This window comes from Rhinopithecus roxellana, chromosome 8 (assembly GCF_007565055.1).
Source record: "Rhinopithecus roxellana isolate Shanxi Qingling chromosome 8, ASM756505v1, whole genome shotgun sequence".
Classification (NCBI taxonomy): Eukaryota; Metazoa; Chordata; class Mammalia; order Primates; family Cercopithecidae; genus Rhinopithecus; species Rhinopithecus roxellana.
The window spans coordinates 1,775,664-1,899,973 of NC_044556.1; the positions used below are offsets into that span (position 1 = coordinate 1,775,664).

The 124,310-nt window shown below is 46.0% G+C and overlaps 2 protein-coding genes across 4 annotated transcripts; one reads left to right on the top strand and one right to left on the bottom strand.

Annotated features, from left to right (window-relative positions):
* The first annotated feature begins 19,884 nt into the window (after positions 1-19,884).
* On the top strand, positions 19,885-80,517 carry LOC104661036 (adhesion G protein-coupled receptor E3). The gene is given in 17 exon segments (XM_010361558.2): positions 19,885-20,034; positions 29,031-29,081; positions 33,892-34,014; positions 35,612-35,767; positions 39,384-39,421; positions 43,289-43,472; positions 48,215-48,334; positions 52,551-52,735; positions 55,923-56,060; positions 56,062-56,091; positions 59,349-59,546; positions 62,880-63,115; positions 68,185-68,251; positions 68,475-68,566; positions 70,830-70,998; positions 75,466-75,573; positions 80,285-80,517. Coding segments are annotated over 17 exon segments (1,959 nt in total). The 5' UTR covers positions 19,885-20,009; the 3' UTR covers positions 80,324-80,517.
* An 8,884-nt stretch (positions 80,518-89,401) lies between these two features.
* Positions 89,402-118,455, bottom strand: CLEC17A (C-type lectin domain containing 17A). Of its 3 annotated transcripts, none has more exons than XM_030936807.1 (13): positions 118,285-118,455; positions 112,697-112,792; positions 107,897-107,974; positions 105,424-105,456; positions 105,291-105,341; positions 105,173-105,214; positions 104,656-104,697; positions 101,551-101,688; positions 101,403-101,465; positions 98,424-98,519; positions 97,734-97,885; positions 92,654-92,763; positions 89,402-90,055 (listed from the first exon to the last, which is right to left on the bottom strand). In XM_030936807.1, the coding sequence occupies exons 2-13, from the start codon at positions 112,785-112,787 to the stop codon at positions 89,923-89,925; spliced, it is 1,029 nt and encodes a 342-aa protein (XP_030792667.1). In that variant the 5' UTR covers positions 112,788-112,792; positions 118,285-118,455; the 3' UTR covers positions 89,402-89,922. The 3 variants fall into 3 exon arrangements, with proteins under 3 accessions (XP_030792667.1, XP_010359864.1, XP_030792668.1); XM_010361562.2 differs by lacking the exon at positions 118,285-118,455 and adding an exon at positions 112,945-113,048; XM_030936808.1 differs by lacking the exons at positions 101,403-101,465; positions 118,285-118,455 and adding an exon at positions 112,945-113,048.
* Positions 118,456-124,310: the final 5,855 nt, after the last annotated feature.

Genomic DNA, 124,310 nt, shown 5'->3' on the forward strand with positions numbered 1-124,310 from the left:
CCAGAATAGCTATTCCTGGCTTTTCTCTTGAATAAGCTCTTTAAAACTAGAATCTGATGCTTTTGATTATTTCAGGTTGGCATATCAGACAGCTGTGAGTGATAGCAACTAATTCATAACAGCTGGGGGATGAGTCCCTACAGAACAAACCATTTGTTCCTTAGAGTAAATAAATACTTTCTTGGCATTAACAAAATTTGATTTTATTTCTCATGGAAATAGTTCTAGGGAATCAGCCAGGAAATGGGATCTGGGTGAGACATTAACAGCATCCTCTGTGTAGGGATCTACATCAACAAATAAACTCGACCTGACTGCCAAGCTGGCTGCCATGATCATCTTTGAGGCTGTCGAGAATTAAGTATTACAGCCAGGCATGGTGGCTCAAGCCTGTAATCCCAGCACTTTAGGAAGCCGAGGTGGGCGGATCACTAGAGGTCAGGAGTTTGAGACCAGCCTGCCCAACATGGTGAAACCCCATCTCTACTAAAAATACAAAAATTAACTGGGCGTGGTGGTGGGCACCTGTAATCCCAGCTACTCAGGAGGCTGAGGCAGGAGAGGCACTTGAAACTGGGAGGCAGAGGATGCAGTGAGCTGAGATCACACCACTGCACTCCAGCCAGGGTGACAGAGTGAGACTCCGTCTTAAAAAAACAAAAAAAAGTGTAGCAGGACGAGCGGCAGACAAAACTCCTCAGACACCGAGTTACAGAAGGAAGGGGTTTATTCAGCCAGGGGCATCGGCAAGACTTTAGTCTCAAGAGCCGAGCTCCCCGAGTAACCAATTCCTGTCCCTTTTAAGGGCTCACAACTCTAAGGGGGTGCATGTGAGAGGGTCGTGATTGATTGAGCAAGCAGGGAGTACGTGACTGGGGGCTGTTTGCACTGGTAATTAGATTGGAACAAAACAACATAGGGATTTTCACAGTGCATTTCTATACAATGTCTGTAATCTATAAGATAACAGAACCAGTTAGGTCAGAGGTCGATCTTTAACTACCAGACCCACGGTGCAGTGCCCGGACTGTCTGCCTGTGGATTTCATTTCTGCCTTTTAGTTTTCACTTCTTCTTTCTTTGGAGGCAGAAATTGGGCATAAGACAGTATGAGGGGTGGTCTCCTCCCTTATTCCCCCCTTTTGAGACTCTCACTCATTTTATTAGTGTGAGTTCTCACTTTCATTTTCACTACCCATGTCTTCTTGCAAGACAGATTGATAGTGATTTATATAGTACATTTGTGCTGAGGCATTTCGGGGAACTAAGCTAGCAATGAAGCTTTTTATCATTCGAAGAAGTACAGGTATCAAACAAGGGAGCAGTAGGCAGGTTCCTATTATTATTATAACTCCTATTATAAGAGTTTTAAATCCTCCTAGCACTGGGAACCATTTTCCAAACATGGCCCCAGGATCAAATCCATGCCACACTTGCAGGGGCACATGTGTCAGTTTTGTCATATCTCTAACTATGTCTTCAACTACTTGCCCTTGATTATCTACGTGTAGGCAACAATTAGTAAGGTTAAATTTCCTGCAGATCTCTCCTTCAGCTGCTAGCAAGTAGTCGAGAGCTAATCTATTTTGATAGATAGCATTTCTCATCAGAGTTTCTTGCCGGGCCAGAATACTCAAGGCTCTGCCGGTTTTATTAGTGATTATTCTAAGACAGTTTGTAACCGTATGGTTCGGTTGATCATGTAAATGGGGGTACGGTATCCCCATGAGCTATCTTGTGCCCAAGTAACAGGCCCATAATATTGTATGATTCTCTCAGGGGGCCGTTCATCATCTTTCCAATTTCCTATAGCTATGCTTCTCTTTCCACGGGAAGCATAGACAGGGAAGCCCAGGAGTTTGCCTGTTTTTATGGGCAGTAGGAAGAAAGATGGTTTAATAGTGCCAATAACACAACCACCTGCCCACTGGTCAGGTAATTTGGCATAAGCTTGATGCCCACATATCCAAGACAATCTGGTGGGGGCTGTCCAATCCCGGTGGGACTCCAAGTGGGTCCACACAGTTTGCAACTTTGGGAATTTGATAAATGGATTCCTCTCTGTTTGATTTGAACTCCACCAAGTGACTGTTTTTGTGGTACCATTATACAGTTTCTGTCCCAGACAACTAAGTCATCCTACAGGGTGAGTGAATTCTTTTCCTTCTCTAGCTATGCAATATTGTCCAATAATTGAGGCTTTTAGGACCCAGAAATTATCAGGGTGATTCTTCTGAGCTGGGAATTCATCAGGAACTGGGTCTGTAGGCACTAATTCTCGGGCTTCCCATGGCCACTGATCTCCCATTACAGTTCCTCCACATACATAACATGAAGTGACATTGAGAGACTGGGCTACATGCTCGGCTAACTGCAAAAACAAATTTCTTGTTTTTCCTGGAATTTCTGGTACTGGTACATTTAGTTCATCATAGAAAGTTTGAAACACTGGCTCAGGAGAGTGTTTGTAAACTTCTCCCTGAACCAAGATATTTACTTGAGGATCCAGTCTGGCCCCATCAATTCCTAAGGTCACACACTCCTCTTTTTTCCAGCGAGGATCAAGGGTATTGGTTATTACTAGCTCTAAGGGGTTACATTGTCCCTTAGTACAGGAAGGGCCATTTTTTCCTTTCTGAAGGTGGACTGGATCCTTTTCATCATTTTTTTTTTCTTTTATCCAACTGGACTAAATGACACAAGACCAGTATTTACATTTATTTCCACACAGTCCTAATTTATGACAGATGTACTTATTTTCTGCCATATAGCCTCTTTTCTAATTAAGATAACCACACCTTATTCCTAATTTATTACTATTAATGATAGCACAGGTATCAAATTTTAAGGTGACTTGTTTGGGCACCCTTTTTTTCTTCTGTTTTGGCTAACACTTTACTCATATGAGCCCCTACCCATCCTCAGTCCTTAATCTTATTTTAAAACTGTGGTCATGGGAGGCTCATATGAGTCATAACACACATCAGGTTGGTCATTTCCTGGGCTACGTACCTTGTATAGAATAACATTATACAAATGTTCTTTTTAGAGTTCCAGTACACTTATCGTAACTGTAAAATAATAGGACCTTAGCAACCTTTTGTTCTACCTCAGTGACTTGATGTATACACTGGGAACAACCTTCAGTCTGAGGAAGGTCAGTTGAAGTCCTTACTGCACAAGTCCAAATTTTAAGGGAAATGAGTCCCGCGATGAGTTTCCTCATGCTTCGGCCGTGCGTGGACCGGTCAGCTTCCGGGTGTGACTGGAGCAGGGCCTGTCGTCTTTATCAGAGTCACTTTGCAGGGGTTGGCGAAGCACTCCCGTCCATGTACCGCTTACAGTCCACTGATGTTTAAGGATGGTCTTGGAGGTTGGGCTTACTAGAATAAACTGAGTCCAACACCTCTACACAGTTATGTTCAACTGGGCTCTCTGATACCGGGAACAAAGTGGTGGGGTTTAGGGTGTTGCAAACTTCAACGGCTATGTGGGGAGTTTCACATAGCAAGCTTTGGTGCTTGATTAATCTAGCATTTTTTAACCAATGATGTCCTTTGGTATTTATTAAAGTTACCACAGTATGGGGGGGTTTTATATTCAGGTTTTGCCTAAGGGTTAGTTTATCTGCTTCTTGTGCTAACAGGGCCTTTGCTGCTAGGGCCCTTACACCTGGGGGTCAGCCTTTGGAAACTCTGTCTAGTTGTTTTGAGAGACGGGCCACTGGCCTTGGCCAGGCCAGGCCCCACACTCTGGGTTAAAACTCCAACTGCCATTTTTTCTCTTTCTGACACATAGAGTGTAAAGAGTTTTGTCAGGTCAGGTAGCCCCAGGGCTGGGACCAACATGAGTTTTTCTTTTAACTCATGAAAAGCTCGTTGCTATTGGTTGTAATAGATGTAGTTTATCTAATCTACATTTTTATTAACTGTGACCTACTAAAATATTGACTCAAATCCTGCAGCTATTTGATTTCAAGCTTTAAATTGATCTGGTATTCCTCGTGGGATTCCAATTGTGTCTAAATAGACGCGAGAGTTGAAAGACCCATAAGGGACTTCTCTCGCTTTATGATGTCTTATTATTATTATTATTTTTCCTTCTGGTTGATGAAATGCCAGGGTGAAAGGGATAGCCAATTGGACTAAAGTACAAGTGCCACTCTAGTTATTCAGCAGAGTGCCCAGTAAAGGTCCACCACAATACCACCACACATCCGCTCAGGGATGAACAACGGCTCACTGATTGATAAGCTCTTGAAAATTCTTAAGCTCACTGCATCCTTTCAGGTCTCCAAGGAATGCTAAGTTTCCTCCGTGTTGTGAGAGACACGAAGTGAACTTAGTGTTGGGAGACAGAAGCTGGATGGCCCTCGGGGGCTGACCCGCAGGGACTTTGGGATGTAGCAGAGAGAGCTTGGCATGACTTATTACTCAAGGCTGTAGAATCCTGGAAAAGAGCTATCATGCAGGCTACTCCTGGTCAACTGGAGGACCACCTTAGTGGAAGGGGGACAATCTGGGCCTCTGGCCTGCCATGTGCCCAAGCACAACAATTGCTTTTGTTTAATGTGCGGATGGAATATTTGATCCATTTTAACCAGGCAATTTCATCTTGGTATCCTGTCTTAATTGCTAAAGTTTAAGTCTTTAACTTCTAGGATCCTCTAGTAAAATCAATGTATGGTTTTAGGGAAATTACAAAAACCAGTTGGGGCAGTCCATCCTTGCTCTTTAGTGGTCCACAGAATGTTGGACCAACTATGGCATGAAAGCTGTACATCGGGGGGCAACACTCCTGGTTGGCACTGGGGTCTTTATCGAAATCTCCCCGGATTAAATGGTCCTAGTTTACTAATGTCCAGTCTGAGGAGAGTCAGGAGAGAACAGAAGTACTTTTCTGAAGTAGAAAGCTGTCTTTGACTTGGCAAGTCCTCACAGGGTGTAACAAAGCAAGCATTAAATGCAATAGTTTGAGGCGAAATTGACTTGGTTATGTTAATAAGTAGGTGGTCAGCAATAGAATGAGGAAAGAAGAAAGAGTAGTAGAATAGATTAAAAGAGTTAAAGTTTTCTTAGCTTTAGTTTGGTAGGGTTTTTGTCAGGCCTCTGAGCCCAAGCCAAGCCATCGCATCCCCTGTGACTTGCACATACGCGCCCAGATGGCCTGAAGTAACTGAAGAATCACAAAAGAAGTGCAAATGCCCTGCCCCGCCTTAACTGATGACATTCCACCACAAAAGAAGTGCAAATGGCCGGGTGCGGTGGCTCAAGCCTGTAATCCCAGCACTTTGGGAGGCCGAGACGGGCGGATCACGAGGTCAGGAGATCAAGACCATCCTGGCTAACATGGTGAAACCCCGTCTCTACTAAAAATACAAAAAAACTAGCCGGGCGAGGTGGCGGGTGCCTGTAGTCCCAGCTACTTGGGAGGCTGAGGCAGGAGAATAGCGGGAACCCGGGAGGTGGAGCTTGCAGTGAGCTGAGATCCCGCCACTGCACTCCAGCCTGGGCGACAGAGCGAGACTCTGTCTCAAAAAAAAAAAAAAAAAAAAAAAAAAAGAAGTGCAAATGCCCTGCCCCGCCTTAACTGATGACATTCCACCACAAAAGAAGTGCAAATGCCCTGCCCCGCCTTAACTGATGACATTCCACCACAGAAGAAGTGAAAATGCCGGTCCTTGTCTTAAATGATGACATTACCTTGTGAAATTCCCTTTCGTGGCTCATCCTGGCTCAGAAAGCTCCCCCACCGAGCACCCTGTGACCCCCACTCCTGCCCGCCAGAGAACAACCCCCCTTTGACTGTAACTTTCCTTTACCTACCCAAATCCTATAAAACGGTCCCACCCTTATCTCCCTTCGCTGACTCTCTTTTCGGACTCAGCCCCCCTGCACCCAGGCGAAATAAACAGCTTTATTGCTCACACAAAGCCTGTTTGGTGGTCTCTTCACACGGACGCGCATGACAGTTTTCCCCTGGGACTATGGCCCACGACTTTGGAGGGGTTGGCGCTTTCTTGACTCGGGTGTGATGAGTCCATCCTTTTCTTTTTTTTTTTTTTTTTTGCTGTATGAACAGCAGTCTTAGTGGTTAGCAGCACAAGGCAGGGTCCTTCCCAGGCTGGTTCAAGTTTTTCTTCTTTCCACCTTTCCATGAGAACGTGATCTTCAGGCTGGTGCTGGTTTACCGGAAATTCTAGGGGTGGTACATGTGCTAAAAGACTTTGTTTTTGCTTTGTTTTTTTTTTTTTTGTTTTTTTTTTTTTTTTATTTTGTGAGAAAGGAAAGTGGAAGATAAACCAAGTATAGAATTTTTAAGAAATTGACCTTTTGTCCTAAATATGGGGACCTTGGCGGTGGACTTTATAGTCCTTAGTGCCTTTTTACTGAGAAATTTCCTTTAGCACCTATTTTTATTAGTTTTTAAACCAAAGAAAGCCAAACACCATTTTACATTTAACAATGCTTCTCGTATAATTTTTATACCAGATAAGCTATATTTTATCTTTATATTAGTGTGTTATTAATGTTAAACCTAATATTAATAAAACCTTGTAGACATATTTATTTAATTTTTAATGTTTGACCAGTAAGGTAAGATTTTATAGACTCTTTTTAACCTTTTATAATTTTTGCTGAAGAGCAGGTTGGTGCTTTAAGAAAAACCTGTTATGCTTTTACTTTAATGTCCAGTTCACAGAAAAACTGGATGATACTTCTTTAACTTTAGCTAATATGTTTACACACAGAATGTTCTTTACAATTAACATGTTAAACCTTGCTTAAACCTTCAAAACAGTAATTTTTAACTTTTTAATGTAAGTAAGAATGTACATTCTTATGCCTCCTTATAATCCTTTTTTTTACCAAAGATGTATTTTGCTTTTCTTATACACCTTGCACACAGATTATTTTTTTTTCAGTAGTTTTACATTCAGGAGGCCTAGTTACTTTTAAATTATACAACATTTTTTGCATAAATTCTTTTTTTAACACACTTTTTTTATAACCTTTTTTTTTCTTTTCATGACTTTTACAGGCAATTTTTTTTTATATGCCTTAACTTTCTGACTTATTACAAACATTTCTTTCTTTAAACAACCAGTTAATTTATTTCAGGACAAGAATTTACCATATAACACTCTTTTTATATAAATTCCACCCCCCTCCTTTTTCTTCCCCCTTTTTTTTTCCGAAGATGATAACCATTTTTTTTCCAAAGCGAAACTTTTTTTTTTTTTTTAAATGTCTGTGGCCTAGACTGTCTAAGGTCACCAGAACAGAATGACTATAATACATATTACACTGTTAACTTTTAGCAAACTTCACTTTTGTTGAACACCTTGTAAGTTTGGGATTTTAATTAGCCTTTGCTATTAATAAGACCTTGTTTTGTCCAAATTAGAATTGGTATGATGGCTTTTAAAGGAATAGGGTGCACTTTTTTTTTTTAACTGCTTGTATATCTCTCTCTTTCTTTCTCTCTTTGACTTTGTCTCTCTCTCTCTGACTTTGCTCTTTGTCTGTCTCTTCCTCTCCATCTCTTCCTCTCTCTCTCTTTGCCTGTTTTCCTCTCTGTCTCTTTCCTTTCTCTCTCTCTGCTGGTCTTTCCTTGCCTCTACCAGCTGCTTATGCTGCTGTTCTCTCAACCCCCACGTGTTGGGGGCGGGGGATCTAAAACAAGCTGGTCTGGGTTCCCTAGCTTACAGGTTACCTTGTGCCATACCTTTGAAACAAGGGACCTGTCCAGGCTTCATTCTAATGGCCAACCTACCTCTAATGCTGGCCAGTCTATCTTACACAAAGTTTTAAGTTTTCCTGGTGTCATAGTACTCCATAGTCTCCCTTAAATCCTTTTTTTTTTTTGAAAATTTTCAACATAGTTCCTAGTGGGGTGGGCTTACTTTGTGCCTCACCCATGTTTCCTCTAGACAAAAAACCACGCTCACACCACACGCACACCACAAAACAATGGGTAAAAAGGGCACACACACACTTTTGTAGTTTACACCAAACCAAAATAAAAACCAAAATCGGAGTATCCGGAAATCCAAGCCAGGTCAAAACCAAAACCAAAGTATCAAGCAATCCAAGTCAAGTCAAAAACAAAAACCAAAGTGTCGGTACAGGCACACCGTGGGTGATCAGGCCACACTTCCACTCAAATGGAGTAGGCAAGTTCCCAAGACCAATCCTGTCAAGCAATTCAAACCAAATCAAAACCGAAACCAAAACCAAAGTGCCGATAAAGGCACGCCGTGGGTGATCAGACCACGCTTCCACTCAAATGGAGTAGGCAAGTTCCCAAGACCAATCCTGTCAAACAATTCAAAACAAGTCAAAACCAAAACCAAAGTGCGGATAAAGGCATGCTGTGGGTGATCAGATCACGCTTCCACTCAAATGGAGTGGGCAAGTTCCCAAGACCGGTCCTGTCAAGCAATTCAGACCAAATCAAAACCAAAACCAAAGTGCCCATAAAGGCACGCCGTGGGTGATCAAGCCATGCTTCCACTCAAACGGAGTGGGCAAGTTCAAAGACTAGTCTTACCAAGTTTTAGATGTCCAGACTCTAAGTGCCCGTTCCTTCCCGGTGTTCCGCCACTGCGTTGATCCTCCACGGGGGCCTGCCACACACTGCTCTGGCGAGGTGTCCCACGGGGCAAATGCCTACCCGGGAGCGCTCTCAGGATCCGCGTTACTCGGGCTGGTCAGAGCCCCCCACAGGGACGTTCCACAGGGCAGGCTTAAGCCGCCTAAGGCGCTGCCTATACCATCCACCAGTCACCTCTTTTCCCGGTCAGGGAACCAAGAAATGTAGCAGGACAAGATGCAGACAAAACTCCTCAGACACCGAGTTACACAAGGAAGGGGTTTATTCGTCTGGGGGCATCGGCAAGTCAGTCTCAAGAATCAAGCTCCCCGAGTAACCAATTCCTGTCCCTTTTAAGGGCTCACAGCTCTAAGGGGGTGCATGTGAGAGGGTCGTGATTGATTGAGCAAGCAGGGGGTACGTGACTGGGGGCTGCATGCACCGGTAATTAGATTGGAACAAAACAAGATGTTTTCACAGAGCATTTCTATACAATGTCTGTAATCTATAAGATAACAGAACCAGTTAGGTCAGAGGTCGATCTTTAACTACCAGGCCCAGGGTGCGGTGCCCGGACTGTCTGCCTGTGGATTTCATTTCTGCCTTTTGTTTTCACTTCTTCTTTCTTTGGAGGCAGAAATTGGGCATAAGAAAATATGAGGGGTGGTCTCCTCCCTTAAAAGAAGTAAGCATTACATGCACCAAAGAATATGAAGTTCCAGTTAAACAGGAGGAATGAATTTTCAAGAGCTATTGCCCAGCAAGGTGCCAATAGTTAATAATTCATCGTATATTTGAAAATTGTTTTAAAAAATACATTTTGGCCAGGCGCAGTCGCTCATGCCTGTAACCCCAGCACTTTGGGAAGCTGAGGTGGGAGAAGAGCTTGAGCTCTGGAGTTGGAGACCAGCCTAGGCAACATAGCAAGACCTCATCTCTACAAACTATTTATATGTATGAGCCAGGCATGGTGGCGTTCCCCTGTAGTCCCAGCTACTCAGGAGGCTGGAGCAAGAGGACTGCTTGATCTCAGGAGTTCAAGGCTGCAGTAAGCTATGATCACATCACTGCACTCCAGCCAGGGCGACAGAGTGAGACCCTGTCTCTAAAAAAAAAAAAATTATAAATAATATATTTAAATGTTCTCACTACAACAAAATATGTAAGTATGTGAAGTAACGAATGTGTTAATTCACTTGGTAAAATCATTCCACATGTGTATATATCGACACGTTACATAGTACCCCATCAATATATGCAATTCTTATTTTTTCAATGAAAAATAACAGCAGAAATTGAAAAAAAGAATCATGTGGAAGCTGCTCACCCCCACGTTTATCATGTGATGTTGCAACATGGCTAATGAGAATCATTATTTTGAAAACTTTAAAATGAAGAGAAAGTGACATTCATACTCTATGTAGCAACATTTGAGGCAGCGGGTGAGCATGACCCAGAGAAAGGTTTGAGCAATGCAGTCAATGGTCCTGGTGCTCCACCCAGTTGTCCTTCACGATTGCATTCATTCATTTACCTGTGAGGTTTGGCTTGCACCCACCCCCAGGGCAGCCACAGTCAATGACTGACTGACATAAGGGCCTTGTATAAGGGCCCTGCCTCAAGATGGATCAACTCCATGGTGCACAGTCCAGAGCTCCCCATGGGATTAGGCTGAGGCTGGACTCTTGCTGAGACCACCTCCTTGTTTAGCTCCTTCCTCTGTCCTATCCTCCTTCTTCAGTACTCTTCTTCTAGGAGTAACCCCTCTGTAAGAAATCACATGCATTACAACCCCTACCCCCAAAGTCATGGGCATCCCAACCTCTATGCCTCAAAAATCATATGCATCCCACTCCCTGCACCCCCACAAAAAAATGTGCATTTTAACCCTTATCCCTCCAAGAAATCAAGTGCATCCTAAACCCTGCCCCCCAGCAAATCATGTGCATTATAAACCCCACCCTAAAATCATGTGCATTATGAACCCTACACTCCCCTCAAAATTTGGTGAATTCTTTTTATTTTTTTGAGATAGAGTTTTGCTCTTGTTGCCCAGGCTGGAGTGCAATGACACAATATCGGTTCACCGCAACCTCCGCCTCCCAGGTGAAAGTGATTCTCCTGCCTCAGCCTCCCGGGTAGCTGGGATTACAGGTGCCCACCACCACGCCTGGCTAATTTTTTGTATTTTTAGTAGAGACGGGGTTTCACCATCTTGCCCAGGCTGGTCTTGAACTCCTAACCTTGTGATCCACCTGCCTTAGCCTCCCAAAGTGCTGGGATTACAGGAGTGAGCCACTGAGCCCGGCCAATTCAGTGCATTCTAATCTTCATCCCCCAAACAAATCAAGTGCATCCCAACCCTTACCCCCAACAAATCATGTGCATTACAAACCCCCCAAAAATCACATGCATCCAAACCTCTATCCCCCCAAAAAATCATGTGCATATCAGTCTCTGTCCCCCCAAAAAATCACGTGCATCCCAACCTCTATCCCCCAAAACATCATGAGCATCCCAACCTCTAACTCCTCAAAAGTCATGTGCATTCCAACCTCTATCCCCCTAAAAAATCATGTGCATCCCAGCCTCCATCCCCTACCAAAAATCATTTGCATCTCAATCTCTATCCTCACTAAAATCATGAGCATCTCAACTTCTGTCACCGAAGATGAAAAGTTGAGTGTGTGACTAAGTGGATGGATGAGTGCATAAATGCGTTGGTGGATGAAAAGAAGGATAGGTTAATGAGTGGATGGATGAAAGGCAGGCGGCTGGGTGAGTGGATGGATGGATGGATGCATGCATGCATGGATGGATGGAGGCATGGATGGATGGATGCATCTATGCATGGATGGATGGATGGATGGATGGATGGATGGATGGATGGATGATGGATGCATGGATGGATGGATGGATACATGGATGCATCGGATGGATGCATGGATGGATGGATGCATGGATGGATGGATGCATGGATGGATGGATGGATGGATGGATGAATGGATGGATGGATGCATGGATGGATGGATGCATGGATGGATGGATGGATGGATGCATGGATGCATGGATGGATGGATGGATACATGGATGCATGGATGGATGCATGGATGGATGGATGATGGATGGATGGATGGATGGATGGATGGATGCATGCATGCATGGAAGGATGGAAAGGGCTATTCAGGAGCATCTATGAGGTGAACCTACAAGAAGCTCTCAGAGATAACTGAGAACACACTTTTAGATTTCCAGCAAGAAAGCCCCTGGAATATTATACCACAATAACTTGGTTACGAAAAGGAATTATAATGTCACTTTGTCATCACAATTGGAAGACATTTGATTTATACTCAGGTGCTCCACTAAGCAATGTGAGCATGGCAGAGAACTAACAATGGCCTCTGGTTCTCTCGTGGGTTCTTCGATTAAATGCTACATCACAATACTCCTGATGGTCCAGAGAACAATACCATGCAAAGCTGGGTTCTCAAACTTAAGCATGTATCAGAATCACCTGGAAGGTCTGTTAAAAAACACTCACTGGGCTCTTATCTCGACATTCCTGATTCAGCAGGTCTGGATATGGTCCAGGAATCTGCATTTATTCATTTTTATTTTATTTATTTATTTATTTATTTATTTATTTATTTATTTATTTCGAGACAGAGTCTCACACTGTCGCCAGGCTGCAGTGCAGTGGCGCGATCTCAGCTCACTGCAATCTCTGCCTCCCAGGTTCAAGCAATTCTCCTGCGTCAGCCTCCCAAGTAGCTGGGACTACAGGCGCGTGCCACCACGCCCAGCTAATTTTTGTATTTTTAGTAGAGACGAGGTTTCACCATGTTGGCCAGGATGGTCTTGATCTCTTGACCTCGTGATCTGCCCGCCTCAGCCTCCCAAAGTGCTGAGACTACAGGCATAAGCCACCGCACCTGGCCCAAGAATCTGCATTTCTAACAAATTCCCAGACAATATTGATGCAGCTGATCTGGGGACCACATCTTGAGAACTACTGATGTAGAGAAACATGGACATCGAAACATGGGCATCAATGACTGTGTTGAAAGTAATTTAGAAGATTCTGAATAAGAAGAAGCTTCAAGAACATCTTAACCAATATAGTTCCCACTGCTAGTTTCTTTTGTATGCATGCAACAGAGCTATGCATGATAAACATTCATTTCTAAATAAATCTATTATAGCTCATTCAAGAATAAAATAAAAATTTATAAGGAATAGGAAAGCATTGTGTCGTAGTTTAATGGTTAGGTGTAGTGGTACATAAAGTAACGGTGTACCTTAATTTATTTTTTATTTATTTATTTTTTTTTAATTTTTTTGAGTTGGAGTCTCACTCTGTCACCCAGACTGGAGTGCAGTGGCACCATCTTGGCTCACTGCAACCTCCACCTCCTGGGCTCAAATGATCCTCCTGCCTCAGCCTCCCGAGCAACTGAGATTGCAGGTGCGTGCCACCATGCCCGGCTAATTTTTTGGACTTTTAGTAGAGATGGGATTTCCCCATGTTGGCTAGGCTGGTCTCAAACTCCTGGCCTCAAGTGATCCGCCCACCTCAGCCTCCCAAAGTCCTGGTATTACAGGCGTGAGCCACCGCACCCGGCCAATGGTGTACCTTAAAATTAATAATGCTTTAGATTTGATGAAATAGGGTATGAACAGAGAAATGAGAGAAGCTAACTCTATCTTAGAGGCAGGGAAGGGGACAGTGGAGAGTATAAACCAAAAAGTACCTGCGACAGGTCTCAATCAATTTAGAAGCTTATTTTGCTAGGGTTAAGAGTGTGCCTGGAAGAAAGGAACACAAAAAGACATACTATCGTCTGTTTTTGTTTCTCCAAAGATAATTTTGAGGGCTTCAGTATTTAAAGGGGAAAAGCAGACTGGAGGGGAAAGAGGGAGAGTTTGGTCATATTACTGAACCCATGTGTTGCAAGAGAAAAAAGGAGCAGGTGGGGGAATAGTTAATGATGTATTCACCTTGTGCTCAGTAAATTGGCACTTTACATAAGATAAAATGCATACACAGTAGCTACCTGTGAAGATACCTGACCTTTTATCTGTAGCTGTCTGCTTGACTCCGCTTTCAGTTTAATTTTTTTTCCTTTTGGAATAGTGAATTGGGGTCCTGAGACTTTATTTTCCTTTCACAAGAGCTTATCAAGGAAGGATATGCAAAAGAATGGCACTTGAAGGATGTGGCCAGGAGTAGAGTGGCAAGAAACAAAGGGCATTCCAGGCGGGGCGCGGTGGCTCACACCTGTAATCCCAGCACTTCAGGAGGCCAAGGCGAGCAGATCACTTGAGATCAGAAGTTCAAGACCAGCCTGACCAACATGAGGAAACTCCATCTCTACTAAAAATACAAAAATTAGCCAGGCATGGTGGCGGGTGCCTATAGTCCCAGCTACTCGGGAGGCTAAGCAGGAGAATTGCTTGAACGCGGGGGGCAGAGATTGCAGTGAGCCGAGATCACACCACTGCACTCCAACCTAGGTGACAGAGCGAGACTTTGTCTAAAAAAAAAAAAGAAACGCATTCCAGGTTGAGAGAATCACATGTGCAAAGGCATGAAAGGCTAGAAGTAGCATGTGGAGTTCAGGGAAACAGAAAATTTATCGGGGAAGGTGGAAAGGCTGAAGCAGAAGGGTAAGAATTAGGCTGGAGAAGTGGAGTGGGACCAGAGTGAGGTGAGATTTATACACCTACTAAGTAAGTGTATTTAGCCTGTAAAATATTCATGGGGTGGGGCAGAGGTGGAATGGGCCCAGATTCATCTTTCAGAAAGTTCTCCTGACGGCAAGGTGGAAGATGGGACAGAAGGACAACAAGTTAGGAAACTATTGCAGTTATCCCAGATCAGATGCCTGTGGAACAGAGAGGTTGAGTAACTTTCCCAAAGTCACACAGCTAATAATTGGCAGAGCCAGGATTTGATCCCAGGGATTCTGACTCTGCAGCCCACATTCTGTAATAGCATAACTACTGAGTAAAGCCATCCTTGCATTGTTACAAAGGAGTATCTGAGCCTGGGTAATTTATAAAGAAGATGTTTAACTGGCTTGTGGTTCTGCAGGCTTTATAGGAAGTTGACATCTGCTTGGTTTCTGGGAAGGCTTAGGAAGCTTCCAATCATGGCAGAAGGTGAAGGGAAAGTAGGTATCTCAGGGTGAGGGCAGGAGCAAGAGAGAGGAGGCGAGGAGTCACAAACTTTTAAACAACCAGATCTCACGAGAACTCACTCACTATCACCAGGACAGCACCAAGGAAATGGTGCTAAACCAGCCATGAAAAATCCACCCCCATGATCCAATCACCTCCCACCAGGCCCCACCTCCAATACCAGGGATTACATTTCAAGATGAGATTTAGAGGGAATAACGTCCAAACTATGTCGACCACTTTGGCCTGAGCATTAGGTAGCACCACTTGTCTCTCTTGATCAACTCTTGCCTCTACAACTCCACCCCTAGAAGATCACTAGGGAGAAAGATCAGGAAGCCTCACTGCATGCAGGCTGGGCCAGTGGGATGTTGAGAGCCCAACGAACCTACTATGTATGTACACGGCCTTGACAATCCCAATAGCCAGCTAATTCCACCATGCTCCAAACACCCAAGGAAGTCTCTTGTTCATCTTGCTTTCGCACACCCTTTTCTCCAACTGTCTTTACAGGTGACTTCACTTGCTGTCTCCACTTCTTCACCTCGTGCTTTTTCCTCAATCCACTTCATTCTGGGCTTGCACCATTATAACCACAACCTCCACCACCTTCCCTATCATTATTGGCATCACCACCATCTTTACCTCCCCTATCAACATAACCACGAACTTCACTATTTTCACTCCCGTCATCACCACTGCTATCACAGCCTTCATCACCCTCACAACAATCACCTTCATTACAACTGTCACCATCAATCACTATCATCACCACCATCTCTGAAAACATCACCATCATGTTACCACCACCATCGCTACTACCATCACCGTCACTTTCGTCACCTTCAGCACCATCATCCCTTCCATCATCATCACCACCATGACCTTTACCACCACCATCGCTACTGCCACTACCATGATTACCACCGTCACCACTGCAACCGTTTTATCACCATCATCATCACCACCACAACCGTTATTATCATCATCATCATAACCATATTAGATATGAGTGCTAAATTTCTTCTCAAAGAATTAATATGTCAGTACGTTCAATTCTTTGCCTTCTACTTTTAAATTTAACTTCCTTGTGAAGCAATCTTTTTCGATCACCTGCTCCACCCTGACTCATTCTAATCACCTACTACCACCCTAACGCATTCTGATCACCTGCTCCACCCTAACTCATTCCGATTACCTGCTACCTGCTCTGCCCTGACTCCCGCCAAACCTCTCACCCCGTCATTCTCTTTAAATTAGCCAATCGGAATTAGTTTAGCCTGTGCGGTCTAATCATAGCCAATAGGGGAACACAGCAGCAGGAGCCACGTGCCTCAGAGATAAGAACCCCTTCCCCTCCCTGGGGTAAATGTGCGCTCACCATTGTTCCATCTGTAGGGGCGCACCCTTCTATATAGAAGTAACTTGCCTTGCTGAGAATTAAAAGGAAAATTTTATATTTGAGTGCCATTTCTTTCGTGGCACCGAAACTTTATATATAGCAACCACTATCATCGTCGCCGCCACCACCACCTTCACCATCACCACCACCTTCACTACTGTAATTGTTCTTGCTAAGAATGCAAACAACAGGCCAGACGTGGTGGCTCACACCTGTAATCCCAGCACTTTGGGAGGCCGAGGCAGGCGGATCACGAGGTCAGGAGATGGAGACCATTCTGGCTAACACGGTGAAACCCCGTCTCTACTGGGGAAAAAAAAAAAAAAATAGCACGGCATCGGGGCAGGCGCCTGTAGTCCCAGCTACTCGGGAGGCTGAGGCAGGAGAATGGTGTGAACCCAGGGAGGCGGAGCTTGCAGTGAGCTGAGATCGCACCACTGCACTCCACCCTGGGTGACAGAGCCAGACTCCGTCTCAAAAAAAAATAATACAAACAACCTCCTTGCAGCTCTGTCCTGTGGATATTTTTCAGTCTTAATTCAGTGTGATCTCTTTCCTTTACCTCCATAATACCATACTCCATTCATTTCCCACCCTCGCCCCCCATTTCTCTGGTCATTCTTGTCCTGTCTCCTCTAATAGCTACACCTCCATTCCTTTATTTTATTTTTATTTCTTTTCTATTGCCTTTGCACAAATTAACATTCCCTGAGTTTTTAAATGAGTTACTCAGGGCTCTTTATCCACTCTATAATCTCTCCCTAAATGATTTAATCCATGACCGTGTCTTCAGTTGCCACCAGGGCTACTTTCTTGCAGTGGTTTTTTTTGTTTGTTTGCTTGTTTGTTCATTTTTGTTTCTGTTGTTTTTGTTTTGAGATGGAGCTTCACTCTTTTTGCCCAGGCTGGAGTACAATGGCACAATCTCGGCTCACTGCAACCTCTGCCTCCTGGGTTCAAGCAATTCTCCTGCCTCAGCCTCCCGAGTAGCTGGTACTACAGGCATATGCCACCACGCCTGGCTAATTTTTGTATTTTTAGTAGACACAGGGTTTTGCCATGTTGGCCAGGCTGGTCTCAAACTCCTGACCTCAGGTGATCTACCCACTTCAACCTCCCAAAGCGCTGGGATTACAGGCATGAGCCACCACATCCAGCCTTCTTGCAGTGTTTTGATAAACAACCTAAACACCTTTACCAGTACCTGGAAATGTTCAAGATCTCAGCTTGGTTTGAGCCTGCAGGGTAAAACATACAGCCAGCGATGTCACAGAGCAGTCAAGGCACTCTGGATTTCTAAGTTGGGACAGAGAAAAAGTCAAAAACTGGGGGACTCTAGAGGAGACAAACGTGAATATTAAGGTGGAAAGCATTCTAGAAAGCATCAACAGCACATGCAAAGGCCCTGGGGTGGGAAAAAACTTGATGTGTTCAAGAAATGAAGAGACCTCTGTGTCCCATGTACAAGAAGCACAAGGGAGAGTCGTAGTAAATCAAGGCTGAAGATGTGGATGAGGAAAAACCATGGAGGGGCTGACAGGCCATAGTAGTGATACAGGAGCTAAAAAGACATTATTTAGGCAACTGGTGAGGGTAAGAGAGTCCTCAGTAAGGCTTCCCTGTTAAACAAAAAAGCAGCCCCAAAATTATTTCTTTTCATCTTTACCTCCCCGACCAATATAACCACCACCTTTGCTATTTTCACTCCCATCATTATCACCACTGCTATCACAGCCTTCATCACCATCACCACAACAATCACCTTCACTGCAACTGTCACCTTCAATCACTATCATCACCATCTCTGAAAATATCACCATAATGTAACTGCCACCATCGCTACTACCATCGCCATCACTTTCATCACCTTCACCATCATCGCAACCATCACCATCACCATCATCATCATCTCTTCCATCATCGTCACCACCACCACCTATACCTCCACCATGACTACCGCCACGACCATGATTACCACCGTCACCATCACCACCGCAACCGTTATTATCACCATCATCATCGTCATCACCACCACAACAAACAGCGGTCTGTAGAATCGAGCTACAGACATAAATAAGCAAGCTGGAAGTTTGTGAAGGTCAATGCAGCAGCCGTGCCAATAGGAAAAGGCTCCTTGGGGGCCAGGCATGTTCAACATGGAGGTTCCCTCTTCCCTTTTCTTTATTACCATGTGTACAGTATAAAAGCAGGCAACATGGTGCCAGCCAGGTAGAGACTCCATCTGCATAATAAAAGATGAGGATGGGGCGGCCAGCTTCTTTGTGCGCTATGCAAACAGCACAGCCAGTCGGATCAATCTCTCGGGCCCTATGTCAATCAGACAGCTCCTCCGCAAGCTCGGCTGTAAAACCCCATGTATCTCACCATAAGACCGGAAGACCCGCTTGGGAGCCCCTCTCTCTCTGCAGGATAGAGCTTTTCTCTTTTTTCTCTTCTCTTGCCTATTAAACTTCTGCTCTTAAACTCAATTTTTTTTTTCTTTTTTTTTTTCAGATGAAGTCTTACTCTGTCACCCAGGCTGGAATGCAGTGGCGCAATCTTCGTTCACTGCAACCTCTGTCTCCCGGGTTCAAACAATTCTCTTGCCTCAGCCTTCTGAATAGCTGGGATTACAGGCATACACCACCATGCCCAGCTAATTTTTGTATTTTTAGTAGAGACAGGGTTTCACCATGTTAGCTAGGCTGGTCTCCAACTCCTGACCTCAGGTGATCCACCCGTCTCAGTCTCTCAAAGTGCTGGGATTACAAGGGTGAGCCACTGTGCTCGGCCTTAAATTCACTTCTTATGTGTCCACATCCTTAATTTCCTTGACATGAGAGGATGAACCTCAGACAATGACACTGCTTTAGTAGGAAGTAGGTGTTTTAAGTCTAAAGGAGAACTTTAGAAGCGTTTTCAGCAGGGGAGGCCAGGTGCCATGGCTCCCACCTGTAATCCCAACACTGGGAGGCTGAGGCAGGATTGCTTAAGCCCAGGTGTTCAAGACAAGCCTGGGCTACAAAGCGAGACCCTGTCTCTCTTCAAAAAAAAATAATAAAACTAAAAAAAATTAGCCAGGTGTGGTGGCATGCACCTGTAGTCCTACCAATTCAGAGGACTGAGGTGGGAGGATCGCTGGAGCCCAGGAGTTTGAGGTTGTAGTGAGCTATGATTGTGCCACAGCACTCCAGCCTGGGTAACAGAGCGAGGCCCAAATAAATAAATGAATATTTGTTGGAGGAAGGATAGATTTAGAAACTTTTTTTCTCCCAAATCCTGTGACTTGTTAGGGTTGGTCCAAATAACCAAATAATGTATTACCTTCTATGAGACTTTGGGACTCTTAACTTCTTCTGGCTCAGCAATCATAACCAATAAGTATCATCTACTGGGGAAAGAGAAAGATACGTGAAAATGACTCCTCTGGAAACTGCAGATACCAACACGGACGCCCTAAAACCTGGTTTACCCAGCTCAAAACCACAGGGTTATTTAAGATTTATTTTGGTCCCAAAGGCACTTCCTCAACCTCAGGCAATGTGATGTAACTTACAGGGCATTTCTTTGTTAGGGTTTACCGACTCAATCATCCTAAAGGTGATCAACAACAGCTAAGCAGAAAAGGGACAGCAAATAAACGAAAAGCAGAACCATGAGTCTGATGGCGAAAGAGGGGAAGCAGTTCGCTTTTCTGATAGCAAGAGTCAGCTGACCTGAGATACATACATCAATCCTCATGAGATTTCTTGAGCAAGGAAAGGTGGTTGGCTTACGGCACAGTAGGGAGCTTCCAGGGCTGGCTGGCGTGGGATACCTGTACCACAGGAATGCAGGGGTCATCCCTTCCTCCAGGTATGTGTGACTGTAACAATGACTGAGACTTAACCTATCCCCCAGTCAGGGGCCACTTTATTCAACAATTGGTTATTTTCTCCTCCTCTTTCTTCTGCTCTGAACATTCTCACCTTTTCCCTTTGGAGTATGGTTTCCCTCCTGACTACCCTATTCAAAGTAAGCTCTCAAATATCCCTAAAATGTTCCTTACCCAATCTAGTAGCTTGGTTTTTTGTTTGTTTTGTTTGTTTGTTTTGTTTTGTTTTTTGAGATGGAATCTTGCTGTCACCCAGGCTGGAGCACAGTGACACGATTTTGGCTCACTGCAACCTCTGCCTCCCGGGTTCAAGGGATTCTTCTGCCTCAGCCTCCTGAGTAGCTGGGATTACAGGCACACATCACCACACCTGGCTAATTTCTGTATTTTTAGTAGAGACGGGGTTTCACCATGTTGCCCTGGCTGGTTTCAAACTCCTGACCTCAGGTGATCCGCCTGCCTCGGCCTGCTAGGATTGCAGGCATGAGCCACCGCACCCAGCCTCTAATAGGTTGTTCATCTTCCTCTTGGCGAGTTTTGTTTTCTAACTGATGTCCTCTCCTTCTTGATAACTTCTGCAACCTAGCCCTGCCCTGACTTTTTTCCTTTTTCTCTTGCTATTCTTTCTTCTCCCTCCTTTATCATTTTCCTGTGACAAGAAAATAAATAATTTTATCATTAATTTTAGAGGTCATTATATTAAGTGAAATAACTCAGACACCAAAAGACAAATGCCTTATGTTCTCGTTTATCAGTGGGAGCTAAATAATGTGGACACATGGACATAGAGAGTAGAATGATAGACAACAAAGACTGGGAAAGCAGAGGGAGCAGAAGGAGAGTGGAAAATGAGAAGTTACCTAATGGGTACAATGTACATCATTTGGATGGTGGATACTCTAAAAGTCTTGACTTCACCACTGTGCAATCGATGCATGCAACAAAATTACACTTGTATCCCATAAATTTATACAAACAAAATAATAATCAACATTTTTGAAAACTCACTATGCATCTTGCATGTACTAATCTGTTGCATCATCAGTATGCTCATGGGGTATCCTCATCTTACAGATGAGAAAACCGGGACACAGAGAGGTTATGTTATTTGTCCAACATCACACAGCTAGTAAATAACTGGGATTTGAACCCAAACCATCTGTCTCCGGATCTTTGCTATAATGCTCCTCCCACAGGATCCTTCCTGGGGGGTCTTCTGTTTTTCTACTCCCTCTCCCTATAGGAATCTCATAATTTCATGGCTTCAATCTTTCCATCTTTCCAGCTCCAGATGAATTAACAATATTGACAGTCCCAATATCAATCAAAGCTTATATTTATTAAGCAGCTACTTTAGCCTGACATTAGGCTTAAATTGCTTTACATTGTCACACAGCATCTCCACATTACAGATAATAAATTGCATCATAGAGAGGTTGTGTGAATTGCTCAAAGCCTCACAGTTATTCTGCTGCAGAGGCAGTCGATAGGCCATAAATTTGATCAAAATAATACAAGCTATATTTAAATCCTAATGCCGTGTCTCCCTCACCTTTGCAACCCCTAGCATAGCATCTTATATATAAGAGGTGTTTCAGTATATGTGGAATCAAACGTGAATGAAGCCTGCCTTGTTGCAACTGGAGACAAAGTCCTCGACACTTCTGAGGTGGATTATCAGTGAATTCCCATTATCCAGGAACTTTTAGCCCATATCACTAGATGGTACAGGCAAGGGTGAAGATATGAGCATTGGGTCAAGAATTAGGATTCTAGGGTTGGGCATGGTAGCTCATACCTATAATCCCAGAGCTTTGGCAGGCCAAGGCAGGAAGATTGTTGGAGCCAGGAGTTCGATACCAATCTGAGCAACACAGCAAGACTCTGTCTCCACGAAATACTGCAAAAAAAAAATTAACCAGGCCTGGTGGCATACACCTGTAGTCCCAGCTACCCTGGAGGCTGAGGTGGGAGGATTGCTTGAGCTCAAGAGTTCAAGGTTACAGTGAACTGTGATTGCATCACTGCACTCCAGCCTGAGCAACAGAGCTCAAATGATAATACAGGCAGCAAGCTAGAGCAATTAGGCAACAAGAAAGAAAAAGCATCCAAATGGGAAAGGAGGAAATCAAATGGTGACAGAGGCAGCCAGCATCAGTGGAGGACTTTCTGCCTGACATTGTGCTCTACGCAGTCCCTCATTTGGGTCATCTCCAAAACCCCACAAAGTAGGTCATACTGCCACCCTATTTCACATAAGGAAACTTAGTGAGGTTAAACAACTTACCCAATTTGCCCAACTAGTGTGCCAGCCACTTAACCCCAGGGAGCCCGTTTCCTCATCTGCAAAATGAGTCAGTGGATGATTTCTAAAGTTTATTAGAACTCTGGGATTCTGACACACCAATGACTCTTCAGAAGCCCTAACTTAAGACACAAGCCCAAATTAGTGAGTAATTTGCTGGTTAGACTAAAGACTAGTTAGTCTTTAGTCTTGCTGTTTAGACTAAAGATTAGTCTGAAGGGAACATGATGGTCCCCCAGACTGCCTGCGTTTTAGGAACAGGGTAACACTATTCAGCCATATGGGTTTATCAGTTAGCCCTTTGAGCTAGTCATCATGTGGGCAGGTGTAAGGTTTGTGTGGCTGCTACACATTCATGTTTATACAAAAGAAGAAAGGACTGGGCACAGTGGCTCACGCCTATAATTCCAACACTTCGGGAGGCTGCGGATGGAGGGTCACTTGAGGCGAATAGTTCAAGACCAGCTCGGTTAACACAGCAAGACCCAATCTCTACCAAAAAAAAATGTTTAATTAGCCACGAGTGGTATCTCATGCATGTAGCCCAGGAGTGCAAGGCTATAGTGAGCTCTGATTGCATCACTGCAGCCCAACCGGGGCAACAGAAAAAGAACCTGCCTCAAAAAGATAAAAATACAAATAAAAAATGTAGGAGGAAGGGGACTTCAAAGGAAACATCAGCTTGATGTTAAGCCCAGCTGAGAATATTCAAAATGTTCTATGAATGCAATTGCGTAACTAACTGATAACAAACCGGACCTGGCATCTTCTTATGGGAAGAGTGAGAATTATGGGAAGAAAAATAACAGTCCCCCCAAAGACATCCACATCCTAATCCCTGGAACCTGTTAATATGTTACCTTACATGGTAAAAGAAACTTTGCAAATGTTGATTAAGCTAAGAATCTTAATATGGGGGTAGTACCCTGAATTTTCCAGGGGGCCTAATGTAATAATCACAAAGGTCCTCTTAAGAGGAAGCTGGAAGATCAGGAAGACAAGAAGATGCTGTGCTGCTGGATTTAAAGAAGGGGGAAGGCTCTATGAGCCAAGAATTGCAGGCAGCTTCTAGAAGCTGGAAAAGCAAGGAGCCAGATTCTCCCCCTAGAGCTTTCAAAAGAAACCAGCCCTGCTAACATTCTTGATTTTAGCCTATAGAGGCTGATTTAAGACTTCTGACCTCCAGACCTGTCAGAGAATAAGTCAGTGTTACTTTAAGCCACTACATTCATGGTAATTTGTGATAGCAGCAGTTGGAAACTCAAGAGAGGGATCCAGAAAGATTTAGATTGCTCCCATTGCCACTCTTGAAGAGTCACACAGTTAGCCCCCAGGGCCTCTTCTCCAAAATCCTGCCATTGGTCTGTACTGCCCTAAATGACCAAGTCACATATCACTCTGTACTGGACTTTGAGGCTCCAGTCAGATCTGGTGAGTGGCATCTGCCAGGAGAAAAAGGACAAGTCACTGTCACAATAAACATGCCAACCTAGTATTTACAATCTGAACAGCACTTCCATGCATGTAGTCCCCTGTGGGATTTCTGAAAGAGGCTATGTGGTGTAATGGATTATCAGCTAGCACCCAGAACCCGTGTTTAACCTCAGCTCTGCCACTGACCAGCCCCAGTGAATGGAGCAAGCTACTCACCCTCCCCGTGCCTCCATTTCTTAATCTGAAAACCGGAGATGATGCTAATAGCACTTTCCTGCTAAAGTCGTTGCAAAACTGAAGTGAGTTCATGTGTGCAAAGTGCATAGTATGTAGTAAGAGCTATTTTCTCTTAGACATTATGGAAATAGGGTTGAGACCTTTGCGCAATTCCCCCACAAAGGAAATTTTCTCTCCAAGACATTAGTGAGCAATGAGGAGTGAGTGTTTAAGTCAAACAGAAATCCTGGAGCGGAAAAATGCAATTGACAAACTAAAAAATGCATCCACTGTCTCAACAGAAGAATTGATCAAGCAGAAGAAAATTTGTTGGCTCAAAGTCAGGCTACTCGAAAATAGTCAGAGGGGAAAAAAAAAGAAAAAAATGTTTAAATGCTTATGAGATATAGAAAATAGCCTCAAAATGGTAAATCGAAGAGTCACTGACCTAAAAGAGGGAGTGAAGAAATAGACAGGGATAGAAGTGTAAACCAAAAATAGAATTCTAAGCCCCCTGACCATCTGAATGGACCCTTCCTCTCAACAAGGGCATTCTAAAGCTAAGCTGAAAAACTAGCTCAAGATGGGCAATGGGAGGGAGTGGAACATACCTCTTTATACGCTCCTCCCTTTTGGAATTACTGATAATTCCAACAAACTCTTTAAGTCTGATAAGAAACATTTACAATCAGCCAGGCGCGGTGGCTCACGCCTGTAATCCCAGCACTTTCAGAGACCGTCAGGAGATCGAGACCATCCTAGCTAACACGGTGAAACCCTGTCTCTACTAAAAATACAAAAAATAAGCTGGGCTTATAGTCCCAGCTACTCAGGAGGCTGAGGCCGGAAAATAGCATGAACCCGGGAGGCAGAGTTTGCAGTGAGCCGAGATCGCGCCACTGCACTCTAGCCTGGGCGACAGAGCGAGACTCCATCTCAAAAAACAAAGAAAAAAGAAAAAAAAGAAACATTTACAGTCTATTCTCTCTGAAGCCTGTTACCTGGAGGCTTCACCTGTGTGATAAAACCTTGGTCTCCACTACCCCTTTATCTTAACCCAAACATTCCTAAGTCTTTTTTTTTTTTTTTTTTTTTTGAGTTGGAGTTTCACTCTTGTTGCCCAGGCTGGAGTGCAATGGCACAATCTCAGCTCACCGCAACCTCCGCCTCCCAGGTTCAAGCCATTTTCCCGCCTCAGCTTCCCAAGAAGCTGGGATTACAGGCATGCGCCACCACGCCCAGCTAATTTTGTATTTTCAGTACAGACAGGGTTTCTCCATGGTGGTCAGACTGGTCTCGAACTCCTGACCTCAGGCTGCCTGCCTCAGCCTCCCAAAATGCTGGGATTACAGGCATGAGCTGCCGCACCCAGCCACATTCCTAAGTCTTTAGACAATAACAACTCTTTCAACAATTACCAATCAGAAAATCTTTCAATCTGTCTATGACCTGGAAGCCCCACTTCCAGCTGTCCCACCTTTCTGGACAGAACCAATGTATCTTACATGTATTTGATTGATGCCTCATGCCTCCCTAAAGTGTATAAAACTAAGCTGTACCCTGACCACCTTGGGCACATGTTCTCAAGATCTCTTGAGGGCAGTGTCATGGACCTATTAGTCACTCATACTTGGCTCAGAACAAATCTCTTCAAATATTTTGCAGAGTTTGACTCTTTTTGTCGACAGAAGGTTTATTCAAAGAAATAATGGCAGGGAAGTTTGCAAATCTAGAGAAATAAATTAATATCCATATAGAAGGTCCAAGATCACCAAGGAGATTCAATTAAAATAAGAAGATTCCAAGGCATATAATAATTAAACTCTCAAAAGTCAAGGACAAAGAGAGGACCCTAAAAGCAGCATGAAAAAAGAAACAAATAACATGTAAAGGAGATCCAGTATGTCTGGCAGCAAACCTTTTAGTGGGAAACTCACAGGACAGGAGAGAGTAAGATATACTCAGCGGTATAGAGTTCTAGTTTTAAAAAATGAAAAGAGTTGGCCGGGTGCAGTGGCTCACACCTGTAATCCCAGCACTTTGGCAGGCCGAGGTGAGCAGATCACAAGGTCAGGAGTTCAAAACCAGCCAGGCCAACATACTGAAACCCCATCTCTACTAAAAATACAAAAATTAGCTGGGCATAGAGGCATGTGCCTGTAATCCTAGCTACTCAGGAGGCTGAGGCAGGAGAATTGCTTGAACCCAGGAGGTGGAAGTTGCAGTGAGCCAAGATTGCACACCATTGCATTCCAGCCTGAGCAACAGGGCGAGACTCCATTTCAAAAAAAATGAAAAGAGTTATGGAGATGGTTACAAAACATTATGAATATACTGAATTCCACTAAACTGTACACTTAAAAATGGTTAAGATAGTAAATTTCATGTTATGTATATTCTATCATAACTTTAAACATGGGGAAAAAATCAGTGAGCAAGGTTGATTTTACTATCTCATTCATAGGCAAGATAGAGGGATGTTTACATTACATTTTATTCAGAAAAAGTCCCACCTGCTTCAAGTCTCGCTTCTTAGCCATCAGCTTCCACATCTCCTCCCTGCTGAGCCTCCTCTGGGCAGCCACAGTGTCCCTTCTCCACCTACTCTAGAGTCTCAGCCTCAGATCTTCTCTCAATCCTTCCAACTCCAGTCCTTTATCATGCACAGGAATCAAACTTTATCCCGGTTCCACCAAAATAGTTCATTCTCATCTATACCCACTACCCTATTTGGTAGACAAAGACCCTTTTGTTATCAGGACCCACCTTCTTAGGGGATAACCAATGTTGCAAATAAGGTTATGAGTCACCAGAGCTCAGTTTCAAGTAGTGCACACCAGAAGGCTATGATGGTTGTTTATACTGAAAAATTTCCACACCATTTGTAAATAATCATTACCCAGAACCAGTTCCCGGGACACTCCTTCCAATCCAGACCTTGCTTGGGGACCCCAACTGAGTAGCTGAAAGGCTAATGCCTGATGCATCAGAGAGGGTCTCCCGGGTTTATTCTGATTGGTCAATTCCTGCACCATACCAGTTGTTAAATATTTTTAATACCATTCTTACAAATGGCAAATAATTCTGTAAATAAGCATTCCAGGACCACCCAACTGAGCCCTTCACAGATTCCTGACCCATAGAAGCCATAAGAGAATGAAAAGAAGGTACAGTGAGAACAAGTGATCAGAGTGATGGAAGATTGGGAAAGGAAGAGAAAAAAAGCAGTCCATCTTTCCAGCATCTTTAGGTCTTTGCAGAAGCAGGAACATGACTGATGACACCTCCTGATGTTGGAAAGGCATGGGGAAGAGCAAAGAGCTCTTTACCAGACACAACAGAGCCAGCCTGAGCAGACTATTTTTCAAAAAGGTGGAAATAATATCCCCCGTCCAAAATGTGTTTCTAGAATCTTGCTGGTCTCTCATAAGGAGGAAGAACTTGGTTCTTCTCCACTTGAATCTGAATGAGCTTGTAACTTGCTTGTAACCAAGGGAATATGATGAAAGTAGAGCTGGGTGACTTTCAGGGATGAATGTCAAGAGGAGATGCAGCCTCACTGGCTGGGACACTCATGCTTAGAGCTTAGATGTGCCATTAAAGCAGCCTGCTTCAGGTCTCCATGTTGGAAGGAAGCCCAAAGCAGCCCATCACCCTGGGACAACAGGTGAAGGAACAACAATGCCCAGCTAGTTCTCAGTTGTTGCAGCCCCATCCACTAACTGACTACAATCATATGAGACCATCAAGCTAGAACCGCCCAGCTGAGCCCTTCCCAGATTCTTGGCCCACAGAAACCAAGAGTGATAACAAAACAAACATTTTTTTCTTAGATTCAAGAGGTACATGTGCTTGAATGCTACATGGATATTACGTGCATAATGGTGGAGACTGGGTTTCTGATGTACCCATCACCCAAATATTAAACATTATATCCAATAGGTAATTTTTCAACTCTCACCACCCCACATCCTCCCCTTTTTTAGTGGCTTAAAACAACATTTTTGTTGAGTATGGAGATCTCTGAAAGAACTAAAAATAGAACTACTGTTGGACCCAGAAATCCCACTACTGGGTATCTACCCAAAATAATAATAATAATAATAATCACTGGGCTAGGCACAGTGGCTCATGCCTGTAATCTCAGCACTTTGGGAGGCTGAGGCAAGGAGGATCACTTGAAGTCAGGAGTTCAACACCAGCCTGGCCAACATGTTGAAACCCCCCTCTCTACTAAAAATACAAAAATTAGCCGGGCATAGTAGCAAGCACCTATAATCCAAGCTACTTCGTAGGCTAAGGCAGGAGAATCAATTGAACCTGGGAGCCAAGATTGCACTCCAGCCTGAGTGACAGAAAAAGACTCTGTCTCAAAAAAAAAAAAAAAAGTAATCATTATATCAAAAAGACACCTGCACTCATATGTTTATGGCAGCACTATTCACAATAGCCAAGTCATGGCTATTATGAAGTCCCCAGAGTCTATTGTCTCCATCTTCATGTCCAGGTCTGCCTGTTGTTTAGCTCCCACATATAAGTGAGAACATACAATACTTGATTTTCTGCTTCTGAGTTAGTTCACTTAGGATAATGGCCTCTAGCTCCATCAGTGTTGCTGCTGAGGGCATGATTTCATTCTTTCTTATGGCTGCATAGTATTCCATGGTGCATATATGGCATATTTTCTTTATCGAGTCAACTGTTGGTGGACACTTAGGTTGGCTCCATGACTTGCCTATTGTGAATAATGCTACTGTAAACATATGAGTGCAGGTGTCTTTTTGATATAATGGTTTCTTTTCCTTTGGGTAGATACCCAGTAGTGGGATTGCTGGGTCCAACAGTGGTCCTATTTTTAGTTCTTTGAGCGATCTCCATACTCAACAAAAATGTTGTTTTAAGTCATTACATTTTTGTGATTTGCTACAGTGATAGATAACTGATACACAGCCCTTGGGGCATGTCTTGGAATCATTCCTCAATTGTTTCATGTCTCTCCCTTCTGTTCCCCATCTATTCCAGGCCTCTGCTTTCTGCTGTGCTTCTTTGGAGCTGTGACTCCGAAAATCAAAGGTGAGTGCTCAGAGCCAGAACAGGGAAGGTGTGGACCCAGGTCCAGCGTCCACTTTTCTCCAACGGGCTGGAGAAAAGTGCCTGTTCTGAGAGCAATATTTGGGAAGGCTTGCTCCTGTGTTTCATTATTTGTTTGCTTAATTGATATAGCCTTTTATTTATCTTCTTGTTTGATTTTTCATCTGTCTGTTTTTGCTAACCATAATGGGTACAACGTGGAGATAGAACAGAAAATAAAACACACGAAGTCTCATGAAGCAGACATGCTGGTGAGAAGAGACAAAGGAACGGTAATCATTATCATTCTGATTATAAAAAAGTCAACAAATAATGAAATAAGGTCATTTCTGTTTAATGTTACTCCCGTGGGACTCTCTCTCTGGATTCACATGTACCTCTTGAATCTAAGAAGAAAAAAAAAAAAAAAAAGAAGTTTGTCTGGTTATCACTCTTGGTTTCTGTGGGTTAAGAATCTGGGAAAGACTCAGGCGTAGGGTGAAGCCTGAGGGTCTCTTTTTTTCTTTTTTCTTTTTTCTTTTTTTTTTTTTTTTTGAGACGGAGTCTCGCTCTGTCGCCCAGGCTGGAGTGCAGTGGCCGGATCTCAGCTCACTGCAAGCTCCACCTCTCGGGTTCTCACCATTCTCCTGCCTCAGTCTCCCGAGTAGCTAGGACTACAGGCACCTGCCACCTCGCCCGGCTAGTTTTTTTGTATTTTTAGTAGAGACGGGGTTTCATCGTGTTAGCCACGATGGTCTCGATCTCCTGACCTCGTGATCCACCCGTCTCGGCCTCCCAAAGTGCTGGGATTACAGGCTTGAGACACCGCGCCGGCCTTCTTCTTTTTTTGAGACAGAGTCTCACTCTGCCACCCAGGCTGGAGTGCAGTAGTGCTATCTCGGCTCACTGCAACCTCTACCTCCCGGGTTCAAGTGAATCTCGTGCCTCAGCCTCCCGAGTAGCTGGGACTAGAGACACACGCCATGCTGGGCTGATTTTTGCATTTTTTTGTAGAGACTGGGTTTCACCATGACACCGAGGCTGGTCTCCAACTCCTGGCGTCAAATCGCCTGCCCACCTCGACCTCCCAAATTGCTGGGATTACAGGCATAAGCCACCAAGCCCAGCCTGGAGTGAATGTTTAGTGGGTATAGAGTTTCAGTTTTACAAGATGAAAACAGTTATGGAGATGGTTCCACAACATTATGAATGTATTAAATTCCACTGAACTGTACGCTTAGTAATGGCTAAGATGGTAATTTTTTTTCTTTTTTTTTTATTATACTTTAAGTTCTAGGGTACATGTGCACAACGTGCAGGTTTGTTACATAGGTATACATGTGCCATGTTTGTGTGCTGCATCCATCAACTTGACATTACATTAGGTATTTCTCCTAATGCTATCTCTCCCCCAGCCTCCCACTCCCCATACTGAGTAAACCAGTATACTCAGTATGGTAAGGTATTAAGTCCTAGAAAAGATTAAGAGTAGATTTTTAGAGCTCACTTTGAACTAAGCAGAACCTGGGCAGGAAGGGAAGGGATAGGAAAGAAATGAGTGGCAGAGGGTACTGCCTCTCCCTGTCCCCCTAGGAGAATTGTGCATACTTAGTGGGTGACTATTTTGCTCCACTGAGTACAATACCACCTCTTCTATATACAAATGGCCAACAGGCCGGGCACGGTGGCTCACGCCTGTAATCCCAGCACTCTGGGAGGCTGAGGCAGGTGGATCACTTGAAGTCAGGAGTTTGAAACCAGCCTGGCCAACATGGTGAAACCCCGTCTCTACCAAAAACACAAAAATTAGCCAGGTGTGGTGGGGTGCATCTGTAACCCCAGCTACTCGGGAGGCTGAGACACGAGAATCACTTGAACCTGGGAGGTGGAGGCTACCATGAGCCGAGATCACACCTTTGCACTCCAGCCTGGACGACAGGGCAAGACTTTGTCTTAAAAAAAAAAAGGCCAAGAAACATGAAAAAATGCTCAACATGACTAATTATATGAGAAATGCAAATCAAAACCACAATGCAATACCACCTTACTCCTGCAAGAATGGCCATAATCAAAAAACTAATAGATGCTGGCCGGGCGCGGTGGCTCACGCCTGTAATCCCAGCACTTTGGGAGGCCGATACAGGCGGATCACGAGGTCAGGAGATCGAGACCATCCTGGCTAACACGGTGAAACACCGTCTCTACTAAAAATACTCACAAAAAACATTAGCCTGGTGTGGTGGTGGGTGCCTGTAGTCCCAGCTACTCGGGAGGCTGAGGGAGGAGAATGGCGTGAACCCAGGAGGCGGAGCTTGCAGTGAGCCAAGATCAAGCCACTGCACTCCAGCCTGGGCGACAGAGCGAGACTCTGTTCCAAAAATAAATAAATAAATAATAGATGTTGGCTTGGACGTAGTGAAAAGAGAACACTTTACACAGATGGTAGGAATTAAAACTAGTACAACCACCTTGGAAAACACTGTGGAGATTCCTTAAAGAACTGAAAGTAGCTCTACCATTTGATCCAGCAATCCCATTACTGGGTATCTATCCAGAGGAAAAGAAGCATTATACAAAAACATACTTGCACAAGCATGTTCACAGCAGCACAATTCACAATTGCAAAACTATGGAACCAGCTCAAATGCCCATCAATCAGCAAGTGGATAAAGAAAACACTATATATATACGTGTGTGTATGTATGTATATATGTGTGTATAAATATATCTTATATATTATAATATACAATTATATATTATGTTATATATTGTATTATAACATACAAATTATATAACATATAATTTTAGTTTTACCCAAAAATAAAATTCCAAAGACTAGGTATGCTGGCTCACACCTGTAATCCCAGTGCTTTGGGAGGTCAAGGCAGGTAGATCACTTGAGCCCAAGGAGTTAAGAGACCAGCCTGGGCAACATAGCAAGACCCCCATCTCTACAAAAAAATTTTTTAATTAGCTGGGCATCTGGGCACATGCCTGTAATCTGAGCCACTCAGAAGGCTGAGGCAGGAGGATTGCTTGAGCCCAGGAGATTGAGGATGCAGTGGGCTATGATCATGCCACTGCACACCAGCCTGGGCAATAGAGCAAGACCCTATCTCTTAAAAAATAAAGTAAAATAAAACAAAATCCAAAATGCATTAAGACTTGCATGCATGGTCAATTACAACCTTGCTTCAGTTGCATATTTGGCACTGTCCATTCCCAGGATGGAACACTGCAATGCCTTTTAAAATAATGAGGTTTCTCCACACGTGAAGCTGTAGAAAAAATTCTCAGGCAAAATTTTACAGGAAAACCAAACAGAGCAGTACGTGTATTTTGTTCCTATAATGTAAAGAAAAAGGATGCACATATGTGTGTTTATGGATTGGAATTTTTCTGAAAAGTATGCAATAGGCAGTAGACAGCTCAGAATCTGGGGTAATAAGAGACTTATTGTTGGATTTTTTTTTTTCAATTCTGTGAATTTATCATTTTCATAATCATGAAGTCTAAAGAAAAGATACCTTAACATATACCATGATCAGAATCTACCTCCCACGGTACCCTAGAAATTCAAATTTGTTTGTTTGTTTGTTTTAGAGACAGAGCCTCACTCTGTCACCCAGGCTGCGGTGCAATGACATGACCACGACTCACTGCAGCCTCAAACTCCTGGGCTCAAGCAATCCTCCCGCTTCAGCTTCCAGAGTAGCTGGGACTACAGGCACATGCCACCATGCCTGGCTAATTTTTAAATTATTTTTTATAGCAATAGTGTCTTGCTATGTTACCCAGGTTGCTCTCCAACTCCAGCCTCAAGGAATCCTCCTACCTTGGCCTCCTAAAGCACTGGAATTACAGATGTTAACAGGCATGCTCACCATGCCACTCACCATGCTTCTCACCATGGTAAGATTGCAATGGCGCCATCTCGGCTCACTGCAACCTCCACCTCCCGGGTTCAAGCAATTCTCCTGCCTCAACCTCCTGAGTAGTTGGGATTACAGGCATGAGCCACTACACTTGGCTAATTTTGTATTTTTAGTAGAGACGGGGTTTCACCATGTTGGTCAGGCTTGTCTTGAACTCCTGACCTCAGGTGATCCACCTGCCTCAGCCTCCCAAAGTACTAGGATTACAGGCACCTGCCACCACACCTGGCTAATTTTGTATTTTTCAGTAGAGACGGGGTTTCACCATGTGAAAATTCTCACCAGGCGGAGTGCGCCACCATGCCTGGACACTCTAATTTTTTAATGTGCTTAGATCTCACAAGAGGAAAAGACACAACCTTGAGAGGCCCTGCCCAGAGGCAAGGCCCCATTATTATTATTATTTACATATATAATATGTCAGGGGAGTGGGGGACTGGGGGAGGGATAGCATTAGGAGAAATACCTAATGTAAATATCGAGTTGATGGGTGCAGCAAACCAACATGGCACACGTATACCTATGTAACAAATATATATATATGTATGTATGTATGTACGTATGTATGTATGTATGTTTTGAAACGGAGTCTCCCTCTGTCACCCAGGCTGGAGTGCAGTGGTGCAATCTCAGCTCACTGCAACCTCCACCTAACGGGTTCGAGCAATTCTCCTGCCTCAGCCTCCTGAGTAGCTAGGATTATAGGCATGCGCCACCACACCTGGCTATTTTTTGTATTTTTAGTAGAGATGGGGTTTCAGCATGTTGACCAGGCTTGTCTTGAACTCCTGACCTCAGGTGATCCAGAGGCAAAGCCTAATTATAACAGGAGAGTTTGTGACCCCAGTCCATTTAACCTGCCCCTCTTCTCCCTGCAGCTTCCTGTGCTAACTGCCCCCCAAATGCTTCCTGTGTCAATAACAGTCACTGCACCTGCAACAGTGGATATGTTTCTGGATCTGGGCAGAAACTATTCACATTCCCCTTGGAGACATGTAACGGTAAAGTATTTTATTATTATTATTATTATTTTATTATTATTTTTAGAGACAGGGTCTTGCTCTGTTGCCCAGGCTGGACTAATGTGGCATGATCAAAGCTCACCACAGGCTGGACACAGTGGTTCAAGCCTGTAATCCCAGCACTTGGGGAGGCCGAGGCGGACAGATCACTTGAGGTCAGGTGTTTGAGACCAGCCTGGCCAAAATGGCAAAACTCCATCTCTACTAAAAATACAAAACCTGGCCGGGCGCGGTGGCTCAAGCCTGTAATCCCAGCACTTTGGGAGGCCGAGACGGGCGGATCACGAGGTCAGGAGATCGAGACCACCCTGGCTAACACGGTGAAACCCCGTCTCTACTAAAGAATACAAAAAACTAGCCGGGCGACGAGGCGGGCGCCTGTAGTCCCAGCTACTTGGGAGGCTGAGGCAGGAGAATGGCGTGAACCTGGGAGGCGGAGCTTGCAGTGAGCTGAGATCCGGCCACCGCACTCCAGCCCGGGCGACAGAGCGAGACTCCGTCTCAAAAAAAAAAAAAAAAAAAAAACTTAGCCGGGCATGGTGGTGGGCGCCTATAATCTCAGCTACTCAAGAGGCTGAGGCATGAGAATAGCTTGAATCTGGGAGGCAGAGGTTGCAGTGAGCGAGATTGCACCACTGCACTCCAGCCTAGGCGACAGATCGAGACTCTCTGATCAAAATAAATAAAACCACTCACTGCAGCCTCCAACTCCTAGAATCAAGCCTCTCAAGTAACTGCGACTACAGGTGTGCCACCATGCCCAGCTAATTTTTTTTTTATTTTTTGTAGAGATGGGTTATTACCATGTTGTCCAGGCTAGTCTCAAACTCCTGAGTTCAAGCAGTCCTCCTGCCTCGGCCTCCCAAAGTGCTGGGATTACAGGTGTGACCCCTGCACCTGTCCAGGGGTAATTTGCAAGTCATCCAGAGGAAGGAGCAAAAGGGAGGCAAAATGGGGGCTGTTTTGGAAACTTGGCTGTTCATTTGAGATAGTTTCTTGTTTCAGCCAGGCGTGGTGGCTCATGCCTGTAATCCCAGCACTTTGGAAGGCCGAGGCAGATGGATCACCTGAGGTCAGGAGTTTGAGACCAGCCTGGCCAACATAGTGAAACCCTGTCTCTGCTAAAAATACAAAAATCAGCCAGGCAGGGTGGTGCATGCCTGTAATCCCAGTTATTCGGGAGGCTGAAACAGGAGAATCGCTTGAACTCAGGAGGCAGAGGTTGCAGAGAGCCGAGATCCTGCCATTGCACTCCAGCCTGGATGACAGAGCGAGACTGTGTCTCAGAAAGAAAAGATAGTTTCTTGTTTCATTTCATGACTTCCCTCCCAGTGTTTCCTGGGATGCCCTCTCAAATAAAGTACTTGTACTTACATCTTCATCTCAATGTCTGCTTCTTGGAGAACCCCACCAAAGTCGATGAAGACAGCAAAAAAACAAGATAACCATTACCTAAACTGATTTGTCTCGGAAAGCCAGGACAGACCCTGGGGTAAAGAGCGCAACTCCTGACACATAGTAGATGCTCAATAAATCTTTGCTGAATGAATGACACAATTCCTTCTTTGTGTTCCAGATATTAATGAATGTGAACCACCCTATAGTGTATATTGTGGATTAAACGCTGCATGTCACAATGTTGAAGGAGGTTTCTACTGTCGCTGTGTCCCAGGATATAGACTCCAGTCTGGGGAAGAACGATTCAATAATTCCAGTGGGAACACCTGTCAGGGTAAGAACATTTTTGTCCTCCTTCCTTCCTGTTTTTTTGTTTGTTTGTTTGTTTGTTTTGTTTTGTTTTGAGACAGAGTCTCACTCTGTAGCCTAGGCTGGAGTGCAGTGGCTGAAACCTCCGCCTCCCGGGCTCAAGTGATTCTCCTGTGTCAGTCTCCCGAGTAGCTGAGATTATAGACGTGCACCACAACTCCGAGCTAATTTTTTTGATCCACCGGCCTCAACCTCCCAAAGTGCTGGGACTTCTTACAGACAGGAGTCCTTCCTCATTTTTTATTGACTCTAACATCAGAAAATATGTACTTGTTGTGGGGCCAGGATATGGTTTTCATTTTCTGCAGGGAACTAGAAGGAAAGAAGGAAGTTCAAGTTGAGGGAAATAATGGGGTGAGAAAGGGAACTGTAGTTTGGAGATGGAGGAAGTGATAAGGTGGTGACTGAGACCACATTCTTGGAATTGCAAGGAAGAGAAACTCACTCAGGCTAACAGGCAGAAAAGATGGGTTTATGAAAATGCTGCATGGCCATGCCCTGCAGGGACAGGAATGCAGCTGGGCTTCTGGAATTAACTAAAACTGGGACTCGACACCCCTAGTGTGCATGTCCTGTTCCCTGTCTCTGATCGTCTTTGGGTCTACTCCTTTCTTCTCTTTCACTGCAGGCTGGCTTTCTCTGCTTCCTAGACCACAGGACAGAAAATATGTCCACCGGCCAGGAGGGTTGGCTCACGCCTGTAATCCCAGTACTTTGGGAGGCCAAGGCCTGGTCTCAAGCAATCCTCCTGCCTTGGCCTCCCAAAGTGCTGGGATTATAGGCATAAGCCACAGTGCCCAGCCGTAAATCTGTCATTTACTAAGCAATACGCACCTCTATTGACAGTGTAGAAGCAGACAGTGATTCTACCTGAGTTCTGATGTTAATCTCTTAAATTTGTCTTATTTTACAAAAAAAGAACACTCAAGACCGGGAGTTCAAGACCAGCCTGGCCAACGTGGCGAAACCTGATTTCTACTAAAAATACAAAAATTAGCTGGGTGTGGTGGCGGGTGCCTGTAATCCCAGCTACTCGGGAGGCTGAGGCACAAGAATCACTTGATCCCGGGAAGCGGAGGTGGTAGTGAGATGAGATCGCGCCACTGCACCCCAGGCTGGGTAACACAGCGAAACTCTGTCTCGAAAAAAAAAAGGGGCGGGGGGGGAATATGACCACCAACCGCTCCAGATCTTACCATGTTGGGGTTTTTTTTTGCTTTTTTTGTGTGTTTTTTTTTTCCCCCTAACCAACCAAAGAGAGATCAGTTGACTCTCTCTCTGAGACCCCACTGCAAATTCCTTGGGAATGAACACGTTGGCCCAGTTTGAGCTTCATGTGCACCCATGGATCGGTGTCCAGGGAGAGATGCTGTGTCATATAAATATGACCACTCCCATGGAAAACACGGATGGGAAAAGTCTATATGGGAAAAAGAGATGAGACTTGGTAGACCACCCATGAGGTATTGGCTACTGTTGGGATACTAAAAGAGACTTTTTAAAAATTCTTCAGAGATGGAGTCTCACTCTGTCACCCAGGCTGGAGTGCAGTGACACCGTCAAAGCTCACTACAGCCTTGAACTTCTAGGCTCAATCCTCCCACGTCAGCCTCCTGAGTAGCTGAGATTATAGGTGTGAGCCACCATACCTGGTTAATTTCTTCGTTTTTTGTAGAGATGGGATTCTCACTATGTCACCCAGGCTGGTCTCAAACTCCTGGTCTTAAGCAATCCTCCTGCCTTGGCCTCCCAAAGTGCTGGGATTATAGGTGTAAGCCACAGCGCCCAGCCGTAAATCTGTCTTTTATTAAGCAATGCGCACCTCTGTTGACAGTGTAGAGGCAGACAGTGATTCTACCTGGGTTCTGATGCTAATCACTTAAATTTGTCTTATTTTACAAAAACGAAAAATGCCTTTGGTTGTTTTCCTAATGTTAAGAGCTCTGCACCATCCTTTTATAAAGACTGAGCCCATTTGGGGCTCGTTATTACCAAGGCTGGCAGCTCTAAGCAACCCACATCCCCACCCAGTGATAAAGTGTGTAGCTTTGGTTCAAAAGGGCAATTTTCTACAATGAATACGGTTTTCTATAACAAACTTATTCTAGACTCAGGGTTGTAAGTCAAAGTTCTTGAACTCTTAAAATAAAATGTTCAGTATTAAAACAAAGCTGTTTGTGCTTTCGAGCAAATAGACTGAGCTGAAAACCAAGACGTAGAATAAGTACAGATTTAACCTCAGCATGATAAAAGATACGTACACATTTGCTAGCCTTTCCTTGTTCTTTTTTTTTTTTCAGAGAGAGTCTCGTTCTGTCTCCCAGGCTGGAGTGCAGGGGTGGATTTCCGCTCACTGCAACCTTTGCCTCCTAGGTTCAAGCGATTCTCCTGCCTCAGCCTCCCAAGTAGCTGGGATTATAGGCACCCACCACCATGCCCAGCTAATTTTTTATTTTTGGTAGAGACAGGGTTTTGCCATGTTGGCCAGGCTGGTCTCAAACGCCTGGACTCATGTGATCCTCCTGCCTCAGCCTCCCAAGCAGCTGGGTCTACAGGTGTACCCTTCCTCGAATTTCTAAAGTAGAGATGCCCTCACCAAGCACAGGAACCAACACAAAAGTCTTCATTAACAGCTGATGACCAGACATTGATGCTTCTGTTTCGGTTATCATTCCCATCCAGGCTGACTTTAAACACAGGAGGCTTCTAATTTTCTGTTTTCTTGGCCATTTCAGTTCCAATTTCCAGTCAAGCTGGAATAAAAGAATTTGGAGGCCAGGCGCGGTGGCTCACACCTGTAATCCTCACATTTTGGGAGGCCAAGGCGGGTGGATCGCCTGAGGTCAGGAATTTGAGACTAGACTGGCCAACATGGCAAAATCCCATCTCTACAAAAAATACAAAAAAAAAAAAAAAAAAATTAGCCGAGTGTGGTGGTACACTCCTATAATCCCGGCGACTCGGGGGGCTGAGGCAGAGGATTGCTTGAGTCCAGGAGGTTGAGGTTGCAATGAGCCAATATTGTGCCACTGCACTCCAGCCTGGGCAACAAAATGAGACCCTGTCTAAAAAAAAAAAAAAAAAAAAAAAGCCGGGTGCAATGGCTCATGCCTGTAATCCCAGCCCTTCGGGAGGCCAAGGCAGGTGGATCACGAGGTCAGGAGTTTGAGACCAGCCTGGCCAACATGGTGAAACCCCTCTCTACTAAAAATACAAAAATTAGCTGTGCCTACAGGTGCATGCCTGTAATCCCAGCTACTCAGGAGGCTGAGGCATGAGCATCACTTGAACCCAGGAGGTGAAGGTTGCAGTGAACCCAGGTTGCACCATTGAGGACTCCAGGCTGGGCAACAGAGTGAGACTCTGTCTCAAAATAAAAATTAAAATTAAAATTAAAAAAAATTTTTTTAATTAAAAATTTAAAAGTTTTTTTAAAAAATAAACAACAGATAAAGACTATGAGTTCAAGCTTTCACTTTCTAGGTGCAAAGTTGCCCACCCCATTACTTACCCCACCTCCCCACTCCTCTGCCTGGTCACTCTCAGTTCCAATAGTAACTCCATCATGATATCTTTTGCAGACACGAACTCCTCAAAGACAACCCAAGGCAGGAAAGAGGTGAGTGCAGGCTGATCCCCGGACCCCACCCAGGTAACAAACATCAGTAACAAATATTTACAAAGCCCAAAGTGAGCAAATGGGGATAGATTTAGGACAAAATATATATTATATATAAATATATATTATTTAGGGTAAGGTACATATTATATATATATATATATTATTACCATATAATATATTACTACATAATAGTACATATTTATATATTATATATATCTGTGGTATATATACATATACCTATAGATATATAGATATAGATATACCATTAGGTATACCACTATATGTGTATCATTATCCAGCTCACTACAGATATATCACTATATATACAGTTGAACAGCACACATTTGAAATGCAGGGATCCATTTACACGAGGACATTTTTCAACCAAATGTGAATCAAAACTACAGCACTGCCGGGCTGGGCGCGGCGGCTCAAGCCTGTAATCCCAGCACTTTGGGAGGCCGAGGCAGGTGGATCACTTGAGGTCAGGAGTTCAAGACCAGCCTGGCCAACATGGTAAAACCTCATCTCTAATAAAAATACAAAAATTAGCCAGGTATGGTGGCGCATGCCTGCAATCTCAGCAACCCCAGAGGCTGAGGGAGGAGAATCACTTGAATCCAGAAGGCGAAGGTTGCAGTGAGAGTGAGAGGAGATGCTGCCACTGCACTCCAGCCTGGGTGACAGAGCAAGACTCTGTCTCAAAAAAAAAAAAAAAAAAAAAAAAAAAAGTATATATATTGGCAGGATGCAAAACCCACAAAGAGGAAGGACTGACTTTTCATGAGCGAGTTCCAAAGGACCCTATGGGACTTGAGTATGCACGGATTGGATTTGAGCATATATGGATGGTCCTGGAACCAACACCGTGCATATACCAAGAGGGATCTATATCTATATCTACTTATAGATATAGGTATAGACACACACAGTGTGCGCGTAGGTACATATATATGACAGTGTGTGAATCTGTGTGTGTGTGTGTGCGCTGCCATCTAAAGACAGGAATCTATCCCAGACCAAGAAAGACAGATCAAGAAAGAGAGAGTACATTAAGGCCTGCCACACTGCTGCAAAAAAGAGATCCAAGTATCCAATGGTATCCATTATTGTCTCTGGCCAACTGACAGCATTTATATAAATATGTAATTACATCATGTAATCAATCTCTAGAGATTGATTCTAGAGAATCAATCTCTAGCTTCTTGAGGAAGGAAATAAGACCAACCCCAAATTAGGAGTTCAAGGAACTGTCATTGAAGTAATGAACAAATAAAGAATCAAGTACTCAGGACGGGCGCGGTGGCTCACACCTGTAATCCCAGCACTTTGGGAGGCCAAGGTGGGTGAATCACCTGAGGTCAGGAGTTCAAGACCAGCCTGGCCAACATGATGAAACTCCCATGTGTACAAAAAATAAAACAATTAGCCGGGTATGGGGGTGCATGCCTGTAATCCCAGCTACTCAGGAGGCTGAAGCAAGAGAATCACTTGAACCCAGGAGGCGGAGGTTGCAGTGAGCCGAGATCACGCCACTGCACTCCACCCTGGGTGACAGAACAAGACTCCATCTCAAAAATAAATAAATAAATAGTGATATAGGAGTTAAAAAGAAATTACTTAGGCAAATCATTTTATTTTCCTTTTTTTTTTTTTTTTTTTTTTGAGACGGAGTCTCGCTCTGTTGCCCAGGTTGGAGTGCAGTGGCGTGATCTCAGCTCACTGCAAGTTCCGCCTCCTGGGTTCACGCCATTCTCCTGCCTCAGCCTCCCAAGTAGCTGGGACTACAGATGCCCGCCACCTCGCACGGCTAATTCTTTGTATTTTTAGTAGAGACAGGGTTTCACCATGTTAGCCAGGATGGTCTCGATCTCCTGACCTCGTGATCCGCCCGTCTTGGCCTCACAAAGTGAATCATTTTATTTTCTAACAAAGAGCAGCCTGTAAAATCGAGCTGCAGACATAGACAAGCAAGCTGGAAGCTTATGGGTCAATGCCAGCAGCTGTGCCAATACGATAAAGCTACCTGAGACTAGACATGATCAAAATGGCAGCTCCATCTTCCCTTCTCTTTGCCAGTCGCCTGTACAGTAAGGAGCAGACAAGATGGTACTGGCCAAGTGGGTAGGGCAACCAGCCTTCACCGAGCAGTATGTAAATGTCACACCTGGCCCAACCCATCTGTGGGCCCTACCTAATTCAGACACCCCCTCCTCAGCCTGACTATAAAATCTAGTGCCTGACTGTAAAATCTAGTCGGTGAGCGGGATTTTCCTTTCGGGCATCCCTCTTTCTCGCAAGGGAGGGAGCTGTTCTACTTTGTTTCTTTCTTTCTTTCTTTCTTTCTTTCTTTTTTTTTTGAGATGGAGTCTCGCTCTGTCGCCCAGTCTAGAGTGCAGTGACGCGATCTTGGCTCACTACAACCTCTGCCTCCTCCGCCTCCCAGATTCAAGCCATTCTCCTTCCTCAGCATCCCAAGTAGCTGGGATTACAGGCATGTGCCACCACCCCTCGCTAATTCTGTATTTTCAGTAGAGACGGGGTTTCACCGTGTTGGTCAGGTTGGTCTTGAACTCCTGACCTCAGGTGATCCACCCCCACCTCAGCCTCCCAAAATTCTGGAATTTCAGGCATAAGCCACCGCTCCCGGCCCTCTTTTCTCTTTCTTTTGCCTATTAAACTCCCCTCCTAAACTTACTCCTCATGCGTGTCCATGTCCTTAATCTTGGCGCAAGATGACAAACTCCAGGTATTTGCCCCAAACAATGACACTGCTTCAATAGTGGCAACCACTCCCTTGCTGTGACAGTGACAACCAAAAATGTCTCCAGCCATCGCCACATGTGCCCTGTGGAGGGAGTAGAAGAATCGCCCCTCAGGCCAGGCGCGGTGGCTCACACTTGTAATCCCAGCACTTTGGGAGGCCGAGGCGGGAGGATCACAAGGTCAGGAGATAGAGACCATCCTGGTTAACACGGTGAAACCCCGTCTCTACTAAAAATACAAAAAAAAATTAGCTGGGCGTGGTGGCGGGTGCCTGTAGTCCCAGCTACTGGGGCGGCTGAGGCAGGAGAATGGCGTCAACCTGGGAGGCGGAGCTTGCCGTGAGCTGAGATCCGGCCACTGCACTCCAGCCTGGGTGACAGAGCAAGGCTCCGTCTCAAAAAAAAAAAAAAAATCACCCCCTAATTGAGAACGACTGGTCTATTTCTAACAAACTTATCACTACCTTGTTGGCAAAAAAATGTTAATAATAACTAACCCAACTGGGCACGGTGGCTCACTCCTATAATCCTATCACTTTGGAAGGCCAAGGCAGGAGAATCGTTTGAGCCCCAGAGCTCCAGACCAGCCTGGGCAACATAGCAAGACCCTGTCTATATAAAAATAAAAATAAAAATAAAAAAATTAGTCAAGCATGGCGGCCTGCACTTGTAGTCCCAGCTACTCAAGAGGCTGAGGCGTGAAAATCGCTTGAACCCCGGAGCTGGAGGCTGCAGTGAGCCAAGATCCCACCACTGCGCTCCAGCCTGGGTGGCAGAGCAAGACTCTGTCTCAAAAATAATAATAATGACTCACCTTTACATAGCTTTTACCAGGTACAGACACTGTCCTAAAAGCATAGCATCTGTTAACTCATTTAATTCTCCAGAAAACCCTAGGAGTTCCTTTTCCTGTCCTGGGGCACAGAGTGATTGAGCGACTTGCCCCAGGTCACACAGCTGGGACATGGTGAAGTGCCAGGATTTGAATGTGGTTCCTCCAGCTCCAGAGCCTGCTTTCTCATGCTTTCTACTGCTCTTTTGGATATGGGACTTACCAGATTACATTTTTAAAAAATGAAAATTCTTTATGTCTTCAAAGCTGCAAAAGATTGTGGACACATTTGAGTCACTTCTCAGCAATCAGACTTTATGGAGAACAGAAGGGAGGCAAGAAATCTCATCCACAGCTACCACTATTCTCTGGGATGTGGAATCGAAAGTTCTAGAAACTGCCTTGAAAGCTCCAGAACAAAAAGTCCAGAAAATCCAAAACAGTAGTGTGGGTAAGACAACAATGAGGCCTGATACACACTGGGGACTGGTTAGCAGCTGGGATCTGGTTTAGGCAATTAGAAAAAAAATAATGGAATAGACCACATGAGTCCGTTTATGTAAATTACATAAATGCATACAAATTCTAGAAAACGCAAACTTATCTAGAGTGACAGCAAGGGGCAGGAAGGAGGGGTGGCAAGGGCATGAGAAAATCTGGGGAAACTATTAGGGGTGGTGGAAATCTTCCTGCCTTGATTGTGGTGTTGGTTTCAGAGGTGTATGCACCCAACAAAACTCACCAGACTGTACACTTTAATATGTGCAGTTGGTTAGACATCAATTATACCTAATAAAGTTGTTTATTCAGAAGATTGCCAATAGTTTCCAATCCCAGGTCTGGAATTTTCACTTAAATGTAGTTTGAGGACCAGGCGTGATGGCTCACGCCTGTATTCCTAGCACTTTGGGAGGCTGAGGTGGGAGAATTACTTGAGCCCAGGAGCTCAAGACCATCCTGGGCAGCATAGCGAGACCCCATCCTTTTAAAAAAATTTAAAAATTTGCCAGGTGCAGTGGCTTGTACCTGCACTCTCAGCTACTCAGGAGGCTGAGGGAGAAGATGGCTTGAACCCAGGAGTTTGAGGCTGCAGTGAACTATGATCATGCCATTGCCACTCCAACCTGGATGACAGAACAAGAACCTGTCTCATTTAAAAAAAAAAAAAAAAGTTTTGGGCTGGGCAGGGTGGCTCACACCTATAATCCCAGCATTTTGAGAAGCCAAGGTGGGGCGATCACTTGAGGCCAGTAGTTTGAGACCAGCCTGGGCAACATGGTGAAACCTTATCTTTACTAAAAATACAAAAATTAGCCAGGCGTGGTGGCTAGTGACTGTTATCCCAGCTACTCTGGAGGCTGAGGTGGGAGAATCACTTGAACCCGGGAGGCAAAGGTTGCATTGAGCCTAGATCACACCACTGCACTCCAGCCTGGGTGACAGAGCAAGACTCTACCTAAACTAAAAAAAGAGCAGATTTTGGGCCGGGCGCGGTGGCTCAAGCCTGTAATCCCAGCACTTTGGGAGGCCGAGGCGGGCAGATCACAAGGTCAGGAGGTCGAGACCATCCTGGCTAACACAGTGAAACCCCGTCTCCACTTAAAAAATACAAAAAATTAGCCGGGCGAGATGGCGGCGCCTGTAGTCCCACCTACTCGGGAGGCTGAGGCAGGAGAATGGCGTGGACCCGGGAGGCGGAGCTTGCAGTGAGCTGAGATCCGGCCACTGCACTCCAGCCTGGGCGACAGAGCGAGACTCCGTCTCAAAAAAAAAAAAAAAAAAAAAAAAAAGAGCAGATTTTGAAAAACTCAGTGCCTATTCTTTTTGGAAAACTGGAATCTGGATACTTTGGTTCAAAATTAAACCATTTTCCAGAATACAAATAAATCTCATCTCTCCTGATTTTGCCACGTCCTAATTGTTTGATCTGAGACCAGTGCCCTCAATTCATTGGGCTTCATTCTCCTGTCAATAAAATGGGGATAATATTAGCTGGACACTGGTGGTGTACAAATGTGGTCCCAGCTACTTGGGAGGCTGAGGTGGGAGGATCGCTTGAGCTCAGGAGTTTGAGGCTGCAGTGAGCTGAGACTGCACCACTGCACTCCAGCCTGGACAACAGAGTGAGAGCCTGTCTCGAAAAAAAATTTAATAGAGATAATAAAAGTGCATGTAATGCACTTAGGACTAGGATACCTCAGAAGCTAAACGACTCAAACTTTTAAAAAAGAAAAAAGCTACAGTAGTAATTGCTATAATTATGATTATTCTATCTTTCCACTCTTTAGTATTATGAAATATTACTAAAATAGTGTCATTCTTTTTTATGTGAAACACATAGTTTAATTTGGAAAATATTAAATAATATAAAAATAAGTCAAATTAAGGTTTTATAAAAATAACAGAGTAACAAGCGATAATACAATGGATGATGAAATTAACATTGTGGGCAGGGTGAGGTGGCTCACGCCTGTAATCCTAGCACTTTTGGAGGCCGAGGTGGGCAGATCACCTGAGGTCAGGAGTTCAAGATCAGCCTGGCCAACATGGCGAAAACCTGTCTCTACTAAAAATACAAAAATTAGCCAGGTGTGGTGGTGCACACCTGTAATCTCAACTGCTCAGGAGGCTGAGTCAGGAGAACCATTTGAACCTCGGAGGCAGAGGTTGCAGTGAGCCAAGATCGCACCACTACATTCCAGACTGGGTGACACAGCGAGACTCCATCTCGGAAAATAATAATAATAATAATAATAATAATAATAATAAATTCGGCCAGGCACAGTGCCTCATGCGTATAATCTTAGCACTTTGGAAGGCTGACGCAGATGGATGATCTGAGGTCAGGAGTTCGAGACCAGCCTGGCCAACATGGTGAAACCCTGTTTCTACTTAAAAAATACAAAAAAATTAGCCACGCATGGTGGTGCATGCCTGTAATCCCAGTTACTCATGAGGCTGAGGCAGGAGAATTGCTCGAACCCGGGAGACAGAGGTTGCAGTAAGCTGAGAGCGCGCCACTGTACTCCAGCCTAGGCAAAACAGCAAGACTCCATCTCAATAATAATGATAATAATAACAATAAATTCACTTATACTGAGCTCAAGAATTTCTATTCATTAAAACATACTAAATGAATGAAACAGTAGGCCAAAAACATTAATACATAATTAAATACTTGTAAACTGTTCAAAAACTGAGAGTCAGTATTAGACAAGCCAGTAATATTTTCTAGAATGCTAAAATAGTGTCATTCTTTTTTGTTTGTTTGTTTGTTTGTTTGTTTGTTTGTTTTGAGATGGAGTCTCACTCTATTGCCCAGGCTGGAGTGCAGTGGCATGATCTAGGTCACTGCAACCTCCGCCTCCTGGGTTCAAGCAATTCTCCTGCCTCAGCCTCCCTAGTAGCAGGGATTACAGGCGCCTGCCACCCTGCCCAGCTAATTTTTGTATATTAGTAGAATGGGGTTTCACCACGTTGGCCAGGCTGGTCTCGAATTCCTGACCTCAAGCAATCAATCGGTCTAAGCCTCCCAAAGTGCTGGGAATTCAGGCATGAGCCACTGTACCCAGCCATAAAATAGTGTCATTCTTGATGTGCTATTTTGTTGCTTGCTTCTTTTTTTTTTTTTTTTTAACATTTTAATACACACAAAAGGAGATAGGAGAATAAAATCCCGGATGTACCCATCACCCAATTCAACAATTTCCAACTCACAGCCAGTCTTGGGCTGTCTGCTTTTAAGATACATATTTTCGAGAGCTTAACTTTTTTAGCTTTATTAAGGTGTAATTTATAAATAAAATTGTATATATTTAAGGTGTACAATAGGATGACTTGATATATATTGTGGAATGATAATCACAATCAAATTAGCTAACACATCCATCACTCACATGGTTACCTTTTTTCTCACGCGTTTTTCTTTTTTTTTTTTTTTTTTTTTTTTTTTTGAGATGGAGTCTTGCTCTGTCGCCCGAACTGGAGTGCAGTGGCCGGATCTCAGCTCACTGCAAGCTCCGCCTCCCGGGTTCACACCATTCTCCTGCCTCAGCCTCCCCAGTAGCTGGGACTACAGGCGCCTGCCACCTCGCCGGGCTAGTTTTTTGTATTTTTTTTTTTAGTAGACACGGGGTTTCACCGTGTTAGCCAGGATGGTCTCGATCTCCTGACCTCGTGATCCGCCCGTCTCGGCCTCCCAAAGTGCTGGGATTACAGGCTTGAGCCACCGTGCCCGGCCCCGAGTTTTTCTTTATTGCAATTCATTTGTGACTTTATTTTTCTTTGAAGCCTGGTTCCCCACCATAGGGATATGTCATCACTTATTTATTTATTTACTTAGTTACTTACTTATTTTCGAGACAGAGTCTCACTCTATCACCCAGGCTGGAGTGGAGTGGCGCGATCTCAGCTCACCACAACCTCTGCCTCCCGGTTCGAACTATTCTCGTGCCTCAGCCTCCCAAGTAGCTGAAGTTACAGGTACATGCCACCACACCCAGCTAATTTTTGTATTTTTAGTAGAGATGGGGTTTCACCATGTTGGCAAGGCTGGTCTTGAACTCCTGGCCTCAAGCAATCCACCTACTATGGCCTCCCAAAGTGCTGGGATTACAAGCGTGAGCCACTGTGCCCAGCCCATGTCATCACTTATTTCATCAATTGCTTCTTGTTGAACATCTAGATAATTCAATGATAAGCCATTATCATTGAAGCTGCTATGAACTTTCTTGTAGCTAAATCTGCCCTCCGTCCACAATCGTTTTCTGAGAATAAACTCCTAGAAATAGAACTGTTTCTTCAAAGGTGTATGCTAGGAGCTGTTAGTTAAGAACTTGGTTTCAGGAGTTAGAGTCTTACCTAACTTCTGATTTCAGTTTCCTCATCTATAGAATGGTCCCTCGTGAGGTTATAGGTTATTATAAGGTGACATGTGTACGGCTCTTAGCTCAGTGCCCGACACATCCTAGACATTCAGTATATGTGAGCCATTTATGTTGCTATGAACATTTTTTTTTGGAGGCAGCATCTCACTGTGTTGGCTGGGCTCGAATTCCTGGGCTCAAGCAATCCTTCTGCCTCAGCCCCTTGAGTAGCTGGGACTACAGGCATGCACCACCGTGTCCCGTTCCTATGCATATTTTTAAAGCTTCTTACCATATCACTAAGGCTGCCCATTGCTTTTCTTACCAGCTATTGAAACTCGAGTGATTACAGACAATTGCTCTGAAGAAAGACAGACATTCAACTTGAACGTACAAATGAACTCAATGGACATCCATTGCAATGACGTCATCCAGGGAGACACACAAGGTACGCGTGATGGCTGCATTCAGAATCCTTCATACAGAGCCATGTCATTGTGTGAGGCGTGGGGAAACAAGCCCACTGGGCTCTCCCCTAATGGGCTTGTTACCCTCAAACTGTGATATTGAAGATTTTCCCTTTAAAAAAAAAAAAAGACATTTTCCCAAAATGGAGGTTTTCTATCATTCAGTATGGGAGGGACTTCTTTGCAATCTGGGAGGGTAGGGGAGTGCTGTTCTCCCTGTGTCCCAGTTTGGGTTTACCCAGAAGCAAACCCTGAAAGAAGTGTGAGAAGTTTCTTTGGGAGGTGATCCTCAGGAACAACAATGGGTATATTCCTCAGGCTTCTCCAGAGAATCATAAGTAAAGAGCTAAAGAGCGTAGGCTGTGGGGGTGTGGGAAGAAAGGAGAGAGAGAGAGAGAGAGCAAGAGATGAGAGAGATGGAGAGAAAGAGATATGGAAAGGCAGATGGGGAGAGAGAGATGGAGAGAAAGATGGGAAGAGAGAGATGGGGAGAGACAGATGGAAAGAGAGAGATGGGGAGAAAGAGATGGAAAGAGAGATGGGGAGAGAGAGATGAAAAAAGAGAGATGGGGAGAGAGACATCAAAAGAGAGAGATGGGGAGAAAGGTAGAAAGAGAGAGATGGGGAGAGAGAGTTGGAAAGAGGGATGGAGAGAGAGAGATGGAAAAAGAGAGATGGGGAGAGAGATGGGGAGAGAGAGATCAAAAGAGAGAAGTGGAAAGACAGAGATGGGGAGAAAGATGGAAAGAGAGAGATAGGAGAGAGAGATGGAATTAGAGAGATGAGAGATGGAAAGAGAGATGTGGAGAGAGATCAAAAGAGAGATTGAAAGAGAGAGATGGAAAGAGAGAGATGGGGAGAGAGAAATAGGGAGAGAGAGACGGAAAGGGAGAGATGGGGAGAGAGAAGGAAAGAAAGAGATGAGGAGAGACACGGAGAGACATTTTAAAGAATTGGCTCACGTGACTATGGAAGGGCGACATGTCCAAAATCTGCAGGGTGGGCAGGCAGGCAGGAGACACAAGGAAGAGCTGATACTGCAGCTTTAATCCAAAGATAGTCTGAGGCCAGAACTCCCTTTTTCTCAGGAGACCTCAGTCTGTTTTCTCTTGAGGCCTTCAACTGATTGGACGAGGCCCACCCACATTATAGCGCGCAATCTGCTTTACTCAAAGTCTATTGATTTAAACATTAATCTCATCTTTAAAACACTTTCACGGCAACATCCATGCCACATGTTTGGGGACCACAGCCTAGCCAAGTGGACATGTAAAATGAACCATCACAGTAGGTAAGAGGTAAAGTAAGACAGGCAAGAAAAGGCAGTCAATGAGGTAGGTACCTGAGTGAGCAGGTTGCTGTTGGGATACCTGAGGCACAATCCCACTGAGTTGCCCATTCAGGGAGAGGGAGCTAGGATGTCTGTCCATCTGCTCTGATCTATCACTGGTGGAGGGTTGTTCTGGGGGCTGAACTTTCAAGCTCTTCCAGCCTGTCCTCTGTGCAGGCCAAACACAAATTCACACCCATGGAAGTTCCCAGGCAGAGCCACCGATGCTTAAAGCAGAATTCATCAGCATACAGTTTTACACTGTTGGTGGGACTGTAAACTAGTTCAACCATTGTGGAAAACAGTGTGGCGATTCCTCAAGGATCTAGAACTAGAAATACCATTTGACCCAGCCATCCCATTACTGGGGATATACCCAAAGGATTATAAGTCATGCTGCTATAAAGACACATGCACATGTATGTTTACTGCAGCACTATTCACAATAGCAAAGACTTGGAATCAACCCAAATGTCCATCAGTGACAGACTGGATTAAGAAAATGTGGCACATATACACCATGGAATACTATGCAGCCATAAAAAAGGATGAGTTCGTGTCCTTTGTAGGGACATGGATGCATCTGGAAACTATCATTCTCAGCAAACTATCGCAAGAACAGAAAACCAAATACCGCATGTTCTCACTCATAGGTGGGAATTGAACAATGAAATCACTTGGACTCAGGAAGGGGAATATCACACACTGGGTCCTATTGTGGGGAGGGCAGGGGGGAGGGATAGCATTAGGAGATATACCTAATGTAAATGATGAGTTAATGGGTGCAGCACACCAACATGGCACATGTATACATATGTAACAAACCTGCACGTTGTGCACATGTACCCTAGAACTTAAAGTATAATAGAAAAAAAAAAAAAAAAGAAACCAAGAATCCCAGGGATTCAAGCCAGGGTGTCCATAGTACCTACAGCCTTTGTAAGAAGAAATAATTATTATTCATCATCTCAGCGTTACCAGACTTTGATGGTTCCACAAAATGCAAAAAGTGGGTTGTTTGTATGAAAACATTCTTTGTTTTGTTTTGTTTTTGTTTTTTTTGTTTTTTGTCTTTGAGATGGAGTCTCACTCTGTCACCCAGGCTGGAGTGCAGTGGCATGATCGCAGCTCACTGCAGCCTCCGCCTCCCAGGTTCAAGCGATCCTCCAGCCTCAGCCTCCCAAGTACCTGGGATTACAGGCATGCACCACCACCTCCAGCTAATTTTTGTATTTTTAGTAGAGATGGGGGTTTCACCATGTTGACCAGGCTGGTCTCGAACTCCCTGATCTCAGCTGATCCACTCCCTCAGTCTTCCAAAGTGCTGGGGTTACAGGTGTGAGCCACCTTGCCTGGCCCCAGCACTCTGTTATAACGAACCCTCCAGAGATCACAGGATTTAAGCTCCAGCTGAGAATGACTCTTCTAAAAAATGGCAGACCAGGTGCAGTGGCTCAGGCCTGTAATCCTAGCACTTTGGGAGGCCAAGGCAGGCAGATCACCTGTGGTTGGGAGTTCGAGACCAGCCTGACCAACATGGATAAACCCCCGTCTCTACTAAAAAATACAAAATTAGCCAGGTGTGGTGCTGGGTGCCTGTAATCCCAGCTACTCGGGAGGCTGAGAATTACTTGAACCCTGGAGGTGGAGGTTGCAGTGAGCTGAGATCACGCCATTGCACTCCAGCCTGGGCAAAAAAAAGGGAAACTGTCTCAAAAAAAAAAAAAAATTAATATACGTAAGAACACACTGTCCTCACAGCAACATTATTCAAAATAGCCAGAAAATGAAAATGACTCCAATGTCCATCAGTGAAAGACTGGATAAATAGAAGGTGGTATATCCATATAATGGAATATTATTTGGTCAGAAAAAGGAATGAAGCACTGATCCATGCTACAACATGGATGAACTTTGAAGACATGATGCTGAATGAAACACGGCAGATATAGAAGGCCACAGTGTATGATTCCATTTATATGAAATGTCTAGAATAGGTGAACTCATAGAGACAGAAAGCAGGTTGGTGGTTCCCAGGGGCTCAGTGAGGACTGCTTATGGGAATGGGCTCTCTTTTGGAGGTTATGAGAATGTTTTGGAACGACATAGAGGTGAAGAAAACATTGTGAATGTACTCAATGCCACTGAATACAATTCACTTTTTTTTTTTTTTTTTTTTTGAGACAGGATCTTGCTCTGTCACCCAGGCTGGAGTGCAGTCGTGTAATCATGGTTCACTGCAGTCTCAACCTCCTGGGCTCAAATGATCCTCTAGTCTCAGTCTCCCAAGTCACTGGGATTACAGCCTCCCAAGTCACTGGTAGTGCCACTTTGCCTGGCTTTGGAGACGCTTTTAAAGATTTAGTTTTTGAGTTGGGCATGGTGGCTTACACCTGTAATCCCAACACTTTGGGAGCCCAAGGTAGGCAGATCACCTGAGGTCAGGAGTTTAAGACCACCCTAGCAAACATGGTGAAACCTTGTCTCTCCTAAAAATGCAAAAATTAGCTGAGCGCGGTGGCTCATGCCTGTAATTCCAGCACTTTGGGAGACCAAGGTAGGTGGATCACCTGAGGTCAGGAGTTCCAGACCAGCCTGGTCAACATAGTGAAACCCCTGTCTCTACTAAAAAGACAAAAAATTAGCCAGGCATGGTGGTGTGTGTCTGTAATCTCAGCTACTTTGGAGGCTGAGGCGGGAGAATCACTTAAACCTCGGAGACGGAGGTTGCAGTGAGCCGAGATCATGCCACTGCACTCCAGCCTGGCTGGGCAACAAAAGCGAGACTCCATCTCAAAAAAAAAAAAAAAAGAAAGAAAAGGAACAGAAAAGAAAAGAAAAATGATTCAATTTTTCTGTTTCCTCAGGTCCCAGTGCCGTTGCCTTTATCTCATATTCTTCTCTTGGAAACATCATAAATGCAACTTTTTTTGAAGAGACGGATGAGAAAGAGCGAGTGTTTCTGAACTCTCAGGTAGTGAGTGCTGCTATTGGACCCAAAAGGAACGTGTCTCTCTCCAAGTCTGTGACGCTGACTTTCCAGCACGTGAAGGTGGGTCGTAGGTGTGATTTGAGCTTGCCAGGTCTCAAGGAGGCAGGCCAAACAATGTATGTATCATCCCAGGCTGTGGTTCTAGACCCGCCCTGTTCAGGGTCATAGTCAGGAGGACCTGTTGCTATTGAGCATTTGAAATGTGGCTGGTCTGAATCGAGATTTTGAAGACAGTAATTCCAGATTTACATCTTATAAATCAGCCTTTGAAGACTTAATAAGAAGAAAATAATTAGCTTGATTGTTGGCATGCTCATATAGTTCCAACTACTTGGGAGGCTGAGGCAAGAGGATCGCTTGAGCCCATGAGTTGGAGGCTGCAGTGAGCTATGACTGTACCACTGCACTCCTGGCTGGAGCACAGAGCAAGACTCTATCAGAAGAAGAAAAACAAGAAGGAGAAGAAGAAAGAAAGAAACAAAGAGGAAAGGAAGGAAGGAAGGAAGGAAGGAAGGAAGGAAGGAAGGAAGGAAGGAAGGAAGGAAGGAAGGAAGGAAAAGAGGGAGGGAGGGAAGTGACTGAGAATTTCCCCAAACCAATGTCAAACACCAAACCACAGATCCAGGAAGTTCAGAGAACCAATAAGAATAAATGCAAAAAAAAAAAAAAAAAAAAGAATTAGATTTAATCATTCTACATTGTATGCAAATACAAAAATTATAACATCACACTGTATCCCATAAATAGACACAATTATAATGTATAAATTAAAAATAAATTTTTAAAAAGAAGTAAATTAAAACAAAAAAACAAAAGAAGAAAAGGCATGCCTGTAATCCCAGCACTTTGGGAGGCTGAGATGGGCGGATCACCAGGTCAAGCGATCGAGACCATCCTCGCCAACATGATGAAACTCCATCTCTACTAAAAATACAAAAATTAGCCGGGCGTGGTGGCACGTGCCTGTAGTCCCAGCTACTTGGGAGGTTGAGGCAGGAGAATCGCTTGAACCCGGGAGGCAGAGGTTGCGGTGAGCGGAGATCGCGCCATTGCACTCCAGCCTGGCGACAGAGCCAGACTCCGTCTCAAAAAAAAAGAAAGAAAAGAAGAAAAGAATGTGAAATATCTCCTTGATAATATCTATGCTGATTATATTATTAATTTATACTGATCTATTTAAAAGATACTATGTTGAATATAGTGGGTTAAATAAAATTTCCTATTAAAGTTAATTTGACCTATATCTTTAACTTTTTTGAGAAAGGGGCTCATTCTGTTGCCCAGGCTGGAGTGCAGTTGCACAGTTATAGCTCACTACAGCCTCGAACTCCTAGGTTCAAGGGACTCTCCCACCTCAGCCTCCCCAGCCTCCCTGGCAGCTGGAACTACAGGTGTGTGCCACCACGCCCCACTAATTTTTTTACTTTTGGTAGCAAGAGGAACTCATAATGTTGTCCAGGCTGGTCTCAAACTCCTGGCCTCAAGCAATCCTCCCACCTCAACTTCTTAAAACCCTGAAATAATAAGTATGAACTTCATCCAGCCTCTTTTCTATTTTCTTTCTTTCTTTTCTTTTCCTTCCTTCCTTCCTTCCTTCCTTCCTTCCTTCCTTCCTTCCTTCCTTCCTTCCTTCCTTCCTTCCTTCCTTCCTTCCTTCCTTCCTTCCTTCCTTCCTTCCTTCCTTCCTTCCTTCCTTCCTTCCTTCCTTCCTTCCTTCCTTCCTTCCTTCTTTCTTTCTTTCTTTCTTTCTTTCTTTCTTTCTTTCTTTCCTTCCTTCTTTCTTTTTTTTTGGAATTGGAATCTGTCGCCCAGGCTGGAGTGCAGTGGTGCAATCTCAGCTCACTGCAACCTCCACCTCCCGGGCCCAAGCGATTCTCCTGCCTTAGCCTCCCAAGTAGCTGGGATTTCAGGCGAGTGCCACCACGCCTGGCTCATTTTTGTATTTTTAGTAGAGATGGGGTCCGGCCATGTTGGACAGACTGGTCTCCAACTCCTGACTTTAGGTGATCCACCCACCTTGGCCTCCCAAAGTGCTGGGATTACAGTCGTGAGCCACTGCACCCGGCTTCAAAGGCTAATTTTAATCTCTCTCCTCATGACATTTCTTTCCTATACCATGCCTCTCATTGCATGAGCAATTACCGTGATGTAAGGGAGTCAGAGACAAAATTGATTATACAACAACCAGGGACATTTGGCTTAGAGAGACTTTAGGGAAAAACATTATGTGAGCTTCAGACTCCACTGGTTTTGTTTTTTGTTTTTTTTTTTTTTTTTTTTTACTCCCATGGTTGGGGTAAGGTTCTAAAACCAATGAAATCTCTTGAAACTGTCGTTCCCAGGGAGACTTTGCTTTATTTTATGTTACATGAAATCCCAAAAGAGCTGCGGTTATTGATCGGGAGTCCTGGTGGCCACATAAAATAGAAATTAGGTGCAGTGGTTCATGCCCATAACCACAGCATCTTGGGAGGCCAAGGCAGGAGGATTGCTTGAGGCCAGGAGTTCAAGACCAGCCTGGGCAACATGTTGAAACCCCATCTCTACTAAAAACACAAGAGTTAGCTGGGCATGGTGGTGCACACTTGTAGTTCCAGCTACTGTGGAGGCTGAGATGGGAGGATCATTTGAGCCAGGGAGGTCAAGGCGGCAGTGAGCTGTGATTGCACCACAGCACTTCAGCCTGGGCGACAGAATGAGACCCTGACTCAAAAACGAACAAACAAAACAGAAATCACCTAAGTCACACTTCACACAGATGCCTTAGCAGGTGGCACCCTGGCATAGGTGCCTTAGCAGGTGGCACCCTGGCATAGGTGCCTTAGCAGGTGGCACCCTGGCATAGGTGCCTTAGCAGGTGGCACCCTGGCATAGGCCAACACTGAGAACTGTCCCTCCTGAGGAGAAAGACAATGAGCTGGCTGCATGCGGTGGCATATGCCTGTATGATCCCAGCACTTTGGGAGGCAAAGGAAGGCTGATTGCTTGAATCCAGGAGTTCAAGACCAGCCTGGGCAACATAGTTGACCCTGTCTCTACGAAAAATACAAAAATTAGCCCGGTGTGGTGGTGTACGTCTGCAACCCCAGCTACTCGGGAGGCTGAGGCAGGAGAATCCCTTGAACCCAGGAGGCGGAGGTTGCAGTGAGCCGAGACTGAGTCACTGCACTCCAACCTGGGTAACAACGTGAGATTTCATATCAAAAAAAAAAAAAAGACAAAGACAATGAGCCCTTTCTATTTTCAGACGAACCACAGTATCAAAAAGGTCTTCTGTGTCTACTGGGAGACCACAAAGCAGGGAGGCCTGTGGTCCAGGGATGGCTGCTTCCTGATACACGTGAACAAGAGTCACACCATGTGTAATTGCAGTCACCTGTCCAGCCTTCGCTGTCCTGATGGCCCTCACCAGCCAGGTATGATGTAAATGTTTTATTCTTCCAGCAAATACTTTCTGAGCCCCTACTAAATGGTAATAAGTGCTATTTTTAAAAAAACTGAAAAAAGGCCAAGCATGGTGGCTCATGCCTTTAACCCCAGCACTTTGGGAGGCCAAGATGGGCAGATCACCTGAGATCAAGAGTTTGAGGCCGGGCGCGGTGGCTCATGTCTGTAATCCCAACACTTTGGGAGGCCGAGGCAGGCAGATCACAAGGTCAGGAGCTCGAGACCATCCCGGCTAACACTAAAAATACTATTTTAGTCTCTACTAAAAATACAAAAAAATTAGCCGGGCGTGGTGGCGGGAGCCTGTAGTCCCAGCTACTCGGGAGGCTGAGGCAGGAAAATGGTGTGAACTCGGGAGGCAGAGCGTGCAGTGAGCCAAGATCACGCCACTGCACTCCAGCCTGGGTGACACAGTGAGATTCCATCTCAAAAAAAAAAAAAAAAAAAAAGAAGAGTTTGAGACCAGCCTGGCCAACATGGCAAAAACCCATCTCTGCTAAAAATACAAAAATTAGCTGAACATGGTGGTACATGCCTGTAATCCCAGCTACTCGGGAGGCTGAGACAAGAGCATAGCTTGAACCTGGGAGGCGGAGGTTGCAGGGAGCCTGAGATGATGCCATTGCACTCCAGCCTAGGTGATAGGGCAAGACTCTGTCTCAAAAAAAAAAAAAAAAAAAAAAAAAATCAACATATGGAAAAGACACAAGATAAGAAGTCCAGGAGAAACCTGGTGCAAGCTTCCAGTGTCCTCTCCCAGGAAAGTCACACAGATGCAGTTAATTCTCCCAGCAATGACTTATGACAACGCATGTGAAGTGTTGTCAGCCGGGAAGCTCACCTGAGCCTTGGTGTTCAGGGTATGTATTGGGCGATCATTCACACAGGTACGCAGTGTCTACATGGCTGACCTCAGTTGCTCTGACTGTAGGACTCCAGGGCAAAAACATGATGACCGGGCCAGGCACAGTGGCTCACACTTGTAATCCCAGAACTTTAGGAGGCTGAGGCAGGCAGATCACGAGGTCAGGAGATCAAGACCATCCCGGCCAACATGGTGAAACTCCATCTTTACTAAAAACACAAAAATTAGCCACGTGTGGTGGCGCACCCCTGTAGTCCCAGCTACTCGGGAGGCTGAGGCAGGAGAATTGCTTCAACCTGGGAGGCAGAGGTTGCAGTGAGCCGAGATCGTGCCACTGCACTGCAGCCTGGTGAAAGAGCAAGACTCGGTCTCAGAAAACACATGATTACTGTAACCACATCATGAATGACTACTACTAAAAAGTGAAAAAATAACAGTTGCTGGTGAGGTGGCAGAAAAAAAGGAACACACACTGTTGGTGGGATTGCAGATTAGTTCAACCATTGTGGAAAGCAGCGTGGCAATTTCTCAAAGAGCTGAAAATAGAACTACCATTCAACCCAGCAATCCTATTACTGGGTATATACCCAAAGGAATATAAATCATTTTATCATAAAGACACATGCACATGTATGTTCACTGCAGCACTATTCACAATAGCAGAGACACAGAATCAACCTAAATGGCCATCAATGGTAGATTGGATAAAGAAAATATGGTACATATAGACCATGGAATACTATGTAGCCATAAAAAAGAATGAGCTCATGTCCTTTGCAGGGACATGGATGGAGACAGAGGCCATTATCCTTAGTGAACGAGCACAGGAACAGAAAACCAAATACTCGCATTCTCACTTATAAGTGGGAGCTAAATGAGGAGAATATATGGACACAAAGAGGGGAACAACAGACACTGAGGCCTATCGGAGGGTGGGAGCGGGAGGAAGGAGAGGGCCAGTAAAAACAATTAATGGGTACCAGGCTTAATACCTGGGTGACAAAATAATCTGTACAACAAACCCCCGCAACAGCGGTTTATCTGTGTAAAAAACCTGTATATGTATCTCTGAACTTAAAAAAGTTTTTAAAATCCCATCATTAGTATGAGCTCTGTGATCAAACTGGTACTGCATAGCACAAGCCCTCTGCATACAAAAATGCTTTTTTTTTTTTTTTTTTTTTTTTTTTTTGAGACGGAGTCTCGCTCTGTCGCCCAGGCTGGAGTGCAGTGGCCGGATCTCAGCTCACTGCAAGCTCCGCCTCCCGGGTCTACGCCATTCTCCTGCCTCAGCCTCCCGAGTAGCTGGGACTACAGGCGCCCGCCATCTCGCCCGGCTAGTTTTTTGTATTTTTTAGTAGAGACGGGGTTTCACCGTGTTAGCCAGGATGGTCTCGATCTTCTGACCTCGTGATCCGCCCGTCTGGGCCTCCCAAAGTGCTGGGATTACAGGCTTGAGCCACCGCACCCGGCCAAAAATGCTTATTTTTTTTAGATACGGAGTCTCACTTGTTGCTCAAGCCAGTCTTGAACTCCTGGCCTCCAGCAATCCTCCCACCTCAGCTTCCCAAAGCCATTGGGATTACAGGTGTGAGATACCATGGCCCAAAAAACACTTTGTAAAGATTGTGGCAAAATACACAGAACACAAAATTTACCATCTTAGCCATTTTTCAATGTATATGCAGTTCAGTAAAGTACATTTATATTGTGCAATCATCAACCACCATCCATCTCCAGAACTCTTTCATCTTGCAACACTGAAACTCCACTCCTTAAACAGCTCCCTGTTCTCTCTCTCTCCTCTCCCCAGCCTCTGGTAACTGCCATTCTACTTTTTTTGAGGGGATGGTGACATATTCTGCCGCCCTACCTATGCATATGTCCAAACTCATCAAAATGTATACATTTAATATGTGCAATTTTTGGTACATTAAGTATACACCTCAATAAAGCTGAAAACAAAAAAGACAGTCTAGCAATCTACATTAGCAGTCTACATTAGCAATCCACATTAGCAGTCTACATTAACAATCTACATTGGCAGTCTACGTTAACAATCCACATTGGCAGTCTACGTTAACAATCCACATTGGCAGTCTACGTTAACAATCCACATTGGCAGTCTACGTTAACAATCTACATTGGCAGTCTACGTTAACAATCTCGTTAACAATCTACATTAGCAATCTATATTAGTAGTCTATATTAGCAGTCTACATTAGCAATCTACATCAGAAGTCTAACGGCCACACACTACTACCGGGCTTGGTGCCTGCGTCTAGGATGCCCCAGTTCAAGGAGGGAGCCATAATCCCAGCGCAGGAAAGCATAACTGTGAACTCTTTTTCTCGGTCCCAGGAGGAGGATCCTGTGCTGACTATCATCACCTATGTGGGGCTGAGCCTGTCTCTGCTGTGCCTCCTCGTGGCGGCCCTCACCTTCCTCCTGTGCAAAGCCATCCAGAACACCAGCACCTCACTGCATCTGCAGCTCTCGATCTGCCTCTTCCTGGCCCACCTCCTCTTCCTCGTGGGGATTGACCAAACTGAATCCAAGGTACTGACAGTGTCTCAGAGGATGCCCTGCCCTGCCCCAAGGGACACTGAGCTCATGGAGCAAGCCTGCGCTGGATTCCTTAAAAAAATGTCTTTGGGTCTGTAGAGGAGAAAAATATAATTTTCCCGCTACCATTCCGGTAGCTGGGACCCGTATAACAAAAGACAGATAAGAGAAAAAGTAAACAGAAGTTTATTAACATGTATATTTCATATATACACGGGAGATACCCAGGGAATGAGGCATTCTCAAAGAGGTAGTTTAGAACAACAGCATTTTTGACAAAGAATGATAAATTTTTGGAGAAGGGAAAAAGATCTTTGGTCTTTAGGGGCAGCAAAGTATGGGAAGGCAAATATCTGAGAAATGAGTGATAGATAATTAGTATCACTGATTGTATTAGTCCATTTTCAGGCTGCTGATAAAGACACACCCGAGACTGGGAAGAAAAAGAGGTTTAAATGGGCTTACCGTTCCACATGGCAGAGGAGGCCTCAGAATCATGGCGGGAGGCAAAAGGCACTTTTTTTTTTTTAGACGGAGGCTCGCTCTGTCGCCCAGGCTGGAGTGCAGTGGCGCCATCTCGGCTCACTGCAAGCTCCACCTCCTGGGTTCACGCCATTCTCCTGCCTCAGTCTCCCAAGTAGCTGGGACTACAGGCGCCCGCCACCTCGCCCGGCTAATTTTTTGTATTTTTTTAGTAGAGACGGAGTTTCACCGTATTAGCCGGGATGGTCTCGATCTCCTGACCTCGTGATCTGCCCGCCTCGGCCTCCCAAGCAAAAGGCACTTTTTAAATGGTGGCAGCAAGAGAAAAAAATGAGGACGATCCAAAAGCGGAAACCCCTGATAAAACCATCAGATCTCGTGAGACTTATTCCCTACCGCGAGAACAGTATGGGGGAAACTGCCCCCATGATTCAAATTATCTCCCACCGGGTCCCTCCCACAACACGTGGGGATTATGGGAGTACAATTCAAGATGAGATTTGGGTGGGGACACAGAGCCAAACCATATCATTGGTTTTGTAGATTCCTCCAGCGTTGGCTCCAGACCAATGAGGATCTAAAGTTGTCTTGGTGGCTGGGCACAGTGGCTCACGTCTGTAATCTCAGCACTTTGGGAGGCCGAGGTGGGCAGATCAGCTAAGGTCAGGAGTTCAAGGCCAGCCTGGTCAACTTGGTGAAACTAGGTGAATACAAAATATTAGCTGAGCATGGTGGTGAGCACCTGTAATCCCAGCTACTTGGGAGGCTGAGGCAGGAGAATTGCTTGAACCCAAGAAGCAGAGGCTGCAGTGAGCCAAGATTGTGCCATTGCACTCCAACCTGGGCAACAAGAGCAAAACTCCATCTTAAATAAACAAATAAATAAGTTGTCTTGGTGATCAACTTTCGTCCTCCCCATAGCAAGGGTAGGAGGGTAGAAAGAAGAGAATAGGTAGGAGGAATACCTTTGTAAATTAATGTCCTGGTGTACTACTCAGTCTTCAGAAAAAGAAGGAAATCCTGCCATTTGTGATAACATGGATGAACCTGGAGAGTGTTATGCTGGGTGAAATAAGCAAGGTACAGAAAGACAAATAGTGCATGATCTCACTTACGTGTGGAATCTAAAATAGCCAAACTCACAAAAGCAAAGAGCAGAAATGGTTGTTAGCAGAGACTAGGGCAGCAGGGAAGGGGTTTAGGGAGACACTGGTCAAAGGATACCAAATTTCAACTAGACAGAAAGAATAAATTCAAGAGAGCTGTTGTACATCATGATGACCATAGTCAAGAACAACATATTGTATATTGAAAAATTGCTAACAAAGTAGATTTTAAGTGTTCTCACCCCCCCTCCTCAAAAAAGACAAGTACATAAAGGTATGTCTTGCTTTTAGGCAAATAGGGGGAGGGCAGAGAGCTTTTTTTGTCTCTGCTTCTTCTCAACTGCCTTCAGTTTCAAATAATCCCTTGGGCCAGACACAGTGACTCACATCTGTAATCCCAGCACACTGGGAGGCAATGGTGGAAAGATCACTTGAGGCCAGGGGTTCAAGGCCATCCTGGGCAATATAGTGAGACCTTATCTCTACAAAAAACAAAAAAAATAACAAAATTAGCTGGGCATAGTAGTGCACATCTGTAGTCCCAGCTGCTTGGGAGGCTGACGCAGGAGGATTACTTGAACCCAGAAGTTCGAGGCTGCAGTGAGCTTTGATTGCAACCACTGTACTACAGCCTGGGTGACAGAGCAAGACTCTGTCTCAAAAAAAAAAAAAAGAATCATAATCACAATCTCTTATGCTAAAGTGAAACTTTTTCCCTCAATTTTATTTTTAATTGAAAAATAATAATTGTATAAAATTATGGGGTACAATGTGAAGTTTTCATAGACGTACACCTTATGAAATGATCAAACCAGGATAATGAACATATCTATCACTTCCATACTTACCATTTCTTTGTGATGAAAACATTGAAAATTCACTCTTTTTGGACTGTGGGTGGAGGCTCATGCTTGTAATCCCAGCACTTTAGGAGGCTGAGGCGGGAGGATCACTTCAGCCCAGGAGTTGGAGACTGGCCTGGGCAATATAGTGAGACCCCGTCTCTGCAAAACTTAGCAAGTATGGTGGTACACACTTGTAGTCCCAGTTACTCGGGAGGCTGAGGTGGGAGGATCACTTGAGCCTGAGAGGTCAAGGCTGCAGTGAGCTATGATTGTGCCACTGCACTCCACCTGGGTGACAGAGTGAGATACTGTCTGAAAGAAATAAAATAAAACAAAATCCACTCTTTTAGCAACTTTGAAATTCATAATATATTATTATTAACTATAGTCACCAGGCAGTACAGTAGGAGTAGAGAGTAGAAAGGAGGTTCCCAGAGGTTGAGTGGGGAAGTGGATGAGGAAAGGAGACATTGCTCAAAGTATACAAAGTCTTAGTTAAAAAGGAGGGATACATTCTGGTGATCTGTTGCAAAGTGGCATAGGTGGAGGTGGCACCACTTTCAGTCCCAAGGGCAGGTTGAAGGGGTTGGTGCCCAGATGACCAACGCTAGCCTTGACTATCAACTATCTTTATTTTTTTAAATATAATTGAGATGGGGTCTCACTAAGTTTCCCAGGCTGGTCTCAAACTCCTGGGCTCAAGCAGTCCTCCCACTTCAGCCTCCCAAAGTGCTGAGATTACAGACATGAGCCACTGCATCCAGTTCCCCTTTACTTTTAATGCCCTTGGTCTGATGTCAGGTGCTCTGAACCCAAAGCCAATGTCAAGGAGAGGTCCTAGGGCCATACTCCACCCTGACAACCCCTTCAGGCATTCCTTTCTCCTCCCTGAGGTGCTGTGCGCCATCATCGCTGGTGCCTTGCATTATCTCTACCTGGCCGCCTTCACCTGGATGCTGCTGGAGGGCCTGCACCTCTTCCTCACTGCACGGAACCTGACGGTGGTCAACTACTCAAGCATCAACAGACTCATGAAGTGGATCATGTTCCCAGTGGGCTATGGCGTTCCCGCTGTGATTGTGGCCATTTCTGCAGCCTCCAGGCCTCACCTTTATGGAACCGCTAATCGGTGAGCTTGAATCCCACCCTGTGTCATGGACAGTTTCCTAAGAAAGCTTTTGAGGGCAGCATTCATGATGATGGTGGGACTATACGTAACCAATGCACTCTATGTTCCCCTTTATAACAGCTCTAACCTCTTTCCTAGCAAGGCAGGGTGAGATGGTGGTAAGAGTTTGCAAGGTTCTAGAAGTCTTATACAACCAACAGGTTCATATGCCCACTGCACAGTAACATACCAATCACCAAGACAGCAAAGTTTGCAGCAGAGAAAGAGCTTAATGAGGCCAGGTGTAGTGGCTCACACCTGTAATCCCAACACTTTGGGAGGCCAAGGTGAGAGAATCACTTGAGGCCAGGAGTTCAAGACCAGCCTGGGCAATATAGCAGACCCTCATGTCTACAAAAAAAATTAAAAATTAACTGAGCACAGTGGCTCACACATGTAATCCCAGCACTTCAGGAGGCCCAGGCAGGAGGATCTCTTGAGTTCACGAGTTCAAGACCAGCCTGGGCAACATAGCAAGACCTTGTGTCTACTAAAAAAATTTTTTAAAAAAAGCCAGGCATGGTGGTACACACCTGTAGTCTCAGCTACCCAAGAAGCTGAGATGGAAGGATTGCCTGAGCCCAGGAGTTCAAGGCTGCAGTGAGCTATGCTCAGGCCACTACACTCCAGCCTGGGTGACAGATCAAGACCTTATCTCAAAAAAAAAAAAACAAAAGAGAGAGAGAGAGTTTAATAATCTCAGGGCGCCAAGCGAGGAAATGGGAGAAGATTCTCAAATCAATCTCCTCAAGGAGTTCTGGACTGGGGCTTTTAAAGGGATCATGGAGGATGTGGAGGCTGGAAAGTGTGGGTCATTTATTGTTCAGGGTACAGCAGATGAAATCATCAGGAGATGGAAACTGCCTTCTTTGGTGACTCAGCTCCTCCTGTGGTCCTTCAGAGCAGCTGAAGCCAGTAGCTTCACTGGTACACAGGACCTGAAAGAATATCTCAAGGGGAAAGCTAATGGTTTTTGTTTTGTTTTGGTTTGGTTTTTTTTGAGACAGAGTTTCGCTCTTGTTGCCCAGGCAGGAGTGCAATGGCACGGTCTTGGCTGACTGCAACTTCCACCTTCTGGGTTTAAGCGATTCTGCGTCAGCCTCCCCAGTAGCTGGGATTACAGGTGCCCACAACCACGCCCGGCTAATTTTTGTACTTTTAGTACCATGTTGACCAGACTGGTCTGGAACTCCTGACCTCAGGAGATCCACCCACTTCCGCCTCCCAAAATGCTGAGATTACAGGCGTGAGCCACGGCACCTGGCTGAAACTTCATGTTTTATCATGTTTAAGTTTTTACCTATAGAGCAGTAAAGGGAAACTGTTATCTAGGATCTGTGTGATTCTAGGATAGCACCAAACAGCTAGAAGGAAGCAGGTCAGAGAGCAAGCTGACCTGGTGGTGAATCCTGGATGTACTGCAAGCTCGGCTTGTTTTCACTTCTCCCCCTTTCTTCTTCTCTGATTTTTTTTTTTTTTTTTTTTTTTTTTTGAGACGGAGTCTCGCTCTGTCGCCCAGGCTGGAGTGCAGTGGCCGGATCTCAGCTCACTGCAAGCTCCGCCTCCCGGGTTCACGCCATTCTCCTGCCTCAGCCTCCCGAGTAGCTGGGACTACAGGCGCCCGCCAGGTCGCCCGGCTAGTTTTTTGTATTTTTAGTAGAGACGGGGTTTCACCATGTTAGCCAGGATGGTCTCGATCTCCTGACCTCGTGATCCGCCCGTCTCGGCCTCCCAAAGTGCTGGGATTACAGGCTTGAGCCACCGCGCCCGGCCTCTGATTATTTTTATAAAGTTTATAGGGATGGCTTCAGAAGGAGAGGGTTTTGGGTGTTGTTCAAAAGACCGTCAAGATGAATAAATAATAGAAAGAAGAGAAGGAAGCAAGGAAGGAAGGAAGGAAGGAAGGAAGGAAGGAAGGAAGGAAGGAAGGAAGGAAGGAAGGGAGGAAGGGAGGAAGGGAAAGAAAGAAGGAAAGAAGGAAAGAAAAGAAAGAAAGAAAGAAAGAAAAGAAAGAAAAAGAAAGAAAGAAAGAAAGAAAGAAAGAAAGAAAGAAAGAAAGAAAGAAAGAAAGAAAGAAAGAAAGAAAGAAAGAAAGAAAGAAAGAAAAGAGAGAGAGAGAGGGAGGGAGGGAGGGAGGGAGGGAGGGAGGAAGGGAAAAGAAAAGAGAGAGCTTTATTGGCAGTATTGGTTTGCAAACCAAAAAAAGAAAGTCTCCAGCATGAGCCACAGGTGCTCCCTCTTTGAAAAGGGGAAGCACAAGTTAGGTTTTATGCCTCACTAGATCTGTATTACACAACAGAGTCATAAACATTCAGGAGGTTTGGAAAAGCTGTACCAATTTAAGATGAGAGCAGAGTGCATGCACAATGGATAAACATATACATATAACATACATCCCACATTCACTTTGGGGCAGGATTTTAGCATTAAAATAAGATGGAAAAGCCGGGCGCGGTGGCTCAAGCCTGCAATCCCAGCACTTTGAGAGGCTGAGGCGGGTGGATGACCTGAGGTCAGGAGTTGGAGACCAGCATGGCCAACACAGTGAAACCCCGTCTCTACTAAAAAGACAAAAAGCCGGGCGTGGTGGTGTGTGTCTGCAATCTCAGCTACTTGGGTGGCTGAGGGAGGAGAATCACTTGAACCTGGGAGGTAGAAGTTGCAGTGAGCTGAGATCATGCCATTGCACTCCAGCCTGGGCAACAAGAGCGAAACTCCATCTCAAAAAAAAAAAAAGACGGAAGACGAGGCATGGTGATTCACACCTGTAACCCCAGCACTTTGGGAAGTCAAGGAGGAAGGATTGCTTGAGCCCAGGAGTTCAAGACCAGCCTGGGCAACATAGCAAAACCCCATCTCTACCAAAAAAAAAAAAAAAAAATTGTTTTAATTAGCTGGACATGGTGATGCATGCCTATAGTCCCAGCTACTTAGGAAGCTGGGGCAGGAGGATCCCTTGCGCACAGGAGTTCAAGGTTGCAGTAAGCTGTGATAGAGCAACTGCGCCACAGCCTGAGTGACAGAGCAAGATCCAACTCTAAAAATATATAAATAAAATGAAATAAATAATGAGGAGGAATGTGGCTCTACACCAAAAGTTGAACCATAGGACACAAAGACAGTTTGTGCACATCCTCTATAAACTAACTGAAACTGACTTAAGATCCACAACTGCTTTGACTGGTTGCCTTTCCAGTCAGTTATGTGGTCTGGATCGTATATCAGAGGTAGAAGGGGACTTACCCCTTCCTGTGTCCGAGTGTTCTCACTGTTCAATTCAGGATATCATTAGGAGATATACCTAATGTAAAGGACGAGTTAATGGGTGCAGCACACCAACATGGCACATGGATACATATGTAACAAACCTGCACGTTGTGCACATGTACCCTATAACTTAAAGAATAAAAAAAAAAAAAAAAAAGAATAGATCCAAAAAAAAAAAAAAAAAGAGGTAGGAGGGGACTGATGGCGCCCATTGCTCTGGAGTTTAGCAAGTGTGCATTTTCTTGTAGCCAGAGGAACTTAGAGAGTTGCTTCACCAGCCAGGCCCTGAACCCTCAACCCACAGGTAACTTGGTTTCCTTAACCTTAGGGTCCATCTTAATGGATATAGAAGTGTCTATTTCAGTCTCTTGGATCACAAGAGTTAGGTCCCAACTTTTTTTTTTTTTTTTTTTTTTTTTGCGACGGACCCTGGCTCTGTCATCCAGGCTGGAGTGCAGTGGCGGGATCTCAGCTCACTGCAAGCTCTGCCTCCCGGGTTCATGCCTTTCTCCTGCCTCAGCCTCCTGAGTAGCTGGGACTACAGGCGCCCGCCACCACACCCAGCTAATTTTTTGTATACTTATTAGAGACAGGGTTTCACTGTGTTAGCCAGGATGGTCGGATCTCCTGATCTCGTGATCCACCCGCCTCCGCCTCTCGAAGTGCAGGGATTAGGGGCGTGAACCACAGCGCCTGGCCAGTACCAACTTTATTCTTCCTGTGATTTGAGCTCTCAAGTCTCAGTCCCCTCATTAGCGAGATGAGAATAATAGTTGTCCCCATTGTTCCAACCTCACAGTGCTGGTGTGAAAATTCAACAGGACTGTGTTCCTAAAATGCTTAACAGGACGATGTTCCTCTTAGCTGTTTGGTGCCTATTATCCTAGAATCACACCACAGTTACTGAAAAGCTTAAATTCTATAAAAACCCTAAGAATCTGGTAATGTCACAAAGCTGTGTCCACCCCAGCCAATAGAGATCAATCTAGCTATATTAAATCACGTACTTAAATTCCAAATTAGACTCTGTACACATACCAATTTAAATGTATATCTCCAATTGTGTGTAATAGGTTCAATAAGGATCTAAATGAAAATATATTTTGTATAATTCTACTTCAAAATACCTTGAGCTATGAGTACTTTTTATGTTGCAGCATCCATTTTAATTTGAGTCCATAATTTGTTGTTGTTTTCATTTTAATCATAAAAATTTTAATCACAAGTTTGTTAAATTTTTTTCATAGTTTTTGAAATATATAAAGTAAAAAGTGAAAGTGGCTGTCACATGTGATGTGTGGATCAAAGCTGCAATCAAAATGTGTAATCAAAGCTGATTGTTAGCCGGGCGTGGTGGCTCACGCCTGTAATCCCAGCACTTTGGGAGGCCAAGGGGAGCAAATCACATGAGATCTGGAGTTCAAGACCAGCCTGGCCAACATGGCGAAACCACATCTCCACGAAAAATGCAAACATTAGCCAGTGTGGTGGTGCACATCTGTAATCCCAGCTAGTCAGGAGACTAAGGCAGGAGAATCACTTGAATCCAGGAGGCAGAGGTTGCAGTGAGCAGAGATTGCACCACTGCACTCCAACCTGGGCAACAGAGCAAGACCCTGTCTCAAAAAAAAAAAAATCCTGATTGTCATCTGCTGACTTTCAAGAGAAACTGGAAACAATTCTCTCGTAGGAAGAGTCACTTTATGTTGATCTCATGTGCTTTCTCCGATCTCTCTTTGTATCTCTTTTCCCATTGTTCCTAGATGCTGGCTCCACCTGGACCAGGGATTCATCTGGGGTTTCCTTGGCCCAGTCTGTGCCATTTTCTCTGTGAGTATGTGCCTTTGATTTTCCCAAATTAAGAACAACCAAGAGAAGTGCTGGGTACAAGATGGTACAAGGGGCTTGCATTTCCACTGTTGGCTGGATCCATTTTCCACCTGCTACCAATTCAATCCCATGTACAGGGAGGTTGGACTCCTGTGTGCAATTTAAAGTGGAAACCATACGTTATTTTAACTTGCATTCTGCCTTGTTTGTGTTGGTCCTGCAGGTGAATTTAGTATTTTTTATCTTGGTCTTTTGGATTTTGAAAAGAAAACTTTCCTCCCTCAATAGTGAAGTGTCAACCATCCAGAACACAAGGTAGGATGTGACAAATGGTACTTCCTACTCCCTTTGCTTCTGCCGATCCCTCCTACATATCCATACACACGTACACTCAACAGCCATGCTCCCAGGACTAGCAAGACCACTGTAATCTTCCACCATCACAATTAGTGAGAACCTATATTAGCTAGAATACCAGCCAAGCTGCTGTGAGAAAAAGTTGTCCAAAAAAAAAAGAATAAAATAGAACTTCATTTCACTCTCATGTTGCGACCCAGAAGTGAGCAGTTCAGGGCTAATAAAGAAGCTCTGCTCCACACAGTGTTCCAGGGTCTCAGGTTCTTTCTACTTTGTTGCTCCACCATCCTCTAGAAGGATGTTGCCCTTGTCAATATCCCATCCATGGGAAGGAGGTCATATAGGAGTTGCACTTGCCACATTTGCTCATATCTCATTGGTTGATCTTGGTCACATAATAACACCCAGCTGCAAGGGAGGCGAGAAATGTAGTCTCTAACCAAGTGACCATGTGTCTTGTTTTAAAACTCAAAGGGGAAGAGATCTAACACTAAAAGGAAGATGAAAAGGGAGAAAAACATTCATTTCCGCCACACTACACAAAATGCACACAGGAGTATGTTTTTAGTCAAAAGCAACCAACTCAGATTTGCTAATCCAACAGTTACTAAAAAGCTTAAACCATATAGAAACCCTAAAAATTAATCTGGTAATGTCACAAAGCTATATCCACCCCAGTCAATAGAGATCAATCTAGCTATATTAAATCACGTGCTTAAATTACATATTAAACTCTCTGTACACATACCAATTTAAATGTTTATCTCCAATTGTGTGTAATAGGTTCAATAAGAATCTAGATTAAAATACATTTTGTATAATATTTCAAAATATCTTAAGGTATGAGTATTTTTATGTTGCAGCATCCATTTTAATTTGAGCATGTAATTTGTTGTTGTTTTCATTTTAATCATAAAAATAAGACAAGTTTGTCCCGGCGCGGTGGCTCACGCCTGCAATCTCAGCACTTTGGGAGGCTGAGGTGGGCAGATCACACACGAGGTCAGGAACAGAGACCATCCTGGCTAACACAGTGAAGCCCTGTCTATACTGAAAATACAAAAAATTAGCCAGGTGTGGTGGTGGGCGCCTGTAATCCCAGCTACTTGGGAGGCTGAGGCTGGAGAATCGCCTGAACCCAGGAGGCGGAGGTTGCAGTGAGCTGAGATCACACCACTGCACTCCAGCCTGGGCAACGGAGCGAGACTCCATCTCAAAAAAAAAAAATTATATGATCCCTGTCTATAAATGATGAGAGTAAGAGACAGGAAAAGCATCCAGGTTTTTAAATGCCTTATGTATGTGTGGTACTAATTTTGTCCCATACATTGTCCTAAATACTTTCCCATGTTAAAGTCTCACGTAATCTTTATAGCAACCCCATGAAATAGAACAATTTTTTTTTTTTTTTTTTTTGAGACAGAGTCTCACTCTGTCGCCCAGGCTGGAGTGCAGTGGCCGGATCTCGGCTCACTGCAAGCTCCGCCTCCCGGGTTTACGCCATTCTCCTGCCTCAGCCTCTCGAGTAGCTGGGACTACAGGCACCCACCACCTTGCCCGGCTAGTTTTTTGTATTTTTTAGTAGAGACGGGGTTTCACCGTGTTAGCCAGGATGGTCTAGATCTCCTGACCTCATGATCCACCCGTCTTGGCCTCCCAAAGTGCTGGGATTACAGGCTTGAGCCACCACGCCCGGCCAAGAATTATTAAGATAAGGGAACTGAGGCTGGGCGCAGTGGTTCACACCTGCAATCTCAATACTTTGGGAGGCCAAGATGGGTGGATCTCTTGAGGTCAGGAGTTCGAGACCAGCCTGGTCAACATGGTGAAACCCCGTCTCCACTAAAGATACAAAAATTAGCAGGGCATGATGGTGCATGCCTGTAGTCCCAGCTACTGGGGAGGCTGAGGCAGGAGAATCACTTGAACCCTGGAGACAGAGGTTGCAGTGAGTCAAGATCATGTCATTGTGCTCCAACCTGTGCAACAGAGCAAGACTTCATCTCAAAAATAAAATAAAATAAAATAAAAGTAAGATGAGGGAACTGAGTTGCAAGAAGGTAAAGCAGCTTTCCCAAGATCACACAGGTAGCCAGTGCTGGTTTCCGTTTAAACCCAGGTAGTCTAGCTTCAGAGTTCTCACTATTAACAGCTAACTAGAGGGGTGTTCATGCTCTTTATTAGTTTTTCGACATCCTAATCTCTGACTTCCTCCTCCCAGGATGCTGGCTTTCAAAGCAACAGCTCAGCTCTTTATCCTGGGCTGCACATGGTGTCTGGGCTTCCTACAAGTAGGTCCAGCTGCCCAGGTCATGGCCTACCTCTTCACCATCATCAATAGCCTCCAGGGCTTCTTCATCTTCTTGGTCTACTGCCTTCTCAGCCAGCAGGTAAACACTGACCCCTTTCTTTGTTACTTTAAACTTAAGAAAATTTTGGAAATGGAGTTTAATGGGGATTTAAGTCAACATTCTCTAAATGTTCCATATGAGATTATAATCCACCTATAAACACTCTATTTTCTCTACTTTAAAAATGCTACTAGTTGTTAAGATACATCATTTATTAACACATTTCAGAATATAAATAATTGCTATGTCAAAAAAAATGCCTTTTTCTCAGTTTTCCCACTTGTAATAGTCAGCTAATGCTATGTAACAAGCAACCTCAAAAATCTCATTGGTTTAAACACAAATATTTGCTTTTCTTATTCATGGGTCTACGGGTCTGTTGGGGTTCACATGATCTTAGCTGAGCTCAGCTTGCCTTTGCTCCAGGATGCAGATTAGGTTTAGGCCTGCTCTTTGTGACTCATCCTGAGGCTTAGGCAGAAGTGGGAGCAACTCCCCAGCAAATATTCTTCTCCTAACAATGGTGAAATCACAAAGAGGCAGACCCTACTGGGCAAGGTCACTCAAGCCTGTGATTCTTCTTGCATCGCCTCCACTAATATCCTATTAGCCAAAGCAAGTCACACGGTCAAGCCCAAAGTCAATGGGAAAAGAACACTCAACCCACCAAGAGACTAAGACAGAGTGTAATACTACTACAAAGGAGTGAATCATGGAGATCAGCAATGCAGCTAACACACCACTTCACATGAATTCTTTTTTTTTTTCCAACTATTATTTTATTTATATTACTATCTTAAGTTACATGGAAAAAGACACCCAAGCAGTTCTGCCTTATTTCAGAAAAAGTTTCCAATCGGCAGGGTGCGATGGCTCACACCTGTAATCCCAGCACTTTGGGAGGCCGACATGGGCAGATCACTTGAGGTCAGGAGGTCCAGACCAGCCTGACAAACATGGTGAAACCCCCATCTCTACTAAAAACTACAAAAAAATTACCCAGGCATGATGGGGGCACCTGTAATCCCAGCTACTCGGGAGGCTAGGCAGGATAATCGCTTGAACCCAGGAGGCAGAGGTTGCAGTGAGCCGAGATTGTGCCACTGCACTCCAGCCTGGGCAACAGGGCAAGACTCCATCTCAAAAAAAAAAAAAAGAGAAAAAGGAAAAGCTTCCAGTCAATACCAAGTATATGGTGCTGGGATTGCAGCCGTAAGCCACCATGCTGGGCTGATTTATCTCTTTTTCTTCAAGACATATCAGATGATACATGCCCCTCAGAGCCCTCACTGTCCCGAACTAGGTCACATTCCAGAATCACACAGCCTTCCTTGTAACACTGGCTGTCTTCAGGGGCAAACTCATAGATCCATCCCAGTCTGCTACTGCAGTTTTTGCAACTCACATCTCAAACCATGGAACAGCAGTGGGCACGATGAGGTCTTTTGCAACTCACATCTCAAACCATGGAACAGCAGTGGGCACGATGAGGTCTTGAACTTCACTGTACTGCAGGTTAACTGCCTTGTTAAAGAGAAACTGGGGCCAGGCACAGTGACTCATGCCTATAATCCCAGCACTTCAGGAGGTGAACTCATCTCCACTTGGTTCGCAGGCACCACTGGGAGAGCATTTGTTTCGTCATCATCATCATCATCATCTTTTTCTTTTTTCGAGACAGATTCTCGCTCTGTCACCCAGGCTGGAGTACGGTAGCTCAATCTTGGCTCACTGAAACATCCGCCTCCCAGGTTCCAGAGATTCTTCTGCCTCAGCCTCCTGAGTAGCTAGGACTACAGATATATGTCACCACACCTGGCTAATTTTTTTTTTTTTTTTTTTTTTTGTATTTTTAGTAGAGACAGGGTTTCACATGAGCATACGAAAAACACTTATATGTACCCTTCCCTCAGTTTATCTCAGTTTTTGAGGCATATCATAGCATCCAGTTTTTGTTTGTTTGTTACTTGTTTTTTTGTTGTTTTGTTTTTTGTTTTGAGACGGAGTTTTGCTCTTGTTGCCCAGGCTGGAGTGCAATGGCACAACCTCGGCTCACTGCAAACTCCGCCTCCCGGGTTCAAGCGATTCTCCTGCCTCAGCCTCCCGAGTAGCTGGGATTACAGGTGCATGCCTCCACACCCAACTAATTTTGTATTTTTAGTAAAAACGGGGTTTTCCATGTTGGTCAGGATGGTCTCGATCTCCTGTCCTCATGATCCGCCCACCTCAGCCTCCTAAAGTGCTGGGATTACAGGCGTGAGCCATCGCACCTGGCCTAGCATTCAGTTTTTAAAGATATATACAGTTTTATTTCATATGGCTACTAAATTCAAAACAGTTTGTCTGCAACTGAACAGTAGTGTGTGTCTTCCAAGAATGTCCCTTACTAAGGGGTGCTCAGGAATAATCTAGACTGCATGCTGTCTCCAAAATGGAACCCAGCCAGGCGTGGTGGCTCACGTCTGTAATCCCACGCTTTGGGAGGCCGAGGCAGGAGGATCATCTGAGGTCAGGAGTTCAAGACCAGCCTGGCCAACATGGTGAAACCCCGTTTCTACTAAACAATACAAAAATTAGCCGAGTGTGGTTGCACATGCCTGTAATCCCAGCTACTCGGGAGGCTGAAGCTAGAGAACCACTTGAACCTGGGAGGCAGAGTTTGCAGTGAGCTGAGATCATGCCATTGCAGTCCAGCCTTAGCAACAGAACAAGACTCCATCTCAAAAAAAAAAAAAGAAATTACTCCAGAGGGTTTCATTTTGTTTATATAACGAGTATAAGTCATTGCTTGTGTTATTGTTATGTATTTATTTATGTGTAGGTATGGGTGTTTATGGCATATCAGAATGGTTCTTACCAGTAGCAATTGTGTTCCTACCATGGGACAGTTAGCAATGTCTGGGGAAATGTTTGCCATAACTAGGGTGGGGTTTGCTACTGGCATCTAGTGGGTGGAGGTCAGGGATGCTACTAAATATCCTAAACAATCCACACAGGACAGCCCTCTCCAGCAAAACATTATCCAACCCAAGACGTCAATAGTGTCAATGTTGGGATATCATGGTATGGCAGATGCTGTCCATGGCCCTCTCATATCCCTTTGGCTTCTGTCTCTACATGCCTGGAGTTACTTGTTGCGAACACATATAACTGTGCCTGAAGGCTTCATACTGCCCACAGGACATGCCTGGCCCATGCACAGGGCAAACTGGTGATGCCAAAGAGTAACGGCCCTTGAGAGCGGCCATCAACCCATGACTGATGGGAGCTGGTGGATAAATACCCCAGCTCCCTCCTCCTTCAGGCAAGTTGACTCTAAGGTAGTTCCATGCTGTACCCCAGAGCTCCTGAATGGGACTGAGCCCCAGATTCCCACAATGGAAATATCCTTAATTATGCATTCTTTACCAGCTGCCTTCTCTTCCCTGTCCTGCTTCCTCATTGCCCTACTGGTGCTTCTTGGGATCACCCCTCAAATAAACTCCTTACACTTCAACCCTTGTTGCAGGGTCTGCTTCTGAGGTGCCCAAAACCAAGACACATTGAAGGGTACTACCAAAATATTATTGGTGATTTTCACTAGATTGAGGAATTATATGTAACTTCTATTTTCTTCCTTTTGCATATGCATATCTTATAAATTTTCTATTTTTTTCTTTTCTTTTTCCTTTTTTTTTTTTTTAGACGAAGTGTCGCTCTGTCTTCTAGGCTGGAGTGCAGTGCTGCAATCTCAGCTCACTGCAACCTCCGCCTCCCAGGTTCAAGCAATTCTCCTGCCTCAGCCTCTGGAGTAGCTGGGGTTACAGCCATGCACCATGTCTGGCTAATTTTTGTATTTTTAGTAGAGATGGGGTTTTGCTATATTGGTCAGGCTGGTCTTGAACTCGTGACCTCAGGTGATCCATCCGCCTCGGCCTCCCAAAGTGCTGCAATTACAGGTGTGAGCCACCACACCCGGCCATAAATTTTCTACAACAATTATATACCCTGTAATGGAAAATTTGTATTGTGGTAAAACATATATAATATAAAATTTACCTTTTAAAGCATTTTTAAGCGTACCATTAGTAGCATCACATTCGCGATGTTTCCAACCATCACCAACATCCATCACCGGAACTTTATTCATCTTCCCAAACTGAAACTCCATCCCCATTAAACTCCCCACTCTCCTTCCCCCAGGCCCTGGAAACCACTATTCTACTTTATGTCTACATGGATTTGATGACTTTAGGTACCTCATATAAGTAGAACCATACAGTATTCGCCTTTTGAATCAGCTTATTTTACTTAGGCTGATGTCCTCAAGGTTCATCCGTGTGGTAGAACATGTGTCAGAATCTCCTTCCTTTATAAAATTGAATAATATTCCATTGTACGAATAGACCATGTTTTGTGAAAATAAATAAATAATAATACATCTCTATCTTCTTCCTGACTCACTGACCTGTCTGCTCTTCACCAATGTTAGCAAAACCCATCCAGGTATTTCCTTTGATGTTCCAGGTCCAGAAACAATATCAAAAGTGGTTTAGAGAGATTGTAAAATCAAAATCTGAGTCTGAGGCATACACACTTTCCAGCAAGATGGGTCCTGACTCAAAACCCAGTGAGGTAAGTGAACATGTGAATTGTTCTAATGTTTTACATACTCCTCTCTTGACACTGCAAGCTTCCTCTAGTTTGGGGGTGTTTGTTTGTTTGTTTTTGTTTTTGTTTTAAGTTCCGAGGTTACATGTACAGGATGTGCAGGTTTGTTACATAGGTAAACGTGTGCCATGCTGGTTTGCTGCACCTATCAACCCATGACCTAGGTATTAAGCCCAGCGTTGGCTGGGCGTGGTGGCTCATGCCTGTAATCCCAGCATTTTGGGAGGCTGAGGTGGGTGGATCACCTGAGGTCAGGAGTTCAAGACCAGCCTGACCAAAATGGTGAAACCCCATCTCTACTAAAAATACACAAATTAGCCGGGCATGGTGGTATGCACCTGTAGTCCCAGCTACTGGGGAGGCTGAGACAGGAGTATCACTTGAACCTGAGAGGCCAAGGTTGCAGTGAGCCAAGGTTGCAGTGAGCCAAGGTTGCAGTGAGCCAAGGTTGCACTATTGCACTCCAGCCTGGGTGACAGAGCGAGACTCCGTCCAAAAAAAAAAAAAAAAACAGCGTGTATTAGCTCTTTTCCCTAACGCTCTCCCCCTCCAACCTCTCCCAACAGGCCCCAGTGAGTGTTGTTCCCCTCCCTGTGTCCATTTGTTCTCATTGTTCAGCTCCTACCTATAAGTGAGAGCATGTGTGTTTGGTGTTCTGTTCCTGCATTAGTTTGCTGAACTTCCTCTAGTTTTTTAATGTATATTTTTCTTTTCTCTTTTTTTTTTTTTTTTTTTTTTTTAAGAGACAGGGTCTTGCTCTGTCGCCCAGGCTGGAGTGCAGTGTGCAATCATAGCTCACTGCAGTTTCGACCTCCTGGGCTCAAGCAATCCTCCCATCTCAGCTTCTCGAGTAGCTGGGACCACAGGTGTGCACCACCATGCCCTGCTAATTTTTGTTTGTTTGTTTGTTTGTTTTGTTTTGTTTGTTTTTTGAGATGGAGTCTCACTCTGTCACCCAGGCTGGAGTGCTGTGGCCAGATCTCAGCTCACTGCAAGCTCCACCTCCCGGGTTCACGCCATTCTCCTGCCTCAGCCTCCTGGGTAGCTGGGACTACAGGCACCCACCACCACACCCGGCTTGTTTTTTTTTTTTTGTAGTTTTTAGTAGAGACGGGGTTTCACCGTGTTAGCCAGGATGGTCTCGATCTCCTGACCTCATGATCCGCCCGTCTCGGCCTCCCAAAGTGCTGGGATTACAGGCTTGAGCCACCGCGCCCGGCCAATTTTTTTTTTATAGAGAGAGATGGGGTCTCCCTATGGTGCCCAGGCTGGTCTTGACCTCCCAGCTCAAGCAGTCCTACCACCTCAGCCTCCCAAAGTGCTGGAATTACAGGTATGAGCCACTGCACCTGGCCTATATTTTCCCTTTTCAAAGATATGCTCATGTTATTCAATTTCCACAATGTAGCCCAGATGCGGTGGCTCACACCTATAATCCCAGCACTTTGGGAGGCCAAGGTGGGCGGATCACGAGGTCAAGAGATCAAGACCATCCTAGCTAACACAGTGAAACCCCGTCTCTACTAAAAATACAAAAAAATAGCTGGGCGTGGTGGCAGGCACCTGTAGTCCCAGCTACTTGGGAGGCTGAGGCAGGAGAATGGCGTGAACCTGGGAGGTGGAGCTTGCAGTGAGCCAACATCGCGCCCCTGCACTCCAGACTGGGAGACAGAGCGAAGACTCCGCCTCAGAAAATAAATAAATAAATAAATTTCCACAATGTAAAATAACAATAATAAAAAGGAAGCCGGGGCCCGGCACAGTGGCTCACGCCTGTAATCCCAACACTTTGGGAAGCCGAGGTGGGCAGATCACCTGAGGTTGGGAGTTTGAGACCAGCCTGACTAACATGGAGAAACCCTATCTCTACCAAAAATACAAAATTAGCTGGGCGTGGTGGCACATGCCTGTAATCCTAGCTACTTGGGAGGCTGAAGCAGGAGAATTGCTTGAATCCGGAAGGCAGAGGTTGCAGTGAGCCGAGATCGCGCCATTGCACTCCTGCCTGGGCAACGAGAGCAAAACTCCATCTCAAAAAAAAAAAAAAAAAGGCCCAGGTGTTGTGGTGTTGTAGTCCTAGCTACTTGAGAGGCTGGGATGAGAGGATCGCTTGAGCCCAGGAGTTTGACACCAGCCTGGGAAACATAGGGCAGCTTTGAAGAGCTAGTCTGAGTACAAACTCGCTTTCCCTGGAGGGTATGAGGAAGAGTCCTTTTCCTGATAACCTGGTTTGAGTTCCTCATTCTGTTATATTTTTCCTCAGTGACTCCTCTCTACTCACTAACAGCACTTAAGCTGGTTTTCATATGTATTCTTGTTGTGCAAAGATGTATGAGTAAAACATATCAAGAACCAATGCAATCTAACACAGACTCCCACTGGGAGAAATTTACAAGCATAGGCATAGCAGAGTGATCTTCTTTCCCCAAATGCACCCTGTACATAAAGATGTGGATGTGAGCCCCACAGAGTGAGGGTACGCCATGGAAGAGGCTCCAGGATACGGATTCTGCCCCAGCTGCTCTGCATAATTACAGAGGATGAGTGCAGGGAATCATGGGACCTTCCTGGGGGAGGAAATGGCCCTGTTAGAAAGACGATACTTCTGGAATCTGGTTGCTGGTATTCTGTTCTTCCATTGCACTAACTCAGGCTCAGTGTACCACAGAATGAGCTTTCTGCTCTATGTGACATTTCTTTCCATATTTGGCTTTTTGAATAAATGACAGAATAGACGTCTAAAAAGAAGCTGGGCGTGGTGGCTCACACCTGTAATCCCAACACTTTGGGAGGCCAAGACGGGAGGATCACTTGAGTCCAGGAGTTTGAGACCAGCCTGGGCAACATAGTGAGACCCTGTCTCTTCTTTTCTTTTTTTTTTAGACAGAGTCTCATTCTGTTGCCCAGGCTGAAGTGCGATGGTGCAATCTCGGCTCACTGCAACCTCTGCCTCCTGGGTTCAAGTGATTCTCCTGCCTCAGCCTCCCCAGTAGCTGGGATTACAGGTGCCTGCCACCACACCCAGCTAAGTTTTTGTATTTTTAGTATAGATGGTGTTTCACCATGTTGGCCACGCTGGTCTCGAACTCCTGACCTCAAGTGATCTGCCCACCTTGGCCTCTCAAGTGCTGAGATTACAGGTGTGAGCCACTGGGCATGGTGGCAGGCATCTGTAATCCCAGCTACTCAGGAGACTGAGGCAAGAGAATCGCTTGAACCTGGGAGGCAGAGGTTAGGATGAGCCAAGATCGTGCCATTGCACTCCAGCCTGGGAACAAGAGTGAAACTCTGTCCTTAATTATTCTCAACAAGAGTAAAAGTGCTGACTGTTGACTGTGACTTGTGAAAGGTTTCCCAGATAATCCAAAATAATTCCCAAAGCTGCCAGCATTCTAGATACTGGTTCTCCACAATGGAGTAAGGAAAATCGTTTTTATTATTATCACTTAACATTGTGGAAATTGAATAATATGAGTGTATCTTTGGATGGGGAAAATATCAAATATAACCTGGGCAATAGAGTGAGACCCTGTCTCTACAGAAACATTAAAGAATTAACCAGGTATGGTGGTGCATGCCTGTAATTTCAGCTGTTCGGGAGGCTGAGGCAGGAGGATTGCTTGAGCCCAGGAGGCAGAGGTTGCAATGAGCCAAGATCATGCCACTGCACTCCAGCCTGGGTGACGAGCAAAATCCTGTCTAAAAAAAAAAAAAGAAAGAAAAACTATATATATATATATACACATATGCATATATATATGAATCTCTCTTTAAGGAATACATTAGCTTTGGCCAGACATGGTGGCTCATGCCTGTAACCCCAGCACTTTTGGGAGAACAAGGTAGGAGGATTGCTTAAGGTCAGGAGCTTGAGACCTGCCTGGGCAACAAAGTAAGACTCCATCTCTATAGAAAAATCTCTGTGCTTCTATTTTTTAGGCACAAAGTTTGAGTAAAAAGCTAATGAAACTCTTCTTCTATGGACAAATTTGACCTTGGGTTAACTTTCTAACTCTGCTCCCAAGAAACTTGATAAAGTTGGAAGATCAGTTAGGTTGCTGGGCAATGTTCCCTATGGGAAAGTCATGCTTGACTTGTAAATTGCATCTGGATGGGAAATTCTGTGAATGAACCATAAATACCAGGAAGGAAGACATAACTTTGAACTTCTTGCACACAGCTCTTATAACTAGGCTAGGAACCGCTAACCTCATAGGCTTCTTCAGGAGATGTTGGTTCCTCTGTGGAGCTTGGGGCTGCTAAACCAAGCTGTTAGTTGTGGGGTGCAAAGAGAATATTTGTTGACTTCTACAGTGTGTCAGGCACTATGTTAGATAACGGGCAGTTCAAAGAGGAACAAAGCCAACAAGACTCTAACCTTTCTTCATAGACAAAAAACATCCAGGGGACTGAAATTTCCAGAGTGGAATATTATGTCTGAAAATTTATCAAAAATAATAATTCTTCCTGCTGAATTTTTGATAAGTCTTCCCACTCTAAGCCAAAGAAGACCACATCTGCCCTAGGATTTTTAAATGCTAGGAGATCATGCCATCCTTGCCTGCTGGTTCAAGCTGGGTTTAAATCACTCCTGCTCTTTTTCCATGTTGTTGATTTTTGTTTGTTTGCTTTATTTTACCCTTACATCCACCTTTAATCTAAACCTCTTTTATAGGGGGATGTTTTTCCAGGACAAGTGAAGAGAAAATATTAGAACTAGAACATTCAACTCCATATGGAAAATCATACCCATGGATCTTTTTGGCATTATGAAGAATGAAGCTAAGGACAAGGGAATTCATTAAACATATCATCCTTGGAGACGAAGTCATCAACCTTTACTTCCCAAAGTGTTTGTTCTGCATAATAGGCTCTCAAAAAATGTGTGGTAAATTGCATTTCTCTTCACTATGCTGTATTCTGTCAATGCTTGTCCCTGGAAACCCAAAATGTGACCACTGCAAATATTTCCTTGACTTTTTGTAAATGAAGAGGTCCTTCACCTCAAGTCCTTAGTCCCACTCATCCTAAACTTGCCCCTTTTTTTTTAAGACAGGGTTTCACTCTGTCACCCAGCTGGAGTGTAGTGGCATGATCATAGCTCACTGCAGCCTCAAATTCTAGTAGTGGCATGATCATAGCTCACTGCAGCCTCAAATTCCAGTAGTAGCATGATCATAGCTCACTGCAGCCTCAAATTCCAGAGCTCAAATGATTCTCCCGCCTCAGCTTCCCAAAGTGCTGGGATTACAGGCATAAGCCACTGCAACCGGCCATAAACTTGCTCTTTTTTTTTCTTTTTCTTTTTTTTTTTTTTGAGATGGAATCTCACTTTGTCGCCCAGGCTGGAGTGCAGTGGCACAGTCTCGGCTCACTGCAAGCTGTGCCTCCTGGGTTCACAGCATTCTCCTGCCTCAGCCTCCCAAGTAGCTGGGACTACAAGAACCCACCACCACGCCCGGCTAATTTTTTGTATTTTTAGTAGAGACAGGGTTTCACTGTGTTAGCCAGGATGGTCTCGATCTCCTGACCTCATGATCCTCCCACCTTGGCCTCCCAAAATGCTGGGGTTATAGGCATGAGCCACCGCACCTGGCCTAAACTTGCTCTTTAAACTCACTCATTCCCTCAAACTATCAGCTTCCTACTGGCTTTACTTCCTTGCTAGATACAGGCTAACTTTTTTTTTTTTTTTTTTTTTGAGATAGAGTTTTGCTCTTGTTGCCCAGGATGGAGTGCAATGGTGCAAGTGCAACCTCCGCCTCCTGGATTCAAGCGATTCTCCTGCCTCAGCCTCCCAAGTAGCTGGCGTTACAGGCATGCACCACGACACCCGGCTAATTTTGTATTTTTAGTAGAGACAGGGTTTCTCCATGTTGGTCAGGCTCGTCTCGAACTCCCAATCTCAGGTGATCCACCTGACTTGGCTTCCCAAAGTGCTGGGATTACAGGCGTGAGCCACCACGCCCGACCCAGGCTAACTTCTTTTTTTTTGAGACTGAGTCTCGCTCTGTCACCCAGGCTGGAGTGCAGTGGTGAGATCTAGGTTCACTGCAACCTCCGCCTCCTGGGTTCAAGTGATTCTCCGGCCTTAGCCTCCTGATAGCTGGGACTACAGGCACATGCCACATGCCCAGCTAATTTTTGTATTTTTAGTGGAGACAGGGTTTCACCATGTTGGCCAGGCTGATCTCAAACTCCTGACCTCAAGCAGCGATCCACCCGCCAGGGCCTCCCAAGGTGTTGGGATTACAGACATAAGCCATCGCACCTGATGAGAGATTTTAAGCGTTCTGACCACCAAAAAAAAAATATATATGTTGTTATATGAGGTAATCATATATTAATTAGCTTGACTTAGTCATTCCACAATGTAGACATATTTCAGAACATCCTGTTGTACATGATAAATATATACATTTTTTGTCTATGTAAAACAAATAAATAAATAAATGTTTAAAGTGTAGAAGAACCTGGACTCTAAATTATGCTGTCCCTCCAAATAAAAGTTTATTTTGCAAAAAATAAAAAAAAATTAAAGAATGTAAGAAGATTAAGTGCATGCCCAAAAGTTCTAGTTCTATGGAACTTAATAAAAAAGGAATACATTTAAGAAGAAATTTTGCTGGATGATTTTTATTTTTCTTTAGCATCTGTCTGCTATTGATGCTGGGTGATTTTTTTTTTTTTAAGTCATCACTCTCAAAAGCCAAATTTGAGTCTTTGAAGACCACATGGGAGAAATAGCTCAAAGCACTGGGGCAAAAAGGCCAAAAGATTAAAATCTTGGAAGAATAAAAGGAAGACTGGGGTGTTTAATATGAGAATAATAGGGATTTTGAAAGAAAAGAGAGGACACGGCCAGGCACAGTGGCTCATGCCTGTAATCCTAACATTTTGGGAGGCCAAGGCAAGTGGATCACCTGAGGTCAGGAGTTCAAGACCAGCCTAGCCAACGTGGTGAAACCCCATCTCTACTAAAACTGTAAATATTAGCCAGGCATGGTGGTGGGTGCCTGTAATCCCAGCTACTTGGGAGTCTGAGGCAGGAGAATCACTTGAACCTGGGAAGCAGAGGTTGCAGTGAGTCAAGATCGCACCACTGCACTCCAGCCTGGGCAACAGAGGGAAAGACTCTAGGGAAGGGAAGAGAAGAGAAGGGAAGGGAAGGGGAGGGGAGGGAAGGTGAGGGGAGGGGAGGGGAGGGGAGGGGAGGGGGAGGGAGAGGGGGAGGGGGAGGGGAGGGAAGGGAAGAAGGGAGGAAGGGAGGAAGGGAGGAAAGAAGGAAAGAAAAGAGAGGACACATGTTCAGGCCCCTTCTATCCAAAAAGTCTCCCTTAATCTGCTTTCCTGCTGCAATAGCCACTCTATCTCTCCTCCTCTTCACAGCCAAAATTCTAGAAAAAAGGCCGGGTGTGGTGGCTCACGCCTATAATCCCAGCACTTTGGGAGGTCAAGCCAGGTGGATCACCTGAGGTCAGAAGTTCAAGACCAGACTGACCAACATGGAGAAACCCCCTCTCTACTAAAAATACAAAATTAGCCAGGCTTGGTGGCTCATGCCTGTAATCCCAGCTACTCAGGAGGCTGAGGCAGGAGAATCACTTGATCCCAGGAGGTGGAGGTTGCGGTGAGCCGAGATCGCACCATTGCACTCCAGCCTGGGCAACAAAAGCGAAACTCCATCTCAAAAAAAAAAAAAATTCTAGAAAAAAAAGTTGTTTCCACTGTGTGGTCTTCACTTCCTCCAACCTCCTCACTGTTCAACCACTGCAATTTAACTTCTGCTTCCAACATACCAAAGGATAAATCAACGTCCCAAATGCTTCCTCCGTGCAAAGTCCACTGGTTGTTTCTCAGTCTTACCAAACTTGACCATTGGGTCAACATCTGACTCCGTTAATCATTTTTTTTTCTTCTTGAAGCATTCCCTTCTCTTGGCTTCCCTCATGCCACACTGTCCTCCTATAAGGACAGTCAAGTCATTCTGGCTTTCCCAGGACTTTCCCAAGTTTAGTACCAAAAGTCCCACAATCCAGGAGTCCCTCAGTCCCAGGCAAACCAGAACCATTTCGCAAACTCATCTTTGATGATGACACTCATCCCATAGCATCATCCTTTGTGTTCTCCCAAAAGCAGACTCTGAGATAAGGAGTTTAGTGCACACAGGTAGATTATTTTGGAGATGATCCCAGGAAACACCAATAGGGGTGTGAAGAAATGAGGCAGGGCTGGGCACGGTAGCTCACACCTGTAATCCTAGAACTTTGGGAGGCCAAGATGGGAAGATCGCGAGGTCAGGAGTTCGAGACCAACCTGGCCAATAGGGTGACACACCGTCTCCACTAAAAATACAAAAATTAGCAGGGCATGGTGGCGTAGGCCTGTAGTCCCAGCTACTCGGGAGGCTGAGGCAGAAGAATCACTTGAACCCTGGAGGCGGAGGTTACAGTGGGCGACACAGCAAGACTCCATTAAAAAAAAAAAGAAGAAGAAGAAGTGAGGCAGAGAAAGAACAAGATATGTTAAAAGATGTGTTATTGCTGGGCTCAATGGCACACACCTGTAGTCCCAGATACTTGGGAGGTGAAGGCTGGAGAATCGCTTGAGCCCAGGAGTTCAAGGTTGCAGTGAGCTATAATTGCACCACTGCACTCTAGCGTGGGCAACACTGTGAGAACCTGTCTCTGTAATTTATTTATTTATTTATTTTTTTATTTTTTTTATTTATTTTTTTTTTTTTTTTAAGCAGAGTCTCGCTCTGTTGTCCAGGCTGGAGCGCACTGGCATAATCCCAGCTCACTGCAACCTTCGCCTCCTGGGTTCAAGCAAATCTCCTGCCTCAGCCTCCTGAGTAACTGCGATTACAGGCACGCATCACCACGCCTGGCTAATTTTTGTATTTTTTAGTAGAAATGGGGTTTTGACATATTGCCCAGGCTGGTCTCGAACTCCTGGCCTCAAGTGATCCACCCGCTTCGGCCTCCCAAAGTGCTGGGATTACAAGCGTGACCCACCACACCTGGCCAGAGACGCTGTCTCTCTAAACAAAATTTTTTTTAATTAACCAAAAATGTGTTAGTTGAGCAGGCTCTAGGCAGGTGGAGCTTTACCCCAGTGGGGACTTTCAGGAGATAATGTGGAACGTGCATCTCAGAGTCGTCTCTCCTGAGGAACAAGGGAGCTGGGGTGGGAGATGGAGCTTACAGTGAGCCGAGATTGTACCATTGCACCACTGCACTCTAGCCTGGGCAACGGAGCAAGACTCTATCTCAAAAAAAAAAAGAAGGCAGCTGTAGAAAGAAATCAATAGTGGGAGGCCCAGATGGAATCTGAATCCCAATTGTGCCACTTACCCACTAAATGACAATGGACAAGCCATGAGACCCCCCCAGGGCCTCAGTTTGCCCAAGTATAAAATGGGGTTGGTTAGCCAGGTGTGGTGGCACACACCTGTAGCCACAGCTACTTGGGAGGCTGAGGTGGGAGGATCACTTGAGCCCAGGAAGTTGAGGCCACAACAAGCTATGATTGCACCACTGCACTCCAGCCTGGGTGACAGAGTGAGATTCTGTCTTTAAAAAAAAAAAAAAAAAAAAAAAATGGGGACTGGGCACAGTAGCTTATGCCTGTAATCCCAGCATTTTGGGAGGCTAAGGCAGGCAGATCACTTGAAGCCAGGGGTTCAAGATCAGCCTGGCCAACATGACAAAACCCCATCTCTACTAAAAATACAAAAATTTACCGGGCATCAGGGTGCACCTGTAATCCCAACTACTTGGGAGGCAGATGCAGAAGAATCGCTTGAACCCAGGAGCCAGAGGTTGCAGTGAGCCGAGATCACACCACTGCACTCCAGCCGGGGTGACAGAGCGAGACTCTGTCTAAAAAACAAAAACAAAATAAATAAAATAAAAAGATTGGCGGGGGTTGGTAAATATTCCAACCTCACAAAGTTATGGTGAAGATTCAGTAAGAGCCACTGCATTTATCTACCACCCAATATATGTTTGATCAACCATGGTTATTATTTTTATCCAACTGTTGCTCCCCTGGACCTAAAGTGGTAAAAAGTGACCTCTTTCATGTTTACCTCTCTGCAATTAGAAAATCATGAGAGATGTGGAAGGAAGATAGGTTGGGACCAGCTCCACCAGGGGCCTCCTAGAGATTTGACCACAGACCCCACTTCCCCATTTGTCAATACGCATATCAGAAAACACTGAACTTCCCTCTTCTGATACATGGGAACTTCCCCAGACCCCAGATAAAGTTGCTTGGCACAACAGTCCCCTGGGTGGAGGGTTTACAACAAGACACCCACCCACTCAGCAGGCTGCAGACAGTACAGGAGCTGGCTTTGGTAGTGATGAGTCGGGGCAGGTGCAGAGGTGGGCGGAGGTGAGAAGAGAGGACAGAGAGGATCAAAACTCAGTAGTGGGATCCTGCCTATGAATTGCCACTGCACTCCAGCCTGGGCAACATCTTGAGAACCCATCTCTTAAAAATAAATAATGAAGCCGAGTGCAGTGGCTCACACCTGTAATCCCAGCACTTTGAGAGGCCAGGGAGGGCAGATCACTTGAGGTCAGGAGTTCACGACCAGCCTGGCCAATGTGGCAAAACCCTGTCTTACTAATAATACAAAAATTAGCCGGATATGGTGGTGCGTGCCTGTAATCCCAGCCACTCAGGAGGCTGAGGCACGAGAATCGCTTAAACCCCGGAGGAGGAGGTTGCAGTGAGCCCAGATCTTGCCACTGTACTCCAGCCTAGGTGACAGAGTTAGACTCCATCTCAAAAAAAAAAAAAAAATTAATAACAAAATAAAAGAACAAATCAAAGAAACAGGAAGTGAAGTCAGCTCTGACCTCCCCCACCACCTCCTCTCCTCACAGTCTCCTTGCTATAATCACTTGTTCTCAGACAAAACAGGAAAGACTCTGCTATTAATTAAGGGTGCTTGTTGGTTAATAAATTGATCGCAATCCTTGCACTTTGGGAGGCTGAGGGAGGAGGATCGTTTGAGACCAGGAATTTAAGCCCAGTCTAGGCAACAAAGCAAGACCCCTGTCTATACAAAAAAAAATAAAAATAAAATAATCTGGGTGTGGTGGAGCACACCTGTAGTTCTAGTTATACAGGAGTCTGAGGAGGGAGGATCGCTTGAGCCCAGGTGCTTGAGGCTGCAGTGAGCTATGATTACAACACTGCACTCCAGCCTGAGTGACAGAGTGAGATCTTGTCTCAAAAAATAAAATAAGGCCAGGTGTAGGTGGCTCACACCTGTAATCCCAGCACGTTAGGGGACTGAGGTGGGCGGATCACTTGACATCAGGAGTTCGAGACCAGCCTGGCCAATACGGCAAAGCCCTGTCTCTACTAAAAATACAAAAATTAGCCAGACGTGGTGGCAAATGCCCATAATCCCAGCTATTCAGGAGGCTGAGGCAGGAGAACCGCTTGAACCTGGAAAGCAGACGTTGCAGTGAGCCGAGATCGCACTGCTGCATTCCAACCTGGGCGACAGAGCAAGACTCTGTCTCAAAAAATAATAATAACAAATTGGTTGGTTTGGAGAATGTCTACCCACCCTTGGATGCAATTCAAGGATTGTCCAAAGGGAATATTATGTTGAGTTATGCCTAGCTGGGAGTAGTACCAGCCCTTTAATTGATATTTTTTGGTTGTCACATGGCCAGGGCAGGAGGGTCAGGCGGGGGTCACTCTGACAGTTTGTGAATGTTATAGGCAAAATTGTGCCACCCCTCCCAAATGCATATGTTGAAATTCTAATTCCCAGGACCTCATAATATTGCTGTATTTGGCGACAGGGTCTTTAAAGAGGTCATTGTAGGCCCAGCACGGTGGTTCATGCCTGTAATCCCAGCACTTTGCGGGGACAAGGTGAGCAGATCGCTTGAGCCCAGGAGTTCAAAACCAGTCTGGGCAGCATGGTAAAACCCCGTTGCTACAAAGACTACAAAAATTAGGCAGGCACGGTGGTGCACACTTGTAATCCCAGCTACTCGGGAGGCTGAGGCGGGAGGATGCTTAAGCCCGGGAGGTGGAAGTTGCAGTGAGCTGAGATCATGCCACTGCATTCCAGCCTGAGTGACAGAGCGAGACCCTGTCTCAAAAAAAAAAAAGAAGAGGAGGAGGAGATTAGGACCCAGACACAGAGGGAGAACCAGGTGAAGACACAGGGAGAACAGGATGATCTACAAGCCAAGACAGGAGGCCTCAGAAGAAACTAACCCTGCCCACACCTTGATCTTGGACATCCAGCCTCCAGAACTGTGAGAAAATGCATTCTGTTGCTGAAGCCACACAGTCTATGGTCCTTTGTTATGGCATCCCCAGCAAACTAACACAAGGAACACCCAACAAAGCGGCATTTTGAGAAGCACTAACATTGCAAGAGCTAATAGCCCAAGAAAGTCCATACAGAAGTAAAGTGAATTTTTATTTTCATTTATTTATTTATTTATTTATTTATTTATTTATTTATTTATTTCTGTGAGATGGAGTCTTACTGTGTCACCCAGGCTGGAGTGCAGTGGCGCAATCTCAGCTCACTGCAACCTCCGCCTCCTGGGTTCAAGCAATTCTCGTGCCTTAGCCTCATGAGTAGCTGGGATTACAGGCACATGCCACCACGCCCAGCTAATTTTTTGTATTTTTAGTAGAGACAGGGTTTTACCATGTTGGCCAGGCTGGTCTCGAACTCCTGACCTCAGGTGATCTGCCCACCTCAGTCTCCCAAAGTGCTGGGATTACAGGCGTGAGCCACTGTGCCCGGCAAATAAAGTGAATTATATCATCAAAGACGTTACAACCCACAGACAGCTCAAGGGCACATGTTGGCAGATATGTCCAGCGTTGTCCTGTTTGGATATGACCAGGTTATGGCCTGCCTGGCCACACTATGTAGGAGTCTTGCTTTTCAGCTGGTATGCCTTTCTAGAAGTTCCATGGACCAGCCAGGTATGAGGGTGAATGCTGGTAGTCCCAGCTACATGGGAGGCTGAGGCGGGAGGATCACTCGAGCCCAGGCGGCAGAGGATGCAGTGAGCTATGATCGTGCCACTGCATTCCAGCTTGGGTGGCAGAATGAGACCCTGTCTCAAAAAAAAAAAAAGGATAGAATTTCCGTGGGCCAAGTCTTCTGGCAAAGGTCTGATTCTGCCACTTAGCTTGTGCAAACCTTACCCAAGACATTGAGAAAGTTGCTGGTCAAAAATACTTTTGATAGCTTCTGGGTTATTTGTGCTGTTTGAGACCAGGAAGGAAGCAGTGTCTGCAGAGGACAACATGGGGTAAGTATAGAAGCTCTCCTGTCTTCTCTGCTGATGTTCTGTAATTTTTAGGTTTGTAATTTGCAAAGACGGTGGGGACTACATGAGACCAGTCCATTTAATGTATTTCTGTGCAAGGCAGATCTAGAGGTCTAGCTCTAAGGGAAATTTTGCTGTCACCACTTTCAAAGCTTTCATTAAAAAAAAAAAAAGGAAAAGATGAGGAAAGTAAAAATAAAAATAAAAATATCGGCCAGGTGTGGTGACACATGCCTGTAATCCTAGCACTTTGGGAGGCCAAGGCAGAAGGATTGCTTGATCCCAGGAGTTTGAGACCAGTCTGGGCAACAGAGTGAGACCTCATCTCTATAATAATAATAATTTTGAGCCAGGCACAGTGGCTCACACCTGTAATTCTAACAATTTGGGAGGCCCAAGTAGGAGGATCAATTGAGGCCAGGAGTTTGAGACTGGTCTGGGCAACATAGTGAGACTCCCTCTCTTTAAACACTACAAAAAATTGACCAGGCATGGTGGTGCGCATGTGTAGTCCCAGCTACTCAGGAGGCTGAGATGGGAGGATTGCCTGAGCCCAGAAGTTTGAGGCTGCAGAAAAAGGAACCCAGCCCCAGCTCTTTGTGGTTCAGAGGCGCCAGGATATTTCATCCCAGGTTCAATACCAGCCCCAGGGTCCTCAGGGCTAGTATCACTTCCCAAGAGTCATGATCAGGAACTTGGTGAAGATCCTTTCAACCCCAGAACTGGGAGACCTCCCACCACCAAGCTCTGAGCGTCCTCCCAGCTCACCATCTACTGGGACAAGCCCAAGTCTTCACTCTAGAAACAGCCTGACTTGCATCCCTGGGAATTTGCTGCATCCAGGGTGCCAATCCTGTTTAGGGCACATCTGTGTCCACTCATGAAGAGGCAAGGCCGTCCATGAAAGGACAGGAGATTCTCATCTCAAAGAGTGAGGGACGCTCGAATATGGACCCCCCAGCCTCGGTCCTGGGCTTCAACAGGAACATTTCCGCTCGCAAATCCAATATGTAGTTTTGTAGCAAGACAGATCATTCCACCTGCCATCTTTGTTCATGGTAGCACAGTCCTCATTGTGCATGTTATTGGGTTCCTCTGGCTCCCAGAAGCTGGATGGAGGAAAAAGTGGGCAGAGGGACGGGGATCTTTAGGGGTGGTGAAACTCTTCTGTATAATACCGTAACGATGAATACCTGGCACTATGTATTTGTCAAAACCCGTGTTAGGCAGCGCGCGGAGGTTTACACCTGTAATCAATTTCTGAATCTGGTCAGTTTCTGTCTTGTCTTCCAAAGACTCTTTCCTTTACAACCTCCCAACCCAAACTTCCCAACCTTCTACGAATTGTTTAGATCATGTAGGGTCTTGCTTAAAGCAGGGCCTGATTCAGGGACTCGAGTGTGTAGGATTTATTAAAGGATGTTCTTAGGAGAGAGGTGAGGGAAGCCAGATGGAGATGGGGAAGGAATTGAGCAGGAGCGTGGACTCAGATGACTCTAGCCTCAGCCCGACCCCAACGGAGACCCCTGGGATGTGAACAGCACCAGGGTCATCCCCAATTTGTCACAAGGGGTCCAGGCTTCTCTTAGGCTGTCACTGGTTGTGAGCTGACCCCAGTGGAGTTGGGTAATGTCTTAGGTGAGCAGGCTCCCATTCAGCTGAGAATAGCTTTCCAGAAATAGCATTCCTGTGAGCCTTTAGCAGCCAATGTTCCGTCAGGTGCAATGGTTCACACCTGTAATCCCAGCACTTTGGGAGGCCGAGGTGGGCGGATCGCTTGAGGTTAGGAGATCGAGACCAGCCTGACCAACATGGTGAAACCCCGTCTCTACTAAAACTACAAAAATTAGCTGAGTGTGGTGGCGGGCAGCTGTAATCCCAGCTACTCAGGGAGACTGAGGCAGGAGAATCGCTTGAATCCAGGAGGCAGAAGTCGCAGTGAGCCGAGACTGTGCCACTGCACTCCAGCTTGGGCCACAGAGTGAGACTCATCTCAAAAACAAAAAACAAAAAAATTAGCCAGGCGTGGTGGTGCGCACCTGTAGGTCCAGCTAGTCAATAGTCTGAGGTGGGAGAATCACTTGAGCCTGGGAGGCAGAGGTTGCATTGGGTCAAGATTGCATCACTGCACTTCAGCCTGGGCAACAGAGTGAGACCCTGTCTCAAAAAAAAAAAAAATCTTTCTCATCCTTCCACCCTCCCTTTTTTCTCCCAACCATTAGCCTGGGGAGCTTGATATATTTCAGCAGTTGTACAAAAAGGCTGAGATGTTGCAGTGGAGGAAATACTGAAGAAGGTTCAGGGTCCAGACAGCCTGTCACCAAAAAATCCCCCTGGTGCTGTCCCTGTCTGGCCCAGTCTGGGATTCTAGACACCCTATCAGCTTGGACTGCAAGGATGCCAAGCACACAGGGAAATCGCAATGACTGGGGGTGGTGTACCAAAATAATGAGCAATGCTGCCTGTGCACACACACCCTGCAATCAGGGTCTCTAGGCTCCTTCTGTGCCCGGGACAAACCCTTTAGTTGTTAGGTGATGGGGAAGTCCAAGGGGCAGCAGAAGGACTCTCAGGAGATTTAAGGCAAAGACAATTTACCAAACAGGACAGGAATTTTTCTGTATTTAAAATTAGTAGAGGCCAGGTGCGGCGGCTCAAGCCTGTCATCCCAGCACTTCAGGAGGCTGAGGTGGGTGGATCACTTGAGCTCAGGAGTTCAAAACCAGCCTGGGCAACATGGTGAAACCCCATCTCTACTAAAAATACAAAAAATTAGCCAGGCGTGGTGGTGTGTGCCTGTGGTCCCAGCTATTTGGGAGGCTGAGACAGGAGGATTATCTGAGCCTGGGAGGTTGAGGCTGCAGTGAGCCGAGATTGCACCACTACACTCCAGCCTGGGTGACAGGGCGAGACCCTGTCTCAAAAAGCTAAAATAAGGCCAGGCACAGTGGCTCACACCTATAATCCCAGCACTTTGGGAGGCCAAGGTGGGCAGATCACCTGAGGTAAGAAGTTCAAGACCAGCCTGGCCAACATGGTGAAACCCCATCTCTACAAAAATACAAAAATTAGCCAGGCTTGATGGCGGGTGCCTGTAATCCCAGTTACTTGGGAGACTGACGTGGGAGAATCACTTGCACCCAGGAGGCAGAGGTTGTAGTGAGCCGAGATCACGCCATTGTACTCCAGCCTGGGCAACAGCGAGACTCTGTCTCAATAAATAAATAAACAATAAAATAAAATAAAATAAAATAAAACAAAACAAGTAGACTGTACCAGTAAGAACCAGCTCCTGGCCGGGCGTGGTGGCTCACGCCTATAATCCCAGCACTTTGGGAGGCCGAGGAGGGCAGATCATGAGGTCAAGAGATTGAGACCATCCTGGTTAACACAGTGAAACCCCATTCTCTACTTAAAAATACAAAAAAATTAGCCAGGCGAGGTGGCGGGCACCTGTAGTCCCAGCTACTCGGGAGTCTGAGGCAGAGAATTCCTTGAACCCGGGCGGCGGAGCTTGTAGTGAGCTGAGATCATGCCACTGCACTCCAGCCTGGGCGACAGAGCAAGACTCCCTCCACCTCAAAAAAAAGAAAAAGAAAAGAAACAGCTCCTGACTCCTTCAACCAGGTACTCCATCACCTTCTCCCCTCCCCATGGTCAGGGCCCACAGAGGAAGCAGAGAGACCCCAGGAAACCCGAGCACTTGCCTTAACGTCACAGGAGACCCATCCAGCCACCTCCAGTCCCCTTCTTGGCCCCTGTCATTCAGCCCCAGCCAGTACACCCGTGGAGAGCCGTGAGCCTTGGCCACAAAATTCTGCAAATACAAACTCCATTCAGACAGCCATTCCTCTACATGACCCTCAGGGTGAGGACCTGCCCTCTACCCTGTCCCACACATTTAGGGCTTGGGAACGTCACCTCCCACAACCCGTCCCCATCCCCATGGTATGCAAAACAGGATCAATGTCTTCCTCCTACTGTAGTATGTGTGGTGGGAATAATCGTGCTACTTTTTCTCATGTAATCTGTGAACTGCTCTGTGCCTCAGTTTCCTCACCTGTAAAATGGGTTAACAGTAGCTATCTCCTGGTAGTGTTGTGAGGATTTTTTTTTTTTTTTTTTTTTTTTTTTTGAGATGGAGTCTTGCTGTCACCCAGGGTGGAGTGCAGTGGTGTGATCTCAGCTCACTGCAGCCTCCGCCTCCTGGGTTCAAGAGATTCTCCTGCCGCAGGCTCCCGAGTAGCTGAGATTATAGGTACCCGCCACCAGGTCCGGCTAATTGTTGTATTTTTTAGTAGAGATGGTGTTTCGCCATGTTGCCCAGGCTGATCTCAAACTCCTGACTTCAGTTGATCCACCTGCCTCAGCCTCCCAAAGTGCTGGAATTACAGGCGTGAGCCACCACACCCGGCCTAATTTTTTTTTTTTTTTTTTTTTTTTTCTGAGACAAAGTCTCACTCTGTCAACCAGACTAGAGTGCAGTGGTGCAATCATGGCTCACTGCATGTCCCAAAGGTCACTGTAAGTCTCCCAAAGAGCTAGGATTACAGGCATGGCCTCATACTGTGACGTCTTAGTATTTAGCATTATAACATTTAAGTGACATTTTTAGCAATAGTAACTGATGTTTTTTGGTTTCTCTTGCACTTTTGTGCCACTCCCTAGCCTTAATCTGCATCCAAACAGCACAGGAGTTCATTGTTCCAGGAAAAGAAAGAAGGAAGATGGAAAGTAGGTTTCTTGGCTTTGGTATTCAAAAGCCCAGGCCTTTGACAAACGCTGCCTCATACCGGTAATCCCAGCACGTAAGCCAAGGAGGGAGGATCGCTTGAGCGTAGGAGTTCGAGACTAGCCTGGGCAACATACTGAGACCCCCATCTCTACAAAAATTTGTAAAAATTAGCCATACATGGTAGTACGTGTCTATAGTCCCAGCTACTCAGGAGGCTGAGGTGGGAGGATCCCTTAGCCCAAGAGTTCAAGGCAGCAGTGAGCTATGAATGCACACTGCACTCCAGCCTGGGCAGCAGAGCAAGACCGTGTCCCAAAACAAATCAAAATCCCAGGCCTTTGGAAGAAAAGAAAGGACTTACGGCAAAGATAAAAGATAGGGAAGAAAATATAGTTAGAAGCAACTCCTCTCCAGGCAAACTAATTTATGGCGAAAGAAATTAGACTGGTGGTTACAAGTGGGGGGCAGGGAGGGATTAACTAGAAAAAGGATATGAAAAAACTTTCTAGGGTGGTGGAAAGATTATAAATATTGGTTAGTTTGACAGTTACACAGGCGTATGCATTTGTCAAAGTTCACTGAACATACACCAAAGACCTGCGCATTTTACTGTATGCAAATCACATCTAACTCACCCAACTTACCACCAAACCAAGATTTCTTAACATGTAGGGAGGTGGCCAGGCACGGTGGCTCACGCCTGTAATCCCAGCACTTAGAGAGGCCGAGGCGGGTGGATCACCTGAGGTCAGGAGTTGGAGACCAGTCTGGCCAACATGGCAAAATCCCATCTCTACTAAAAATACAAACATTAGCCAGGCCTGGTGGCATGCCTGTAATCCCAGCTACTCGGGAGGCTGAGACAGGAAAATTGCTTGAAACGGGAAGGCGGAGGTTGCAGTGAGCCGAGATCACGACAGTGCACTCCAGCCTGGGCAAGAAAACGCGAAATTCCGTCTCAAAAAAAAAAAAAAGTGGGGAGGTCAAAGTACTGGGATTACAGGCATGAGCCACCACGCCTGGACCATTTTAGACTTTTTGACTGCCCTATGATATCAGTTAACTAATGAGTTTAGGAAAAGTTATGATTTTATAGTTTATCTGGCTATTGTTGCTGCTTGGGTGTGAGTAACACTCACCCCAGCTTTCCACATCCTGGAATTATTTGTACTTTAAGAATGTTTTACTATTATCTATTTCATGTGTTCTACTATAGGCAATGCTAATTGATGTTTGCTTTTATTTACTTGCAGTTTTGATTTCTTCTTTAACCCAAAGTTATCCAGTGACTTTAAAAAAAAAATTTTTTTTTTTTTTTTTTGAGACAAGGTCTTGCTTTGTCTCCTAGACTGAAATGCAGTGGCATGATCCCAGCTCACTACACCCTCTGCCTCCCGGGTTCAAGCGATTTTCCTGCCTCAGCCTCCTGAGTAGCTGAGATTACAGTCGCGCTCCACCATACCCAGCTCATTTTTGTATTTTTAGTAGACAGGAAGTTTCACCATGTTGGCCAGGCTGGTCTCGAACTCCTGACCTCAGGTGATCTGCCCACCTCGGCCTCTCAAACTGCTGGGATTACAGTGCGAGCCACTGCAGCCGGCTGACTTTAAACATTTTTAAGGTGATGGAAATTTTTGTAAAATAAAATATTTCTGTCGTTATAGCATTGTGGTCAAAGAATGTGGGCAATGAAATTTCTGCTTTGAGGGAAAAAAAAAATGTGGGGAGGTAAGGTCACCATGGGAAGGAAATAATAAATGTGTAGACATGGAACGCCCCTGAGAGAAGAATCTGGCATCTCATTTCCGGTGAGCATCAGGTGATGGTAAAAACCCCAGATGGGCTTGGAGACTCTAAAAAGCAGAAGGTCCTGGGCACTATTTCCTGGGTAAAGCCCCAGGGAGGTGTCAGAAAATCAGAGAGCGGAAAAGGGCTTCCTGTCCCATCAGATTAGACAGAAGCTTAGAAGGCCTCACAGTGTCTTAGACCCCAGAATGGGATAGGAGGAGCAGAAAGATCTCTTGTGCCCAAGAACAGCAGAAAAAGACCTCTAGGCCCAAAGGCTTTGCTGATGGAAGAGTGGGATGCCTCGGGGGCAGCCTAGGTGGTCCAAAGACTGAGCCCCAGAAAACCAGAAGACTCTTTAACATTTAGAGAGTCCTTGCTATTTCTGGGCACCAAAATCAGAACAGTTTAAGAAGAGGGAACTCATATGTCTTGGTCATCACTGGATCCCCAATATGTAGAATAGTCTCTAGCACATAGTAGGTGCTCAGGAAATGTTGGTTGACTTAATGAATTAAGAAGTGAGCTATGGACTAGGCACGGTGGCTCACGCCTGTAATCCCAACACTTCAGGAGGTCAATCAAGAGGGAAGATCACTTAAGATCATTAACCAGAGAGCGGCCTGGCCAACATGATGATGATACTCTAACTCTACTGAAAAAAAAAAAAATACAAAACTTAGCTGGGAGTGGTGGCACGTGACTATAGTCCCAGTTACTTGGGAGGCTAAAGCAGGAGGATCACCTGAACCTGGGAGGTAGAGGCTGCAGTGAGCCAAGATCATGCCACTGCACTCCAACCTGGGCAACAGAGCAAGACTCCATCAAAAAAAAAAGTGAGCTATGCTACTTTGCACAAATTGTCTCATTGGATTCTTATCATTATGCCCATTTTGTAGATGAGAAAACTGAGGCACAGAAAGGTTAAATAACCTTCCCAGGATCATTCAGTCTGTAGATGTCCCAGTAGATATCAGTTTGGAGTAAAGACAATAAAGACCCGATGTGTGCTCCCCTCCACCTTGACTCCATAAAAGCTGTCCCCATTTAGAAGTAAAATGGGGGACCCCAATTGACTGAGAGTAAATGTACACCAGTCTAGTAGAATGAAAACTCAAGAGAGAAACTAAAATGAGTAATTTAAAGGAAATGTAGTTGTATTTCTTGTGAAACTGAGTTAGGGAATATGATTTGTATCTGCCTCATTTACATTACCTAATTTAATTTCTTCAAAAGCCCTGTTTTGGCCAGGCACGGTGGCTCATGCCTGTAATCCCAGTACTTTGGGAGGCCGAGGCGGGTGGATCACCTGAGGTCAGGAGTTCAAGATCAACCTGGCCAACATGGAGAAACCCCATCTCTACTAATAATACAAAAGTTAGCCAGGCGTGGTGGCACACACCTGCAATCCCAGCTACTCAGAACGCTGACGCACGAGAATCGCTTGAACCCAGGAGGTGGAGGTTGCAGTGAGCAGAGATTGCGCCACTGCACTCCAGCCTGAGTGACAGAGTGAGACTCCATCTCAAAAAAAAAAAAAAGAAAGAAAGAAAGAAATAACCTCTTCTGGCCGGGCGCGGTGGCTCAAGCCTGTAATCCCAGCACTTTGGGAGGCCGAGACGGGCGGATCAAGAGGTCAGGAGATCGAGACCATCCTGGCTAACCCGGTGAAACCCCGTCTCTACTAAAAAATACAAAAAACTAGCTGGGCGAGGTGGCGGGCGCCTGTGGTCCCAGCTACTCGGGAGGCTGGGGCAGGAGAATGGCGTGAACCCGGGAGGCGGAGCTTGCAGTGAGCTGAGATCCAGCCACTGCACTCCAGCCTGGGTGACACAGCAAAACTCTGTTTCAAAAAAAAAAAAAGAAAAAAAGAAATAACCTTTTCTGACTGACATACTAATTTATAGGTTGTCCTGAGGATTGCACATGTTAATGAATGTAAGATGTAAAGTATTTGGAATACAACCTGAAACACAGAAAGTGCTACCTAACAGATACTCATTATTGTATTTTCAAGTTAGAGATAAAACTGAAACTTGAAACGTACAGAGGTTAAATCAACACAATCAGAATTTGAACTCAAAAAACAAAGCATGTCTTCTTAACTTCTGCATGATACTATCTTAGGAAGAGCTTGCTGTTAAAGTTTTAGTAACTGAAAAGTAATTCTAATTTCTTGCCATCCAGGGAATGGAGGGATGTGTGCACCCCGGAAGAGAAGCAGGCTGTCCCTGAAGGTTCTCAAAGGTTCAGTGGGAACAACTCACGTGCTCAGCAAAGCTATCGATGATGACCAAGTGAGAGTAATTCTCCTGGCAGAAAATTCGGGCTTCATCCCATGACTTGGTGATTGGGGAGAAGTAGTAACACTTGCCCTCAAAGGGCAGCCAGCCTTCAGGACAGGTAACTCGGCGGCAGCCTGGGAACCAGAAAGTATGCTGTCGGGGCCGGGCGCGGTGGCTCAAGCCTGTAATCCCAGCGCTTCGGGAGGCCGAGGGGGGCGGATCACGAGGTCAGGAGATCAAGACCATCCTGGCGAACACGGTGAAACTCCGTCTCTACTAAAAAATACAAAAAACTAGCCGGGCGAGGTGGCGGGCGTCTGTAGTCCCAACTACTTGGGAGGCTGAGGCAGAATGGCGTAAACCTGGGAGGTGGAGCTTGCAGTGAGCTGAGATCCAGCCACTGCACTCCAGCCCGGGCGACAGAGCGAGACTCTGTCTCAAAAAAAAAAAAAAAAAAAAAAAAAAAAAAAAGAATGCTGTCAGGATGGCCCCAGAACCTGAGCCATGTGCATAGTATGCCATGTATGGTTCTGCAGGCTGTACACTGCTCAACTCCAGCAGGGAGACACCATTCGCATAGATTGCACTGAGAATCACTTCACAATGGAGTGATATAATGTGCCAGCTCTGCCATGCCCCCCATCCCTGGGCAATTCCCCAAGTCTCACTCACCTAATAAGCCCCGAAGTTCCACCAGGGACTGGTTGGTGTCAGCTCTTAAATGGTCAATGTCATGCTTCAGGCCAGCTAGCCCTGCCATGCCAGTCACTGTCAGAAGGGATAGGCTTGAGGGTTACAGACTCAAAACCCATCCTACCCATCCACCACGTACTGCAGACACATCGGAGAGAGAAGCAAGGGTCACTTTCCCTGCTATGTCCACATTCCAGTGGGTCATGCTTGCACCCAAAAACCACATGTACAGTGCTCAGAATCCGAGAATGGCTCAGAGAAGGGATCAATCCTAGAGACGTAGGAAGAGTAGGGGTGGTGGGCACCCTGGAGGAAGTGGGTTTTAAAGGAAGAAAGTTATTCGATAACTGTGAGGTGAGGAAGAGGCATATTAGGCAGGGACTATCTTAAAAGCAAAGATGCAGGCTGCCCGCGGCAGCTCAAACCTGTAATCCCAGCACCTCGGGAGGCCGAGGTGGGCAGATCATTTGAGGTCAAGAGTTCAAGATCAGCCTGGCCAACATGGTAAAACCCCGTCTCTACACAAATTAGCCGGGCACGGTGGTGCATGCCTGTAATCCCAGCTACTCAGGAGGCTGAGGCAGAAGAATCACTAGAACACCGAAGGCAGAGGTTGCAGTGAGCCAAGATCACAACACTGTGCTCCAGCCTGGGCGACAGAGCCAGACTTCGTCTCAAAAAAAATAAAGCAAGGATACAGAGGCAAGTATGTTGTGGTAGCCTGGCAAAGCCTGTAAGAGTGGAGGGAAAACTCAGAAAAGCTTGAGATCAAAGTAGAATGAGTTCGGGTGCCTGGATCCTTTATTTTATTTATTTATTTAATTTTTTTTTTCTTTTTTTTTTTGAGACGGAGTCTCGCTCTGTCGCCCAGGCTGGAGTGCAGTGGCCGGATCTCAGCTCACTGCAAGCTCTGCCTTCCGGGTTCATGCCATTCTCCTGCCTCAGCCTCCCCAGTAGCTGGGACTACAGGCGCCCGCGACCTCGCCCGGCTAGTTTTTTGTATTTTTTTTTAGTAGAGACGGGGTTTCACCGGGTTAGCCAGGATGGTCTCGATCTCCTGACCTCGTGATCCGCCCTTCTTGGCCTCCCAAAGTGCTGGGATTACAGGCTTGAGCCACCGCGCCCGGCCTATTTTATTTTTTTTAGACAGAGTCCTGCTCTGTCCCACAGGCTGGAGTGCAGTGATGCAATCATGGTTCACTGCAGCCTCGACATCTTGGGCTCAAGTGATCCTCCCACCTCAGCCTCCTGAGTAGCTAGGACTACAGGTACACGACATCATGACTGGCTAATTTTTTAAAATTTTTTGTAGAAACAGGGTCTTGCTAGGCCGGATGCAGTGGCTCATGTCCATAATCCCAGAACTTTGGGAGGCTGACGCAGATGGATCACCTGAGGTCAGGAGTTCGAGACCAGCCTGGCCAACAGGGTGAAACCCCATCTCTACTAAAAGTACAAAAGATTAGCCAGGAGTGGTGGCGGATACCTGTAATCTGAGCTACTCAGGAGGCTGAGGCAGGAGAATCACTTGAACCTGGGAGGGGGAGGTTGAAGTGAGCCGAGATCGCGCCACTGTACTACATCCTGGGCAACAAGGCAAAACTCTGTCAAAAGAAAGAAAGAAGGCAAGAGAGAAAGAAAGCAAGAGCACAAGAAAGCAACAAGGAAGGAAGGAAGGAAGGAAGGAAGGGAGGGAGGGAGGGAGGGAGAGAGAGAGAGGGAGAGAGAGAGAGAGAGAGAAAGAAAGAAAAAGAAAAGATAGGAAGGAAGGAAGGAAGGAAGGAAGGAAGGAAGGAAGGAAGGAAGGAAGGAAGGAAGGAAGAAGAAAGAAAGAAAAGAAAAGAAAAGAAAGTCTTGCTCTGCCCAGGCTGGTCTTGAACTCCTGGTCTCAAGGGATCTTCCCACCTTGGCCATCCAAAGTGCTAGGATTACAGACATGAGCCACTGTGCCCAACCTAGTATGTGGATCCTTGAATGCCAAGCTAAAGGTTTCACCTTGGACTCCGGACAATGAGAAGCCATTGATGGGATTTGAGCTTGCTTGTTATGAAGCATAGGGTGAGGCAGTGTGGAATGGAGAAATAGTCAGACTTCAGCAGTCATAATGAACGCCATGCTAGGTCAGAAGATTCTTCTGTAATTAATGTGTGTATTATCACTATGAGCTCTTCCCTTTTTCAACACTCGCTAGCTCAGTAGCTGGTCCTTCAGTTGGACAAAACGGAAACACAGGTTTTAAGCCAGGCACGGAACACTTCAGAAGGCTGAGGCAGGAGGAACACGAGGTCAAGAGTTTGAAACCAGCTTAGTCAACATAGTGTGACCTCTTCTTTACAAAAAAAAAAAAAATTAAAAATCAGCCTGGTGTGATGGCATGCCCCTGTGTCCCAGCAACTCAAGAGGCTGAGGCAGGAGGATCTCTTGAGTGCGATCATGGCTCATGATCAACCTCAAACTCCCTGATTCAAGAGATGCTCCCACTTCAGCCTCTTGAGCAGCTGGGATGACAAGCACACACCACACACCACACACACACCACCACACTCTGCTAATTTTTTTTAGAGATGGGGTCTTGCTGTATTGCCCAGGCTGATCTTGAACTTCCGGCCTCAAGCAATCCTCCTGCCCCAGCCTCCAAAAGTGCTAGGATTACAGGTATGTGCCACTGCCCCTGGCCCAGTGCGTATTTTATACTTAGAGCACATCTCCATTTGGACTGGCCACATTTCAAGTGTTCAACAGCCACATGTGGCTTGTAGCCACCATATTGGATGGTGGAGGTCTAGACACATATACACATGCACACTTCACAGGGACAGGGACTGTGTCTGACATGTTTACCATTTTACCCCCCTGGTACCTAGCACAGTGCCCAGCAAAGATGGGGATGAGGTCGGATTTTGGAGTTGGATCTGAGGATTGGGTTAGGGCTCAATAGGAGTGGCATGAAGTACTCACTATTTGCTCGCCACGTCATCTGCTGAAAGTTTAACATTCTCAGTTCTTCCATCAACTCCTGGTCTATGACGAAGAGTCCAAATTGAGCCCAGGTCCTCCTGTGCTCCCTCCCCAATCTCTCCCTATGTCCCATCATGGCCCTACTCACATTTAATCAGGGACACAGTGAGACCGAGGCAGCCCAGGAACAGGGAAATCACCACCAGCAGACACAGGTACACCATCCACCTCTTCTGACAGCAGCCAGGACCTTCAGATGTCTGATTGAGCCAGGGCGCTGGAGTTGCTGGGGAGTGGGCATGGGGACAAAGAAACTAATACTGGGGCTTCAGAGAGTGAGGAAGAGACCCTTAAGTCTTTCTCCAAGAGCAGGGGGCAGAAGTCTATAGTCATGACTGTTTCAGCAGACAAGGTCAGCAAGAGAGGGTTAGGGAGAGTGAACCCTGGGGAGGCTCAGGATCTTTTTGATGCATTTACTGTGCGCTAAGCATCATGTTGCATCCTTCTCTTTTTCCTTCTTGAAACAAGGTTTCACTCTGTCATCCAGGCTGGAGGGCAGTGGCACAGTTATAGCTCACTGCAACCTCTAACCCCTGGGCTCAAGCAATTCTCCCACCTCAGCCTCTCAAGTAGCTGGGTCTGTAGGTGTGTACCATTAGGCCCAGCTAATTTATTTTATTTTTTTGTAGAGATGGGGGTCTCGCCATGTTGCCCAGGCTGGTCTTGACCTCCTGCCATCAAGAGATCCTTCCTGGTTCAGTCTCCCAAAGTGCTGGGATTACAGGCGTAAGCCACTGTGCCCAAGCCTACATCCTTCTTATCTTATTGGAGTCTCATCCTTATGATGTAGGTTATAAGTATTATCTCCATTTTGCAAGTGAGTAAACTGAGGTTTCATGAGGTTAGGCATGACTTGGACACAGCTTTGTTCTTAATATCTATGATGCATCATCTTCTACTCTCCAGAAGCCCTTGCCCAAGTTGCTCCTGGATCAGGGAAGCTTGTGGACCATGGCTTCTAGAGTGGAGAACATTTCCCATATCTTATGCAAGCAGACACCTGAGTTTCTGGAAATTTGGCCTAGACTCAGAAAGGAGCAGCTTCTTTTTTTCTTTTTTAACACGGTCATCACCGACACCATCACTACCTCCACCACCACCACCATCGTCACTCCCAACAACACCATCACCACCTCCATTACCACCATCATCTCTACCAACAACACCATCAGTACCTCCATCATCACCACCATCATCACTACCAACAACACCATCACTATGTCCACCATCACCACGATCATCACTACCAACAACATCGTCACTACCTCCACCATCACCACCATCATCACTACCAACAGCATGATCACTACCTTCGCCATCACCACCATCATCACTACCAACAGCACCATCACTATCTCCACCATCACTACCAAAAATATCACTACCTCCACCATCACCACCATCATCACTACTGACATCATCACTATCTCCACCATCACCACCTTCATCCCTACCAACATCATCACTACCTCCACCATCACCACCATCATCACTACTGACAACATCACTACCTCCACCATCACCACCATCATCACTACCAACACCATTACTAACTCCACCACCACCATCATCACTACCAACAACACCATCACTACCTCCACCATCACCACCACCATCACTACCAACATCATCACTACCTCCGCCATCACCATCATCATCACTACTGATATCATCACTACCAACAACAACATCAGTATCTCCACCATCACCACCATCATCACTACCAACAGCATGATCACTACCTCCGCCATCATCACCATCATCACTACCAACAGCACCATCACTATCTCCACCATCACCACCATCATCACTACCAACAACACCATCACTATCTCCACCGTCACCACCATCATCACTACCAACAACATCACTACCTCCACCATCACCACCATCATCACTACCAACATCATCACTACCTCTGCCATCACCACCATCATCACTACCAACATCATCACTACCAACAACACCATCACTACCTCCGCTGTCACCACCATTATCACTACTAACATCATCACAACCTCTGCCATCACCACCATCATCACTACCAATAACATCATCACAACCTCTGCCATCACCACCATCATCACTACCAATAACATCATCACTACCTCTGCCATCACCACCATCATCACTAACAACATCATCACTACTTCCACCATCACCATCATCACTACTAAAAAGACCATCACTACCTCCACTATCACCACCATCATCACTACCACCACCATCACTACCTCCACCATCACCACCATCATCACTACCAACAACACCATCACTGACTCCACCATCACCGCCACCATCACTACCTCCACTATCATCACCACCATCCCACTAACACCATCACTACCTCCATCATCACCACCACCACCATCACCAACAATACCATCATCACCCTTACACTATCTCACTACCATTATCAATATTAACAGCACCATCACCACCTCCACCATTACCACCATCATCACTACCAACAGCACTGTCATCACCAACACCATCACTGCCTTCACCATCACCATCATCATCACCAACATTGTCATTGTCAACAATACCATCACTTACTTCTACCATCACCAACACCATCACCACCAACACCATCACTACCACCACTATCACCATCACCATCCCACTAACACCATCACTACCTTCATCATCACCACCACCATCACCAACAACATCATCACTACCTATACCCCCATCACCACCATATCACTGTCTCCACCATCATTACCATCATCAATACCAACAACACCATCACTATCTCCACCATCACCACCATCATCAGTATCTCCATCATCACCATGAGCACCCAACAATGCCATCACTACCTCTACCATCGTTATTACCACCAACCATCCTCTTCCTTTCCATCATCTCCTTCCTCATCCTTCCATCACAATCACCAACAGAACCATAAGTACCATCATCATTATCAAAAACAAAACAACCACATAACTCTGGTCCTCAGAAGGACAAAAAAGAAAACATGTTTGCAAACTCTGATGTAAAGGAATGGCTTTCTCAGAGCAGCGCCCACTAGACTAACTCAGAACAGTGCAGCGGGTCCTGAAAGAGCAACTTCTTAAAGAAGTTCCTCTGACTCAGGGTCTCACTGTAGAGCCATAGGTCTCAATCAGATACACTAGCCATTGTCAGAGGGGAAATGGGAGGACACTTGCAGGGGATAATAACTTACCAGCCAGGGATGGCTGCAATGGAGAAGGCTCAAGATTCACAGCTGGGAGAAAGAGGGAGAGAGGTTTATTCAGAAGATGCCAAAAGACTGTGTCTTCCAAGATCAACAACCTCTGCTTTGTTCTCTGGTGAGAATTTAGGGGGCTGGCTGGGGGCAGTGGCTCATGCCTGTAATTCCAGCACTTTGGGAGGCCGAGACGGGTGGATCACCTGAGGTCAGGAGTTCAAGACCAGCCTCGACAACATGGCAAAACCCTGTCTCTACTAAACATACAAAACTTAGTGAGGTGTGGTGCTTCGTGTCTGTAGTCCCAGCTACTCGGGAGGTTGAAGCAGGAGAATCACTTGAACCCAGGAGGCAGAGGTTGCAGTGGGCCAGGATCGCGCCACTGCACTCCAGTCTGGATGACAAAGTGAGACTCTGTCTCAAAACAATAAATAAATAAAAATTGGGGGATTGAAAGGAAACATCCAGGTGTCCCCTCTTAGGCATCTTAAAGGGTCTTCCCACTGCTCACCCAGTTGAGGAGGTGGACAGGTGAGAGAGGCGAGGTCCAGTCCTAGAAGAGATGAGAAAGTCATTTCAAGAAGAGCTTCAGCCAGTTGAGCAGGAAAACCCCAGCCCTCAGCTCTCACCTGTCATGTTCTGGGGCTTGCAAGGAAGTGGGGGTTGCTCTGTTTCCTTTTCTGAGGAGGGAGGAATGGTTGCTGAGGCCCAGAGCAGAGCAAAGCCAGCTCTGGGTCTCCTACACCCCCAGCCCCAACTCACCTGCCCTTGGAGGTCTTGGTGGAGCACTTGAACCTGGAGAAGAGAAGCTCAGGGTGAGGGCTTGGCTAAGGATGGGAATGAGTCAAAAGGAAGTGATGGAAACAGGGTTAGGACTGCAGTGGAGGGTTGGAGATTGGGTTGGAGATGGGGTGGGACGTGAGAATGGAATTGAGATTAGGGATAGAGATAGGATTAAACTAGGATGACCAACGAACTTGGATTGCTTGGTGTCTCCATATTTTTTTTTTCAGACGGAGTCTCACTCTGTCGCCCAGGCTGGAGTGCAGTGGCGCAATCTCGGCTCACTGCAAGCTCCGCTTCCCAGGTTCATGCCATTCTCCTGCCTCAGCCTCCCGAGTAACTGGGACTACAGGCACCCGCCTAATTTTTTGTATTTTTAGTAGAGATGGGGTTTCACTGTGTTAGCCAGGATGGTCTCGATCTCCTGACCTCATGATCTGCCCACCTCGGCCTCCCAAAGTGCTGGCATTATAAGCGTGAGCCACCATGCCTGGAGTTTTTTTTTTTTTTTCCCCCTTGAGATAGAGTCTTGCTTGCTCTGTTGCCCAGACTGGAGTGCGGTGGTGTGATCTCATCTCACTGCAACCTCTGCTCCCTGGGTTCAAGCAGTTCTGCCTCAGCCCCCCAAGTAGCTGGGATTACAGGCATACGCTACCACGCCCAGCTAACTTTTATATTTTTAATACAGACGGGGCTTCCACCATGTTGGCCAGGCTGGTCTCGAACTCCTGACCTCAAGTGATCCACTCACCTCAGCCTCCCAAAGTGCTGGGATTACAGGCGTGAGCCACCGTGCCCAGCCCATATATATATATTTTTAAAGATAGCGACTTGCTCTGTCACCCAGACTGGAGTGCAGTGGTGCCATCATAGCTCACTGCACCCTTGAACTCCTGGGCTCTAGCAATCCTACCACCTCGGCCTCCTGAGAAGCTGGGACAACAGGCACACATCCCACAACTGGCTAATTTTTTAATTTGAAAAAAAAAAAAGTATGTTTTCATATAGCTGGGGGTTTCACTGTGTTACCCGGGATGGTCTCTTTTCTGGGGCTCCATTGATCCTCCCACCTTGGCTTCCCAAAGTGCTAGAATTACAAGCATGAGCCACCCCTCCTGGCCCAAACCTCCACTTTTCTCTTTCTTTTTTCTTTCTTTCTTTTTTTTTTTTTTTTTTTTTTTTGGTAGAGATGGGCGTCTTGCTATCTATTGCCCAAGCTGGTCTGGAACTCCTGGCCTCCAGTGAACTCATGGCCAAGTGATCCTCCCACCTTGGCCTCCCAAAGCGGTGGGACTACAGACACACACCACGGCAACCAGCCCAAACTTCCATTTTTACATCCTCTGATCAGACTCTTGTTGAACCCTGGGCTATGCCTTGGGTTTATTGAGTTCCAAGACTAATAAAGCCCTGGGCTTTGAGTGGTAATAAGAAGAGATTGAGGATCCCACAGTCCACTCCCAGTTTCTCAAGCACCAGCTTTTATGATTCAGGGACTTTGCACCCCACAATTCTTTCCTATGCTTCTCTACTACAGAAATGTCTACTCGGCAGGGCGCGGTGGCTCACGCCTGTAATCGCAGTACTTTGGGATGCCGAGATGGGCGGATCACCTGAGGTCAGGAGTTCGGGGCCAGCCTGACCAATATGGTGAAACCCCGTCTCTACTAACAATACAAAAATTAGACGGGCATGGTGGCGGGTGCCTGTAATCCCAGCTAATCGGGAGGCTGAGGCAGAAGAATCGCTTGAACCCAGGAGGCGGAGGTTGCAGTTAGCGGAGATTGTGCCATTGAACTCCAGCCTGGGCGACAGAGTGAAACTCCATCTCAAAAAAAAAAAGAAGGCCGGGCGCGGTGGCTCAAGCCTGTAATCCCAGCACTTTGGGAGGCCGAGACGGGCGGATCACGAGGTCAGGAGATCGAGACCATCCTGGCTAACACGGTGAAACCCCGTCTCTACTAAAAAATAAAAAAAATTAGCTGGGCGAGGTGGCGAGCGCCTGTAGTCCCAGCTACTCGGGAGGCTGAGGCAGGAGAATGGCATAAACCTGGGAGGCGGAGCTTGCAGTGAGCTGAGATCCGGCCACAGCACTCCAGCCTGGGCGACAGAGCGAGACTCCGTCTCAAAAAAAAAAACCAAAACAAAAACAAAAAGCCTCTACTCATCCCTCAAGTCCCACCCCAAAGTCCCTTCCTCTAGTTGAGTCCCCAATCCCCCAAGGATTTTGCCAGTCTCCTGACCCCTCCTTTCTCAGCAATGCTCAACAAGGCTGTGTCCAAAACTGCCTCCCCCATCAGACTAGTAGATCCTCCTGGCAGGGTGTGGGTTCCACGGTGCCCGGCATGGGCTGGGTAGAGACTGACTGTGTGTCTACAATGCCCAGCCAATAGCCCCTGAAGAGCCTGTTCCCTATGTTCCCCCACAGTCACACTCCAAAAAGTCCTCTTACCTGGCTTGGGAGGAAGGTCCTTGTAGGGAGGCGTTGAGTTCTCATAGTCATCATCCTCCTCCTCCTCCTCCATGGTTCCTTCCAGGGGAAGGGCAAGTTAGAGCCCAGCCATTCCCTCCTCCCTCCATCCCTCAAGCCCTGGTCTCTGCCTCAGCTGCCCCATGATGGGAATTCTGTACCCTGGGCCCTGACCACATCTGGGCCCCAGCCCCAGCCTGGCCGGGGCCTTACTTGGTGGGTCTGGACACCCAGCGACAGTATGCAGGTTGCACATGGCTACAGCTAACACCAAGAACATGACAAGTGGCAGCCAGGTCTTGTCCCTCCTATTCAGGTGTCTAAGGCATCTGTCTGTTTCCCTCTCCTTTCAAAGTCAAGTACACGCAAATCCATCTTGGGGGAAGCCCCCAGACCTCGCACAAACACAAACACACACACACACACACACACACACACACATCTGTCTCCAGAGTTTGGATTCACACATAGAAGAAACAATGGGCCAGGTGTGGTGGCTCACATCTGTAATCCCAGCACTTTGGGAGGCTGAGGCGGGCAGGTCGCCTGAGGTTGGGAGTTCAAGATAAGCCTGGGCAACCAACGTGGCAAAACCTCATCTCTACCAAAGATACAAAAACTAGCCTGGCATGGTGGTGCACGCCTGTAATCCCAGCTACTTGTGAGGCTGAGGCAGGTGAATCACTTGAACCCAGGAGGCAGAGGTTGCAGTGAGCTGAGATTGCACCACTGCACTTCAGCCTGAGTGACAGAGTGAGATTCTGTCTCAAAAAAAAAAGAGAGGAAGAAGAAACAATGACAGTAACCCCCCTTGCAGTGAGCCGATATAGTGCCACTGCACTCCAGCCTGGGCAACAGAGTGAGATTCTATTGAAGAAGAAGAAGAAGAAGAAGAAGGAGAAGGAGAGAAGAAGAAGGAAAAGGAGGAGGAGAAGGAGGAAGAGGAGGAGGAGGAGGAGAAGGAGAAGGAGGAGAAGGAGCAATGACAACAGCCACCCCCCTCCCCCCTACTCACTCCCAGCTGAGCTCCCCTACAGAGCACCAAGCCCTGGGTGGAAGAGATGGATAAGCTTCTTCCTAGAATCTAGACCAAAGACACAATAAACCAGTAAAGAGACATAGAAATAAGCTGGGAGCAGTGGCTCATGCCCATAATCCCAGCACTTTGGGAGGCCAAGGCAGGAGGATTGCTTGAGGCCAGGAGTTCAAGACCAGCTTGGGCAACATAGCAAGACCCTATCTATGTTAAAAAAAAAAAATAGAAAAAACCATCCAGGCATGGTGGTGCACACCTGTAGTCCCAGCTATCAGGAGGCTGAGGTGGGAGGATTGCTTGAGCTCAGGATGTTTATGCAGCAGTGAGCCATGATTGCACTACTACACTCCAGCCTGGGCAACAGAGGGAGATCCCACTCTTAAAAAAAGAAAGAAAGAAAGAAAGAAAAGAAAAGAAAAGAGGCTGGGCACAGTAGCTCACGCCTGTAATCTCAGCACTTTGGGAGGCAGAGGCAGGCAGATCACCTGAGGTCAGGAGTTCGAGACCAGCCTGACCAACATGGAGAAACCTCATCTTTTCTAAAAATACAAAATTATCAGGGTACGGTGGCACATGCCTATAATCCCCGCTGCCAGGGAGACTGAGTCAGAAGAATCACTTGAACCTGGGAGGCAGAGGTTGCGATGAGCCGAGATTGCATCATTGCACTCCGGCCTGGGCAGCAAGAGTGAAACTCCGTCTCAAAAATAATAATAATTGTAGGCCGGGCGCGGTGGCTCAAGCCTGTAATCCCAGCACTTTGGGAGGCCGAGACGGGCGGATCACGAGGTCAGGAGATCGAGACCATCCTGGCTAATATGGTGAAACCCCGTCTCTACTAAAAATACAAAAAACTAGCCGGGCGAGGTGGCGGGCGCCTGTAGTCCCAGCTACTCGGGAGGCTGAGGCAGGAGAATGGCATAAACCTGGGAGGCAGAGCTTGCAGTGAGCTGAGATCCGGCCACTGCACTCCAGCCTGGGCGACAGAGCGAGACTCCGTCTCAATAAAAAAAAAAAAAAAAAATAATAATAATAATAATAATAATAATTGTAAAGAAATTAAGAAACATTAAAATATGTTTTTATATAGACTAAGTATTATTGCTCTAAACCTAATAAAACGGAGCAATGGGATAGGATAAAAGCTAACAGAGAGAGGTAGTCAGGAAGTACCTCCTGGAAGTGGTAACATTTGTAACAAGATGTTAAGGGGATAGGTGCTAAGTATTCCCCCACATTCCAGGGTGAAGTACCCAGCAGGGCACTGGGTCAGTTATCTATGGCTGCATAAACAATTACCCCAAAACGTAGTGACTTTAAACAACCATAAGCATTTATTATCTCACAGTTTCTGTGGTTCAGGAATCTGAGAGCAGCTTAGCTGGGTAGTTCTAGCTTGAGATCTCTTGTGTGATTGTAGTCAAGATGTTGCCTGGGACTGCAAGTCATCTATCTGCAGGCTTGACTGGGGCTAGAGGATCTGCTTCCAAGATGATACACTCACATGGCTGTTGGTGGGAGGCCTCAGTTCCTTGCCATGTGAGCCTCTCCAAAGGGATGATTGGGCATCTTCACAACATGGCAGAGGCAAAGATAGAAGCCACCATGCTTCTATGATCTAGCCTCACGACTCGCAAAGGATGGTCTCCACTATACAGTATTCTATTTATCACACGGACCAGCTCTGAGTCATTGTGGGAAGAGACTACACAAGGGTGTGAATATGAGAACGTAACAGTCATGGGGAAGCCATCTTGAAGGCTGACTACCACAGTCATCTCTGCAGAACTTACAGCACCTGAGAGTCATATGAGCCATATATGCAGACCCTGAGCTTCACATGAGGTTTTACAGAGAGTGACTCATGCCTGTAACCCCAGCTACTTGGGAGGTTGTCATAGGAGGATTGCTTGGACCCAAGAGCTCAAGGCTGCAGTGAGCTATGATTGCACCACTGCAGGGCAGCCTGGGTGACAAGCAAGAACCTATCTCAAAAAAAATTTTTTTTTAATTTTCTGGTTTCCTCTCATAAAAACTAACACTCAGACAATTCACAGTTCTCTGTGTGTCTCTTTGGGGGTTTGATTGAAAGGAGAAGGGATGGAAGGGGATGGAGGGGATTTCAAAACACACAAACACAGTTGAGTTTGAGGACGGGGATGAAGATGAGGTGGGGTTTGGATTAGAATTGGAGTTGGGATGGGGTGGGATGGGATGGAAAATGGGTTGGGGACAGGGGTGGATGTGGGTAAGGTCACAATGTGGTTAGAATGATGAACAGAGTCCTTGCCAGGTTTGGGAATGGGGAAGGAGTCGAGGCTGGGCTGCAGGAGAGAGGGTGATGAAGTTGGATTGGAGAGTGGATGCGAGATTGTATGTGGAGGTGAGGACAGGACTGTGCTTTTGGAGGAGACGTGGCCCTGAAGAAGGGAATGGGATTGGTTGGTCATATATGTAGACCCAGGGCTTGAGGGTCACATTAGGACCATAAATTGGAGATGAGGCAGTGAAACAACACAGCCCAGTTCACCTCCTACCTCGTGCAAGTCCCACCATGTTTCTGGACCTCCCCGGTGGCCCCACTCTGGACCCAGAGATGAGGGATATACAGCCTTAGCCCTCACAGAATGGCCCCTGTCTAAGGTCACCTGGACCAGACCATCAGCGTATCTCAGGGATTTTGTGTTTTGGGCCCCTGGGATCTCTCATGGCCTCAGGGTCCCTGGTGGCAGTAAACCCAGGAAAACCTCAACAACCTCCAGTTTCATTTTCTTTTCATTTTTTAGAATTGGGGTCTTGCTACGCTGCCCAAGCTGGAGTGCAGCGGCTACTCACAGGAGCAGTCGCACTACTGATCAGCTCAGGAGTGTCCAGCTGCTCCACTTCCAACCTGGAAACCCATCCTCAGACACCTTAGGCAACCTGGTGGTCCCCTCCTCCCAAACGTCACCATATTGATGACAAACTTAGTGCAGATGCCTGATCACATAGTTCACAATAGCCCAGAACTCCTGGGCTCAAGCCATCCTCCTGACTCAGCCTCCCAAGTAGCTGGGACTACAGACGTGTGCCACCACACACGGCCCAAACCTCTACTTTTTTTTTTTTTTTTTTGGTAGCGATGGGGGCTTGCTATGTTGCCCCAGCTGGTCTCAAACTCCTGTCCTCAAGTAATCTTCCTGCCTTGGCCTCCCAAAATATCGAGACTACAGACGCACACCACTGTGGCTGGCCCAAACCTCCACTTTTACAGCCACTTATCAGACTCTTGTTGAACCCCTGTGCCATGCCTTGGGTTTGAGATCCAAGTCTAAATAAAACCTGGGCTTTGGGTGGAAAGGTGAGGAGATTGGGAGCCCACAGTCCACTCCCAGTTTCTCAAGCACCAGCTTTTGTGACTCAGGGACTTTGCCCCCAACATTTCTCTCCTGGACTTCTCTTCTTAAGAAACGTCTACTCATCCCTCAAGTTCCACCCCAAAATCCCTTCCTCTAATTGAGCCCTCAATCCCCCAAGGATTTGGCCAGTCTCCTGACCCTTCCTCTCTCAGCCCTGCTCACCAAGACTGTGCCCAAACCCGACTCCACCATCAGACTGACAGGTCCTCCTGGGCAGGGTGTGGGTTCCACAGTGCCCGGCATGGGTTGGGTACAGAGGAGACTGTATATCTACAATGCCCAGCCAATGCCCCCTGGAGACCCTTTTCTCTGCATTCCCCCAGGTCATGCTCCAAAAAGTCCTCTTACCTGGCTTGGGAGGAAGGTCCTTGTAGGGAGGTGCCATGTTCTCATAGTCCTCCTCCTGCTCCTCTTCCTCCTCCTCCTCCTCCTCCTCCATGGTCCCTTCCAGGGAAAGGCAAGTCAGCGCCCAGCCATTCCCTCCTCCCTTCATCCCTCAAGCCCTGGTCTCTGCCTCAGCTGCCCCATGGTGGGGATTCTGTACCCTGGGTCCTGATCACACCCAGGCCCCAGCCCCAGCCTGGCCGGGGCCTTACCTGGTGGGTCCGGGTACCCAGTGATGGAATACAGATTATGCATGTCTAACACAAGGAACGTGACAAGTGGCAGCCAGGGCTTGGCAACCTCTGTCCCCTGTCTCTCCTACTCAGGCATCTGGGGGCTCTCTCAGTTCCCTTTTCCTTTCAAAGTCAAATACATGCAAATTCGTCTTGATGGGAAGCCCTCAGACCTCACACGTGCTCACACAAACACACACACACACACACACACACACACACACACACAGAGCCTTTCTCCCCACTTTGGATTCACGCACAGAAGGAACAATGACAACTGGCCTGGCGTGGTGGCTCACGCCTGGAATCCCAGCACCTTTGGACACTGAGGTGGGTGGATCACTTAAGGCCAGCAGTGTGACACCAGCTTGGCCAAGATGGTGAAACCCCCTCTCTACTAAAAATACAAAAATTAGCCAGGCATGGTGGCAGGTGCCTGTAATCCCAGCTACTCAGGAGGCTGAGGCAGGAGAATCGCTTGAACCTGGGAGGCAGAGGTTGCAGTGAGCCGAGATCGCTCCACTGCACTCTAGCCTGAGTGACAGAGTGAGACTCTGTCTAAATTAATTAATTAATTTTTTAAAAATTAAATATAAATTAATTAATTAAGGATCTTAAGAGGGATGGGTTATCCTGCATTACCTAGGTGGGCCTTAAATGGCATTACAAGCGTCCTTGTAGAAGGGAAGCAGAAGGAGATTTGACACAAAAAAAGGCAATGTGGTCACTAAAGTTATGCACTATTCTGCTGGCTTTGAAGATGCAAGAAGGAGTCGTGTGCCAAAGAATGCAACTGCAGAGGCTGGAAACAGCAAGAAAATTGATTCTTTTTTTTTTTTTTTTTTTTTTTGACAGAATCTCACTCTGTTGCCTAGGCTGGAATGCAGTAGCGCGATCTTGGCTCACTGCAACATCCACCTCCCGGGTTCACGCCATTCTTCTGCCTCAGCCTCCCAAGTAGTGGGACTACAGGCGCCTGCCACCACACTCGGCTAATTTTTTGTATTTTTAGTAGAGATGGGGTTTCACTATGTTAGCCAGGATGGTCTGGCTCTCCTGACCTCGTGATCCACCCGCCTCCGCCTCCCAAAGTGCTGGGATTAGAGGTGTGAGCCACCACGCCCAGCCAGAAAATGGATTCTTACACTGCAGCCTCTTGAAGCAGCATGGCCCAGCCCACGAACTCCTGGGTCTCAGCAGTGAGACTGATGTTGGTCTCCTGACCTCCAGAACTATAAAATAATCTGGCCAGGAACAGTGGCTCACACCTGTAATCCCAATACTTTGGGAGGACGAGGTGGGTGCATCACCTGAGGTCAGGAGTTCAAGACCAGCCTGGCCAACATGGTGAAACCCCATCTCTACTAAAAATACAAAATTAGCCAGATATGGTGGCACGCACCTGTAATCCCAGCTACTCAGGAGGCTGAGGCAGGAGAATCACTTGAACCCGAGAGGTAGAGGTTGCAGTGAACCAAGATCACATCATTGCACTCCAGCCTGGGCAACAAGAATGAAACTCCATCTCAAAAAAATAAAATAATCCATATAAACTAATCCATTTCTGGCTGGACGAGGTGGCTCACGCCTGTAATCCCAACACTTTAGGAGGCTGAAACGGTGGATCACTTGAGGTCAGGCATTCGAAACCAGCCTGGCCAACTTGGTGAAACTCCATCCCTACTAAAAATACAAAAAAAAAAAAGAATAGCTGGGCGTGATGGTGGGCACCTGTAATCCCGGCCGGCACCTGTAATCCCAGCTACTCGGGTGGCTGAGGCAGGAGAATTGCTTGAATCCGGGAGGCGGAGGCTGCAGTGAGCCAAGATCTTACCACTGCATTCCAGCCTGGGCCAAAGAGCAAGACTCTATCTCAAAATAATAATAATAATAGTCCATTTCCGTTGTTCTGAGTCACTCAACGTATGGGAAATTTTTTAGAGTCACCATAGGAAACTAATATGTACCCCAAGGGGCAAGACCCCAATTTCCCTTTGTAGGGGTTTTTACTCAAAGTAAGAGGAAATGCAACTCAAATTGGCTTCAACAACAAGGAACATTCATCAGGTCCATGGGAAACATTAGGTTGGGTTTCCATAACTGAGGCTCAGAACAAGAGTGTCTCAAACAAAATAGAATGTATTTCTTATCTAACAGGCTCAGTATAAGCAAGTGAGGGTCTCCACAAATAGAAAAACCTTCCCCCACACCGCACATGGGCAATGGGGTAGCCCCAGTCTTAATTGAGGTAGGAAGGCGGCAGCAGATTAACCTCCCTTTCCATTCAAAGCTGACTCTAGTGGCTGGGCTTTCCCCTGTTCCATGGCCTGATGTCATAGAGCCTTCCCAACCTGTAGGAGGGCAAATGTGACTGTACCCATTCTAGAGATGGGAAAATGGAGACCTGTCTGAGAAGGAAGAAAGAGCCCGTCTGTTCAGCCAACATCTGTTAAGCATATACAGGGCTAATCAGACTCCAGACGGATGGGGGTGGGGAACAGATCCAAACAAACATAGGAGGATAGAAGAAGGGGAAATGTAACAGGGGGAGGGACAGGTAAATAGGTCAAAAGGACTGACGGTGTATCTGCCCATCAAGAGCACTTTTTGGGCTGAGCATGGTGGCTCATGCCTTTAATCCCAGCACTTTGGCAGGCCGAGGCAGGAGGATCTCTTGAGGCCAGGAACTTGAGACCATCCTGGGCAACAAAGTGAGACCCCAACTACACAAAAAAGAAAATGTTTTAGGCCGGGCACGGTGGTTCACACCTGTAATCCCAGCATTTTGGGAGGCCGAGGCGGGCCTATCACCTGAAGTCAGGAGTTCAAGATCAGCCTGGCCAACATAGTGAAACCCCGTCTCTACTAAAAAATACAAAAATTAGCAGGGTGTGGTGGCAGGTGCCTTAATCCCAGCTACTTGGGAGGCAGAGGCAAGAGAATCGTTTGAACCCAGGAGGCGGAGGTTGCAGTGAGCCAAGATCGAGCCATTGCACTCAAGCCTGGGGGACAAGAACAAGACTTCTCTCAAAAAAAATTTTTTTTAATTAGCTGGGCAAGGTGGTGCACACCCGTAGATCAAGCTACTTGGGAGGCTGAGGTGGGAGGATCGCTTGAGTCCAGGAGATTGAGGCTGCAGTGAGCTGTGATCACACCACTGCACTCCAGCCTGGGCAACAGAGCAAAACTCTGTCTCCAAAAAAAAAAAAAAAAAAGGCACTGTTAGAAGTGAGGGGACCTTCCTACAATAAAGGCTGGGTGGTCTCATGGTACAGGGCTGATAGCTACATGGCCCATACCATCCCTCGGGACCTGGCACACAGTAGGTATTCAGGAACAGATGTTGGAATCCAGCCCCATTAACAGAAATAACAAGGCTATGAGCCCAGGCTGCCTCCAGCTTACGCCCATTCTTGCTGTGTGACCTCGGGGGTGTAGAACAACATCTCTGAGCATTGGTCTCCTGATATGTCAAACGGATTCATTTGTTCATTCATCAATTCAACAGATAAGTACTGACCACCTACTCTGTGTTAGGCTCTAACACATAAGAACCAGAAACACACTGGTGAACAACAACAAAAAATTTTACCCATGGGAGCAGCAACAGGAAGAAAGAGAGTGAATAAAATAAATAATTCAACTATCTTAGAAGTTATGTTAGATAGTCATAAATAGAAAAAGAAGGAAAACACAGGTGCAGTGGCATGAGCCTACAGTCCCAGCTACTCAGGAGGCTGAGATGGGAGGAGTCCTCGAGCCTAGGAGTTTGAGGCTGCAGTGCATTATGGTCAGCCTGTGAATAGCTACTACACTCCAGCCTGGGCAACATAGTGAGACCCCATCTCTAAAAACAAGAAAAGAAAAAGAAGTAGATGGCCAGGCACAGTGGCTCATGCCTGTAATCCCAGCACTTTGGGAGGCCACAGCCAGGGGATCACCTGAGGTCAGGAGTTCGAGACTGGCCTGGCCAACATGGTGAAGCCCTGTCCCTACTACAAATACAAAAATGAGCTGGGCAGGCCAGGCGCGGTGGCTCAAGCCTGTAATCCCAGCACTTTGGGAGGCCGAGGCTGGCAGATCACTAGGTTAGGAGATCGAGACCATCCTGGCTAACACGGTGAAACCCCGTCTCTACTAAAAATACAAGAAAATTAGCTGGGCGTGGTGGTGGGCGCCTGTAGTCCCAGCTACTCGGGAGGCTGAGGCAGGAGAATGGCGTGAACCCGGGAGGCGGAGCTTGCAGTGAGCCGCGATTGCGCCACTGCACTCCAGCCTGGGGCACAGAGCAAGACTCCGTCTCAAAAAAAAAAAAAAAAAAAGAGCTGGGCATGGTGGCAGGCACTTGTAATCCCAGCTACCAGGGAGGCTGAGGCAGGAGAATCTCTTGAACCTGGGAGGCGAAGGTTGCAGTGAGCCAAGATCATACCACTGCACTCCAGCCTGGGCAACAGGAGACTCCATCCCCAAAAAAGTAAAAAATAAAAAAAAGTAGAAACAGAAAAAGAAGAAAAAGGAAGCAGGAGAAAGGAATCACACGTACATGGGGGATTGCAATAAGGAGGAGGATCAGGCTGGGCACAGTGGCTCACGCCTGGAATCTCAGCACTTTGGGAGGCTGAGGCGGGTGGATTACCCGAGGTCAGGAGTTCAAGAACAGCCTGACCAACATGGAGAAAAACCAACCTGGGCAAGATAGGGAAGCCCTGTCTCTACAAAATTAATGAAATATCCCTCTGATATTTATCAAATCACAGGGCTTACACACTGTGATATTAATGAAAAAATTAACCAGGCATGTTGGTACACACCTGTAGTCCCAGCTACTCAGGAGGCTGAGGTAGGAGGATCCCTGGAGCCCAGGAACTCAAGGCTGCAATGAGCTGTGATTGTACCACTGCACTCTGGCGTGGGCAACAAAGTGAGACCCTGTCTCAAAAACACACAATAAAACTAAAATTCCAGACCAGCCCTTCTCATCCACTCTGTCTGCCATTTTTCCCCTTAACCATTGTCACAGTCTTGTCATATCTCACATTGCACATACCTCACTCCCTAATCTTGTTCTCTGCCTGTCTTCCACCTATTAGCAGCTCAACTCCATGAGGGCAGGGATTTGTGTCTGTCTTGTTCACTGCCTGCCATTCAGTAGGTGCTCAATGAATGTTTGTTGAATGAGTGAGTGACCTCCTGCCTGCCAAGCCCTGTCTAAGGCCACCCCTAAAGCCCCGCCCCTCCAGGCTCTCTCATCCCTCCGATACCAGCCAGCCACCCTCAGTGCACACAGCAGCAAACCTTGGGTGTCGGTAGCACTCCCACCTGGATCAGAGACAAGTGTTCCGTCTGCCCCATAGGCAGAAGCGGGGCCCGCCCTGGGAGTCTTCTGCTGAGGCCTCACTGATCTTGTTTTTCCTGCTTCCGTAAAACTGAATCCCCCAGAGCATCTGGTCTCCCAACCAGCAGACTGTGGCAAGGTGCAGACACCACTCAGAATTTCCTTCCCCACCTCGGGTGCCACGTGGGCCCTCTGAGGCTGCTCTGCCCACAAAGTGCAAATGCAGCCCCTTATGGTGCAGACCAGATGGGGCGGGACAGGAGAGCAAGGGAAGGAAGAAAGGGGAGAGGCAGGAGCTGTGGCCAATAAACCAGGTCCTGGCCGGGCGTGGTGGCTCATACCTGTAATCCCACCACTTTGGGAGGCCAAGGCGGGAAGATCACCTGAGGTCAGGAGTTCGAGACCAGTCTGCCTAACATGGTGAAATCCCATCTCTACTAAAAATACAAAAATTAGCCAGGAGTGGTGGTGGGCACCTGTAATCCCAGCTACTCAGGGGCCTGAGGCAGGAGAATCACTTGAACCCAGGAGGCCGAGATTGCAATGAGCTGAGATCTCACCACTGCACTGCAGCCTGGGTGACAGACAGAGCAAGACTCCGTCTAAAAAAAAAAAAAAAAAACCATGTCCCCTGGGAGTGGTGGGCAAGGGACACAGGAAGGTCTCCTTGGTGGGTGGTTGATGAAGAAAACAACAGGAAGGATACGGATCATGGGTGATGGAGGCCCCCACATGAGGCCTAAAATCACCCTCACCCTAGTATTGATACACAGGACATAGAAAGAAATTATTTAGGCAGATAGTGAGGATAAGAGAGTCCTTGGCAGAGCTTCCTTTCAATAAAAAGCAGCCCAGGCCGGGCGCAGTGGCTCACGCCTGTAATCCCAGCACTTTGGGAGGCCGAAGCAGGCAGATCTTCTAAGGTTAAAAGTTCAAGACTAGCTTGACCAACACTGCAAAACCCCATCTCTACTAAAAATAATAATAATAATAATACAAAAAAATTAGCTAGGCATGGTAGCAGGTGCCTGTAATCCCAGGTACTCGGAAGGCTGAGGCAGGAAAATCACTTGAACTCGGGAGGCGGAGTCTGCAGCAAGCCAAGATTGCACCATTGCACTCCAGCCTGGGCAACAAGAGCAAAACTCCAGCTCCAAAAAAAGGAAAAAAAAAAAAAGCCCAAGAAATTTTTTTCTTTTTAACGAAGAGCATCCTGAGAAATCGAGCTGCAAGCATAGGTAAGCAGGCTGGAAACTTGCACGAGAGAATGCCAGCAGCTGTGCCAATAGAAAAGGGCTACCTGGCCGGGCGCAGTGGCTCACGCCTGTAATCCCAGCACTTTGGGAGGCCGAGACGGGCGGATCACAAGGTCAGGAGCTCGAGACCATCCTGGCTAACACGGTGAAACCCCGTCTCTACTTAAAAAAAAAAAAATACAAAAAACTAGCCGGGCGAGGTGGCGGGCGCCTGTAGTCCCAGCTACTTGGGAGGCTGAGGCAGGAGAATGGCGTGAACCCGAAAGGCGGAGCTTGCAGTGAGCTGAGATCCGGCCACTGCACTCCAGTTTGGGCGACAGAGCGAAACTCCGTCTCAAAAAAAAAAAAGAAAAGGGCTACCTGAGGGCCAGTCATGTTCAACGTGGAGACTCCATCTTCCCTTTTATTATCACGTGTACAGTAAAAACAAAAAACAGACAAACAAAAAAAACGGGCAACAGGATGCAGGCCAGGCAGAGAACCTACCTGCATAATGAAAGATTAGGGTGAGGGGACTACCAGAAATTTGTGCCCTATGCAAATGACACACCTAGTCCTAACCAGTTTTTGCGCCCTATGCAAATAGCACACCTGATCCAACCAATCTTTCAAGCCCTATGTAAATCAGACACTGCCTGCTCACCAGGCATCTATAAAACCCCTGCATTTCACCTCAGAACCGGCAACCTGTTCAGGACCTCTCTCCTCAGCAGAGAGAGATATTCTTTCACCTATTAAACTTCCACTCTTGGCCAGGCGCGGTGGCTCACGCCTGTAATCCCAACACTTTGGGAAGCCAAGGTGGGTGGGTCATTTGAGATCAGGAGTTCAAGACCAGCCTGGCTAACATGGTGAAACCTATCATCTCTACTAAAACTACAAAAATTGAGGCCAGGCACATTGGCTCACGTCTGTAATCCCAGCACTTTGGGAGGCCGAGGCGGGTAGATCACGACGTCAGGAGATCGAGACCATCCTGGCTAACACAGTGAAACTCCACCTCTACTGAAAATACAAAAAAATTAGCTGGGCGTGGTGGTGGGCGCCTGTAGTCCCAGCTACTCGGGAGGCTGAAGCAGGAGAATGGCGTGAACCGGGAGGCGGAGCTTACAGTTTGCCAAGATGGTGCCACTGCACTCCAGCCTGGGCAACAGAGTGAGACTCCATCTCAAAAAAACATAATAATAATACAAAAAATTAGCCAGGTGTGGTGGCATGCACCTGTAATCTCAACTACTCGGGAGGCTGAGGCACGAGAATCACTTGAACCCAGGAGGCAGAGGTTGCAGTGATCTGAGATCCTGCCATTACACTCCAGCCTGGGCAGCAGAGCAAGACTCCATCTCAAAAAATAAGCAAATAGGCCAGGAGGGTGACTCACGCCTGTAATTCCAGCTACTTGGGAGGCTGAGACAGGAGAATCACTTGAACCCAGGAGGTAGAGGTTGCAGTGAACCAAGATTGTGCCACTGCACTCCAGCCTGGGTGACAGAGCAAGACTCCATCTCAAAAAAATAAATAAATAAATACAAACTTCCACTCTTAACCTCACTCCTCGTGTGTCCACATCCTTGATTTCCTCCACTGTAAGACAATGAATCTCAGTTATCACCCCAGACAATGGCCCTTTTAATATCATTCTCCCCACTTCCCCAGTGCTCAGTAAGGCTGGCCAGGCTGAACCATTTGAGTCCCAGAAGCTTAGAATGGAATGGGCCACATACCTTGGTGCCCACCCCCAGTCATGTCTGGCTTGAATCCTTTCAGCCTCTGGTGAAATGACCAGTCACAGTAGCCTCCTTTGTTTGGCTTTCTAGTGCTAGACTGTGACCTGGATGAAAGTAACAATAGTGAGCATGTATTGAGTGCCTACTGGATGCCAGGCACTAAGCACTTTTGATGCAACCATCTGATTCTTCCACCTTCTCTATTTATTCGTGTGTTTATTCAACAAATTATTTATTTTATTGTATTGCTTTGTATTTATTTTCATAGACAGGGTCTTGCTCTGTTGCCCAGGCTGGAGTGCAGTGGCATGATCATTGCTCACTGCAGCCTCAACCTCCTGGGCTCAGGCAATCCTCCCACTTCAGCCTCCCAAGTAGCTGGGACTACAGGTGCATGCCACCAGCCCAGCTAATTTTTTTTATTTTTTGTAGAGACAGAGGTCTCCCTATATTGCCTAGGCTGGTCTCAAAGTCCTGTTCTCAAGTGATCCTTCTGCCTCCACCTCCCAAAGCCGTGCAATTACAGTTGTGAGCCACTGCACCCAGCCTATTCAACAAATATTTACTAAGCATCTGCTGCATGCCAGTTCTGTTCTAGGTGCAGTAATATGACAGTGAACAAGACAGACAAAATTCCCTGCTTCACAGAGCTGAGAGGAGAGATCAATAATAAACAAAATAAATAAGGCAAATGGATCACAGTTTAAATGGTGCTAAGTGCTAAGAAGGAAAATAAAGGCCCAGCATGATGGCTCACGCCTGTAATCCCAGCACTTTGGGAGGCCAAGGCGGGTGGTTTGCTTGAGCCCAAGAGGTTGAGATCAGCCTGGGCAATATGGTGAAACCACATCTCTACAAGAATACAAATATTAGCTGGGCGTAGTGGTGTGCACCTGGAATCCCAGCTACTTGGGAGGCTGAGGCAGGAGGGTCGCTTGAGCCCAGGAGGCAGAGGCTGCAGTGAGCTGAGATCATGACACTGCACTCCAGCCTGGGTAATACAGCAAGACCCTGTCTTGAAAAAATAAAAAAATAAAGCCAGGAAAGGGGTGGAATCCAACAAGAGGGGTACCCTCGCTGGCTAGGAACATTATGAGATAGGTATCACAAACCTCATTTTACAGATGAGTAAACTCAATCTCCGAGAAATGAAGTCACTTCTGGAGGTCACACAGGGAAAGTGAGCTAGTACTGCAATTTGCCTCTCTGGACTCCCTTTGAGCTCTGACCTCTGGGTGAGCAGCTGAAGCACAGAGAAAGGGAGATTAAGGAGACATACCCAGAACAGGGCAGGGGTACCAGGTGCAGTTGTGCAGGTTGTATACTGCACAACTCCAGAAGTACCATTCATAGAAATCACAATGTGAATGCTTGCCCCCTTGAGTCTGGAAGGGCACAAGAATCACAAATTAATGTGGTGGCCTGGAGATAGGAACAGGTCACACAGGTAACCCTGGAGAGAAAGTTTCAGCGGGACGTGGTTCACGCCTGTAATCCCTGCACTTTGGAAGGCCAAAGCAGGTGGATCACCTGAGGTCAGGAGTTCAAGACCAGTCTGGCCAACATAATGAAACTCCGTCTCTACTAAAAATACAAAAAATTAGCTGGCCATGATGGCACGCACCTGTAATCCCAGCTACTCAGGAGACTAAGGCAGGAGAATCTCTTGAAATCAGGAGGCGGAGGTTGCAGTGAGCCGAGGTCACATCACTGCACTCCAGCCTGGGCAACAAGAGCGAAACTCCGTCTCAAAAAAAGAAAGAAAGAAAGAAAAAAAAAAAAGTCTCTATTGCCAGCTGCCTATTCTCATAGCTTGCTTTTTTCACTTAATATATCAGCAGCCACTTCCCCATGTCAACACATAAAGATCTAGCTGAGTAATTCTCCCAAAGCTGGTCACTAGACCAGCAACGTCACATCACCTGGGAATCTTTATAGACAGGGTCTCACTCTGTTGCCTAGGCAGGAGTGCAGTGATGGGATCACGGCTCACTGCAGCCTGGAACTCCTGGGCTCAAGCAATCCTCCTGCCTCAGCCTCCCGAGTAGCTGGGATTACAGGCATGCACTACTGCACCTGGCTTTTTTTTTTTTTTTTTAGAGACAGAGTCTCCCTATATTGCCAAGGCTGGTATCAAACTCCTGAGCTCTCAAGTGATCCTCCCATCTCAGCTGCCCAAAGCTCTGTGAGCCACCATCCTGGCCCATATTTTTTTTTCCATTAGACTGTTTTTCTGTTCCATTAGACTGTAAGCTTGCAAGGCAGGAACCATGTCTGCCTGTCTGACCACTGGACCCAGCATACAGTAGATGCCTAATACATGTTTTCTCAGATTGGAGGAAAATGTAAATTAGATATTAATATTATATATAACATATATTTTAAAATTATATAAAGATTACATGGATATATATAAAATCAATATAATTTATTTAAAATTTCAGCTTTAAATAATTGTTTTTGGCTGGGCACAGTGGCTTACGCCCATAATACCAACACTTTGAGAGGCTGAGGCAGGAGGATCCCTGGAACCCAAGAGTTCAAGGTTACAGTGAGCTATGAGTGTGCCACTGTGCTCCAGTCTGGGCGACAGAATGAGACCCTGTCTGAAAAAATAATAATATAATAATAATTGTATTTATGAATAACTTTTATTTAAATTAAATTTATCAAAATATTTCTTGGACAGGTGCGGTGGTTCATGCCCGTAATCTCAGCATTTTGGGAGGCTGAGGCAGGGGAATCACTTGAGGTCAGGAGTTCAAAACCAGCCTGGCCAACATGGCGAAACCCCCCGTCTCTACTAAAAATACAAGAATTAGCTGGGTGTGGTGGCTGATGCCTGTAATCCCAGCTATACTCAGGAGGCTGAGACAGGAGAATCATTTGAGCCCAAGAGGTAGAGGTTGCATTGAGCGGAGATGGTGCCAGTACACTCCAGTCTGAGCGACAGGTACTGTGTCTCCAAAAAAAAAAAATTATTAAAGTAACTTTATTCAAAAGTACATACATTAACGATATAATCGA

What these genes read in the sequence shown, in the direction of transcription:
- CLEC17A (XM_010361562.2), bottom strand. Translation starts at nt 112,987, where the DNA reads ATGCATAATCTGTATTCCATCACTGGGTACCCGGACCCACCAG. An exon ending in CACTGTGTCCCTGATTAAAT is followed by an intron (nt 101,466 to 101,550) that starts GTGAGTAGGGCC and finishes TCTTCGTCATAG; the next exon opens with ACCAGGAGTTGATGGAAGAA. An exon ending in GGAACTTCGGGGCTTATTAG is followed by an intron (nt 97,886 to 98,423) that starts GTGAGTGAGACT and finishes TCTGGTTCCCAG; the next exon opens with GCTGCCGCCGAGTTACCTGT.